The sequence below is a fragment of the Xenopus tropicalis genome, chromosome 1, assembly GCF_000004195.4.
Source record: "Xenopus tropicalis strain Nigerian chromosome 1, UCB_Xtro_10.0, whole genome shotgun sequence".
In the NCBI taxonomy this organism is placed as follows: domain Eukaryota; kingdom Metazoa; phylum Chordata; class Amphibia; order Anura; family Pipidae; genus Xenopus; species Xenopus tropicalis.
The window spans coordinates 143,833,395-143,977,573 of record NC_030677.2 but is presented as its reverse complement, the minus strand read 5'-3'; the positions used below and the strand labels follow the sequence as shown (position 1 = coordinate 143,977,573).

Below are 144,179 nucleotides of genomic sequence, written 5' to 3'. Positions count from 1 at the left end.
GAAAAAGAACATCATACCAACAGTAAAATATGGTGGTGGTCGTGTGATGGTCTGGGGTTGTTTTGCTGCTTCAGGACCTGGAAGGCTTGCTGTGATAGATGGAACCATGAATTCTACTGTCTACCAAAAAATCCTGAAGGAGAATGTCCAGCCATCTGTTTGTCAACTCAAGCTGAAGCGATCTTGGGTGCTGCAGCAGGACAATGACCCAAAACACACCAGCAAATCCACCTCTGAATGGCTGAAGAAAAACAAAATGAAGACTTTGGCGTGGCCTAGTCAAAGTCCTGACCTGAATCCTATTGAGATGTTGTGGCATGACCTTAAAAAGGCAGTTCATGCTAGAAAACCCTCAAATAAAGCTGAATTACAACAATTCTGCAAAGATGAGTGGGCCAAAATTCCTCCAGAGCGCTGTAAAAGACTCGTTGCAAGTTATCGCAAACGCTTGATTGCAGTTATTGCTGCTAAGGGTGGCCCAACCAGTTATTAGCTCAAGAGAAAAGCACAAATTGATTCAAACAGAGAAAAATATTGCAGCCAAGGGTCCCAAATCCCCAACTTTTCTCTTTAATATCTACAAATATAATGGCTATAAAAATGTATGCTATCTGGGGTAAAGGATGAATTTTGACTTAGAGGTCCAGGTAATTCCATAAAGTAAAAAAAAAAAATATATTTCTCAAATTTAATGTTTGCATTCTAGAAACTTAAGATATTTCTTAAGAAACTCTTTTATGTTACTAGTCCTAATGTAATGTTGAATTTTTAGGGTTTCAAATCGCCCCATTTCAGGGGGCCTAAGAGACCATAAAAGAGCTAAATACTAAAGAGGCCCTTTATTTATACCCAAGAGAATAATGGGGGGGGGGGGGGGAGAAGACGTAGGTTCAGCTAAATAATGAGTGTGACCAGTTCTGCCTAGAAATTAACCCTATCCCAAATGTCTAGCACAAATCATCCTTGAGTCTACAAAAAAAATAAAATAGACAATGGAAGTATAGCTGGTCAGAAAGAATAAACAGGGGTGTCTTCCAATGTTATCTATGCAGCTGGAATCAGTATGCAAAAGGGAGGATTCTAGCTAGCTTGTAACTGTAACTTTTTCCTATATTGGGAACTTCCAGCCTTTACCCTTGTTCCTGAGACTACCATGGTTTGCTTTGGTATCTCCAAGGGACTTAAGTCAGGAATAAAATATGGTCATCATTAGGGATACTGACTTGCAAGACCCTAAATATTATAACATTTTGGAAGGAAGGTAAGCCAAGTCTCTGCACACAGAGACTCTGCCTTGGCCTGGGTGGAGACGCAGCAGATTTTGGCGCTAAAAATGGATACTTGCACATTTCAGCACCAAAATCCACTCCAGAGCCTGTGTGCCAGTCTAACACAGATTTCAGCTTGAAAAAGTATGAGTTTGTTTGTTTTTAAACAGAGATGACCATTTCTAACAATGTATTCTGGTTATAAGAAGAGAAAGATGAAAACAAATTAAACATTCATTAGAGCATTAATACACACCCTGTGTGTAAAGTAGGGGATTAAAAAAAAAAAAAAATAGCAAGGAACTGCCCTTGTATAAACAAGTTTCTATTTTGATACCAGTGCTTCAAATGCACTTCAAAACAATCTGACAAGCAGATATCTTACATTAAAACATTTTAATTTCTCTTTTTAACAGACTACAGGTAACAATTTCTGTACTATACTTGATTGGCTAAGGCCACTATAGTTAATATAAAACATCTGCATTGGTGAACACATCACTGCACACACAACCTTCCCATCGGTAAACATCTAGGTCCTAATTCATATATCTCAGGGGGTTGAAAAGAGGAATTATTTGTGGCGATCAGACAAGGACTGAACCAGTTTTCTGCAAGATAATTTCTTGAACCAAGTAAGTTTCTCTCACTTAAAAAAAAAATAAAATTCACTTACACATATTATAATAATCATATATCTCCTACAGAAGGAAATTACAACTGGATTTTGTGATGCGGAGAAGGAGGAAGTGTGGAAGGAAATTAGTGAAGTGTAGTGAGGGGGAGACGTAACAAATTGTCAGTTATGTGGAGTTTTTCCTTATATGGTGTAATCCTTACTCCATGCCATGCCAAAGAACGTCAGACTCCAAATAAGCAGGGAAAGCACACATTCTGTGCAAGTCACTGTGGTCTCAGGGATATGGAAGCAAGGGACTGAAACGAACATTAGATACAAATTATAAGACACAGAAATCCAAGAAAAAAGCTGTACCAAGTCATGTTACACATATCCAGTCTTTACATCTTACACATAAAAACAACAGTCATATATAATTTTCTGAAAAGATTTTATATATAAAATATATGAAAAGATATTATAACATTCACAGACATACTTCTGCAATTGCAATGAGTTATTTGAGAAAATAACTGCTGTTAAAAGCAGCATTCCCTTTCAAAGCGTTAAAGCATGCTGGGGGCTCTATTCAAGCAGCATTAGGGCTGTGGCACACGGGGAGATTAGTCGCCGCGTGACAAATCTCCCTTGTCGTGGGTGACTAATCTCCCGAAATGCCATCCCACCAGCTAAAATGTAAAATCGCTGGTGGGATAGCAAATGCGGCCACGATCGCCGCCGTTGCCTCGATTTTGGCAAATCGATGTGCCGCGTATGCCATCCCACCGGCAATTTACATTCTCGCCGGTGGGATGGCATATCGGAGAGATTAGTCACCCACGACAAGGGAGATTTGTCGCAGGCGACTAATCTCCCAGTGGGCCACAGCCCTAAGGGTTGTGAGAAGAAAAGGTACCAAGGGAAGCCAAAAGGTTAACCCCCCCCCCCCCCCATCCTCCTGTAAGCAGAAAACTGCACCTGCCTGTGGTACCTGCAAGCACGCAACCCTTTTCCTTCTTCCCGCCACTTGGGCATGTGCAAAGAAAAGCAGAGTTTTAACAAAAAAGGAGAAGTATAATCAGGAGTGCTGTCTCCTGAGCGGGGCCAAATTTACCTGTGGAGTGTAAAATTTTCCTCTAATTTCCAGTGCAAAAATGAAATTCAGCAATAAACTAATTTCTCATAGTAGAAACAGTAAATATTTACAGTTTTATTATTACATTTACAAGAGCCAACATATATTGCCAGCACTCTGCATAAGGCTACTGCCACATGGTGCCGATTCTTGGCCAGGTTTCGGCCAATCCACTGTCTCCAGAGTATAAACAGACAGGCATTTTGCCAGCCTGGGAGCAGACACAAAGGATTTTGGCACAAAAATGCATATTCACGCATTTCTGCAGCAAAATCTACTCCGTGTGTCCGCACCCAAGCCTAACCAATGACTAGCAGTCATTAGCCTAAGGTTATATAATAAGATATGCTGATACAGTAGCTAATGAGGGCCTTGCCCAAATGGCTAACAATCTATAAAAACAGGGATAAAGTGAGAAGCAAGATGTAAATATATGTAGCTGGGTGGTTCAGCTTTTAGGGATTTCTTAATGTATTCTTCCCAAAAATAAAATAATTTTCTAATAACTATCACTTTACTACTGTCGTGGGAAAACATTTTTATTTCAAAACGCATCAGTTAATAGAGATTCTCCAGCAGAGTCCTGTATTGCAATCTGTTTTTCAAAAATGCAAACAGATTGTTTTATAATATTTTTTAAATTTTACTTTGAAATTTCACATGGGTGCCACAGTCATGTGGCTTGTGGTTGATAAACTTCAGTTACCCTTTACTGCTGCACTGCAAGTTACAGTGATATCACCCTCTCCCTTTCCCCCCCCCCCAGCAGCTGATCAGCAGAACAATGGGAAGCAGCACCCTGAAACCTGTACCACTAAAAGTGGTAGATATCAGAATAACACTCAATAAAAAAAATACAAGTCCGGCTTGGGACTCCAGTTACATGGAATAGAAGAAACAATAGGTTATCTGAAAGCAGGAGCGCTGGCTCCTTCTGAAAGCTCAGACTCAGGCACAGTTGCATTGAGATGGCTGCCTACACACCTATATAACAACTATAAAAACAAACATTTTTTGGTTCAAGCTTCTGCTTCTAAAGAATTTAATTGCATTGGATCCCTCTCCTCCTCATTTGTATACTGTGCTGGCGCCATTTTGGAGGGAACGCAGTTGCTTTTCTGGTGCAAAAATAAATGCGATATTGCTTTTTAGAAATGCGATTTCTTACCTGCCGAGGTGAAAATCGAGTTCCCCTTGCCTTTTGTTGATTTGCCCATTATATTTCTTCCGGCAGGCACAAGGCCCAGATTCTGGCTAAACGGAGCAGCCAAGTTAAAGGGGCTGTTCACCTTCAATGTCCAAATCTTATTAAACCACCAACAATGCTCTCAAGCACATTAGAAATCCATTTTTCATATATAAAAAAAAAAAGTAAAAAGGCCACTATAAAAGCATCTTTTTCTACCTGTTAAATCAGTCCTTCTGTCTCTCTGATCAGTTTTCTGAGTGGCCTATTATGACACACTGAGAACCTCCTATATGCTTATATTATGTACATGTTTTGCCCTTACTTTTTTCCCATTGGACCAATTCATTGGTGCTTGTGTACATGAATTAGTTAATTTCCTCCTTGCAATGGCATAGGCAAATGGACAATGCACATCACAAATATTGTGGAAATATTAATTTCCACAGTTCTATTAATGTGAACTATTAGATCTGTGAATGCTGTACAAAGGTGAAAAACTTCTTTAAGTGGCTATATTGCCCTTTGCTCTGTTTTTATAATAAATGGCTTGGAAGAATACATCAACAAGCCTGTCAATCATATCACCTATGTTCCCAGTAGAAGCTTTCAGGCTGTCAATATGCATATGCAGTATTTTTCTTCCCTCCTCATGCCCTACCCAAAGAAAGATTGAAGTGATACAAATGAATCGGTTTAGGTATGGGCACGCAGCAAACTCATGAAAAACAAATCGAAATATATTTTGGCTGTGTGTCCCAATCTGTATCACTTCAGTCCTCCCCTGTAAATGCTTGAGGAGAGCAGGAAAAATAATGTGTGCACTTCACAGCCTGAAAGCTTCTACCAGTGCACATATCAGTAGAATACATATTGAAAAAAAAAACAAATGGTAGACCACCCCTTTTAGCAGGATGTGATGTGTGAAGGTTTATGTGTTATTTCTGGGAATTGATGAGTGGGTAAGAAAGCTTGAAGAGGTAAGTGTGTAAGCTTTAAAGTGATATTGACACTTAAAAAATGAATATTGATCTTTTTCGCTGATAGGGCACCTTTTGTAATTGGCTAAACAATCTGGTTTAGGAACTTTTAGTAACAACCTGACTGTCCCTTCTCAACCTGTCAGTTATAGCTTCTAATGCTAACGGACTGGGCAAATATTTTTAAGGTAAAATTATAAATAGAACGCATGTACTAATCATTTGTAGTAGTTACAAATTAGTTGTATATTGCAAAATATATATTCTATATGCACAGCATACTGTAAGTTGGTCCCTTAACTCAGGTAACTGGAAGCAGCTGGGGGCATCTTTGAAGGCAAAGATCTTCCCTGCTTAGGGGCTTACTACTGAGCTATTGAGCTTTAGTTCTCCTTTAAGAAACAATTTTAAACTCTACAGGTAAGGGGAATGTCAGATGGTGTGGAATGAATTCCACAGGAAAGGAGCTGCTCTGTTAGAGTTCTTTAGGCATGAATATAAAGAGAAAAGAGGCAAGTCAAGGTCACTAAAGGAGTCAGGAGTTTATATTGGACGTGTGATGTATTGGAAATCAACGCAAGGGCTTCCAGAGAGGAAGTTTGACAGATTAAGTAGATGAGTAAGGGGGAGATTGCAATAGACTATTCAGGAGATGAATGACGAGTGAACAAGTAATTTGGCAGTTTTTGTTGGCAAGTTTTTGCAAGGAATGAAGGAGAGTGTGGAGACAGATGCCGATGAGTTGACCAAGAGATGTAGATCAGAATTTAAAAAAAAAAAAAAGTAGCAGGTCCAAGAACAGAGCCTGGACCCCAAAAAGATTCCTTTAGGAACGAGGAAAAAGGAGCAGTAAGAGACAGGACAGAAGCAGTAAGAGTATGACTGGATGCTGAAGAGTGCTGTACCCTGTATGTCAGTAGGATACAAAAGCAGCATAGAGGTCAGGGAGTATATGTATATAGAAATATCCTTTAGATTTAACAAATAGAAAGTCATTGCAGAATGGTTAGTCTCAGCTGAATGGAAAAGGCAAAACTAGACTGAATTGGTTAAAGTAGAGAGTCAGCAGAGAAAAAGTGGACTAAGCAGTTATATATGGCACATTGTAAAAAGAGGGATAGGAAAGGAGAGAGGACAATAGCCAGAAGGGGAAAAATTATTATCTTGAAGCCAAAAATTGCACGATAAACTCTGTATGTAAAGTAAGGAGTGTGACAGTGGTGGTAAGCCACACTTTTCAATCATAATTTATCTGTAATTACATTTTGTTAATTTACTTACTTAGAACACTAGTGGTGTATTACGAGTTTTATGGAGAAAAAAATTCTCAAAAATTAGATACTGTATGCAGTGCTAACTTACAACATTAAATGAACAACAGACCTTGTGGTATGGGCATATTGCAGTGTAACACAAGCATGACAATTTCCTATTAGTAATTTGCTGACCCTTGGCAATGTAATTTCCCTGGGAGCTTTTTTAGGTATTGGTCTCACCCAACCTAACTGTTATGATATTTCCACTTGCTTTTACAGCACATATTATTGCCAGGTCTTTTCATAACCATGAAAATCTACAGATCTACCTTAAAGTGTACAGTACTAAGTATACATAATACTCCCAAGCATATTTATAAAAGGTAAGTAACATATGCCTGTCTTCATATTCTGCTTGTTACATGTATTGCAAAAATTATATCTTTAAGTTAGAACACCTTATCTGGCAAAAGAGCTTGAGGATCATGCATGGCTTCCAATTTTTTTAAGATCACCATTAGGTCACAGATTACTCTTTACAGCCAAAATGAATTATTTTGTCACTGGCAGAAGTTGCTGCCAAGTAAAATTTCACATTGTGTGACTCAGTTTTCATAGACATATACAGCTTTTTATCACACTGATCCAAGCCCTTAAAAGGTTGCCCTTAAATGCAATATTTATAAGAATTGTGAGGTTTTACTCATGGACAAGAAACACCTGTGAAACAGCTTGTTGCTGGCCCCAGGATTCAAGTAAAGCCCTTAAAAGTTAAGAGATCCAGATGTAAAAGACCAACGTTTGCAAATCTTCAAAATAAGATCAACATGGACTTACCAGCACATTAAAAAATGTCAGCATAAGCTGCTGGTAATTAATAAATACAAGCAAAAGTGAAGAATGATAAGTCTGTGTTAGCACATTAAAGGAGAACTACACCTCTTCCCCAGCTATAAAAGCCCCCTTAACTGCCTGCCTCGACACCCCTCATCTCTCCCTTATCGCATACTCTGTAACTTAAACTGCCCCTGTCGCAAACCCCAACCTAAAACTGCAGAGCAGCTGTGTATCTGGGCGCCATCTTCTGTTAAATCATAGAAGCTTCGTGTCACACCGCCGACACGGACCCTGCTTGAGCATGCGGAGTTGGGGCAATCAAGAAATCAGCTTCAACTGCACATGCTCAAGCAGAATCCATGTTGTCAGTGAGAACCGAAGCTTCTACAACTGAACAGAAGATGGTGCCCAGGTACGCCACTGAGCTGCTCTGCATTTTTTAGGTTAGGGTTTGTGACAGGGGTAGTTTTTTTTAAGCTACAGAGTATGCGATAAGGGAGAGATGAGGGGGGTCGAGGAAGGCAGTTAACGGAGCTTTTTTAGATGGGGTGTAGTTCTTCTTTAAGGCAAAAATGCTAGTAAATGATACAACAACTGCCTGATACCACCAGGACAGGCTGATCTTTATTCTTTATATATATTTCAAATCATCTTCAAACAGGTTTCTTATTTCCAGCTTCCAAGTCATAATGCTGGGGATGACTACAGCCTGGTTGCTAGGCTAAATCAAAGCAAGCAGATGACTAAATTTATATATATATTATATATATATATATATTATATATATATATATTATATATATATATATATATATATATATATATAAAACATTTTTTTTAATGCCAAAAAAGTGAACTAACGTTTCGGCTGTTACACCAGCCTTTGTCAAAGTTACATCAACCTATGAACAACAACCATAAATACTGTGTATGGTGGGAAATTCAAAGAAGGTTGTGAAAAAAGTGACGTGACGTGTTATATACATATACACACACATAACATACACATAAAATGCTGTCATTTTTTAATTTTTTTTTTATTTTCCGGTAACTAAATTGCATCTTTAAAGAAGAATGAAAGGTATTTATGGAAGTACCACTGGAGAAGAAAATACGGAGCATGGGCACTTGAATCCAGGTTGTATATCCAGGTTACATATAGTATTATATTGTTCCCTTTCTTGCTTGAATGTACAATGTTGCAAATACAAGAATCACTATTATATATATATATATATATATTTATATATAAAAATACTAATAGAATATTATACGGATACAAATGGTCACTGCACGGTGGTGTGAGAACAAATTTTTCAGAGAACAGAAAGTGGCTGACAAATACTACTGCCAATAGCGATTCCACTTACAAATAACTAAGCACATCTCATCATGAATTATATATATTTTCGGTGTAGTTCCCCTTTTGCCTGTGTTTACTACTTACACCAACAGTGCTTAAATTACTTGTTTTGCATAACTTGCCCAATTAGCTCAGTAGATGCTATAGTTTAGCCTAATTTTTTCCACAACACTTGAAATAATATTTAATTATTTGGCAAATGATATCACTGTTAAGCCTATCTGGCATGTCTATGTTTATTTTATGTGTATTCTCAGCTAGATGTTCCACAACTGGATCTTGAAAGTTCCACCTTTCCTCCCACGTTAAGGGCCGTGACAGACTGGGAGATTAGTTGCCACGACAAGGGAGATTTGTCGCGGACGAAATGCAATCCCACTGGCTAGAATGTAAATCGCTAGTGGGATGGCATACACGGAGAGGAAACGTCGGCGATTTGTATGCCATCCCACCAGCGATTTACATTCTAGCCGGTGGGATATATTATATATATATATATATATATATATATATATATATATATATATATATATATATATATATATATATATATATATATATATATATATATATATATATATATATATATATATAGATATATATATATATATATATATATATATATATATATAGATTATATATATATATATATATATATATATATATATGGTTTTAAAAGGATATAAAACAGCTGTATTGAGAGCTTTCTTAACATTTTCAAATCCACACAGCTGGATTTCAATTTGGGGCTTAGTATAAATATTACAGGTATAACTCACATATTTTTAATAAATACCACCAGTAGAGCTTACAATAAGTCACCCTAACATACATAACAGGGCAGTATGTTTGGCAAAAACAAACATTCTCCATAGACTGTGGCAGGTCATCAACTATTTAAAAACACTTGATGGGCAGTATTTACTTAATTTCACTTTTGCTAAAGAAAGCAAGGGATATTTATATACCTGTATACAAAATCTAAAAATAAATGTTTTTAAGTTAGTCTGTACAGGACAAAGACATAACTTAGGAGGTGTAATTAAGAGGTAATTTAGATATTTCCATAAGGAAGAAAAAATTCTCAACATTGCACCCATTCACTTTTACTGGCAATAGAGTGAAAGCTTGTATACACTTTTCTGGTAATTATATCTTGGAAATTCTGGCTGACATGTTTTTAAGTGATACTCACCTGTGGAAAGCAGAGGGTCTTGAAACAACAAAATCCATCATTCATAATAATGGTAAGGGCAATTACTAAACATGACACTGTGAGCCTAAGGGGGATGGGGGGGGGGTGAAAAATGCTTCTTCCGAGTCATGCATAGAGAATCAAGGTTTCATTTTAATCTGTGGAATCATGTATGTCTTTCTAGTTTAAACAAAAGAAATCTTTGGTTGAGTAATTCAGCAAATCCTGAGAGTGGCGTTCTTCTGCAATATATATATAGTTTGTTTTTGGAAGTTTAGATAGTTGCACCTTACACACCTTGTCTACATGAGTCCAACTGAATGATCTCATGTTATAAAAGGAGTATCACTTTCCCTTAAGGTTAAAATATATAGCTGTACCTACAATCATGGCATTTTTATAAGCTTCCCTTTCATATATCTTATTTGGCAAGGTCTAGCACCAACTTAAGCAAAATATCTTTAATATACCAGTTCATCAGCCTGTGAGCTGGAAAGGAAAGCAATGGAATTTGGGTAGTGCAGGGTAAACTGATCCCCGTAATTGTACTATTTGGCTCCAAACAGTCTGGTAGAGGCCCTTTTGGGATGTATAGAATACAGGATTTGGTATGTATGCTAAACTCTCTGGCACTCCAGGAGTCCAGAATTTTGCTGATGTGCCTAAATGTAATGCAGCAGGATTAAGAAACCTTTGGCATAGGCAACACACACAAATTTCCTGTAGATGAAAACCTGATAAAATGAAGTCTGACAGAATTATGCAAGCCTACACTATTTCTAAAGACAAAAACTATGCAGAAAATGAATTAGGACTATCTAACTAAAGCAAAGAAATAATACCGGCATAGTTGTCTGCTACTACAATTCAACTACTGCTTCTATTGCCAGAGCAACAAGTAAAGGCCCTGTAAAGACAAATGTTTTACTTCCCCCTTCGTATATATAAAATCTTACAAGAACATACAGAATCAAATCAGCAATACAATTTGGAGAGAAGTTTCTCCAGTTTTTCCGTGGGCTGAGGCATTCTGAATACTTTGTGTATTAGATCTTCTTGAAAATACTCATAACATTGTTTTATATCCAAGATCATGAGCTTGATAAAGAGCCTTTTGGCTTGAAACATTGACTAAAGGTATTTTAATATGTATGGATTGCTGTTGATTCCAGTTATGAAGTTTGAAGAAGGACCAGCAACAGAGGAAGCCTGGGAAAGCGCAAACTGATGTATAAAGTGTGGTCTAAGCAGAATGCCGTAACAGAATGTTAGATCCTAAATACTCTAATCAATTTCTTTAGAAAAAGTGATATTAAGTCTATTTCTTGGTTACGGCAAACAAGCCAATTATTAATCACTGTATAGTTATTATCTAATGAAACCGGGTTTATTTAACTTGCTTAGAAAGATTTTTTAACTTGTCCTTTGTTGGCCATCTGCACATAATATCATATGTTCATAAGGTATGCTCCAGCAGTAATTTTGCAACTGCAATGGATTTCAGTAAACAAGCAAAAACTGTAGACACCTATATTCTAATAATCTTTAAAACTGCTGGAAAAAAATGTCATGAGGCATAACTCCTATAAAAAAAATGTACCTTTGAAACATATATGTCAGAAAAAGTATAATCAGGCCTTGATTACACCTGAGTATGCTAAAGTAAAGTCCTGCATTACTGCGGTGCTTCTATTCTTAATTTAACCATATTTCCCAGGGCTGGCCATATACGGTTCACCGATTCTTTGCTCAGTGGTTCAGTTTAGATCGTTCCCATGTCAGCATAAATCACAATATACAGTCCCACTTAAAAAGATTTAAAGGGCCTGCTGACCACTTAAGGCCTATGTTTCCCATGTTTTTAAATCTTTGAGGGATTTTCGGACATTTCTAACATCTGTGTCTGTTTCACAGAAAACATTTATTCTTTTAATTCCTGCTTATAAATTCACCTCATTTTGTTTTCCATTAAAATCTAAGATACAGATTTTAAATCAAGCATGGTTTAGAAAGGAGGTATAGAAGCAGCCAAATCTTCCTCTATATGGGAGCAAGAAATTAAATACAGTGAAAATTTGGGGTTTTATGAAGTGATGGCATCCTATTTTCTGCGGAGATCCTTGGACTGCACTTGTTCCAACAGTTTCCATTGACTTTATTGCTTTATCCTGGGAAGACTGAGCTAGTTGGTACAAATGATGTCATGTTACTTATAAAACTATTTAACCTAATACTGTAATTTAATGTTCCAATGCAGGCTGTAATTGAATTTATAAGATTTAACTGAAGATGAGTATGTTCTGAAAAGAAGCTATGATTAAATACAAGCTGTGCCTAGAGGAAGCATATTTTTGCTTAGATAGAGATACATAAAAATCTAACATCACTGAAAAAAGATGAAAATGTGCCCCATTTGTTGCAAGGCATAGGAGTATAAGATGGAATGCCACAGTGACTGGAACCCAGGGTATTTAGCCAGTAGCAGCTAGCCACTTTACAATGTAGATGAACTCCTGCTTGGGGGGTACAGATAAGGATCAGGCAAAACGTAATGAATATCAGTTGGAAAATGGTCAGAACAACAGTTAGTTCCTTCAGTAAAGCGGAAACCATTTGCCACTGCCTGTCTTAACCTTTGCTTTTCTGGAACCCCAGAACTGCTGCAAAACCAACAAGGAACCTACTAATTTTAAGGGGCGTGGCCCGCCTTTGTAAATCTGCTCTACCGTGGGAGCAGAGTCCTCAGGCAATGAGTTAAAGTAAAATGGAGAATTTCAGCCTGCAAAGGCATTAAAATGCAAAAAAATGATGTACCAGTGTCCTGATTAAAAAAAAAAAAACACACACACACACAGGTTATCACTCCTCCCCCCCACTAAGAAACAATACCCAGCATGGAGAAAGAACATGAGTGCACCTAAGGGATGTGTACACTAACATAATCAAAGGAGAATTTGCCTGGGGAGCAGCCCAACATATGGCATGAAGTTATGCTGGTCTCCCAGCTCATGGGCACCTGGGAAACTAAGAATATGTCTCTAGCCCCAGGTCAAACATCAAAATTGAATTTAAAAAAAAAAAAAAAATCTGTTGGCTCTTTTTAAAAATTGATTTTAATGCAGGATTTTGCTGGAGGGCCGCTATTAGCTGATGTATTTTGTAGAAAACCATGTTTTCCCTTGACCAAACCCCTTTAAAGGAAAAGTAATTAATGTATTCTACTGTACAGTGCTGCGTACATAAGTAGTGTTTTATAAATAAAAATATACATACATACATACATACAAGTAACACAAAAAAATTTTTGAGTAAAAGATCTATTCTACCCTGCCCCAATAATTGCACTATCCTGCAAAACAATTATTATTTTGAATGCTTTAGTACAAAATACCTGTTAAAACTTGGCTTCCGGTCATTTGAAGAAAGGCGATACAGCGATGCAGGGGAAGTATCGGGGGAAGCATCCACTATGTGGCGATCGATTGATCGAGCCTAGCCCGACTCCTTCCTATACAGAAGCAAGGCTAAACTCGATCAATCGATTGCCGCATAGGGGCTGCTTCCCCCGATACTTCCCCTGCATCTCCGTATCGCCGTTCTTCAAGTGACCGTTTTTAACAGGTATTTTGTACTAAAGCATTCAAAATAATAAATGGTTTGCAGGATAGGGCAATTATTGGGGCAGGGTAGAATAGATTTTTTACTTAAAAAAATTTAGTGTTACTTTTCCTTTAAAGGGATTTGGTCAAGGGAAAAGTGTTACTTTTCCTTTAAAGGAAAAGGAAAGGTAAAAACTAAGTAAGCTTTATCAGAAAGGTCTATGTAAAAACAGCCATAGGCACTCACAGAATAGTCCTCTATCAAAAGAAAAACAGGATTTCTTTTCTTCTTTTGTGTACTGTACACATGATCTTGTGTTTCAGACTTCTGTCTCTCAGAAAAATCCTTCAGGGCATGGGCATGAGTCTGCTCAGTTTGCTCCTCTCTCCTTCTCCCCCTGCCTTTTTCCTCCCCCTTACCAACTGTGTGAAATCTAAGCTACCACTGGCTAGAGCTGGTCTTGTTCATATTTGCAGTTCTGTACCCATAAAATAGATAGGGTGAACACAGACAAAAATCAAGTCCTGTCATTTCTGCTTTCAGCATGTTAAAGGTAAAGACACATGGAGCTATTTAGTAGCAGCTACTTGTCACGGCTACTAAATGCCAGAAAATACCCTGCCATAGACAATACTGAGAATCGCCTCTGCTAAAACACACATAGAGACAATTATCTGTAAATGATCAGCATTGTGATAGCTGCTAATAGTAGCTCCTTATGGGTATAACCAGCAACCAGGAATGGAAATAACTGACACAACTTGCTGTCGATTGGTGTACACCACACAGTAATTACCGTATTTAAAGAGGATGTTTACCTTGTTAACAAAAAAATTGTTAGCTTCCTTTAAATGTTCGAATCAAGTTGGTGCTTACACTACACAGTGTTGGGTTTTGTACCGTGCCAGTAGAGGAGGAGGGGGTGGGAAACCAACCCCTGCCTCAGTAGCATAACTACAACTTTTCACAAAGGAAGAAGACGACTGATACCCGTTCCCCCTTTCCCTCGGTTTCTGTCTGTAAATGCAGGAAAAGGTGATGTACCATGTTAGCCAATCAGCTTGAAAAAGGAACTAAAATGTTCTGAAAGCTTGCTATGGTTATCTTAGTTAGCCAATAAAGGTATCACCTTTATACCACTTTTGTTATTTTTTATTTCAAAAGGGTTACCCTGTAAACATTTTTGTCTGTAAATAAAGTTTTCGCCCAGAAAGCTCCTGTACCCGTACCCCACAAGAATATTTGGATAATGGGACAGACACTGCTTCTAACAGCAACTATACTGATATTGTTCCGTCATGAAATCAGAGCAACCTTTCAGTATAAATTGTGCCGATTTGTCTGGTGTTCTCCTTTAAATACTTTGGGTAAATACCATAAAATTCAGGCAGCACCAGCTGCAAACTTCCATAAGAGGAAAAATAACTTCAGTACTTTGCAGACTGAAGTAATTAAAGCAACTTTGTAGCAGGTCTTATTACATTTGTTTTCCTATTTTTATGCCTCTATCAGATGTGCCTGGTTTTATAGGAATAAGATTAACTGCTCCCGTTGTTATTTCTTGTATTTTTGTTTGTTCTCTGTTGTTGTTGTTCAACCATCACGCTTCCTACAGACTCACAAATACATGCCCCTCCCAGTCTGCTCTTCACTTACCTGTTGTAAAATCTTTAGACTTCAGTTAATCCTTGGCCTCTGTTTATAATAAATGTACTCTAATCTATGCCTCACCTACATAATAAAATAAAATCCAGTCTTCAAGGCATAAAACACTGACTGTTTAATGTAACACACCAACTAATATGCTAAAATATGGACACGGCAAGCTTTCAGCTAGCTCAGCTAGGAAAATACTATGCAAAACTTTAGCTAATATTTTACAACATGACCCCCTGGAGCGGCAGAGTATGATAAACAGGAGAAGGAAAGGACTTCTGTACTATAGATATTTCAATAGCGCAGAATGTATGTATGCATTTATTTCATAATATGAGTAGAAAAGGTCAGCCTTGTTCACTACTTTCATATGAATTCATTGGCTATTCCATACAGTAGAGGAACATACTGCACCCAAAGTTAAAATAACAACGTGCATAAAAACCTTAGGAATTCCTGAAGTTGCTTCATAAGGAGAAAACATTTATAAACAAAAGATCACAGAAGCTCTTCTGAAACAAGATTAAAGTCATGGATTTGCAGAGTATTTCATCACTTACAGCAGGAAAGCCTGTTAAACTGATGGACTGGCATGTAAGGCAAGCAGAAACTGCTCCTGTGTGAGACTTGTTAAAACAGAAGATTTTTGGAGTGTTTCAAATTATCACATGTTATTTCTTTCTATTTCTTGAGACATTAATATCCTAGACTAAAGAAGAAAGTAGATTCATAACAACCCTTTCTGTCTGTCAGTCTCAACAAGATAATACCAGTAAACACTACCTACAATATAAGTACTGTAACCTATATTTAATCAAAAAAGGAACCCTCAAAAACAATGATTATAACACTTTTGAATTATAAGCTCTTACCAGACAGTAAAAGGAAACATAAAAAGGTATGGGACCTGTTATCCAGAATGCTTGGGACCTGGGTTTTCCAGATAAGGGTTCTTTCCATATTTTGGATCATCATGCCTTAAAGGTGTTTCGTACGACCATCGGTCGCACGAAACATCGTAAGATCCGCCACACACCATTCAGGGCTGAATCGGCAGGTAAGGAGGTAGAAACAATAGGATTTCTACCTCCTTCTGCCGATTCAGCTCTGAAGGGAGAATTTTGGTTAGGCGCCTTCTATGGCGCCCGATCAAAATTTTCAAACTGGTCCGATCGGCGAGTCGTCCGATATCAGCAGCTTCCTGCGATATCGGTCGACTCGCCGACAAGCCATACACGCACCGATTATCGTACGAAACGAGGTCTGCTGAAACAGTATTTAAACGTTAAATAAACCCAATAGGATAGTTTTGTCTCCAATAAGGACTAATTATATCTTAGTTAGGATCAATTAGGGATGCATCAAATCCAGGATTCGGTTCTGTATTTGGCCAGGATTTGTCTGAATCTGGCCGAAGGGTTAATATCGCCGCATAGACGCAGAAGTGTAAAATTTTTCATTTAACCCCTGCAAATCCAAATTAGCATATGCTAATTAGGATTCAGATTCAGTTCGCTATTTGGCCGAATCCCTTAACATGGATTCGGTGCATCCCTAGGATCAAGTACAAGGTACTGATCACTAAAATCTCTATATCTTCAGAACATGGCAATTTTTCTTTTTTTCAAAAGCTAGTTCTAAAGACAGGCATAGGGGCAGATTTACTAATCCCCGAATCCGAATGGGAAAAAATCGTATTGGAAACGAAAATTTTGCGACTTTTTCGTCGGCGTCGCGATTTTTTGTATTTGTCTCGACTTTTTCGTCACCGGCGTGACTTTATCGTATTTTGCGCGACTTTTTCGAAAAAATCGCGGGACATACGAAAAAGTCGCGACGGCGACGAAAAAGTCAGAAAAATACCGATCATTACGAAAAAACGCATTCGGACGCCTTCGGACTGTTCGTGGATTAGTAAATCTCCCCCTTAGTATTGCACCTTTTGTCTACATGCAGATAATTTTACTAGCTCCCAAGAACATGCTCTTCGTTTCAAATGTAGTGATCCCCAACCATTGGCTCATGAGCAAAATGTTGCTCAACCAACGCCTTGGATGTTGCTCCCAGTGGCCCCAAAGCAGGAGCATATTTTTGAATTCCTGGCTTGAAATGAAGTTTTGATTGCATAAAAACAGCTGTACTGGCAAAAAGCATCCTGTAGGCTGCCAGCCAACATAGGGGCTACCAAAAAGCCAATTAAAGGACAAGGAAAGGTTAATATAAATTAAAAGTAAATCTAAAGGCATCCTTTTTAAGTACTTACTGCATATCTTAATTCCTAGATCCCTGCTTGCTTCTGTGAGATATGGTGCTGGCAGCCTACAGCAGTTAGAAGACTCCAGTGACATCACTGAAATCTCTCTCCCTCCCTGTAGGCTGCCGCGCAATGCACAAACAGATAGAAATGACAAACTCACAGGCAATGAGTTAGGCCCAGAAACTCTAGCGGTTGATATCACTAACTCACGACTATATCTGAAGACACCATTAAGCAGCATTTCTAAGGATATACATTATAATATTTTTCTTTATAGGTCTTGTGCTTCATAAATGTATTTGTTTAAATCATAATTACAGTGGAAAAATAGCCATAGCCAACAATCTGAGAGCCCCTGTGTTTCTAAATCTATGTTGCGTCTGTACCAAACAAAGCAGCTATTCAAGGTATCCACTGGAATCAGAGTAAACCGACTACAAAAAATCACCATTTTATCTACAGAAACCCCCTGTCCTATGAATGAACCAACTGAACACCTGTCAAGCAATATATAAAGCATGCTCTAATGAGAACTATCTGAACATCATCTTGGGAGACTAACAAGTGCCAATGTACTAAGCTGCAGTATTTGTGTTTTTACACCAAAGTCCTCTTGATGTAAAAACACAACCCAACACTTTCTAACAACCCTGCTCCTGGCAGGTTTACATATTAGCTGTGAATTTATCCAAGAGAGTTCACAGTGGAGTTTACAATACAAGTAGAAAGTACAAGTAGAACCTCAAAAAAAGTGTTTATCCCCATTAAGTGAAAGCAATGTGCATCTATATTTGAGGGTTTAAATCCTTAAAATTCCAGATTACTGTTAAAAAATGTCTGGTACAAGTAACTGAACAGAGTATGTGAACCACAAATTCACAACAGCATTTTCACATGAAATTATTTGTGGAACCAAAACTCCAGTAAAAACTGCATAAACCAAAAAGGATCTTGACTGCATGTTATTAATTGTTTAAAAATCTCAAAAATATATCAAAGACTAGCTGATAAAGTGTAACTGACTGCAGCTCCCTATAAAAGCTGAAGCAAAATCTTGGCATGTGTGCCCTGGGAACCTGCAGGCTGGGACCACTTCCCCAGGCACTGTGCATTAAATTGACTCATTGGCAATCCATAGCAGCGCTGAAAATATCAGCTAAAAACTGAAATGTAGTCTATATGTAACAAGCCTACTGTTTTTATGAATGGTTTCAAATGCCCAGCACACTAATAGTACTTAGTTGGAACCTTTAAGATCTGCCACAAAGTTCACCATTCACTGACTTGTAAATATATTAAGACCCTTTCCCAATTTCATGTGCTATTATTTTAAAGCACTTAAAATCAGTTATTGATGCAATATTGTTCTAGTTTGACGAGTTATTTACATCCCTAAGGCCTATAGCACACACCTTTTTTTCTCCCTGGTGTAAAGCAAGCCAGCAATGAAAAGACTAATTAAAGTGCTTTAAAATAAACACATCACACAGAATGGGTCAAGAGTATAAATATATTAGGATGGATGGGTGCAGGTGGCATTGGGCATTTTTCCAATGCTATTAAACTAAAAGAAACTTTTTAAAACTGGAAACTGCATTTTAATGGAGAAGTACATTTCCTATCAGACCTTTGGATGGATTTGTAAAATATAAAAGATGATAAATCATTGACAAGAATCAATTTTAATCTTTACAGTTTTAGCGCTTGTGTTCTGGCACAAGTCCTGTGATTTTATAACATCATTAACTTACAGCATAGATACCGAATGCTTCAGAAAAAAAACCTTCTTTCTACTTTCAAGTTAAGGAATTGTTTACATTACTTTATAGTGATCCTATTTGTATTCTGTTTTGTTTGTTACCATTGATTATTATAAACAACTGGTGAGCTGCATAACTTGCTGGCACAATATTTATAAATTACGATGTTGCCTATAGCTGTGGTTCTTAAATGGGACCTGTCACCCTAAGAAATCATACCAAATTATTTTCTATTGTGTTTGTCAAGCAAAATACATTTCACTTGCACTATATAAATTATATAAATCTCGTTCCCTTCTTTTTGGAATTACACAATTACTGCAAGCAGGCAGATGCCATTTTGTGGACACTTATTAATGCAAGTTTTGTATCACCCCAAAATCTTGTATATGTGCCAGAATGCTCAGGCCCAATGGACTAGCTACACAATTAGATGGCAAGGAGGAAGGGGGAAAGTGAGTGCTGAATGGAAAGTTGAAGTAATTGTCTGCCCCGCCTCTATACCTAAGGCATATAGGCGGGGCAAGATATATATGAATGACAGCTGGGATTTTTAAAAACCTTTATAATGGGTTTGGATTTGTTAATAAAAAAAATTTAATTTGGGTTTCATGTTTACTTTGAAAGAGACTTTTAATGTACAGCTTTTTATGTGTAGGTGACAGGGTCCACTTTAAACCTTTTTCTCCAAGGCTACTAATAGACAACACCCATGCCTCGCTCCTTTGAATGTAGTGACTGGAACCACTAGGAAAAATTAGAAGCCGCTGCTATTTAATAGAAGCAAAAAACACACTCAGGCCTCAACAAAGCTGCAACCTGCTAAAATAAAACAAATAATACGATGATAGGCGTCCATGATGATTATATTTCTTTACATTGCATTTGCTATTGGGTTAGAGACCTCCGCCCAGTCACAGTGTCTGTTTGGGGAGCGAGATTTAAGGTGCCCATACACCTTAAGATCAGATCACTTGGCTAAGTCGCCAAGCGAGCGGATCTTCTCCTGATATCCCCCACCAATGGGTGGGTGATATCGTGAGAATCCAGGCTAATTTGATCGTTATTAATTATAACGACGGCATAGTCAGTCCGGGGACCGCATCAACTAGCCGATGCGGTCCCCGATCCGACTAGATTTTAAAACCTGCCCGATCGAAATCTGGCCAATTTCAGGCCAGATAACGGTTGGGCAGTCCCGTCGGCAGTGCCCATACACGGGCCAATTAGGTGCTGAAGGGACCTTTAGTTATTTCTTTGATGAAAGCAAAATAAAAACTTACATAACATTACACTGATACTTTTTTCTCAGGGTCTGATAGAGTACACAAAGAAACAAGAGCCACGGCCTTCTACATATACAAGTAGTAAAAGGGAAATGCATGCTTCATTGGTGTTAAATATAAAGATTCCTATTATACTTGACAAACAAACAAGTTAGTTTTCTATAAACCTATATGCAAAAGAAATGTGTACAAATATTTTGGTAACAAAAGTATGGATTTTACACATTGTAAAATAGCTGTTGCACTAACTGGTAGGTAATAAGTATTGTGGAGAAACTGAAATGTTACTAATCCTGCTGTCTCTAACATTTTATTTAGTTCTTTTAGTTTCTAGATTAGGATCCAAATCTGGCATTTTTAATTTCAGATGGCAATGCATGGGGTGGGGGACAAATATATAATGTCAAACCACAACCTTTACTAGTGTGAATATGCTCATGCCCAGCAAAGTTATCTATTTTCATGTTTAATTGCAACAATAAATGTGAAAATGTGAACTTAGTGTTTAACCCAATCAGTGAAGGTAAAGTTCAAAGTCCAATCTGTAGTCCCTTGCAAAACACCAAGTCCATATGTTAAACATATTTCATTACAGGCATAATTGAGCGATAGAAATCCACAACATTTGCAAAACCTAACAATATATACTGAAGCACTGTACCTTCACTTTTATGATCAAGCATACCTGAGGTACCTATTAGACCCACTCTGCAAGCCATACTCAGCACTTTTCTGAGACACATTTTGATATGCAGAATATCTTGTCGGCACCTAGGGTGTCATATGCAACACTAATGATCCAAAAATGAATGGCTATTTAATGCTGGTACTTTGTTCACTATGTGATTAGACATAAGTGTGTGTAAAACAACCAATTCCAATAACTGTACACACAAAAGGATGCCAATAAATGGTGATCTTCATTTATTAGCTCTCTACCTGCAGTAACACAGCCCTAGAAGGCAACAGCAGCAAACAATATAGGCACAGGGGACACAAGAGACTTGATTGAGGCCACAGTAGGAATATACCAATAGTCATTATTGTGGCATTCAGCCCTGTGCACTTGATCACTAACAAAGGCTCTGCTCAACAACTGCAGCCAGAATGTCACTCTGCTCAGCAGGATCAACAGACTCCCCAAAGAGCATCACACCTACACTGGATGCCAGAGACACCCACATAAGGGGAAAGTAAAATGCTTATACAATACTTCAGTGTAACACTGTATATATTAATCACTCTCACTAATGTATACAAGATAGAAATGATTTTTATCACACATGCTGCATCAAAAGTTACACATTCCAAACAAGCTAAACAATGCATGCACATTAATGGCGAACACACAGTGAACTAGTAGTAGCAACTACCTTTTCATGGCTACTAAACTTCAAAAAATACCCTACCATAGACAATACTGAGAATTGCCTCTGCTAAAACACACTTACGGTGAAGACATATGGAGCTACTAGTAGCAGCTACTTGTCACGGCTACAAAAATAGACAATGCTGGTTATTTACCAATATTTGTCTTGACGGGTGTTTTAGAAGAGGCAGTTCTCAGTATTTTCTATGGCAGGGTATTTCCTGGCATTTAGTAGCCGTGAGAAGTAGCTGCTACTAAGTAGCTTTGTGTGTCTTCGCCCTTAGAGACAATCAGCAAATGATCAGCACTGTCTATTTTAGTAGCCCTAAAAAGTAGCTGCAACTAGTAGTTCCGTGTGTCTTCACCCTAACAGCTCAAGAAGCAATAGAAAATGATGAAAAGCAGTGTTGTTCATGGCTCAGTGCATCATCAGGACGAGAGAGACAGAGAAGCGGCTGAATCACCAGCACAGCCCTCACACATGGAGCAGGCACACAGGAAGCACAATGGAGCGAAGTTCAGGGGAAGCAGGAGAGGCGCTGACTCAGATATTACTGCCACTTGGCTGGTCCGGGATCGGCTGCTCCATGGGCGAAGACAAAAGTGGTAGTGCGAGTGATCATAAAGGAAAACTTTCATACTCTGACCGAGCCCAGACAAAAAAAAAAGACGCGGCAACAAACAAGAACGTCCCCATCCCAGCGCAACAGCCCGGTACCCAAAGGGAACGGGAAGCGGCATAATAGTGAAAGTCTCCAGTAGCGTCCCTTCTCCCACACACAAAGAAGCCAGTAGCCTGTGCGGCACCCACATCATAAACTCTGCACCTGTACCCTTAACTCCAAGCAGGTAAAGCCGAGCGCAAAGGTTGTAACTAGAGATCCATCCGGCAAGAGCCTGTGACCAGGCACTGACATGCAAGATTCCACGGTAACTGGTGCTAGGCACTGCCACTTACTAGACTGGCAGAAAAACATGCAGAAGACTTTCATCCCATGTGATTCTAATACTCACAAGCTTGCGTAGGCTGCCCTCATCCATACAGGAGAACCTTTCCCCAGACATGACTCAGTAGCGTGGCTCTGCCTTCAGGCTCCCCGAGACACAACCACTACTTGCAATTCCCACTATGGGCTCTCATCTGAGCTCAAACTCTTCATACACTTCAACTTCAAATCACTACGTTTCCGGTACTCGACAAGCATTTACCCTGCCCTCAGCATCTAAAGACCAATCGAAACACAAGAATATACAATTAGCCCGCCTAACAACATCAGGATTGGTCGGATTGAATTCACCACGCCCACGCCACTCGCAAGCCTGTTCGGGATTTGTAGTTTACCTTAGACAAGGGTGTAAAGTGCAGGTAAATAGGAATATTTCAAATTTAAACTGTCGCTGGCAACGGTTTGAGCAGTAAAGCACTTGACTTTTTATATACAGGACATGGATAAACCTTACGCTGTCTAAAACAAGATTACTTGCTGACTGTGCTATATTTTTCTCTGGTTTTGACTCTTCCTGGAAACATAATATAAATACCTCTGTTTTTCCAATGACCGAGTATTTCAGTGATCAGTTGAAGGGTATTGCGCCAGGTATTGTTCATACTACACTGGCCCCCAGTTTTTTTTGTAGCACCATGTGACCACCAAGGTGGAGGTAGGAAACTACATTTGTGTTTAGGTTTGGTTCAGCAAAATTTTTCACCAGGCATGGCAAAAAAAGATGCATAAAAAAGGTGAGTATAAAAAAAAAATTGTTGCACGTCAAAAAAATTTGGCATGTGCATTATTTTTTTGACGCACGTAATTTTTGCGTTTCACAAGTTTTTCACGGCTTCACAATTCTTTTGGCAAAACAATACAGATTTGCTCTTCACTACTGGTGGCCTATAACAGACAGAGCATGTAGCCAAAGCCTAGATTCTGGAACCAGAAGGAAGAAAAAAGTCAGGAATTTGCCAGAACCCAAAGTGTAAACTTAGGTTTTCCCTGTACAGGTATGGGACCTGTTATCCAGAATGCTCGGGACCTGGGGTTTTCCGGATAAGGGATGTTTCCGTAATTTTGATTTCTATTTGATCTTAAAGGGGAAGGAAAGGCTAAGTCACTTGGGGGTGCCAAAGTGTTAGGCACCCCCAAGTGACTTAGATCGCTTACCTTGTACCTTGGGCTGGTGCCCCTGTATGGAGAGAACAGCACCAGCCCAGGGTACCTGTAGGAAGCGCTTCCTCCTTCCTTTTCGCTTGCGCGCGCATGCGCAGTAGAGTGAAAAGCCGAACACAGTTTTACTCTACTGTGCATGCGCCGGCCGACGGATTTCGCCGTCAGAAGAAAAAGGAAGGAGGAAGCGCTTGCTGCTACCCCGGGCTGGTGCTGTTCTCTCCATACAGGGGCACCAGCCCGGGGTAAAAGGTAAGCGATCTAAGTCACTTGGGGGTGCCTAACACTTTGGCACCCCCAAGTGACTTAGCCTTTCCTTCTCCTTTAAGTGTGCCTGTTTGGTGCCTCCTACTGCAGAAGTGGTAGGAGATTGGCAATAATAAAACTGCTGGATGAAAACAAATGAAATGAGTGACCAGCCTAAATTGACAGTATTGTTAAATTCACTTGAAAGGATTTTTTTTACGTGAAGGGAGTAAAGATAGTACACACCTACTAAAGCTGGCCATACGTGATTCAAAAAAATTGTACGAAACCTAGTTCTGATAATTTTAGTACCATGGCGATCAGTCGTTTAGTTGATCGGCCAGGTTGAAAATTTTGGTCAGCTAACAAAAAACCTGTGAATGTATTGTGTATCGTGCAATATCCTTGGGGGACCTACAATGAAAATCACTTTCGTACGATTGGTGTCTGCCAACTATTTCATGTTCAGAACATCCTCCGATTTGTTATTTTTAAGGCTTTATCCTACAATTTCAGTCTGAATGTTAGTTTTAGATTGTTGCCTTTAAACATACATCTGGTATCCGAACATTTGTTGGAAGAAGATTAAAATCTGAACATGTTTGGCCACCTTAAGTTTATGATGCTGATCCTCGATATAGAAGGGAGCAAGCAGAGAGGCAATCATGGGCTCAGTGTATAGAAGCGCAGCATGACAACCCGAACCATCATGAAGTCTGTTAGCTCCACATCTCCGGAAGCAATGATTATACAGAGCATCAAGTGAAGTGCTGCAACCCTTGCCATTAGCGCCTAGTATGCTCACTCCCTGTCTCCCAATGCCTCTGGCCTTTTCCACATCACATAGTATGATTCCTCACTTATAAAAGGCTCTGCTCATTTACCTATGCCAGATTACACTAGAACTTCTATAAAGAGGGAACAGTGTCTTGCTTCCATGCCTTAACTGCTACCATCCTTGCACTGCTTTGTGTGTTATAGTTCAGCAAGAGCCTGTGGGAGTGGGACAAGTCTGTGGAGCTGAGACATATAGTAGTCCCTTACACGTATATCAAAGCACCAGAACAGGGTATTTTTGCCATACAGATATCTATTGTGTGTGTCTGAGTTAGGTTACAGGTCATGTCAACACCTATATCTTAGAGGGTCTAAAATGTCTTTCTAGAGGAGCAATATCCCTATTAAGCTAATACATATTGTTCGCACAGACCTCAACAATAATAGAGTCAATAATAATTTTGTGTATGTCTTCTTAGCAGAGTAAATATCTTAGCATAATAGTGAGCCTTTTCTGCAGAGTTCAGTATCATAATATACAAAGTGGAGAGTACAGAATCCATTTTTGGGGTCCTATAGGGTGGAAGACCCCAAAAGTCTTAATGAGAGCATACAAAGCCCAGATCATAAGATTACAGAAAAACTGACAACTAACGGCAGAGCTTCACTCAGACCCCTAGGAGTTACAGTGTCCAGATCCATTTACTTTCAAGTTGCAGTAATGCCAAGTCTCTGCCCCCCCCCCATGCCTGAAAGATGGTATGTGGTCAATCAGCATGTGTTTAAACTGTGACAATTGGTGTTTTGCCAGTAAGAAATGTTTTGCGATAGGCTGGTCTGCCTTACATGTGACAAGTGCTGACCTGATTGGACAATGATGATTGTTCATCCTTTCATGATAAGTGGTAGAGGCCTTTCCCATGTATGAAAAGCTGCACAGGCACCATGCTATGTACACTACATAACTGCTCGTAAAAGTTAGCCAATGTATGATTCAAAAGTTCCTTTCTGAATGGGGGTGTTGGGGGTAAGTGCCCTGTGACATACCACTACAGGTTAGACAGACAGTGCATTTTTCTGTGTACAATTTAAGCAAGTCAAGTCTTTCTCTGGTTGGGTGGATATTATGTCCCTTTGTATCAAGAGGTCTCCAAGGTTTTTTGCCCATGTGTAGGATTTGTAAACTGTACCTCAGCCTTGGCTTGATCTGAATTGTTGGATATCACTCTTAATTGGAAGTATCTACATGTAGATTTGGGACGGTGAAAATGTTCATATAAAATAGTGTTTCTGTCCATAGGTTTCCTGTATAGTGTAATTTCCAAGTGGTCCCTCATGTCAAGAATATTTACACTTGTCAGACTGTCTTCACTAAAAAAAAATGTACTGACAATGGCAAGTTGTTTAATTTTTCAGCAGTCATGTAAGTCAAACAAATTGCTGATTGGTTGCTACTGGCAACTGCACATGTGCATTTCTGCACCTGTGTTAGTAAGGCAAGTTAGTAGCAGAAATGACATTGAAGGCAACATGAGAGGAACACAACACTGGGCATTTAGATACAAGCAAGACCAGTGGCATTCATATTAAGGGTAATTAGTCTTTGCATCCATGAATATGTATAGTATATACGAAAATGCTAAAAATTGCAGGGTTTTAGTCAATTTTGTGAATTTTTGTGTTTACCCATTTTGATTGCATTAGAAAGTGTTGTTTCAAAAATATATGGTTCTAGGGTACTGGCACACCAGGAGATTAGTCCCCTGTGATAAATCTTCACTAAAGCAGGCAACTAATCTGCGAATGCTTTCCCAATGGCAATAAAGTAAATCCCCAGTGGCAAAACATACGCGGCGATTCGTTTAGAAAATGAAGCACCGCGTTATATTTTCCCACTTTATAGCCAGTGAGAAAACATTTCCTGATATTCTCAGACTCATTTTCATCTGGGATGGTACCTATGGATTGGAGGAAAGCTGATATAATTCCTATATTTAAAAAGGGATTATGATCTCAGCCTGGCAATTATAGGCCAGTAAGTTTGACATCTGTCGTGGGCATGTTCTGGAGAATGGCATTATGAGCAGTAATCAGCATGGCTTGATATAATTCACCAGGCATGGATTCGCAGCAAATTTCCGCATTTTACCATTGGTGGATTTTTTAATGCCTGACTTAGGGGAAGGTATTGTACAAAGCTCTGCAGCCCAATTAATTCCATCCAGGATGTGGCATCCTTGCAGCAGGATCTTGACAAACTGGCAATCTGGGCATCTTAAATGTAATGTCTATAAATGTAAGATCAAGCACCTGGGATGTAAAAATATGCAAGCCACTTATATACCCTTAATGGGACCACACTAGGAAAATCCATAATGGAGAAGGACCTTGGAGTCCTTGTAGATAATAACTGGGCTGTAGCAAGCAATGCCAGGCAGCAGCTGCAAGGACAAACAAGGTTTTGAGCTGTATTAAAAGGGGTATAGATTCGCGGGAGGAGGGGTTTATTCTTCCACTTTACAGAGTGCTGGTAAGGCCCCATCTAGAATATGCCGTGCAGTTTTGGTCTCCAGTTATTGAGTCTCTGTGAAGAAGAAAGATTGGCCAAGTTGGGATTTTTTACACTGGAGAAGAGGCTCTTAAGGGGTAATATGCTAACTATTTTTAAATATATAAGGGGATCATATAAAAATCTCTCTAATGCTTTATTTACCAGTAGGTCCTTCCAGCAGACACAAGGGCATCCATTCCAATTAGAAGAAAGGAGGTTTCATCTGAATATTCAGAAAGGATTTTTTACTGTGAGAGCTGTGAAGTTGTGGGATTCACTCCCTGAACCAGTCGTACTGGCTGATACATTAGACAGCTTCAAGAAGGGGTTGGATGGCTTTTTAGCAAGTGAGGGAATACAGGGTTATGGGAGATAGCTCTTAGTACAAGTTGATCCAGGGACTGGTCCGATTGCCATCTTGGAGTCAGGAAGGAATTTTTTCCCCCTCTCTCGGCAAATAATTAGAGCAGCTCAGAGGTGTTTTTTTGCCTTCCCCCAATCATCTAGCACAGTGCTGTCCAACTGGCGGCCCGCGGGCCGCATGCGGCCCGCGACCCCCCTCTGTGTGGCCCCCCACCTGTCTGGCTGCTTTGATGGCTTACCTTTGAGTAAGCATTAAATAGTATCAGTACTGAGATTAACTGGCTCCCTGCATAGTTCTCACCTCAGAATCAGGCTGTAATCCCTCTGTATTGTTTAAAAATGTAATCCCCTGTGTTTTTCACACCTTTTAATACCTGCATTGTTCACCCCCTGCAGTGTTCACACCTCAGGCTCAGACTGTAATCACTCCCATTGTTCACTTCTTCACACCTCAGACATAGGTACTGTAGGCAGAGTATGGCACATACAGCCAGCATAGGGCAGGTAGAGTATGGCACACACAGGCAGCATAGGTCAGGGAGGGTATGGCACACACAGGAAGGGTAGGGCAGGCAGAGTATGGCACATACAGTCAGGGTAGGGCAGGCAGAGTATGGCACACACAGGCAGCATAGGGAAGGCAGAGTATGGCACGCACAGGCAGGGTAGGACAGGCAGAGTATGGCACACACAGGCAGGGTAGGACAGGCAGAGTATGGCAACACAGGCAGGGTAGGACAGGCAGAGTATGGCACACACAGACAGCAAAGGACAGGCAGAGTGCTGCCTGTGTGTGCCATACTCTGCTTGCCCTATGCTGCTTGTGGGAGGTGAACCTGGCAGGGGTTTGTTGTGGGAGTTTGTTAGCAGTTGGAAATAGCCATTAAATGGTCCCAAAGGTGTGTAATTATGTACTGGGGGTTGCACTGCTATCCACAGGGGAGGAGGAGGCACATGGAATTTAAGGGTATATCTTAATATGACATAATTCTTTCACATATGAATGATGGTTGATATCCCCACAGTAAGGACCAAGCATTTGGGATTTTGCTGTGCTACCACCATTGTGATAAAATAGGTGTGGTTTGAAGTGGGTGTGGTTTCAAAAAGGGGAGTGGTCAAAACTGGCTTCCATTAGCGGCCCTCCACCATGTATGCTAGAGAAATTCCGGCCCTCGGCACCGTAGAAGTTGGACAGCACTGATCTAGCAGTTAGGCAGGTTATATACAGTATAGGCATTAAGGTTGAACTTGATGGACATATGTCTTTTTTCAACCTAACTTACTATGTTACTCTGCATTGATATTTTTGATGTTTGCAGGTTTGTAGCCAACTTTGCAACAACTTGTCACAGATATAGTTCCTATAGATTTATTACCTAAACAGATATCTAATTATACAGTATACCTTGCAAGGACCAAACAACCATATATGGAGTAGCTTCTATCCCGTTGGCCTTGTTTAGCTCAAGAAAAAACAAAAAAACTAACAATAGGCAAATTATGTTAAACACAAGTCATATTCATTGCACCCATGTTAAACAAGGGGATATACTGCCCCTTAAAGGGCCTTTTTAGCATTGCACTATAATGTAATGTTTATAAAAAAAATGTTGTTTTGTCTGCTGTGTGTTTTTGATCTAAACAAGTCAAGAATTTCCATAAAACTATGCATATTTGATATTGATAAACTCATGGTACATGGAGCTTTGGGGGGATTTAGTCATAAGTGGAATATATAGAGGTATGGGATCTGTTATCCAGGAAGCTCCAAACTATGGGAAGGCCAACTCCCAGAAAGACTATTTTAAGCAAACAATTAAATTTTTTAAAATGTATTCCTTTTTTCACTGTAATAATAGAACAGTGCCTTGCACTTGATATAAAATATACTAAATATACTAAAATATAATTAATCCTTATTGAGACCTATTTGGTATATTTAACCTTGAAATTATTTTTTAATAGACTTTTAATAGACTTAAAGAAAGACCCCTTATCCTGAAGACAGATTCCTAAACGGAAATCAGTTGCCATACCTGTTTTTATATACAGTGGTGTGAAAAACTATTTGCCCCCTTCCTGATTTAGTTACATAGTTACATATAGTTACATAGGGTTGAAAAAAGACCATTGTCCATCAAGTTCAACCCATCCGAGTAAACCCAGCACACAACCTATACTAACCAATCTATACACTCACATACATAAACTATATATATACAATCAGTAATACTAACTGTAGATATTAGTATCACAATAGCCTTGGATATTCTACTTGTTCAAAAACTCATCCAGGCCCCTCTTAAAGGCATTAACAGAGTCTGCCCTTACCACATCACTAGGAAGGGCATTCCACAGCCTCACTGCCCTCACCGTGAAAAACCACCTACGCTGCTTCAAATGGAAGCTCTGTTCCTCTAATCTATAGGGGTGACCTCTGGTGCGTTGATTGTTTTTATGGGAAAAAAGAACATCCCCCAACTGCCTATAATCCCCTCTAATGTACTTGTACAGAGTAATCATGTCCCCTCGCAAGCGCCTCTTTTCCAGAGAAAACAACCCCAACCTCGACAGTCTAACCTCATAGCTTAAATCTTCCATCCCCTTTACCAGTTTAGTTGCACGTCTCTGCACTCTCTCCAGCTCATTAATATCCTTCTTAAGGACTGGAGCCCAAAACTGCACTGCATACTCAAGGTGAGGCCTTACCAGGGACCTATAAAGCGGCAAAAATATGTCCTCATCCCTTGAGTCAATGCCCTTTTTTATACAAGACAGCACTTTATTTGCTGTAGTAGCCACAGAATGACACTGCCTGGAATTAGACAACTTATGATCTACAAAAACCCCTAGATCCTTCTCCATTAAGGATGCCCCCAACACACTACCATTCAGTAGATAGTTTGCGTTTATATTATTCCTACCAAAGTGCATAACTTTGCACTTGTCAACATTGAACCTCATTTTCCAGTTTGCTGCCCAGTTTTCCAATTTTGTCAAATCGCTCTGCAAAGCGGCAGCATCCTGCATGGAACTTATAGTTTTGCACAATTTAGTGTCATCAGCAAAAATAGAAACAGTACTCTCTATGCCCACCTCCAGGTCCTTAATAAACAAGTTAAAAAGCAAAGGACCAAGGACTGACCCCTGCGGTACTCCACTAACCACACTGGCCCAATTAGAAAATGTTCCATTTACCACCACTCTTTGTACTCTATCCTTCAGCCAGTTCTCTATCCAATTACAAATATTATGTTCTAGGCCAATATTCCTCAATTTGATCATTAACCTTCTGTGAGGTACTGTATCAAACGCTTTAGCAAAATCTAAGTAGATGACATCAACTGCCATTCCAGCATCAAGGTTCCTGCTCACCTCCTCATAAAAGGCAACTAAATTAGTCTGGCAAGATCTGTTACGCATAAAACCATGCTGGCACAAACTAATAGTATTGTGAACTGCAATGTATTCAACTATCCTATCCCTTATTACCCCTTCCAGAAGCTTTCCTACTACTGATGTCAGACTAACAGGCCTATAGTTTTCAGGCTGAGAACGAGATCCCTTTTTAAATAACGGCACCACATTAGCAATCCGCCAGTCTCTCGGCACCATGCCAAACCTCAACGAATCCTGAAAAATTATGTGAAGAGGCTTGGCAATCACAGCGCTCAGCTCATTTAATACCCTGGGATGAATCCCATCCGGTCCTGGACCTTTGTTTACCTTTACATGTTCAAGTCTCTTTTGAATTTCCTCCTGAGTGACCCATGCGCCAGTAGCTAAATTACTAGCACTGGGTAAATTAAAAGGGAAGCCTTCATTATCTGGCTCCTCAGATGTATAGACAGATGAAAAATAAGAGTTCAAAATTTCAGCTTTTTCCCCGTTCTCATCAACCAACGTACCTCCCCGTGATAATAAAGATCCCACCCCTTCTTGCTTCATTTTTTTACTATTCACATAATTAAAAAATAATTTTGGATTCTTTTTACTCCTAGCTGCAATATCCCTTTCCATCTCTATTTTAGCTTGCCTGATAGCTTTTTTGCATGCTTTATTTGCTTCCTTGTACCTGATGAAAGTTTCCGCTGTCCCAGCTAACTTGAATGCTTTAAAAGCACGTTTTTTATTACCAACCTCGACCTTAACTCTTTTATTCAGCCATAAGGGTTTTGCTTTGCGATGCCTCTCCTTGCTTACAAGGGGAATATACTGTTGTGTATACCTGCAAAGCAATGTTTTAAAGATGTTCCATTTTCCTTCTGTGTCTAACCCCATGAAAAGCCTTTCCCAGTTGACACATTGCAGAGATGCCCTTAAACTGGCAAAGTCTGCACGTCTAAAATTGAGCGTTTTAGTTACTCCCTTAGAGCTGTCTCTGCAGCATTATCTCAAAGGAGACCATGTTGTGATCACTGTTCCCCAAATGCTCACCCACACAAATGTTAGAGATAAGTTCAGTATTATTAGATATTACCAGGTCCAAAATAGACTCATTCCGAGTAGGTTCTTGAACCACCTGAAATAAAAAGTTGTCATTTAGCATATTTACAAACCTGCTAGCTTTTTCTGACTTAGCCACCCCATTACTCCAGTCAATGTCCGGATAATTAAAGTCCCCCATAATAACAACTTGACCCAATTTTGAAGCCTCCTCCATTTGCAAAAGTAGCTGGGCCTCATCCCCCTCATCTATACGGGGTGGTTTATAGCATACACCAATGATCATTTTCTTTGTGACCTTCAGCCCTACTGAAATTTCTACCCAAAGAGATTCAACGTTTTCATTGGTAATGTCTTTATTACATGGCTTTAAATCTGACTTTACATAAAGACAAACCCCTCCACCCTTTTTAATCCCTCTGTCCCTCCTAAAAAGCGTATACCCATTTAAATTCACTGCCCAGTCGCATTTTTCATCCCACCAGGTCTCAGTGATACCAATTAAGTCATAATTTTCAATACATGCAATAGCCTGCAGCTCCCCTATTTTTCCCGACAAGCTACGCGCATTAGCCAGCATGCAGCGGAGATTACTACTTCTTCCTCTACAGCTTACATTAGCTAAAGGACAGTTAGAGCTAAGGTGAAAATTAGTCTGTTTCCCTTGTAACAATGGAAGCTCCTTATCTGATAAACTATATGCCCCCCTCACTCCTCCCCCACAACCCTTTACTGGTCCCACTGCCCCATCTACACTAGCTCTCCCATAAGAATCTAGCTTACCAACCCCCCCCTTGTCTAGTTTAAACACTCCTCCAGCCTCTTAACCATTCTCTCCCCTAGCACAGTAGACCCCCTTCCATTGAGGTGCAATCCGTCAGGGCTGTATAGATTGTACCCCAAAGAAAAGTCAGCCCAGTGCTCTTTTGCATGTTTGTCACACTTAAATGTTTCTGCTCATCAAAAACCGTTAACTATTAGTCAAAGATAACATAACTGAACACAAAATGCAGTTTTTAAATGAAGGTTTACGTTATTAAGTGAGAAAAAAACTCCAAATCTACATGGCCCTGTGTGAAAAAGTGATTGCCCCCCTTGTTAAAAAATAACTTAACTGTGGTTTATCAATTTAAATTTTCAATTTCAATATCAATTTCTGTAGTCACCCCCAGGCCTGATTACTGCCACACCTGTTTCAATCAAGAAATCACTTAAATAGGAGCTACCTGACACAGAGAAGTAGACCAAAAGCACCTCAAAAGCTAGACATCATGCCAAGATCCAAAGAAATTGAGGAACAAATGAGAACAAAAGTAATTGAGATCTATCAGTCTGGTAAAGGTTATAAAGCCATTTCTAAAGCTTTGGGACTCCAGCGAACCACAGTGAGAGCCATTATCCACAAATGGCAAAAACATGGAACAGTGGTGAACCTTCCCAGGAGTGGCCGGCCGACCAAAATTACCCCAAGAGCGCAGAGAAAACTCATCCGAGAGGCCACAAAAGACCCCAGGACAACATCTAAAGAACTGCAGGCCTCACTTGCCTCAATTAAGGTCAGTGTTCACGACGCACCATAAGAAAGAGACTGGGCAAAAACGGCCTGCATGGCAGATTTCCAAGGCGCAAACCACTTTTAAGCAAAAAGAACATTATGGCTCGTCTCAATTTTGCTAAAAAAACATCTCAATGATTGCCAAGACTTTTGGGAAAATACCTTGTGGACCGACGAGACAAAAGTTGAACTTTTTGGAAGGTGCGTGTCCCGTTACATCTGGCGTAAAAGTAACACAGCATTTCAGAAAAAGAACATCATACCAACAGTAAAATATGGTGGTGGTAGTGTGATGGTCTGGGGTTGTTTTGCTGCTTCAGGACCTGGAAGGCTTGCTGTGATAGATGGAACCATGAATTCTACTGTCTACCAAAAAATCCTGAAGGAGAATGTCCGGCCATCTGTTCGTCAACTCAAGCTGAAGCGATCTTGGGTGCTGCAGCAGGACAATGACCCAAAACACACCAGCAAATCCACCTCTGAATGGCTGAAGAAAAACCAAATGAAGACTTTGGAGTGGCCTAGTCAAAGTCCTGACCTGAATCCTATTGAGATGTTGTGGCATGACCTTAAAAAGGCGGTTCATGCTAGAAAACCCTCAAATAAAGCTGAATTACAACAATTCTGCAAAGATGAGTGGGCCAAAATTCCTCCAGAGCGCTGTAAAAGACTCGTTGCAAGTTATCGCAAACGCTTGATTGCAGTTATTGCTGCTAAGGGTGGCCCAACCAGTTATTAGGTTCAGGGGGCAATTACTTTTTCACACAGGGCCATGTAGGTTTGGATTTTTTTCTCCCTAAATAATAAAAACCCTCATTTAAAAACTGCATTTTGTGTTTACTTGTGTTATCTTTGACTAATAGTTAAATGTGTTTGATGATCAGAAACATTTTGTGTGACAAACATGCAAAAGAATAAGAAATCAGGAAGGGGGCAAATAGTTTTTCACACCACTGTATAGTGAATAATGTACCCCCTACTGTAATTTATACAGATATTAAAAATCACAGATTTACATGACCATATAAAAGCACAAGACTGCAGGCCGAGTGCTTTTACACGTAACTCCTCTGTGACTTGTAATATTTCTAGAAATTATAGTAGGGGAAATTAGTCTCCCAAGGGAGCTGAGATTAACCACAAGTGACTACTCTCAGCACCCTGAATGTTTTATTTTACAGATCTTCCACAGTTCCCCTTATCTGAATTTATTGATAACATTATGGAAAATTTTGAACCAGAAGTGTTTTGCAATCTTTTTGTAACCGTCCACTGCTTTGTAAGCATCAGTTAGCTTATTTTTTAGATTTTCACTCAGTTCTGTAGAGAAGCCCATGGTTGTTGAGTGACAATCTGAACGGCACCGCTTTTATTCATGTAAAATGCATTTATTGCACACTTCTTAGGGCATTACAGCAACGTATCAGGCCTTGTGTGGCCTTTTATCAAGCTCAATAAAAGGCCACACAAGGCCTGAAATGTTGCTGTAATGCCCTAAGAAGTGAGCAATAAAGGCATTTTAAAAGAATAAAAGCAGTGCTGTTCAGATTGTTCTGCAGTTGGATATACAAATGTGTCTATGTAAATACAGCCATAAGCACTCACAGAAACGCTGCACTGACTTCTCTTTCAAAAGATACAGGATTTCTTGTCTATTTGTTTTCCTCTGCAAGAGACACACAGCTCTCTCCACTCTCCCGCTCCCCCCTCCCTCAAGAATGCTAAGAACTCCTTTCCCCCCTTAGGAATGTGGATCTGAGCCAATCAGCAGGAAGCTTCCTCATAGTCTTACAAACTGAGCATGTACACCGGCCTTGGTCTTGGTGCAGGAGCGAGGCATTATGGGAACTTTCTTTACAGAGCTCAGTGTTTTTTTTTTCTTATGAGGCTTCTGATCATCTGAATGTGAGAAATAAGGGGACACTTAAGGGCACTATTGAGAGAACTGAAGATATGCCTGCAGCTTGAGATTAACTCTTTATTAGCCTTTCCTTCTCCTTTAATGGCTAATAAGGCCTAATGAGGGACATGCCACAGTTACTATTTTCTTTGTTTCTATGTTTTAAAGTTTGTAAACTAAAATGTAACTGTAAAAAGTATAATGAAATTACACACACATAATGTGGGGGCATTTTTAGTAGATATATGCACAAAATGGTTTAATGTCTTCAATATGTTTATATGGATGTATATATAGATAGAGAGAAAAAGCATAAGGCAGAGGATGTATCTAGTTAGAAACTGTTTTGTTGAAATACTAAGATACATTTTAGGAAGGTTTAGCATCTGGATAGAAGGCAAAATGTCAAGATGACTTCATACTGCCAAAACAACCTAATAAGGCAATTTAGTGAAAGTAAAGAGGCAGTAAAATAATAACAGTATGTGAATTGTTTAAATATTGTTTCTCAACTGAACTGCCGTTCTTAAGGATCTCTATAATTTTAGTTTTTAAAGTTTTTTTGTGTGGAATGGTTCAAGATTATAATGATTTAGGCCAAATTAGTTGCTTAGGGGGTTAAAGGAGATTACAGATTATATATTACTATATTAATAGTAATGATTTAATTAGTTAATAATATTTACTAAAAGAGTTGATTTACTATCAGCAGTATCCCCTAGAATTTAAATTGTTTACAGCCCTAACTCCTTCTCATGACTGGCCCGGAAAATAGACTAGAGTAACCAGTATAGCATAAAATAAGAAATATGAGTGGTGTCGCCTTCTTATCTAACAAGGTATATCTCCTGTCAATCCTCTATTTCTTTAGCAGTTTTATTTTTATTTTCATTTTAGAATTGTATTAAACATTTCCAAACAGTAGAAAAGTATACAGAAATATTAAAAAGTGGCACAACATTGTTACATATCAGGAGATGGATTTTTATTGTGATTTTTTCAAGTGATCCAATGCATTTCTGTAAATGTAAGCATCATACAAATTGTTTTATTGCAATACATAGTGCAGTAAATATAAAAAAGTATACAGTTAAACAACATTTTTTTAAATACTGAAACAGATAGGTTTAATACCTGCAGAAGGCAAAATGTCAAGATAACTTGTAACTAATATATATTAGATATACTGTATATAATAGATAACTTACCTAATAATTTTGTGAAAGTGAAGAGACAGTTTTGTTATTTTTTGGGGGCAAGCTAATATTGATTACAGAGCTGCTCTGTATCTGCTTTATAACCATACACTCCTCTTAAAAATATTCATTTATTTCCCTACTGACTTGTCTGGACAGATGGTAAAAATGGGATCCTGATTCCTATTATCTTATTCATAAAATAAACACTAGTGCAATGCAGTGTTCTCCTCAAACATTTTTTAGCCGGTGCTCTGCCCACCTTTGCTCATACCACCCGAGTGGCTGTAAGGTTTCTCAGCTGCTAAGTAATACTCTGATAATTGCTGGGTGGAAGGCGCCATGTTGTTGTTAGCTTTTAATTTCAAGAATCAGGTATCTTATATTATTACCCAATCCATATATTAAATCCCCCCACCTAACTGGAAAACATATCTGGGGAGAACACTGTAATGTAATAACAGGTCCAACAGTTATCTACAACTGCAAGCATAATTGCACTCTAGCATTTTTCCTGCAGTTGCTTGCATATTAAACCCAATACCAGTATTAAATGTATGTTTACAAATGCAAGAAGCCTGGCTGGTAAAAAGAGAGCTGGGGCACTAAGGAGAAATACAATGCAATTCGCATTGCTGAAACCTGGCTAAATGAGCCACACAACTGGGCAGTATGTATAGAAGGGTATACTTGATTTTGAAGAGATAGAAGAAATCGAAAAGGAGGAGGGGGTTATATCTTTTTGTTAAGCAGGATTTAAAGGACCAGTAACATAGTGCTGGGCGGTATACCGTTTTTTAAAAAAAAAACTATATGAATTTTCAACATACCGCTATACCGGTATGCGCGCCTCCTGCTATTTTTCTCCAATTATATCCGGGGTGGGGCCCGTGCGTACGTGACGTCAGCGCGCATGTGATGTCAGCGCGCACGCGACGTCGCTAGGACGCATTCGCTGGAGGGCTTAAGTGATGGTGTGTTTGTTATAGAAGGCTGGGTTGATAAATAGTTCATTTATGCACATTGCCTCCTGGTGGTGAATTTATGCAACTTTTCTCTATTGTATTTAACAAACTTTCTGCCTAAAGTTTTAATTACGAGCCATCTTTGGTTCTGTTATTTGTTGCACTGATCAGTACAGAACAGTGACATTGATAGCACTTTCATTTCACAAAAATGTAGTTAAATTAACAACCACAATGAATCCAGATTTGAACATGAAAACGCTATGCATTTTAATCCAGGAATCTGCTCTGTATGTGTGCTGACTGGCTGATTTCTTGCCTGTCAGGACGCACATCCAGGGAGTGAATTATATATAAGTATCTCTAATATAGAAGATATAAATTATCTGGTTGCGGGGGGGGCCACCAATATTTATTATTTATTTTTTATTTATATACCGTCAAATACCGTGATACCGATATAATTTTGAAAAATACTGTGATATAAATTTTTGGTCATACCGCCCAGCTCTACAGTAACACCATTTAGACATCCCAGCCCCAATCAATCAACTTACAGTTTTTACTTGAAATGCTCTGCTGCATGCTGCTTTCCTATAATATATCGGTTAAAAATCCGAATCGCCACTTTCCTGTGGAGTATATAGGGTCTTTATTGTGAGGGGCCCGTGATTTCTGATGGCGGCCCTGAAAAGAAGAGACGTCGGGGGCGCGTTCGTACAGAGGGGTTAGTCGCCGTCTTGCAATTCTTCAAAAAGGTGTCCATAGCGTGGAGAGGAGTGTTATTGAGGATTTTTTGGCTAAATAGTAGGTGAATAAGTACAATGCATGGGTATTAGAGGGTGTAGTTTTAATTTTTTTAATAAAATTTTTTACTGTTACTGTTCCTTTAAGAGCAAATATATGGAAGAAGTGTTGGTGGAAATTGAGGGGACTGAAGCCTTATGGGTAGAGCTTTATACAGATTAGTAAAGAGTCCAGCAAATTAATTGTAGGAGTGTGCTATAGACAGGCGCAGCTTCTTTTATAAATTAAAGAAGTTACTAATTTGGGGCAATTATTGATAATGTGGGATTTTAATTATCCAGATATTGATAGGAGCAATAGTACTACCAGAACAGGTAATGGCAACAAGTTTATAAACTTGGTACATGACAGTTTTATGTCACAGTTTGTTAAGGAGCCAACCAGAAATCGTGCTATACTGGACCATAATATTATCTCATGTAATGATTGTTGCAAAAAGCAAATTTACATTGGGACAACAAAGACTTAGGGGAATTTTACAATTTTAGTTCCTTAAAGGAACAGTAACACCAAAAAATGAAAGTGTATAAAAGTAACTAAAATATAATGTGCTGCTGCCCTGCACTGGTAAAAGTTGTGTGTTTACTTCAGAAAGTCAACTATAATTTATATACATAAGCTGCTATGTAGCCATGGAGGCAGCCATTCAAAGGAGAAAAGGCACAGGCACATAGCAGATAACAGACAAAACACTATTGTATTCTACAGAGCTTATCTGTTATCTGCTATGTAACCTGTGCCTTTTCTCCTTTTTTCCAGCTTGAATGGCTGCCCCCGTGGCTACACAGCAGCTTATTATATAAATTATAGTAGTGTTACTGTAGCAAACACACCAGTTTTACCAGTGCAGGGCAACAGTGCATTATATTTTTATTACTTTAAAGCTCTTTCATTTTTTAGTGTTGCTGTTCCTTTAAGGTCAGTACTTTAGTGCATAGACCGGGGCATTAGGTTTTCCACTAAAAACACAGAGCAGAAATGGCTGTCATTTAAAATTATATTAAATCATTAATGTTCTCAATTTATTCCCTTAAGAAGTAAGTGTAAGAACCTTAAGAACCACGCTATGTGGCTTAATTTAGAAGTAAGGAAGTTAATAGGTTAAGAGGTAAGCAGTTAAAGACTAGAATCCAGAGGGGACAGAAACTGAGTTTAATTAATATAAACACTATAACAAGTGTTGTAAAACAGCAATCAGGAAGGCAAAGATAGAGAATGAGGAACAGATTGCAGCAGGGTAATCCCCCCAATTTATATATATATATATATATATAGTTGTAATAAAGGGGGTGAACCTTTATTAATATTAATAATTTGTATTAATTAACATTAATGACAAATATTAATACATATGCAGGATCAATGATTAAACCTTCTGATTAGTGAGCAATAACTTACATGCACACGATTAATAATAGAATTAAATATCTTAAACTTATCTTAGTATGATTAGTTACAAGCATAGCCAGTTCTGCATTAATTCAGCATAATCGGGGAGCCCCACAACCTTTGGTGCAAGACCTTCAGGTTCCAGATAACCAAGCGATGATCCAAATGTCCCGTCACTCGTTCAGGAGTCCTAAGCGAAGCTACTGACCCATGGTGGAGGCTCCCTTTTATACCAGAGTTCTTAGCAAAACCCCCAACACCAAGTGCTGACTTGTGCAATATTGTGTACAAACTTTTGTCATGAACAAAACCTATTAAAGGAACAGTAACACTAAAAAATGAAAGAGCTTTAAAGTAATAAAAATATAATGCACTGTTGCCCTGCACTGGTAAAACTGGTGTGTTTGCTACAGTAACACTACTATAATTTATATAATAAGCTGCTGTGTAGCCACGGTGGCAGCCATTCAAGCTGGAAAAAAGGCACAGGTTACATAGCAGATAACAGATAAGCTCTGTAGAATACAATAGTGTTTTATCTGTTATCTGCTATGTGTCTGTGCCTTTTCTCCTTTGAATGGCTGCCTCCATGGCTACATAGCAGCTTATTTATATAAATTATAGTAGACTTTCTAAAGTAAACACACAACTTTTACCAGTGCAGGGCAGCAGTACATTATATTTTAGTTACTTTTATACACTTTCATTTTTTGGTGTTACTGTTCCTTTAACTAGACTTTGTAGAAGGCCTTATTTGTTGCTCAAATAAGTTGTACATAGAGTGTATTGTCTATATGCTGTCTGTTTATTCCTAGGATATTTGCTGGGTAACAATACCTGTGTTTACTGTTTACCCAGTAATATACATAGAAGGAAGACATTGTACCTTGAACACTGGACAATAGCTGTCCCAAAATCTGCTGCTTTTACTTGACTCAAACCTAAGATTTTATTCATAAGTCAAAGCAGATGTATATATTGTAAATCATTATAAAATCAATAGAAAATCCACCGTGCTACAATAGTGCTTGAGAGAGGGTCAGCACTCACAGGACTTATATAAACAAATTATTTTTATTAAAGAGGAGACAAATGTTTCAGCTAGCACTCTAGCCTTTATCAAAGTGGTGAATACAACAAACAGAGTGTCTAAAAAAGCACAAAGTGGCAGGAAAAAGTGGAGATGACGTCATCATACGTCGCCAGAGACAGAATACCAGAGATAAATCAATAAAAAAAACTGAAAACATGCAATAAAACAAAAAACACAAGAGAAATAATAATAAGTACAAGCAAGTAATGAAAAGGTCTAAGCAGCAGCTTAAACAGAAATAAAAGTATCAAAATGAACACGCTACTGTAGCTAGCTGTCAGGGGTGGGCCGAGAAAGTAACAAGTTTGTATCAACACAGTTCTGTTTCACATGAGCCCCATGAGTTGAAATAGACTCATAATCAAGAAAACTTGGTCAGTAAATGGAAACTTAAATAGGGCTAAAACTGGTTGCTATGGTAACTGGTTGCCTTAACTACAATTTTTACACCACTCCCCATTGGGACAGTCGGGGTAAAATATTAGTAATCAGAGGTTCATCACAATAAGTTCATTTGATTACAAATCCATGTATGTGGGGTGAGAATGTACATACAACTGACAGGTTGCTAGGTTGCCGGCATCATAGTAACCAGAGTCGAGTAGGTTAAAATGCCAGGTTAATCATCAAAAACACTTGTTGTAGTTCATAAAACATCGGATACATTATTCTTGCAGGGGATAACACATCCCTCTCTACAAAAGTAGGAGAGAATGCACAGATGTGATTTGATATGGAAAGAAAGTGACATGTTGAAAGCTATCTCAAAGTAGAGCAGCACACCGTGAGAGAAGTAGAGATAAAATGAAGGTAAGTGGCTGAGGAAAGGAACCTCTGATTGAAAAGGCCAAAGAAGAGGTATTGTTGGAGTGTCGCAGTCTATGGCAGAGGGTTAAGGGCACCCGTTGGAGGGTTTCAGACTCAGGTGGGTACTGCACTGTTGTCATGGTCAGTTGGTCAATTGTGGAGGCATCTTGTCACCAATGAGTATAATAGATGGTGCATAGGACCAAAAGGATGCTGGATACTAGGTGTGGTCCACCACCTGTCAAAACCCATATCGGAATTAGGGTGTAACCAGGGGTAAGGGACACACCACCCGTGTGGTTAGGCAGAGTATAATAAACCCTTTAGTGCAGGGGTGGGCAAACTTTTTGGCTCAGGGGCCACATTGATTAACAGACGGGCCGGACCGGGCCGGGACAGCGTTACGCTGTTCCCTCCTCCAGGGACCCGCTGCTTCCTCTGTCCAGTCCTCCTGTTCCCCAGCTCCCCAGTGCATTCTTTTATATGTTTGTGCCCCGTGCGTGCTGACGTTGTGCGCACGCACGGGGCGCAACCAATCAGGGCCCGTCATTCTTTTAAGGGGGCCGGAGACGGCGGGCCGGATTGAAAGGGCTAACGGGCCGGATGTGGCCCGCGGGCCGTAGTTTGCCCACCCCTGCTTTAGTGTGAGGGTACTTGCTGGTGAGTAAAAGGTTAGCAGGAAACATTGTAGACCAGACCAGACAAAGAATGTGGGGCCCATAATTAGCCATACTGCGTAATACAATGAGAAGATTAATCATATACCTCGTAGTGTTCAGGTATCAATTATCCTTTGCATAATGAGAAGAGAGGTTTCTGTAGCCAGTTACCAAAGAAGCTCAGGGTTCAGAGCCCAAGAAGAAATAAAGTATTATACCCAGTGGGGGCTGAAGTATAGAAAGATCAACAGGAGGATGAGTGCTAGTGCCAGGGAAAGAGTGAAGATACAGATGTGGGGGCTATTGAATTAATAATACGGAGTGTGAGGGATACTTACATTCAAACATTATATGCATGTTGTTAATAATATGGAGCATAAGAGACAAGTTCATTGAGTCCTCGTGGGCTGATAGTGTCTAACTTATGTATCCATCTTAGTTCAGTTCTGAGTAACAGTTTCTCTCAGTCACCCCCTCTAGGGGGGGCTAGGGACAAAATCTATAATCATACTCCTCATACTGGCCAGTGTGTGCTTAAGTTCTAGAAAGTGTTTGGCCACTGGTGTATCCCCTTTACCTGTAGTGAGAGCTGTCCGTATTGCTGACTGTATTACGACTGGAATTGTTGAGGACCATCCTCAGCATTTGTGAATATGGAATACTCCGTAGAAGATGTGGGGGGTGAAATGACGTGTGATGTAATAAGGTGTTCCTATCTGTGGGCTCTCTGTATGTTTTAGTGCTGATGGTGGTACCAGTGATGCAGAGCTGTAAATCCAGAAATGGCAGATCAGTGGAACTGCAAGGGTAAGGAATTTAATTCATTAACCATCACATGGAACTGCTCGGTGGTACCTGTCCACAAGAGAAACAGATCATCTATGAAACGCCACATTCTGTAAATGTAATCATTATAAGCAGAAAAAATGTTGTTGCTCATATTCAGTCATATACAGTTTGGCGAAAGCTGGAGCCACATTAGAGCCCATACTTGTACCACTTAGTTGTAGGTAGTAGCTGAGTTCAAATTTAAAATAATCAGTTTTAAACATAATTCAAGTAAATCAATCAAGAATTCTGTTTTGGGTCTAATACGGTCCTCAACTTGTATTAGAAACTTGCGAACAACATCAATTCCTTGGTCTGTATGGATGACAGTGCAGAGTGATGTGACATCCATCGTGGCAAGTAGTGTGTTGGGAGGTAGTGGAAAGGAGCTTTTGAGTTTCATTAAAAAATCGCCTGTATCACGCATGTAAGTGGTGGAAGATAATAATCAACATATATAGCCAGAGGTTGTAGTACTGACATACGAGCACTGACTATTGGTCTCCCCGGAGGGGTCACGTCATTCTTAAGAATCTTTGGTAATGTGTACAGAACTGGGCACACCGGATGGTCTTGTGTAAGGAAGGAGTGTGTAGATTCTGAGATGAGACCCTGTAGAAGTGCACATTGTAGGACAGAATCCACCCGTTTTTTGTATTGGGCAGTGGGGTCCCCGTCAAGACATTTGTATACAGTAATGTCACTCAGTTGTCTAAGTACTTCTTTTCTATAGTCACAGTAATTGAGTACCACTACAGCCCCTCCCTTGTCTGCTGGTCGTATGACTATGTTGGGGTTATTGGCAAGTGTGGAGATTGCTACTTTTTCAGCATATGTGAGGTAATTGCGAGGACTTTTGGATATGGGTTTCAGGGACTCGTCAATCAAAAGACGTGTAAATGCAGCTATTGATTTAGGGGTGTTAGGGGGCTTGTAATCGCTTTTTGGGTGAAAGGGTGTAGATTTGGTCGTGGTTTGGGCTCTGAAGTGTTCTTTTAATTTCATTGTTCTCTGAAATTTGTGAATGTCAAGGGAATTACTTGAAGTTGTAGGTACAAATGAGAGTCTTTTAGTAAGGACCTTTTTCTCATTGTCTGTTAATGTGTGGGAACTTACATTAAAGACTACCTCCTCCTTGGGGGATTGGCCCCTGGTGTGCACTCGTTTAAACCCACCCCGTCTTTTGTGCGGCCTCCCCTGGTTCTTGACCTGGTGGTGGAACCTAAAAAAAGGGATCCAGGGGTAGAGGAGGTTGAGTAATTAGCTAAACTGGTAGTCGTATTGGATCTACCACTAGCCCGGCCCCTACCTCTAATAAAGGAGTCAGAGTGCGAAGACGAATAAGGAGAAGAGTCAACTGTGCTGGTTCTAAAGTGTACCCTGTTCTGTCTGTGTTGTCTGTAAGTTGGTTGTTCACCCCCGGTAAGCCACCTGTACACACGCCTATTCTGTAACAATCTGGACTTTGTTTCTTTTAAATTTGTGTAATTCAGCAGTATAGTGAATCAGCTGTTGGTCTAGCTTGTCCAGCCACTTAGTTTCCTTGTCAGAGCATAGAGTGGTGAGGTTAGCCTGTTCAAAAGCTGCAATTTCAGTGTGAACCACGTTTAGATTTTTTAACACCTCCTCAATAACCAATAGCATTAGGTCCAGTGAACATTTGTTCAATATCTGGCACCAGCGTTTACAAAAATCAGTATTATTACGTCCAATGGTGGGTATATTTCGAACTCTGAAGCCACGGGGTATGTGCTGCTTCTTATAAAAGTCTGAAAGACAAATACCATGCAGTTTCAGGTCTATTTCTCTTTCTTTCAGACTTAGCAGGTTGTGATAAATGTCATTAAAGGATGCAGTAGGAACAATATCATCAGCAGTTTCCTCAAACAAAATGCTAGCTGCTTCAGCATCTGAGATGCTTTTTTTTTAGGTTCCACCACCAGGTCAAGAACCAGGGAAGACCGCACAAAAGATGGGGTGGGACTAAACGAGCGCACACCAGGAGTCAATCCCCCAAGGAGGAGGTAGTCTTTAATTTAAGTTCCCACATATTAACAGACACTGAGAAACAGGTCCTTACTAAAGGACTCTCATTTGTACCTACAACTTCAAGTAATTCCCTTGACCTTATGATTGACATTCACAAATTTAAAATAAACTTCCTATAGAAGTTAGCAAACCCGATGAAACTTCGCACAGCTTATTGAGAAGAAGGAACAGGCCAATCAATAATATCCGAACTCCACCAGTAGAAATTACGAATCCCAAAAATTCAATGGAGGACTTGTGAAACTCGCACTTCTCTAGTTTAGCAAATAAACGATGAAGACGCAAACGCTCAAAGACCCTCCTCATATGACTCTGGTGTTCTTTCTCAGAAGCTGAAAAAATTAATATATCATCTAAATAAACAATGAGACACTGATCCAGGAAGTCTCTGAAAATATCATTGATAAAGTGCTGAAAAGTTGCTGAAGCGTTGTATAAGCCAAATGGCATTACTAAATATGAACATACCGGGAATGGAAAGCTGTCTTCCACTCATCACCTTCATGTATTCGAACTAAGTTGTATACCCCACGTAGATCTAACTTAGAAAAAATTCTGGCCCCACGAAGATTTTGAAACAATTCTGGAACGAGAGGGAGCGGGTAACGGTTTTTAATGGTAATCTGATTAAGATGTCTGTAATCTATACATGGTCGTAGAGAATGATCTTTTTTCTCTACGAAGAATATGCCAGCTCCAGCAGGTGAAGTCGAAGGACGAATAAAACCTTTTTCCAAATTTTCATCAATATAGTTCTTAAGGCCGACAAGTTCTGGTTCAGATAATGGGTAAATTCGGCTAAAAGGAATAGGAGCCCCGGGCAATAGTTCATAAGGGCAGTCATAGATTCGATGAGGAGGAAGAGTATCTGCACCTTTAGCATCAAAGACATCGACAAAATCTTGTAAATAATGCTGTAGGGACTTTAACTGAGAATCTTGTAAGGAACACAAAGCCAATGATCTTGCTTCAGAATTACAGGATGCGGAATGAGAAATACAGCACTCTGAGGAGAAATTCATGACAGCAGTGCTCCAATTTATTGAAGGGTTATGCAGCTTTAACCATGGGAAACTGAGGATCAATGGAAAAAGAGGAGAGGAAACTTCATCAAAGGACAAAGTCTCAGCATGATTAGAGTCAATAACCACTGAAAGTGGCAAGGTTTCAAGTGTCACAGGTCCAGAAGAAATCTGAGAGCCATCCGCTGTCCTCACAAGAAGGGGTTGCTGCTCCAAACAAGTGGGAATATTGTGGGTCTTGACAAAAGTAGCGTCTATGAAGCAGCCACAGGCTCCGAAGTCAACGATGACTTGGTTCTTTAGGAAACCTTGGGACCACTGTATGGAGATAGGAACAATTAGCATAGGAATGTCCTTGGAAATAGTGGGAGTAGAAAAGGAAGAAGGCATCTTATGTGGCTTACCCACGGGCCAGGTAATCTCTTAGGAAGTGACCCAGAAGACCACAGTAGAGACACAGATTATGTTGTCGTCTGCGGGATCTTTCCTCAGGAGAGATGGCTGACCTGATGAGGCCAATTTGCATGGGTTCAGGAGGTTCCACAGTAGTAGCAGGAGGTTGTGGCACAAAAGGAACCTTAGGAAGAACCCAGGATGTAGAAGACGGATTAGCTCTTTCGGCACGTCTCTATCTCAGTCGCCGGTCTATTTGAATCACCAGTTCAATAAGATCTTCCAGTCTTTCAGGGATTCCCACACGGGCCAGCTCATCTTTTAAGGACCCATTCAACCCCAAACGAAACTGATGCTTAAGAGCCTTGTCATTCCTTTCTGTATCGGTGGCATAGGTACGGAATTCAGTGACATAGTCCTCAACTGGGCGTTTGCCCTGTTGGAGTGTGCTAATCAAGGCTTCAGCTGTTGCAGATCTTTTGGGATCATCATAGAGTTGTCCCATGGCACCGAAGAAAGCGCTTGAGTCACTTAACAGAGGGCTCCAAGTTTCCAGCAGCCGACGTGCCCAGGTCTTAGGCTCTCCGGACAGCAAAGAGATTGCCACCCCAACCTTAGTCTGTTCAGAAGCATACATCTGGGGCTTTAGGAGAAATAATAAACGACAATCATTTAAAAAAGCATGAAATTTCTTTCTATCACCAGAAAATAATTCGGGTAAAGGCATCTTGGGTTCGATGACTGGCGGGAGAATCGCTGCAGCTCCAGAGGAAGCAGTAGGATTTGCAGAAGCCGCTGGGGCCGGATTAGCTGTAGCACCTAAGCCCTGGATCTGAGCCTGTAGTTGCTGATAGCCCCCCCTGTAAATCCCGCACTGCTTGGGTAAGTGCTGCTAATTGTTGGGAAAGCATATCAGAGGAAGAAGCTGCTTGATCACCAGACTCCATGGCGAAGTGATACTGTCATATATCACGGTAGTCTATCACTTTGCAAAGTGTCTAGGCCTCGGCGTCCTTAAATCCAACAGGCGTATGTGCGCAGCATCAGTCGTGGCGAGCATCCATGCACGGCGTGCGTTCAGTCGCATACATGCACCGGAGCCGATGCGCACCCGTGCGGACACATGCAGCATGAGGTGAGTGCGCTCAGGACTGACATCAAGTCATGGATTTGGCACATTAAAAATTGGCCATAGTAATCTAATCACTGAGAAACTGCATTACAACTGACGGATGTATGGTGCTGGAAGTATTCCACAGTCAGGGTCTTTTCCTGTCACTCCTTAGTGCATAAATCCTTTTCAAGAATGTACTTATTTATGGCTTTGACAGACATTCTACTGACCGTAGATCAGATACGGTAGCTACCTGTTTCTGATGGATCACTCCTCACTCCAACTAAAAGATTATATTGTTGCAGTTGGCATTTGAGCTCTTTTTATTTATCAATAAAAAGGCATACCAGAAATACTGGGATAAATATGCTGGGAGTGCCTCTAAAATGGTTTTGTGGGATTCTTCCAAGGCAGCCATGTTAACAGGGTTAAACAAAACTTTGTTAGAAATTCAGCAACAATATTTAGATAACCCATCTTCCCTAACCTACTATAGGCTGCTAGAAGCCAAGGTTGTCATGGATAGAGAGGCTACCTCCATTGCCAGAAAAGCATGATTTTATAGCTCACAACTTGTTTTTGATCAAGGAGACAGTAAAATACTTGCTCTGTTAAATAAATGACATCCTACAGCTATACAAAGAATACAGATGAAGAATGGCTCTATATCAACTGACCCACAGTTGATCACTTCTACCTTTGCTAAATTCTGTGAGTATATCTATGCCTCCTCTGACCTCCACTTATATTCCTAGCTCTGTAGCTTCCTAGATGACATTAGTGTTGAGCAGAAAACCTTATTCCATAGACCCACTCCAAACTATTTTTCCTCCTTTCCCCATCCAACCTCTTTATTCTCCTAGTATCTTTTATTTATATGCTAATATCTATTCTTCCATCTATTTCTCCTCTTTGTTCCCATTCAGAAATAGGGAATGACCATGAAGCAGGCCAAATGGTCAGGAGCGGGAAGGCCCACTGACACCTGGGCCCACCAGCAATTTTCCTGGTATACTGGTGGGCCAGTCCAACACTGGATGACATTACCAAAAATGAGATGAAAACAGCTATCCAGGCCCTACCCCAGATCTATATTGTATTGCAAAGGACCAGCATAAGGCAGTAGTAGATCTAGTGACCCCGCCACCCCAACTAACTTGAGATAATGGATCTTTTGCTGGGGTCCTATATTTTTTTTTTATAAGATTTTATTTTTAAAATTTTCAAACGAAAAAGAAAGATAAAGAAGGAAGAAAGAAAAAGGGGAATGAAAAAAGAATGAGGCAAGGGTACAAAATGTAACGTTAGGCCCAAAAATATGGCACTTGCTCAGGGATGCTGTACTAACATCCAAACATCAAGTCTACTTCCGCTCAAATAGCGGAATAGTGTTAAGGGCTCAATGTGCATAAAATCATACAGACTACCTGTAAAGATCCCATCTCATATGGGGCAGTCCACCCAAGTCCCATTCTGCCTTGTCGATTGTAAGTTAATATGACCCGAGATCCAAAGGTTGCAGTTGGAAGAGATAAGAAGCAGAGAGACTCAGATTTGTGAGAAAAAAAAAACATTTTCCCCTGTGACAAAGATCCAGGGAGCAGAAATTAAGTGCGGATTTTTTGTGTGATCTAGTCCCCACCAGTGGGCTTGGAGATAGAGGGATCTATTTCCCTGCTGGAGTCGGGAAACCTCAATTTAATTACCATTCCTTAGTGTTGTGCTCTGGGTGGGCTTCTAGTATTGCCCTGATGCTGCTCAAGCCATTCCAGAGCCAACTCCAGTCGGTCAAAAAAGTGAGCTCTTTCACCATCCATTACTTGTAATTTTGCAGGACACTACATTGCATACTCGAGTCCTAGGTCACAAAGTTTACGCTTGACTCCTCTATATGAACTGCGCTGCTTTTGCACAGTGGAGGACTAGTCAGGATATAAGGAGACTCTGGCTCTGGCATATTGAAGGACACCATTTTTCCTGGCCTCTCACAATGCAGTGTCTCTGTCTCTATAATTGGGTAGTTTAATTAAGAATGCCTGCGGTGGGACTTGATGTGCCTGGGACTTGATGTGCCTGTTCCACCAAAAATTGCAGGGAGAAGGCATTTTGGCCCAGTAGATTTTTAAGCCATGACTTGGTAAATAGTTCACGCTGATTTTGTTCACTCCTCTCTGGAAAATTGTTCATCTTGGGTGCCATTATTTTTGTTATTTATATATATATATATATATATATATATATATATATATATATATATATATATCAAAGGGTTTTTCTGTAAATGGCAGTTAGGCAGTATGTTGGCCACAGGAGCCATAAAAAAACTCATTTATGTATGCAAGAAATTCACTCAACAGTCTCTGAACAATGGGCAAGGTGTGGTTTTTTTCGTCACCACCTGATCAGTTGGTATGTGGGGGCAGTGGCTGGAAAGGTGTATAAATGTGGACTGGACTTGAAGGGGGCGCATCTGGAGTGACCAGGGGGCAGCATGTGAGGACTGCAGACGAGAGGTTCTAGAGACCACAGAGGGAAGCCCATGATCAACTTGCTGGAGAAAAGGAACCAGACCAGCATGTTCTGTGTTTGTTGGTAGCTATAAAATGATGTAAACTATAAAAAATCTGTACATGTAAATAGTGTAAATATTGTTTTAAATAACCATTTATGTTTAACAAGTGCTTGATTTTTTATTTGGTATATTCCTTTAATATACATTTATTGGTGTGTATTATTTGTCTGCTTCTCAAAAAACTGTGACCCTAGTAAGAGGGGTGAATAATATTGTTATTAATATTATATTAAATCTTACAGGCTGTAAACATTTAAACGTCGCTGCCTGTTTTCCAGGTCATCTATGTCCTCAGTCACTGTTTAGAGCTGGAGTTTGAGTTGACAGATTTCCTAAGGCAGGCTGGATGTGCAGTCCTCTACTTCTCCAACTCTTTCTTCTAGTGCCCCAGAACTCTCTCTCTTATATTTGAATGTCTTGCTTAATTAGGGAAAAATCGACCTTTAATTCCTCAATTTTAGAGGTAAAAGTTAAAGTTAAAGGGGAAGGAAAGGCTAAGTCACTTGGGGGTACCAAAATGTTAGGCACCCCAAGTGACTTAGATCGCTTACCTTGTACCCTGGGCTGGTGCCCCTGTTAGGAGAAAAAAGCACCAGCCCAGGGTACCTGTAGGAAGCGCTTCCTCCTTCCTTTTTCTTCTGCCGGCGAAATCCGTGGGCCGGCGCATGCGCAGTAGAGTGAAAAGCCGACTTTCTTGTTTAAGTTCGGCTTTTCACTCTACTGCGCATGCGCGCGCAAGCGAAAAGCGCTCGTTGCTACCCCGGGCTGGTGCTGTTCTCTCCGTACAGGGGCACCAGCCCGGGGTAAAAGGTAAGCGATCTAAGTCACTTGGGGGTGCCTAACGTTTTGGCACCCCCAAGTGACTTAGCCTTTCCTTTTCCTTTAAGGTAGTTTGGCATTGCAAGATGGCAGACATAATATCAGCTAGAGTTGGAACTGCTGGATTGTCCACTGATATGTCTTTGTCAGAGGTAGCTGGGAGTGGAGATGGAATCAGTAGCTGCTTGACTGTTATTGCGGGCATATTGATCTAAGTGCGCCATTGCATCAGATCTGACCTTACGTGTATTCTTCCCCATTGTGACTATCGAGAACAGGGACACAGAACTTATGATATATTAGGACAGTCTCTACAAGAATAGGCACTACAAGAATACAAGGCGCTACAAGAATAGGCATGTATCGACCGCACAATCACCGGTGAGGGAAGTGGCAGGATCACATAAAGTTGAATTACATGTACAGCTTTGCCCTACAGTTGTAACGATTCACATTTGAGCAAAAAGATGGAAAATGATGTGCATTGAATAGGGCTGTTAGTAATTCAGTTTCCACACAGTTAGTAGTAAGCACCTTATACAAAGTTGCCACTACAGGAGCAGAATAAAAAAGTGACTCTGTGCCTTAACATTCTTATTCAGAGCTTGAACTGAGGTGGAAAGACAAACAATATGCTGTGGAGCGCTAAATGCACTTACACAGATGAAAGATGTGCACCCTGGGGTCCAGGGATAACTCACCCCACTCAAAGCCTTCTAAGAATACCTCTTCTGATGCTGTCACAGAAGGTCCCCAGTGTGCTCCCGGTCCCATGCAGGCCCCGTCCAGATGTGCATCTTGCAAGGTACTAGGCTGCTTGGGTTGTTAGGATGGCGGCGGATTAGTATGGAATCCCTGGGAGCGCCCTGACGTGCATCCTCACCATAGCTAGGCCAGCCATACACGCTGCTATTCCTAGTTATCTTGTACTCACAGTATAACTTTATTTCAAAGGGATTAGGTGCCAAGTTTACAGGATAAAAAGGGTTAAATTATTCTGTCATTTGGTAGTAAGCTTGCATTTGCCCTTAGACTCACTGATGCCATTCTGTCTGCTGAATTCAACACCTTTTAATATCAGCGCTCCATCCGCTGCTGGGAGTATTTTCTGTCCATACCTTGTCCATTGCTTCACCCATAGATCCCAGATTGTGGATCAGAAGAAAGGGATGAAATAGTATTCTTAGTATTCCATTTCTGACTGGAGGGCCTGGGAAATACATAGGATAAGTTAAGGAGTATGTACTAAGAGGGGGTTGTTCAGCAGAGAGTGCATTGTGATGCAACTGGCACAATGAATCCTTATCCATCTTACTGGAATTGGAAACCACCCTAAGGAAAAGCAACCATACTTCACTTATGAAGAGAGGCCCGCAGACCTCCCATCTATGCCTGTTGGACTCTTATAGAAACATAAGCCCCACTACTGGGTTTGTGGACCTGGAGTAACAATACAATCAAGGACTGCAGATAACCAGTTATCTGTGGCTTGGCTACATATGGACTAACTTTTGGACACTAAAGGACGAATTCGAATCCCAAATAGCAAAAATTCGGTTTGTAAACGAAAATTTTGCGACTTTTTCGTTGCCGGCTCAACTTTTTCGTATTTTTCGCGACTTTTTCGTCACCGTCATGACTTTATCGTATTGAACGATCGGAAACGGCAGAAAAACCTTTCCGACTTTGCATGATTTTGGAAGCCTCACAGAGGAATAAATGGCACTCTGCAACTCCAACCTGGCTCAAGGAAAGTCACGATACCGAAGCTTGAATGAATTCGAAACTTTCGTACTCGGCGCAACATTCCCTAACAGTACTCATCCCTAATCCAGGCAGAGACCCCAACCACTATAGACTCTGTAGATACCCTCATAGATACAGCGAAAAGTTTTATCCAATCCAGATCCCCAACAATTTATATAGCATAATCCTGACCCAATAACAGATACCTTGACCCGGACTCTTAACTCAGACTTCTCCTTACTTTTTGGGTGAGTATAAACATACTAAAAATGATCTACCTAAGTTTCTTCTATATATCACAACACACCATTCCAAATTCTATGTTCCTTATTCAAAAAATGAAAACAAATTCTACCCTTAATATGGGGAAATACAAAATCCATATATCTCCTGGAGAAGATTTACAGTTGTGACTAACAAATGGTTTTAAGCCCTGCCTTATTCTCATTTCTATTGCAATGTAATCAGCCTTCCAAATGTACTTCCTCCACTGGGGTTTCTCAAGAGACCCATAAAACCCGAATAAAGCTCTCCACACCTCTAGTCCCAGTCCCTGGAGGGCCTCACTAACTACCCAATATTGATGATGTGTACACATCTCAATACTCAAAAAAAAGTAAAAAATGATGGTCCTCTGATTTTAGCACACTCCTTACCCTATCTTCAATCTTAACTCTTTCCTCCTACACCTTAAAAAACTCCCATTTTATTTGATGTGGCCAAGGCTTGAAATTAGGATGCTTGCCAACTTTGTACCAACACATAACAATCACCACATATCAAAAGTTCTGATACAAACCACCAAATATTTTATACTTTTTCAGCTCAGGTATGTCTTCCAAGTGCAATTTAACACTTTACCCTTTTCCCTCCTTGATCTCTCTGGGCCTGGAGGACACCATTATTTACCCCACATCTGCTTTCTAGAGTTTACAGGGACATGACAAGCAGTAGTGATCCATTAGCTGTGCATACTTTCTGCCATGGAACCTGTACATTAATGACCTGGGGGTGGGCATAAAAAGAACTGTTTCTATTTTTGCTGATGATACTAAATTGTGCAAAACTATAAGTTCCATGCAGGATGCTGCCACTTTGCAGAGCGATTTGACAAATTGCAAAACTGGGCAAAAAAATGGAAAATTAGGTTCAATGTGGACAAGTGCAAAGTTATGAACTTTAAGAGGGGCCTGGATGAGTTCTTGAACAAGCTTAGTATCCAAGGCTATTGTGATGCTAAAATCTAATTAGTTTTGATGTTGGTATATATAGTTTATGTATGTGAGTGTATAGTTCAGTATAGGTTTGTGTGTGCTGGGTTTACTTGGAAGGGTTGAACTTGATGGTCTTTTTTCAACCCAATGTAACTATGTCAGCCAGGACAGTTTGGGTCAATTTAGTCCATTATCTTATCCTAAATAATCACTTGTTTGTCCCTAAACATGGGGGGTGTTTAACAAACTGTACAGAAAAATAAACACTACCATAAGCAGGAATCTAACAGGTGCACTACTGCTTGTAGAGCTTTCCTGCCAAAATCTGAGTATCCAGATGATATAACATTGAATCTACAGAATGTTATGTGCTGAGAAATCTTGCTTTTTTGCCAATAAGCTGGTGATGCCTCTTGATGAAGGGCCCTTGGCTTTAACATTTAAACTTGTTTGTGATATTCTTGTGAAAATGGTTCTTCTATGAAGTGCTTAGAAGCGCCCATACCGATTTTGTGCCTAACATAGACAATGGTTTCTGTTCTAAACAAGTTAGGTTTAAGAGCTCATAAAAGTTTAAGAGCTCATAGAAGTGATTTGGTCTGAGGACTCATGAGGTATAGTAGAAATGACTCTCTTGGTTAATATGAAAGAAGGCGCAGTTCATAATACTGCTGTGTTGTGATGTAACATCAACTATGGTTGATTATAAGGCTGCCATGTTTGAGACTATTTGGGCTGAACAGATCACAAATAGAAAGGCTTTCTTGTGAAAAATGTTATATCTATTGAGCTGAAAGGTTCAATGGCAGACTCTTCGAAAAAAACGTTTAAATCCCAAGGGAGAACAGGATCCCTAATGGAGATCTGAGTCTATTTAAGGTCTTGTTGTTTAGCTTGAATTTATGAGGTAGAAACCACTAGGAGAAGCTCTGTAAGTGCGGACACCTGAACTTTTATGGATGTGATATCAAGCCTCATGTTATATCCTTGTTGAATAAATATATATACAAATATTTATTAAAAGCCATCACATGTATTGCATGGTTTCCTGCTCAAAAAAAATTCTGGTAATTTCTTCCATGGCTGTAGCACGTTTTGTACTTCATTGCTTAAATAGGCTACCACTGTGCAGTTGTGCAACTGCATACATTTGCAATTGATTTTGACATGTGGTTCCCAGTACCACAGTGCATTGCAGATAGCTCTGAGTTTTAGGATGTAGATATAAATGTACATTTTTGCAGAATACCAGCTTCCTTGGCTCTTCAGATACTTCTAAGCCAATACCCAACCTAAAAGACTTACACCTGTTGATAAAGCTATTGGTTTTGGGAGTTTCCACCTCTTGCTCCTTTGAAGAGGTTGCTCTCCTGTGTCCACCATAAACAACATGGAAATAAACATGGACTGACTTTGAAGGCTGAATAAATTGCTACACATTGAGGTATTTCTGTCCCATTGTTAAAGGAATGTGCTCTGCAGAGGCCTTATGTGGAATTTTGCATAAGGAACCACTTCTATGCAGAAGGCCATTAGACCCAAACTTCTCAATACCTACTCCGCCGGCAGCTTCTGGTTTGGTCATAGCCTGGATATTGCTGAACACATTGTGGACTTTTTGTCTAGGAGAAGCAAAATGCGTTGTGACTAAATTCATGCCCAGGAATGATATTTCTTGTGATGGTCTCTTTTAGTGATTGATAAGCCATCCTTGATTAGTTAGAACTTCGATGCAGTGCTGAGTAATACTTATGGCTTAATCTGCTGAGCTGACGAATATCAAGATAAGCATTTATCCCTCTGGAACAAATATTAACGACTAGTGCTCACTATGGTGAAAATCCTAGTTGCCGATTTGAGGCTGAATGGCAGGGCTTGAAACTCTAAATGTATCTGGTCCACCATATACCAGAGATATTTGTAGGGCTCTGGATGGATTGGAATGTAGCGATAAACATCCTGTAGATCTACCTTTGCTTGTCATTTGGGGATGAATGCTGTAATGTCTTTGACGAACTCAAGTCTTGAATCTTTATTATTTGATGTATTTGTTGAGGGGGTGGAGGTCGGGGACTGGTCTGAAGCCATCATCCTTTTTAGCTACTAAAAATAGTGATGATATTCTTTTCTTGCTGGCACATAAGCAATCACTTGTTTGTCTACAAGATATGACAGAATGTTCAATATATCTTGCTTCTTTGATTGATTTGCTGGACAAAATGAAAACAAAACAGATAAAAGCTAGTATCTAATATGTTTTGAAGCCAGAGCAAACTAAATTTGATGACCCAAGGATCGTGGACGGAAGTCTTTGAGTCCTGAGAAAAAGTCTGAGCTTGTCTTGTATTTTCTGTGTCGAGTAAGTAGAGTCAAGATTCCAGAGAGACTCCTTTTCTTAGCAGTTTACGTCACATCTGTGATGTCTGCAATATTTTTCTTTAATTAGGGGCCAAGCAGTTGCAGGCATTTCAATTTCAGGGAAACGAACATGTTCTCCAGGCCGATTTTGTAACCATAACACTCTTGTGGCTGCAATGGTGCTGCTGAGGCCCTGGTTGTCTTATCCAAAAAAAGACTCCAAAAAGACATTTTTCTTCCATTTTTAAGGAGTTACACAAGTGTGTCAGAAGGCTTTTTATTTGCTCTGGTTGCTTAAGGGCATCTGTGTCAGCGCACTGAGAATTGTCAAATGAGTATTCTGTATCTAGTGAACAGCCTAGAAGTGATTCTAAAGGCTAATGAGATAACCGATTGTTATCGGTTATCTAAGGAATGTTGATCCTTTTTATGAGGCATACTTGTTCTCCTAGAAGGTTATTTAACAAGAGCCTTATTAGGTAAAGACTATTGGGACAGAAAAATGCATGTGTGCCTGACATCAACCTAAGAATTGTGTAAATTGCTGCTTTACTTGATTAGGTTCCTTAGACAGACCAGAAGCATATGAAGGGGCCAGGAAGGTTGAACCAAAAACAAAAACTGGTCTATAAGGGCTTTCAGCCAAAGAATGTGACTTGTTCAGTATGTATCATACATGTACAGGAGTTAGCACAGGTCATAACTGTCTGGTTTTGGTGTATCAGACGCTGAGATTACCAGAGCTAGCTTGTTTGGAAGGTCCAGGAGAAGATGGAAGTATTGAAGATTCTCTCTTTTTTCTTTTTATCTTAACAAGTTTGTTCTTTTCTGCGGTTTGCAATGGACCTTGATTGTGGACGTCTCATGTGTGAAATCCTGTCATCCTTCTGTCTGACATGATGTACAATAATACTTGCGTGTTGCTTTGGGGAACATATATGCTGAATTGGGTGAGCGCTCTTGGAAAATATGGCTCTGGTTATGTCTCTTGCAGTGCAGTGAATCTTCCAGGCAGAATCTGTAAGTTACATGGTAGTGGAAATCTTTTCGGACGAGTCAACTTCTATAGAAATGCTCTTGAATAGCAATGGCTGCCAGTCAGCATAAGTAAACAAAAATAAAGTGCAATTGGAGGTGTTTACATTTGAAAACAGACCAACAAAGTTGCTGAGCACAGCGCAAAGAAGGGTCTCACCCAGGATGGAGCTCACTCCTGATCTGCATCTGAGATAAGCCACAAGTTGGTGGGTTCAAACCACGGAGCACACAAATTACTAAGAGCTTATCCAGAAAACTCACCTGTAATATGGGAAAGTATTTCCGGCACTTAACAGGAGTGCTCAGAACACATACATCTTCTATTTTAACTGTTAACAATATGAATAATTAAAAAGAGGAAGAAACAAAAAGTGTACGCCGCAAGTACAACAAACTAAAAACTTAAGGGGCAGTAGGACACGTTCTAATTTTATTAACATTTTCTCCTTCTGCTAGAAAAGAGACCATAATCCCAGTCATCCCACAAATACACACCAGGGGACCTAAGCAAAAAATAAATGATTTCAGATCAAACATTGTAAGAATAGCCTTCAGCCATATTGCAGTCTCCTACTTGGGAAGAAGTGCAGTTTTCTCCTGTTCCCTGGCACAAGCAGGCGTTCTAGCATAGAAAACAATAAACGATTTGCTGTTGATGACAGTTTGTGAGCAGCAGCACTGCTGGCAGCGGATATGGCCGCACGCACCGAGAAAAATATGTTTTCGGTCTTTGTTCCGAGAAAAGAAGGAGCTGCCAGCACAGGGAAAGTAATCGTGGCGGGCACCCACAAACCTGCCGTGCGAAGTCCAAATATCACGTATTACCAGCAGCTTAAGATCCCTCCACCAACACTCTTTGTCCTTGGACGTCTCTCCCAAAGGCGGATGCGTGCCGCGTCACTGCGCTTATATACCGCAAGGCGTGATGTCACAGTCTCGCGAGAAGAGACTATGAGCCTGATGCATTCCGTCTGGGTGAGCTGGGCGGCAGGAGCCGAGGAGGTACATGTTTAAATGGCGTTGCGAAAAGCTTAAATGGCGATCTGGGATATGGAAACAACTACCCGACACTGCTAGTTGTGTTTTGAATAGAGTGACTGTCCTGCACAAAGCGGGACTTGTGGGCGGTATGCAAAATGGTGTCTTTCTGTATAAGTGGAAATGGCTTTGAGTGAATGGAGATTTTTTTTTCTTTGGGAGGAGGGTTGTAGGTGATGGGATTCCACGTAGATTAAATATATTGCATTGACTGGGGTTGGTATGATTCAAATGTAAAACCCTGCAAAGTGTAAATGTTTAGGGTTCTTATGGGAGAAATGATGCCATTTTAAGAGAATATATTGTAGTTTAAGCTACCTCACATTCTGTAAGTTTACTCTTTTTTGTTTGTTTATTTTAGGTGTCAAGGCAGTAGATAACTGTGATTGGATTTATTTTGCTAACCCATTTTAAAATAATGGGAGGACATAACAAATTTTTGTTGGGGCTTTTTCATTTTTGATGTGCTGCATGCTGTTGGATTAATCTTGCCCCCGGGTAACGTTGCCTTATATAAGGCAGGACATTTATTTTTTTTTTGTTTTTTGAAGATATTTCCCTCAAGAATCATTGTAAAACTTATAAAATTGCAGAACGAGAATTAATTTTGAGGATACTTGGGGTTTACAAGTGTCTACCATATTAAGAAAAAAAAAATAGTAGGAGCAGCCGAACTTTTGTGTTGCTGTAACATCGTGAATCATGGCATTTACAAACTACAGTAGTCTGAACCGGGCACAGTTGACATTTGAATATCTACATACTAACTCGTGAGTATACTTTATTTGATGGCAAAAATAAATTAATGATTTTCGTTTATGTATACGCTGTATTACTGGATACTTAAAAAAAAATGGCATTTTATTTTTCCTCTCACTCTCTATAGCTCACAAGATATAATTTCTTAACTTATTGCTTTCTAGAAAATCCAAACACAAAAACAGTGCATAACAGCCACGTGATTTAGGCAAATCTAACTTGCCTGGTTTAAAATAACAGATAAAGAAGTTTGTCCTGAGGGATTTTCCTTTATTTCTTAATGCCATCAACAAAAACATTTCTGGATCCAGTTTATGCTTGCTTAGATTCAAGGACCTGATTCAACACGCCGAGGGATTTTTTTTGTCTTTATGGGGGTCAATTGACTTTTTTGTGTGATATCTACGTTTTGCTCTAATCCAAACTGCAAGAATCTGGAACACTGAAGAATAAGTTGTGAAGATCCGGCAGTTTCTGTTGAGCTCAGAAAGTTGAAATACTCTTCCTATATATAAGGAGATAGAACTGGCTGAAAGTTTGCAGGTCTTTCGCGTTGGATAGCTGGATGGCATAAAATGTGGAATCATCCACAATCCATAAGGACCCACTCGAAGAAATTTTATCAAACAATGAAAGTCCATACACTCACGGTTCCCCTTCATGAGCTCAATCCGTTGTCCGTTGCTGCAAATCCTCCAAACTCCAAAGTGCTTGTAGCAATAGGCAAAAGAAACGGAAGAGGAAATGCACACAAAACAATTTTTGCTGGTGTAAAAAAATAGCTCCAAAACTATTTATTGCGGAGTGCACATACAGACCAAATGTTTCAAGGGCTTCATGCCCTCTTCATCAGTGGAAAAAAGTGCACACTGGAATAGAAGACAAGCCTACAAAATTGTGTTGAAAATTAACACTTTGAAGAGTTTGTATCCAAAGAATGTTGCAGTGGGACTAGAACATATAAACGAATCGTGTTTCCATTTCTGCCCTTGTTGGTTGAAGAACTAGAAGAAAAATAGTATACTTTTATTAGTACAAAACTTTTTTTAAAGGCTTGAATTCCTTCCTAAAAAACACCCCATTGTAACCGGTTGTACTGATGACATCACAAGGGAAGAGTACCATGTTGTATCAGTATATGGGAATCCAGAAGTAAATCTGATGGGAAGAGAGCATCATACAACTGACTATTAAAAAAATTCTCACAACAGAAAATGTGCAGAATTACTTTTAGAAACTCATCTATGTATGTAGTTTATGTAATGAACTGCAACAAGTATAGTAATAAACCAGAGTCAGGCACTTTTCAGGAGGCTGTCACCCTCTTCCATGTTATTGAAAAACCCTAAATGATCACAGCATCCGATTAAAATGAAGTTAACTCAGTTAACTCTGAAAATGTTATTAATTTGCTGTGCATGGGGAGCTGCTGATCTGGCACCCTAGTGCTTTATTTATTCTTTGACTGCAGGAAATTATATTTTATAATGCCACAAATTTTTAATGAAAATTTTTAATGAAAATAACGGAGTACAACAAACACCAAAGCTAAATAATTAGGGATGCAACAAATCCACTTTTTTCGGATTCGCCTGAACCCCAAACCCTTCATAAAGGATTTGGCTGAATACCGAAACGAATCGGAATCCTAAATAGCATATGCTAATTAGGCTACTTAAGGGTTAAACATCATCGCACACGAAAAGGTTTTAACTTTCTCACGTTTACATGAGAAAAAGTCACATGTTTTTGATTCCATTCAGCCAGCAGCGTGGATTCGAACAAATTTGAATCCTGACGAAAAAGGCCGAATCTTGCTTAAATCCTGGATTTGGTGCATCCCTATTTTATTATTATTATTAACATTTATTTATAAAGCGCCAACATATCCCGCAGCGCTGTACAATAAGTGGGTTTCATACATTGGACATACAGAGTAACATATAAAGCAATCAATAACCGATACAAGAGGTGAAGAGGGCCCTGCCTAAAAGAGCTTACAATCTACAAGGATAGATTAATAATAATAGACCATTAGATATAGACAATTAGATAACTGTTAAACAATTTTGGACAAACTTGGAAATGGCCCCTACCTTGGAGATGAGGCATGAAGAAATATCAGTTATGTGAAGTACCTACAGTGCACATACTAAAGATATATTAATGAAAGATGACATATTTTTATATCTGCCTTGATTTTTTTTCATATTGAACTTGTTTTGACCTTTGTATTTTAACTTTGAATCAGTGCTGTCTCTATGAAGCTCTAAGAGATGTGAATTTATAAAAAAAAAATTCTTGAAAGGAAGCATCTGCCTAAAAACCCCTTTTGGACAGCTTTGAGCTACAGAAGTATAAAAGCTGTGTATAAATAAGTTGATACTCGGGTGTTTTCAAATAGAATTGAAAACATACGTATGTGGCAATTTTTTTTATAAAAATGAAAAAAACTTGTGATACTACAACAGATTACTTGAATAGCGGCTTGATGTGGTGAACTGCTAAAGTGTAATTTGTCAAAACTTAAATAAAGGGAACACTCAAAAAAAGCTAAAGAAAATAGCCCCAAACATCTCTGAGACTGTAGAGGAGAATAAAGTTGACGGTTGATAACGATAAATAACAGCACATGGACACAAAGGAGCCCTGAACTGAACACTTACGATTCATCAGGCACAGAACTGTTTCCCATTGTACTTTCACAACTGTAAATATATATATATACCCATCACATGCCCAAATGAGGCCCAGAACATGTTGGATGCATCTTTTATGTCTTTGTAAATGTGATGCAAGATTTGTAGCCATGTTGCTGAATAGCTTGTGTTTAAATGTTTGTATATATAATTTTGCACCAGTTTCCGGTAGACGCAAGATTTCTTGAAGAAAATGCTACATTGTAGGAAAAAAAGTTGAACTAATATCATCAGGATTTATTTATTTATACAATGGCAGCAACTTATGCAGCAGTTTACAGCCAGTTTGCAGCCAGTGGAAAGCCCCTTGCAACGCTTCTTCCTGCAGGAGGAAACTTTGCTTGACTTTGGATTACTGAAGGGATGTGTGAAGGGCTTTCCACTGGCGACTCCTATTATTGCCGGTGGAAAGCCCTTTCGGAGCAGCTTGTCACCTGCAATAGTAGAGATCTATCACGGGCAGCTCAACCGCTCTGTATTGTAAGACCCCTATCTGTTATAAATAAATGTGCTGCTCCATGGGTTTCTTACCCTAACAAACAAGGGTTACTAAACCCTAGGAATAGTTTGTTTAGAATAAATATAATGTCTAATTAAATGGTAAAATAGATCTATAAAGATGAATGCAGATTTGTAATGTTAAATTAAATTAGGGATGCACAGAATCTTTGATGCATTTGAATCCAAGTCTTTTTAAGCAGGATTTGGATTCAGCCAAATTTGAAGTGCCAGGCCGACCAAAATCCAAACCCTTAAAATTACGTGACCTTAGGTCATATAATTAAGAAAGTTGCAAAGATTTTTTGCAAGTTTCATGTGCACTTTTCCCCCCCATGTTACGTATTAATTTGCATTTTTAATTCAGCTTGGCATTTAGCCCAATCCTTCAAAAAGATTTAAGATTCAACTGAATCCCAAAAGTGGATTTGGTGCATCCCTAAATTGAATTCTGTTGAAAATTGTTAAGGGTTTTCTGTGCTGTCAGTTAAAACCACTGAAGAAGTATTACATTGATCATACGCTTCTAAGGGCCATGGCACATAAGAAGATTTGTCACTGCTGGGAATCTGCGCTATTAGTGGGTGACAAAGCTCCTGAAAATACTTCTCCGCTGAAATTTAGGTTGCCGCATGTAAGGCTGATGACACATGGGGCTGTGGAAAATCAGAGGCCAAGAATCAGCCCCTATGCTGGCATCCGCCTTCTTCCTTGCCTGCACCCAGAAACAATCCTATTGGTTTGTATTTATTTTTAAAGGTTCTTAGAATGCTTAAGGCATGGTGCTTTATATTACAAAAAAAAGTCCTGAGCATTCCAGATAATACATCCTTTGCATGTCCATGTTTAATTATGAATTTGAAAATATGTTATATATTTTTTTCTTATGTAGAAACAAAGCCAGTATTTTTATATGTTATTTTTTATTGTAGCACTACACATGAGTTCTTGTTTGGTGCATTGGCTGAACTAGTAGATAATGCAAGGTATGTATATTGGTATATATGATATAAGCTTTATTTTTTGGTATGATAACTTGGTCTTTTTTTTTTTTTTTTTTAACAAAGATTAAACAACCATTAACAAATATAGAAGAGAGATTAGACTATTTTTCAAGTATTTTTTCTGTGAATTCATTTTCTGTAATTAATTTTTTCTGTGATTTGAGAATTTTTTTTTCAAATTTCTGTTTTACAAACTCAAAATTTTGAAATTTTGTCAGTTAAAAAAATCTCAAATTTGAATGAAAACATTTGACAGCTTAAACATGGCAATCTTTAAGAAGTCACAAGGTGTATTTTCAACATTCAAGCCATTTTTCAACTTTAATTTTTTAAAAAAGTATTCTGGTATTACTTTTTTAAATTCTTTTATTATTAAGTTAATCGTAACTCAATTACATGTTAGCAGTATGAAGGTGTAATACAGTGTTGAAAATTAAAATATAATTAAAATATACAATGTTTCTAAATAGGGTTCATCTCCTATAAATTTGCACTTAGAGGGATAGAACCCAATTATTACATGAAACCTAAATATTTTAACAAAAATGTGATTTACATTTACAAATATTTAAGTAAATCATGGGAAACTATAAATGGGCTTATATGTACATAAAATGTATTATTAACATTGCAAAAGTTTGTAGCTGAGTTCATAGCCTTGTATGTATGTGTGTACAACTTTATTTATAAAGCGCTACAAGGGTACGCAGCACTGTACAATCTTACAAAATTACGCACAGGGAGGACAAGTGTTATAACAAATACAATAAATATATATAAATACACAGGGAATAAGTGCCATGTAGTATGAGACACAGTAGGAAGGAGGTCCCTGCACCGTAGAGCTTACAGACTAAGTGGTTGGGTAACATACAGGCACAAATTTGAAGGTAAGAGTGCACCAGGTATGGGCATTTGCCCTTAAGCTCAGGACTAGGCAATATAATGTTTTAGTACTCCAGAAAGTAACAGCTGAGTACTTTCTTAAAAAGAGTTAGTGAGTGTTCCCTACGGAGAGATTCAGGGATAGAGTTCCAGAAGTAAGGAGCAGCAAGATAGAAAGGTTTAAGACGAGAGAGGCAGTGAGTGTGGATGGTGTTAAACGACGGAGGCTCTGAGAGGAGCGGAGGAGACGACCAAATGTTTAGATGTTAGCAGAAGGATTTTGTATGCTATCCTTTGCTTAACAGGCAGCCATGCTAGAGAGCCTTAAAGGAGACATATTGGATAAATGTAAAAAAAAACCAAGTATATAGGTAATTATCAATAATATATGATGCTGGTTTCACTTTGGGCTATAATTTAAATATTATCTGCAAAAATGGCCCCTTTATTGGAGCTCCCCATAGATCCTCTCAGGTCTCTGTCAATGTTTCAAATGAAGGGTGAGAGTGTCCTAACGGTCTCTGCCAGAAGCACATCAGGAGGGGGATAGCCAATCACAACACTGCAGTCATATAAACAAAGACAGGCTTCAGTTCCCTATCAGGTCAGCCTAGCTGCTGTTTGGTTCCTATGCTACAGTGCAGTGTACTGAATGCCACCGCCCCCCTGCTCATGCAGTAAGTGGAACAGATGGGCGGGACTAGTAGGGTTTTGGGGGAAGATCTCAATAAATCAGTCCGAAAAACAACTTTTTTTAAGCACAATACTTCTATGTTTAGAGGAGTATAATTCACTGGTACATTCTTCATTTTTACATGATATGTCTCCTTTAATCTGGGCAGTCTGTACAGAACACTATCTGAGCATACAACCGCATCAGTTCAAATTTGCAGCCTTGACAAAAACTGGTCTTTTTTGCTCACAGGCTGGATGTAACCATCCAAGGGACTTTTTTTTATGGCCTTAGTATGCTAAGGGCCTCCATAGATGTCTTTGCACCCTATTTAGGTGCGGGCTGGAGTGAATCTAGACTGCCAAAGAAAATGGCCAGGCAATATGCCTGGCAAAAACCGCCTGGGGAGAACACTGTACTTTCATGATTTCAGAGTGCATGATATCCTCCTACAGTTAATGTTTTTATGTTTATCTTTTCACTTTGGTCACCCACTGGCTTTACCACCATATTGTGTATTGGGGCGTGTTGTTTGCCATTTGTTTGGTAGAAACTGAGAGTCCTGCTGAAACATTAGCTATATTAGTTAAACTTTTCTTTTATGAATGACAATTTTATTTTTCATGTATGGGTCCTTTTATACATATATATTTGAACATAAGTATTCAACTGTCTTTGAAACCTGTCTAATGAAACCTGTAATTTTTTGTGATTTTTTTTTTTAACCAGGGATGCTGATGCCACAAGAATCGATATTTTTACCGGTAAGGTTTTTATAAGAATAACAAAAGATATCTTCTAATTACAGGTAAAATGTTGGTAAAAAAGATAAAGCTATATTTTATCTGGAGGCATGGGGATTATATATACAAAATGTAAGTGTGGAAGACTAGTATGTAGTTTTTGGTGATAGAGTAGGTGAGAATGATGTCATTATTTGATTGGCCCACTGTTAGCCACTCTGGACAGGAACTTTACTCTATCAATTGCTCCATGAGGGTTTCTGTTGTGGTGGAATTAACACAAACTTCACATCATTCCTGCATCAGTTAGGATCATTAGCTTGTGTAGCCATGCAAGCAAATTGGCACAGATTTCAATCCTGAGGGTGCCAAATCATGCAATATCTGACCAGTCGGTCTCTGGGGTTGTTTGTGTTATTTTGCTTGTTTAAAAAAATCTAACATTCTATTCCGCACTAATGCAGCAGAACCAACTTTGCTTCCACAGTGGGCGTCTTTTTTAAAGCTATGTGTCATTTTTAGAATTCTCAATACTGGTAACTGGTAGGCCGACTCAATGTGATTGTTGGGTTCCCGGAGAGTGGAGGAAAGGGAGGAAAGTGTCCCTACTACATCTCTACCAAAATGTATTTTCCTAACTGGACTGGCTGGCAGCGCCGGATTTGACATTGGGGTGCTCCAAGGCTGCCCCCATTCGTGCCATTCCTAAAGGTCCCCATTGCTCTGTATGTGAGCAAAATTTGAGTGCGGCTTGGGCGGCATGTCACCCCTAAATTTGTGCAGCCCTAGGCCCGGGTCTGCTGGCTAGAATAACCACGCCCACTTACAGAGGTTATTTGAAAGACAGATAAGTTAAGAGCAATCAAATCCTCGAAGTGGACACTCGGAGAGTGACAGGCTGATAAAGAACATGGCAGATGATTCCAGCCTTTAACTCAGCTGGAATAATGTACGTATGTCAGAAGGGCACATCTCCGACAATAGGAAAACTAAATATGCCTATATATATATATATAAGTCAAAAACGAAGAAGCCGCTCATGAAGGTCTTATGTGCAAATTAAAGTTTCTTTTTTATTGTATGGTGAACTGACATTTCGGCTAAACCCCTCAGCCTTAATCAAAGTTATACAACAGTGTGAATACAAGCCATAAATACATCAACTGGCGGGAAAATACAAACAAAAGACGTGCACATGTGACGTCACACTATCCCATATACAAACAACGAATAGCCCAAATGTGAATAGAATGTAAAACAATGGTAAAAACTACTCTGTGCAGACCAGTCTCTACCCTTGGCTGGCTAGCCACTGCTTAATTGCATTGTCCATTCTATAAAAACAGCAAAGAATAGTGTTCCTTTTTATGACATTTCTCTATTCTATTATTGCTGGCTCCACTGATGGGATCGGTTTCATGCATATACTGCTTGATACCGCACATCTATCGGGCTGGTAAAATTTAACCCCCCCCCCCCAAGCGTGCCAATACAAATAAGATGGTAGCCGCTGAATGTGGGGTAGCCGTATGTGTACTGTCATGCACTAACATTCCCCTATGCTGTCTGCTAGTTTCTGTGTCTGTTCCATTCCCCTAAGTACGGTAACTTCACCTATATTAGTTGAGTGACCGCTACTGCCACCCAAACCAGTTGAGGTACGAGAGCGGCCCTTTACTCCTTGTGCGCCGTTGAGAGCTGCCTATCATGCGGTTCCTGGATGGATATGTATTTTGACGATCATCTGCTTTTTAATTTTATTTATATTTCTAATTTTGATTTTGTACTTTATTTTTATCAAACTGATTGCCTATTAACTAAGTTCCCCGGACCCCATCTACCTACGATCCCCTTGGTCCTAAGCCTCCCGGTTACCGGAGCGACTCGGCTAACGGACCATTCTCACGTTTCCCAAGAGCAGCTAGCACTGATAAGGTTAGCGACACATCCATTTGCTCTTTTCTCTTTTTTGTTTTTTTGTGTTGCCACTTATGTATGTACCCTCACTATTCCGGAACTGATGCATTTCTATGTATACTTTTATCGTGATTTTACTGTAGTTACTTTTCTGTGTTCTCGCTTAGCTTTTTGATTTAGCCAGCACTTCCCTTTACAGAGTAAATTATGGATCATGTATATAAATAGAGTAGTTTTTACCATTGTTTTACATTCTATTCACATTTGGGCTATTCGTTGTTTGTATATGGGATAGTGTGACGTCACATGTGCACGTCTTTCGTTTGTATTTTCCTGCCAGTTGATGTATTTATGGCTTGTATTCACACTGTTGTATAACTTTGAGAAAGGCTGAGGTGTTCAGCCGAAACGTCAGTTCACCATACAATAAAAAATAAACTTTAAATTGCACATAAGACCTGCGTGAGCGACTTCTTCGTTTTTGACTTCTGTTTCCTGCTTTGAAGGCTGCACCCAGGCATTTTTTGTGTTTTATACGTGAGTGCCAGTGGTTCCTACATTTTGAGATATATATATATATATATATATATATATATATATATATATATATATATATACAGTGGTGTGAAAAACTATTTGCCCCCTTCCTGATTTCTTATTCTTTTGCATGTTTGTCACACTTAAATGTTTCTGCTCATCAAAAACCATTAACTATTAGTCAAAGATAACATAATTGAACACAAAATGCAGTTTTTAAATGAAGGTTTACGTTATTAAGGGAGAAAAAAAACTCCAAATCTACATGGCCCTGTGTGAAAAAGTGATTGCCCCCCTTGTTAAAAAATAACTTAACTGTGGTTTATCAATTTCAATTTTCAATTTCAATATCAATTTCTGTAGTCACCCCCAGGCCTGATTACTGCCACACCTGTTTCAATCAAGAAATCACTTAAATAGGAGCTACCTGACACAGAGAAGTAGACAAAAAGCACCTCAAAAGCTAGACATCATGCCAAGATCCAAAGAAATTCAGGAACAAATGAGAACAAAAGTAATTGAGATCTATCAGTCTGGTAAAGGTTATAAAGCCATTTCTAAAGCTTTGGGACTCCAGCGAACCACAGTGAGAGCCATTATCCACAAATGGCAAAAACATGGAACAGTGGTGAACCTTCCCAGGAGTGGCCGGCCGACCAACATTACCCCAAGAGCGCAAAGACAACTCATCCGAGAGGCCACAAAAGACCCCAGGACAACAATTAAGGTCAGTGTTCACGACTCCACCATAAGAAAGAGACTGGGCAAAAACGGCCTGCATGGCAGATTTCCAAGGCGCAAACCACTTTTAAGCAAAAAGAACATTATGGCTCATCTCAATTTTGCTAAAAAACATCTCAATGATTGCCAAGACTTTTGAGAAAATACCTTGTGGACCGACGAGACAAAAGTTGAACTTTTTGGAAGGTGCGTGTCCTGTTACATCTGGCGTAAAAGTAACACAGCATTTCAGAAAAAGAACATCATACCAACAGTAAAATATGGTGGTGGTAGTGTGATGGTCTGGGGTTGTTTTGCTGCTTCAGGACCTGGAAGGCTTGCTGTGATAGATGGAACCATGAATTCTACTGTCTACCAAAAAATCCTGAAGGAGAATGTCCGGCCATCTGTTCGTCAACTCAAGCTGAAGCGATCTTGGGTGCTGCAGCAGGACAATGACCCAAAACACACCAGCAAATCCACCTCTGAATGGCTGAAGAAAAACAAAATTAAGACTTTGGAGTGGCCTAGTCAAAGTCCTGACCTGAATCCTATTGAGATGTTGTGGCATGACCTTAAAAAGGCAGTTCATGCTAGAAAACCCTCAAATAAAGCTGAATTACAACAATTCTGCAAAGATGAGTGGGCCAAAATTCCTCCAGAGCGCTGTAAAAGACTCGTTGCAAGTTATCGCAAACGCGATAGGGCCATGTAGGTTTGGATTTTTTTTCTCCCTAAATAATAAAAACCCTCATTTAAAAACTGCATTTTGTGTTTACTTGTGTTATCTTTGACTAATAGTTAAATGTGTTTGATGATCAGAAACATTTTGTGTGACAAACATGCAAAAGAATAAGAAATCAGGAAGGGGGCAAATAGTTTTTCACACCACTGTATATATATGTGCAATGGCTTACGTTTTGCTACATTTTTGTATGTTTGACATTTCGCTACATGTTGCTAAAGCTTACTTTGCACCTTTTTACTCGTTACCCCAGTCGATCTGCATATAATTTCACAATAATGATGGCGCGAGCATCTGTGTACAATGTGTTCCCCTGAGGGGTACAGGTACCTAAATAATATTGGCCCCTACTAATTGGCACTGCCAGGTGACGTCTGGCATTCATTCGCTATTGCGGTCACCTACGGCCGAGACTCCACAGACAGCGGCAGTACCCAATATTTGATGGTACAATACTACGGGCTCGAGCATGATCCTTGGCCCATCTTTCGCTATCCATTTTTTGGTTGGAGATGTGATAGGAAAACCGTGTTGGTCTGTGTCCTGCGCCTTAAGAGAGGTTCCTGTGCCACACGTGTGGACCATTCTCCCCAGTTGACGCAATGGTAGGTGCTGCCAGTGGGTCGTGACAGTTTATGAATCATTCTCCAGTTGTGTCATACTCCATATATATAGAGCGCACCTTTACCGACAATTTTAAGCCGGCTTGTCTCTCGTGCCGTATGGGTCAACACCTTAGGAGAATTGAACTGCTTCTGGTAGGCACCATTTACCTCCAGTTAGTGACCCAAGCCATACTGCCAACGTCACATCCTTACTGTTTTACTTTTTTTGTGTAGTGACAGTCAATTTCTAAAGCTAATTGTCATAGCCATCCTGCAGACGCTGCCTGTATCAATTTTTCCACTGAGGGTAACGTAATCCAGCAAACATACTTTATTTATTATGCTTCGACTGGATGTTCTATATACAGCTCTATATATATCCTAGACTGTGCTGCAACACCCGCGGACTGATACTTACCTCGCCATTTTGCCTTTGGGAATATCTGAGTGGATTCTTTATTACACACCAGTACTTATCATCTGCGTGGCGGGATCCCTGCATTTCTCCTTTCTCTTTATTCGGGCACTTACCTTTTGATATATATGTTCACGTCCTCCTCTGCACCTTGACTTATTTCCCGACATTTAGTTATGCTTCTCAATTTTTCTTTATTCTCTCATTCCCCGCGATTAGCCGATTCTACAGTTAGCTCCTACCTGTATTTTACTTTTATTTTACCTTATTTTTCCTTTTGCTCTCTCGTGTGTCTATATTTACTTATCTGTCTGTTATGTTATGTTTTCGTACTCTATTAACCCCTCCCCGCTTATCTTCATGTCTAGTTTTGCATCAAATAATGACTTACTTTTGTTAATTCCCGGGGTACAACCCTTTGCTCTGTGACAATATCTCCTCCAGGCAATGATCATTGTTTATTTAGCAATCTCCCCAGCAATTAGCAATGGGTTAATTAGTTTATGGGAGATGGGGATGTGGTTACGTGTACTTTGGGCTTATACACGTCACTCTGAGTTTTTTCACTTCTTTGGTTGATTTTCCCGCCATTCACAGTATTTATGGTTTCCTCACAAATGTTTTTGCAACTTTGACAAAGGCTGGTGTTACAGCCGAAACGTTAGTTCACTTTTTGGCAACAAAATAAAAAATTTTTTGTTCTTCATAAGTCCTGTGAGTGCGGTTTTCGTTGTTTTCCTCGTATATATATATATATATATATATATATATATATATATATATATATATATATATATATATATATATATACTGGTTATGCACTTTAGGGATCTGCAATGCCCCAGCTGTCTTCCAGTGTCAGATTAAAGTAGCGCGTCTTCGAAATTCCTAAAATTTCCTTTCTGTGTTACATAATCTACAGGAAAGGCAGTCCTTTTAGCTTTGCCAGTTGCTACAGACATTCCATCAAGGGCTTCTTCTTCACAAAGTAGGGAGATGCCTTCAAATCTTTAAAGGAGAATTTCTCCTCTGCTCCCATCTGCAAACATCTAGAGCCTGCCTTATTTAATTGAGGTTGATGTTTTGTATATCCTGACCCAGAGCAAGAGTCCAATAGGAAAATTACACTGTTTGTACAAAACGTTCTCGCTATTTGAACAGAATTATGATACTGGCATCCAGGAGTTATTGTTGCCATTTACTGGAAGAGGGAATTTTTCCCATTACCATTTTTACAGACAACAAAAACCTGGAATACATCCAAGCCTTTAAAAGTTTGAACCCTAGAGAAGCTCAATGGACTCTTTTTTTTTAATTTAATTTCAGAAAAAAGACATCCTATCAAACATGTTTGCTTGTACTCATCTACTGAGAATAAATGGCCTATCACCCTATCAGATAAAAATATTGGCTCCTTCCTCAAATGGCCTCCAAGATCCAGAACACTCAGGGGCACATTAATCAAAGTACAATTGAGTCCGAATACAAAAAAATTGTATTTTTTTCTAAGTTTTGGAACTGTGCGTATTTTTTGTGATTTTTTTCGTCAATTTGTGCAACTTTTTTGTACTTTGCGACAATTTACATGACAATTTGTGCAACAAAACCGCAAAGTCGCAACGAGTACGAAAGTTTCGGATTCGTTCAAGCTTGATTCAAGGTATCGTGACTTTCCTTGGGCCAGGTTGGAGCTGCAGAGTGCCCTTGAGTCCTATGGGAGGCTTCCAAAATCATGCATTGAAGTTTCAAAGCCAGAAAGGTTTTTGCTCCAGTTACGATCGTTCGGATACAAAAATTTTGTAACTATCGCAAACGCTCGTTTTGGATTGTAAGTACGAAATTTTGGTATTCAAACGGAAAGAGTTTTCGTGACATTTGCAATCATCAGAAATGATCGGATTTCATTATTCGGATTCGTACCTTAGTGAATCTGGCCCTCAGTCTTCAGGCATTTCTATTGGAATGGCTTACATTCCTCTTAAAGCTCCAGACAAGCTCCCTACCCAGGAGTTCAGAAGCCACTCGGGATTTGTTTAATCACTTAAATTACTAAGGGATGCCAAAGGGATTCTGTCATGATTTTTATGGTGTACTTTTTATTTCTAAATGACACTGTTTACACTCTACCTTTTTAAAATTTTATTCTTGAACAGATTTTTTTTTTTAAGTCGTAATATTGGGGTGTAGGCAGCCATCTCAGTGTGTTGTGTCTAAGTCTGAGCTTTCAGAAGGAGCCAGCTCTGCACATTAGAACTGCTTTCAGACAACCTATGGTTTCTCCTACTCCCATGTAACTGGAGGAGTCCCAAGCCGGACTTGGGTTTCTTACTGTTGAGTCCTATTCTGATATGTTTCACAGGTGTCAGGGAGCTGCTATCTTGCAGAGGGAGTTATTATCACTCCAACTTGCAGCGCAACAGTAAGGAGTGACTGAAGTGTAACATGGCTGTAGCACCCTGGGAAATGAAGAATATGACTAGCCCCATGTGAAATTTCAAAATCAAATATAAAAAGATCTGTTTTGTTCTTTTAAAGAAACTGATTTCAATGCAGGATTCTGTTGGAGAATCATTTATTTTCTTGTACAATCATTATCTATTCTTTTTCAACCTTGAACCAATCTAGCCATTAATGTTTATTGTTGATCTGCCACCTTTATGCTAACTCCCATCTGTCGTATAATTTTCTGAACTCTTTATCCAACACATATTCCAGCTTTATGGCTTTCTGATTTAAATTTTCTGAGACCCTCAGTTTATTTTTGAGCTCAGCCAATCATTTTGCATCCAATCTCTTGGGGCCACCCTTCAGTTTTCCTAAGCCTATTATCCACAGTTTAATGGATCTGCAGAGAGGGTGCAAGCTTTGGAAAAGTTGTGAGATGCCACATTTTCATTTGTCATGATGACTGGTCCTGTCTAATACCTTTGGCAGAGTTTGCCCATAAGAATGCATCTCGCATGTTCATGGGAAGATCTACATTTTGGGTAATGGTTGTTTCTCCTAATGCTGGATTTTTTTAGAGCGTGCAGTCCAGACCTGTCATGGGACATGCCTTTCTTGTAGTAAATTACCCCTAAAGACTTGAAGTCCACTAACCCATTCATCTCAGAATTCCATCTTCTAAACTGGTTGCTAAGTTCTGTCTCAAACCACCTACACATGTTGTAATGAACAGCTGGCAAAAATATTAGATACGATTCTTGATTACAGAATCTTCCGAGGCTCTCTTAAATAACATATTCTTTATTTAGCAAAGTGGTTCTTAGGGTTACGCTTGAAAGACCCCATATTCTTGTGGGGCACCACCCAGAGGCTGATCCCTGCAGAGATCTATGGTCTCAGTCAGGGATTATGGCTCAGTCCATCCCTACATGAAAGGAGGCCCCAGTCTGGATAAGAGGGCAAAGATGCAACAGTTCAGGATCTGATTGTCCAGTATCACATTTTATTAAAAATCGTTTCAGGAGAAATAACTACGCACAGGAAAGGTCATAGGGGGGGCCTGTAATTGGAGAACTACTTTGGCTATTATTTGTTATATATTTAATTGTTGTCCAGCTGTCCAGTAGCATGCTAGTTACTTTTAATATTTGCCCATAATATGCTGCTGATACTACATTTTAAACAAAATAATTTAGTATTTGCTCCTGCTCATAAACTTAGGATGTTTACCTACCTGTTGATGAGACTTAAATGGGTTGTTAACCCTTAATATAACTTTTACTATGATATAGACATTGATATTTTGAGATAATTTGTAGTTGGTTTTCATTTTATATATTTTGTGTTTTTTCAGTTATTTAGGGGCAGATTTATCAATATGTGAGTTTAGAGCTTAATACATAAAAACTCACACATGTTCTATTCGTTCCTATGGGAATTTTAAAAGCGTATTTATCAGATGGTAAACTCTAATTTTCACCCATTGATAAATATGCTAAAATCCCATAGGAATGAATTGAACATGGGTGAGTTATTAAGCTCTAAACTAACATTTTGATAACTGCCCCTTAGTATTTTGTTCAGCAGCACTCCAGTTTGGGATTTCATTTACTATCTGGTTTTTTACCTTCAGCAGTTTTTGAATAAGAAATTGGAATATGAATATGAGAGGGCCTGAATAGAAAGAGAATGAACAAAGAGTAACAATATTAATGAAATTGTAAGCTCAATAGAAGAATAGTTTTTTGGCTGCCGGGGTCAGTGATCCCCATTTGAAAGCTGGAAAACAAATGAAGGTCCTTTGCATAGTTGCTAGGAATAGGACATTCTATGATGTACTAAAATTTGATATAAAGGTGAACCACCCATTTAAGCTTCTTTCAGATCAGTAGTGCATGGGTTATTTTGGACTGTTCACAAAATATTTAATTAGCCCAAACACTCTGTGCCAAAACACTCAAAATCTGAAGTTATGTAAAGTGTTAGATTAAGCTCTAGACAGGTATTTTTCGTTTAACACAGAGGTCAAGTGTGCCTTTTGATGCCATATGTTTGGGCTACTGAAAATTGTATTGGGCAAAAATCACTTTGTGTCATTGCACTAAAACTTGTGAATGCATGTACAATAAATGTATAATAAAGGATTGTACCCATTTTCATGTACAGTATGGTTTGTCGAATATCTTCTTTGAAATTTAAAAAACTTAAAAGTATCCAAAGACTTGTGACCAACTATAAGCGATACACTGAATAAGTATGGAATAACTATGGAATTTGAATAAGTATGGAATTTGAAAATATTTTTGATAATTTTCAGTAAAGAGAGAAGAACTTCGAGGTGGCTTCATGCTTTGCTTTCTTGACGATGGAGCAGGAATGGATCCTAGTAAGTAAAATGCATCAGCCCTAATGATTTTCATATTTGTTTATAACATCGTTTGTTTAGTGCATTACCTAACACTGATGAAACTCATTAACAAATAAGTCAAAGGGATTCTGGGAACAAATTCCTTAAGGCTCTTAGAAATATCCCATTTGCATGGGTTTATCCTATAGGCAAAAGCTTACCCACTGGGTTTGAATCCCCTTGACTCTTTTGCATATGTTAATCCTTTTAACTCCTGGCTCTTCTTAAGCTAATCAGAAAACCCTGCACTACACTGATGAGCCCCAAGAAAGGTGAAACCGGTCTGTAGTTGGGAATCTGATCAGCTATTATCCTGGCTTTTGTTTTAAAAACCCAGTGGGTAAGCTTGTACATATAGGATAAACCCATGCAAATGGGATTTTTCTAAGAGCCCTAAGGAATTTGTTCCCTGAATCCCTTTGATTTATTTGCATACGTATGAGGCGGTCTCCTCAACCATTTTAACTTGTTTGTAAAACTTGGTGTGAAGTCTTTATTTCCTATCCATGTCAGATGTATTGAGTTATTGGGAGATAGGTTTTGTTTTTCCCTATATGAGTGCCAGGCTTTGGAAGTATGTATAAAGAGAGGGTTGTTTTGCATTTCTTGTGAGATATTTTGAAGGGGGATACGTAAAAGATAATTCATTGCGGGTGCTTCTCATTACAATGCATTTGATTACATATAGTACATCCTTCCTCAGAGATCACCTGACAGGAAATAATGAAGCTCTAACTGTAACAGGAAGGAGCATGATAGTAAAAGATAAAGCTATGTCCATTTATTGTCTGATGTAACCTAGCAAGTACTTGTGCCCTTGGTTTGTGTGTAAGCACAGTGAATCCAATGAGCCAGGGTTTGGCTTTTAGTACTTTAAGCTTATGTCTGATGGGTATATAAGTGGCGTGCTATAAATCTGTGCTACTGTGTAGTGATGGGCGAAATGTTTCGCCAGCCATGGATTCGCGGCGAATTTCCGCGTTTTGCCATTGGCGGATTGTTTTGCGAAACGGCGAAACGGGACAGATTCGCTATCACTACTACTGTGGGCTACTAATCTGCCCAGAGTTGTTATTGCTGATGGGAAGACATTTTGGGGAGATTTGCCCACCATAGCAGAGATTTATCATGGTGATTAATCTCCCAGTTGGACATAAACCTAAAGGAGAAGGAAAGCTACTGAGGCAGTTTATTCCCAGTAGAGTAGCCACAATAGTGCTATATTTATTCTGTAGAATGCATTTTCATACTTGAGTAAACAGCCCTAAAAGCTCTCTTTGTTTAAGATAGCTGCTGCCATATTAGCTTAGTGTGACGTGACTTTCCTTTCCCCCTGCTTTGTGTCTTTGGCTGTATTGCAACTCTGGGCTCAGATTACAGCAGGGAGGGATAGAAGGGGAAAGGAACATGCTGCACAGGCTCAAGCCCTGGAAGCTTGTGTTGAGAGAAGGAAGTCTGATACCGAAGCCCATATGTACACAGTAGAAGCAAAGGAATGCCATATTTCTTTTAACAGAGGACTCAGAGCAGCTTTAAGGTGGCCATACATGTTCAGATTTGTCTTCTTTCGACAAAATGCAACCATCTAAAACTAACCTTCAGACTGAAATTGTCCTAAAAATAACATATTGTAGCATGTCCTGAACACAAAATAGTTGTCCATCCAGATGTCCTGTAAATGCATTATAGGTCCCCCAGGTTTAGGAACATCCAATGGCACATAGCCCATTTTCGTAATATAAAATTTTCTAATACTATCTAGATGAAGCAGGATTTTTACATATGGGCTTTTTATGTGACATATTTTTATAGTGATCTACAGTTTTCAGGAATATAGTTTCCCTTAAGTAAACTACATGTAAAATGTTGTTCACTGCTTTGTCCTCCTTGTAAAACAGGAGGAACATGTCAGGTGTCTCCTGACATGCTCCTTTTGTGTAGATATTATGTCATGCTATTCTGTTAATGACCAATTAACTGCTTAAAGATTAAAATAGAATTCAAAATATTTTATTGTAAACAGAATCTGGAACATCTTACCCTAGATAACTTAAATTAGAAATTTGCCACCTTTGCCAGTATTTTTTAAAACGTTTGAAAGTGTGACTGATTGTTTTATTGTTGCTCATTATTTGTCTGTATTAGGTGAAGCAGCCAGTGTCATTCAGTTTGGTCGATCTGCTAAAAGGACTCCTGAATCTATTCAAATTGGGCAATATGGAAATGGTTTAAAGTCGTAAGTATTTTGACAGTGATTTTCGACAAGAACACTGACATTTTGTAACATTCAAAAAGTATATGCAACATTTATATTATATATATATATATATATATATATATATATATATATATATATATATATTATATTGATAACTCTAAACTTTTTATATGCTTCATTTACCTAGAACTATAACTGAAAATACAAATAGGCCTAGCTAATTTATTATTTTGCATAAAAGAGAAATACAAATCAAACAAAGTAATAGAAAGTCTTATGCATATTTGAAATGGCTATTTTTTTTTGGGTTCATCTGCCTTAAAGGTTTAAGTGATTTCTTTCTTAGTGAATGTATCCTAGGTTAACACAGCACTAACTGCTAAATAAAAGTTCATAATTGTATATGAACTAGATTGTATATGTAATTCATAGTGAGGAGTGTATAGGTAAATTATACAATATAGGCATAAAGCAACACTAATTTAGCCTGCTCCATGCAAGTATACTAGCTGCTGCCTTGGCCATTCTTAACTAAGTCTGCAAGCGTTTGGGCCATGTATTTGGCAGCCCCATGTATGGGGCCCTCTGATGGACCTACATGAAAATCAGCCAGATTTGGATCGAGGTCAGCCTAACCTTATCAGTGGGACCCCTGCTTGGATGGCACATATTCCTATCATTGTAATTTGATTATTTGGCCCACAGTCCAAAAATATATAAACCGTATGCATGTTAATTGGCTGTGTCAATGTGATACGGACCTTAGATTTTAAGCTCAACTGGGACAGGGTCTGATGTGATGTATAATCTCTGTAAAATTGCTTTGAAACATGTCAGTGCTATATAAATAAAGAATAATAATACAGGAATGCCATGCATTTTGATTTTCTTAAAAGAGAGTTCACTTTCTTTGTGTCTCTTCCTAGGGGTTCTATGAGAATTGGAAAAGATTTCATCCTTTTCACCAAGAAGGGAGATTCAATGACCTGCCTTTTTCTGTCTCGAACCTTTCATGAGGAGGAAGGCATTGATGAGGTTTGAAAATTGTTTTGATATTACCATATTGATATATGATTTATATTAAATAGGGGCTTACTTACACCTATTTATTTTTTAAAAACTATACCTTAGTAATATAAAAGTTATACAATTATTAGAATAAAAAAGTACATGTCTAATATAATGTAATGCAATATGATCAAACTAAAGCCAAATAATCTAACTTGACTGTTCATACAGTGTTCCTCTTTGTAACCTAGCCTCCGATGTGTGCATGCACACTGCTCTGCCATGGGTGCTGATGCACATTTGCTTGCACTCTAGGGTAATACAGTGCATATACATATTTGGAGGTAAATGAAAGACACGAAGGTGGCTCTAACTAAGAGAAAAAGGACGGCTGTGCTCTAAGATTATTATTAATAATAATAATAACAAAAATGTAAATATGCTGACTTTTCCCTTTTTTAGTTTACATTTCATTCTTGTATGATTGCCTCAAGTCTTGTATTAAATAATATGGTTCCCTTTAGATTCCATAGATGTAGAATTAGGCTCAAAGTGAGGAGCCTAATATCACCCATTTTGTGTTTGATGACAATAGAACCTCTAGTTATTAGGCTAAAAGATAATATGGTTAAGTAAAGTTAAGTAATACAAATGCTGCATGTATGCTATTATTGACTCTTAACAAGACCTCAATTTCCCTTACCACTGTTTTTTATTCAGTAGATGCATTTAGCCAGATATCGAGAGTTAAACTAAAAAGGGCTCATTTAATTCCACAACTGTAGATTCAATCCTGCAAGAATCATTGCAGACATATTTACAACTAGCCACACTGCTTCCCCACAATTTCTGCTTTCTAAAATACAAAGAGCATATTTCCATCTTGTATGGAGGTCCAAAGGTCAGCATGTGAACCAAAGCATGTCCACTCTCATTTGACACAGATTGATAGTAGTTTAGCTCAGAAAGCCACATATACATTTCTAAATATATGGTACTTAGGCGTATACTGGAAAAATATGCACACAAGATCAAACCCCAAATTCTTAAAGAAAAACTATACCCCTAGAATAAATAATTAACCAACAGATAGTTTATATCATATTAAGTGTCTAAAAAATCTTACTGAACTGGAATATAACAGTAAATATTTCCCTTTTACATCTTTTCCCTTGAGCCACCATTTAGTGATGGTCTGTGTGAAGATGGAGTAAAAGACAGAACGTTGTTTCCATTAATTTGCTCATGTTACCTAACATGTATGTGTGCCCTTGGTTAGTTTGTTTGCACTGTGAATCGTATTATGCCAAGGGGTGGCACTTAGTGCTTAAAACGGCAATTTTCTATTTAGGAGTACCAATGACACATACTACTTATGAAAATGTTTTTTTTTTTTTTAGATGAAGCAGGGTTTTACATATGAGCTGTTTATGCAATAAATTTTTATAGAGTCTTGCATTATTTGGGGGATGTAGTTTTTCTTTAACAGGGGGATTTAATGTCTCTGGAATAATGAGCCAAATCTTTTTGCAATGTGACAAGGCTCAGCATTTATTGTTTGATAAATATGGTACTAAGCTCACCAAAATATCCAGAGCAGCCACTTCTAAATAGGACCCAATGCAACATAAACAAACATTGACACATTTTAATTACCCATAGTTTTACAGCCAACAAAAAAGTTCTAAACACCCTTAAAACCATTCTTTTGGAGATGCCAGCAGAAACAATTCCTGATAGTCTGGTAGAGTCCTGTGTGAAATCAAATTTTTTTTTTAAACCTGAACTCAAACCAACATTTAAACCTGCTAAGGCCTACTACCCAACACACAACTGCCTTATTCGCATACCTGATCCACGACCTGCTGACCACCAACAGGAAGTGCTGTTGCTCCAAGTGACATCATCAAAAAGTAGGTGGAGGTAGAATTTTTTTTTTTTAAGGAGTAAAATAGAGATAATATAATACAAGATATGAAATATAGATAAGATCTGCAACCCAACCTGCATACGAAAATGCAGCTACAGGACTCAAGCCTGGTGCCATGGATAAAATATGGCTTACATTAAATAGAACTGCCAAATAATCCTTTGCAAAATTCACTTTATAACCAATCTTTTTTGTCTATTATTTTGTAAGGGAAAATTAATTTGAAGAAATGTTTGGTTTTACTTAAGTTTGCAAATTCATTAAACATCATATTCTTAACTCTGCCTGTGTTTTTCTTGCTGTTCCAAAGGTTATTGTTCCTCTTCCAACTTGGAATTCGAAAACTTGTGAACCTATAACAGACAACATGGAGAAGTTTGCAATTGAAACTGAACTCATCTATAAGTATTCTCCATTTCATTCCCAAAAGGAGCTCATGGAACAGTTTAAAAAAATAACTGAAGACACAGGTAAGAAGGAATGGTTCTTTCATTTAATTCAACCGAAGTGAAAGTTTCTAGCGATAATATAATACAATGACAGGGAAACTGTGTGTATAAGTACGTAAGTGTAGATATGTATTCTTAAGGCTGAAAGTATAGAAAGTGTTTTCTTTGTTGTAAAACAACTTGTGCTGCCTCTTATTGACTGTAGTCTCCTCCTTAAAGCACCAGAACCGGTAGTGTAAGGCCCAAAAGTGCTCTAGTGCATGTTTTTATTGTAAGAGAACCACTCAAACTTTCTATTTCAGGCAATTAACTGTACAGCCAAAGGAAGGCATCAGGTGCAATCTTTTGTGCTAGCAGAAAAAGCATACCCACTGGCACAGTGGACTTGTCCATTTGTCACATTTAAAGTGATGCTGACACACTTTTTTTTGTTATATATGGTCAGGCCATATGTTTTCGTTTATACGTTAAACTATGTTTTGTATTGGAGTGGGTGGTGAGGGGTGGAAGGTGTTACGTCACTTGTACCTGTTGTGATACTCGTCACTGTTTGAAGTTTCCTGCCTTGCACAGTATTTATGGATCACCTTCACTTGTTTTTGTAACTTTGAGAAAGGCTGGTGCTACAGCCGAAACATTAGTTCATCTTCTTCAGTAAAAACCTTTATTTTTCATAAGTCCTGTGAGAGTGGCTTTTATTAGCTTGTGTATTCATCATTTTATATTGAAGACTGCACCCAGGCATATTTTTTCCCTTATGACGTGAGTGCCAGCAACTCCTGTTTTCCATGCTAATAATCAGCGTATTAAGTATTAAATTCTGTTATGGCAACTATATAACAGTTAAGGGTCCAAGCTTGCTACGGCACAAAAAAATAGTTTAATGCAGAAACTCAACAAAATAAAGACTTAGGGTCCGATTCACTAAAGGTCGATAACACTTATCACATGCTTTTTTGCATTAAAAAGCATGCAATAAATAAGTACCGATTTTTTACCGATTATTTCTATGCATTCCATTAATTAGTGAATAGAAGTAATGCATGATTCACAAACACATATGAAGCGTTAGACGCGCAAAATATCGCGTTAATCTGTGCGAACATTAACACCTACTTGGGGTAGGTGGTACTTAAAGAATAAGTAAACCTTTTTCTTTTTTTTTTCTATCAGTAAAATTACTCAAAACAGCCTCCAGAATTACTTACCTTTGTCCCAGCATTCTGTCTGACCTGGTTCCTCAGTTAGACGTTAATCCTTTCCTTTGCTTCCTTGTACAGAGTGAAGCCCCGCCCCCCACTTCCTGTTCAGGTCTCTCATCAAAAAAAAAACCCTGATAATGCACAGACTGGCTCCTGCTGCCTCCACTCCGACAACATTGTCAAATTGAAGAGAAAAGGAAACAGGAAGTGGGGGCGGGGCTTCACTCTGCACAAGGAAGCAAAGGAAAGGATTAATGTTTAACTGAGGAACCAGGTCAGACAATGCTGGGACAAAGGTAGGTAATTCTGGAGGCTGTTCAGAGTAATTTTACTGATAGAAAAAAAAAACTTATTCTTTAAAGAAAATTGTGGTTTGTGAGCTTTTGGCGACACAACATGGAGTTTGCAGTCGTATTTTTTCAAGTACGTGTTGGCCCTAGAGTGATGCATCCTCCTGTTTTCAGGGAAATTGTGATTTTTAGAACGGTTGTTTTCAGAAAGTAATGGTTATGTGCGTAAAATATCGTGCGCTGTGTAATATGTTACAAACTGAGTAATATATTGCTTGAAAATATGTCATCGCTTCTTAATTATGACTAGTGTCATTTAGTAAATCGAATGTTAAGTCGCAAAAAATAAGTGATAACATTTTTAACGCGTGCTATAAATAGCACTCGTTTTATCGACTTTTAGTGAATCGGCCCCTTAGTATCTTTAATACTGTTATACATATACCATACTAGTAAAAAGAAAACATATCATACTAAAAATATACTATTCACTGATTATAGTGAAAACCTGTAACAGCTTTCATCTTTTCTGACACAGGAACCCTGGTTGTAATTTTTAACTTGAAGCTGATGGACTCTGGTGAACCAGAGCTGGATTTGGTCACGGACCCTAAAGATATTCAGATGGCTGGGACTCCACCAGAGGGAACGTACGTGAAAAGATTACTGTGTATTTAAAATAAATAAGGGGCTGATTTTTTTAACTTTTGTGACGTAATTATGCACTGAAATTAAGAAAAGTGTAATGTGCATGAATCCACCTTAAATAAGCGCAAGGGATACCTTGGTGTAGGGAGAAAATTAAGTTGTTCTGGGAAAAAAAGTACATTGTGGGATGTTTTTAAAATAAGAGGGAAGCCTGGCCTTTATTGTCTCCTTTATGAATCCTTCTATATATGCGCTTGCCCTTAGAGCATACTTTTGTCATAATACAAAGTATTAGGATAGCTTATTCACACAGTTGGTCCTGCAGAAGTGGTGATTTTGGTGTTTGGTTTTGGTTTTTGGAGTTTGGTTAAAGGAAATTGGGTAAGTTAAAAGGGTAAAAGAGGTAAGGGGGGAGAAGAAGTAAAAGATGTAAAGATTAAAATAACTCTGGGAGGGGGCGCATGTGCAGCGCCATCAGGGACAGATGCACCTGATGTGAGCTTCGTACCCAGGTCAGGAAAATTTAGCAAAAAACAGCAATAATCGAACCAGCTGAGTACAATCTGACCTCCTCAACCTACCTACATTACAATGGCGCCTCCGGGACCGATTAAGACAACGACTCAAAGCACACACAAGTTTTTTCAGCAACGGCGCCCAGACACTCCGCCATCTTTGCCCACCACACAGGAGCCTGAGGAGACAAACTCGCAGGCTGAACAAACTGCTACACCACCTGACGTCCCAGAACTGCTGCAATCTATACAGAAACTGTTCCGAACAGAACTAGCAGCTCCAGTGGGAGTTCACAAAGCAGATACAGAAGCTAGGTACGTAAACCAACGCCCTAGAACTCCGTGCTGAGCAAATAGTGATGGCCATGCACGCGGACACGAAACCCTTGAAGCATATAAGGAAAAAATGTATATAATGGAGGAAAAATTGGAGGACCTTGAAAATAGGTCACGAAAGGCCAACCTTCTCCTTAGAGGAGTACCCGAGACAGAAACAGACTTGGAAAAATTTGTTTCCAGCCTCTTCTCAAAGCTACTCACAAATGTGCCCCCGGAGCAACTACAAATGGTCCGGATACACAGAGCACTTGCAAGACCTCGCAATAAAGATTCCCCAAGGGACATTGTACTTAAATTCCAGTACGAAGCCTCCAGGGATGCGGTCCTACAAGCAGCTCGTTTACTTACCAGAAAGGACATCAGCCAACTCCTGACGAAGGGAGGGAGTGCCCCCCCGAAATGTTGATTTTCTTTATGGTACATTGGCATAATAAATGGGGTAAGCTCCCCAGCGGAAATTTTGCTTGAGTGCAGTCTCTATTTCTGCTTTGTTCTATACTTAACACAACCCACTATGTAGACACATGGAGAGAACTACACCCTAAAACACGGGTATATACTTACTATTCTGCCCCTCATAAACAATATTCCAGAATAGACACAATTTTGATAAATACGTTAGCAACACCCAACCTAAAAGAAGCATACATCAAGCCGTGTGCATGGTCTGATCATGATCTTGTTGCTATCTCTCTAACGGTACTTGACATCCCCACAAAAAGCACTCAGTGGCGCCTTAATGGAAGCCTCCTTAGTAACCCCCAATCAATCATAGACTCAAAAACTACTCTTAATAACTACTTTAAGGAAAATACTACCCCATAAGTAACACCGGGCAGCCCATAAGGCAACTATGAGGCTACTTTATTCAACAAGCAGCAATAAAACAGAGAAAAGCACGAGAAACACAAGACAGACTAGAAAAATCTCTACAAATACTAGAAAAAAAAATCCAAGTAAAATAATCCTATCATACAATTAAGCGAATTAAAGCTATCAAGCAAGAACTAGATACACTGCAGAAGCACAAGGTAGATAAAGCAATAAGATTGACAAACTTTAAATATTATAAATATTGCAACAAACCAAATAGGTTTCTTGCAAACTTATTAAAGGATAAAACCCAGGTTAACCAAATACCACGAATCAAGACCCACTTCTAATCCAGAAAAAATACGAGACACGTTCCTGGATTTGTATAGAAAGCTGTACACCCAATCTCATAAGCCCACCAAAAAGGCTATAGATGGATGCCCACTACCCAATCCCAACACTTACAAAAGCAGAAGTTGACAGACTAAATTAAGGCATTTCACTAGATGACATAGGTGACGCCATTAAAAACTTTAAAACAGGAAAGGCCCCAGGACCAGATGGTGTATCAGCTGGCTACTACAAAAAAATTTCGGAAATCTTAATACCACAGCTGAAAGCTTTATATGATTATATTGCCCAAGGAAAATTGCCCCAGAATTATTAGCAGCACACATCACATCTACACCTACATCCCAAACACCACCGTCCTATTTCCCTTTTGAATTTGGACCTCAAGATACTAACCTTCATCCTCTCCAAGAGACTCTTGGCGCTACTCCCCAAAATACATAAAGACCAGGTGGGATTCATACCCTCCAGCCAGCAGGAGACAATATTAGGAAAATACTAAATATTGGAATGCCTCGGAGCGGTACCACAATCAATAGGAATACAAGGTCCATTCACAAAAATTTTACAAACATACTGTATATACTCGAGTATAAGCCTAGTTTTTCAACACCAAAAATGTGCTGAAAAAGTCACCCTTGGCTTGTACTCGAGTCGGGTGCCATGGGTCCCTCCAGACTAGTGCCCTCTGTCCTTTGTGTGCAAATTAGGCCCCCCCGCAACCAGACCCTCCAGTGCCCTGGCCTAGGCTCCCACTAGCAATACTTATTTCCCCTTACATCTCCTCCGGGACTGGGTCTGCTGCCAGTTTGCCAATGTGCAATGAGCGTGGGGTAGTACTCCTATTGTTTTTGTTGACCCTCTTCTCCGCTTACAGAGATAGTTTACTGTTTTTCTTTGAAATAAATATTGAAAAACATATACCCCACTGATGCCTCAATTAATGTACTTTTATTGGTATTTATTTTGATTGCTAAAACTTAGCAGTAGCGGCTGCATTTCCCACCCTAGGCTTATACTCGACTCGATATGTTTTTGCAGTTTTCTTAGGTAAAATTAGGTACCTCGGCTTATATTCGGATCGGCTTATACTCAAGTATATACGGTACTACTCCACCGCCACACTAAAACTGCCCACGTCCACACTATAGCGATTAGGCAACATCAAAATATTAAAGGTGTAAAAGTTGCAGGGATAGAACAAAAAATCTCCTTGTTTGCAGATGATCTATTGCTTACTTTTACAGACCCACTAACTACCCTTCCCAATCTGCTGAAATTGATACAGGACTTAACCCAAGTGTCAGGGCTCAAGCTAAACCAAGACAAAAGTGAATTTCTGCCATGTAATATTCCAAAGAATACTGTAAAACTTATTGAACTCAACTTTGAGTTCCAGATCAAAGAGAAATACTTACCATGCCTAGGTATAAACTTAACTCCTACTCTAGACACTATGTACACACGCAATTACCCTCCGTTATATATAAGTTTAACGCAGGAAATGCAGGGCTGGAACAAAAAACAAATCTCCTGGGTGGGGAGGATTAACTGCGTCAAAATGATGACCTTACCAAAATTACTGTATTATTTTAGGGCCCTACCCATAGCAATATTACAGAGAGACTTACAAAATTTTCAGAGAACCATTATGACTTTTATCTCGGCCAACAAAAGACCAAGGATTAATAAAAGAACAATGTGCCTACATAAATCAAAAGGGGGACTAGGAATTCCAAATCTACAACAATACTACAGGGCAGCAAGATGTGCCCAAATTGCCTTACTACATGGAAAAAAGCTAACTCCACTGTGGGCTGAAATTGAATCCGCCTTAATACACACAACCTCCTTAACAAGCCTAATATGGAACCCGCCCCAAGATCTTAAACTGTACAAAGACTTGTCGCCAATAACCCGCCAAATGCTGCTATGTTATGGTTATGGAATACGGGCTGGCATCAAAACCTTCGAGACTGACTCCAGTATTGGGAAACAACCTCTTTACCCCAGGATATAATAATAAATCATTTCAATGGTGAATAGAACAAGGAATATCCTATGCACATCAACTCACAGACGGATCAAAACCTTTACAACTAACCCAAATAATGCAAAAATTCAGAGTACCTGCAGACGAACATTTTTATGCAATACAAATAACCCATTTTATACAGCAGCTATGGGAAAAAACTGCTAAAATTTTCCTAAATGGGGTTTAATTGTCTTTTCATTTTTCTTATAAAAACATTTTTAAATTGTTCGTATATTGTTCTTCCTGTTTAAATTATGATTAAGCATTATTCTTTTCCCTTAGAAAGCCTGAGCGGCGCTCATTTCGAGCTTATGCTGCTGTTCTGTATATTGATCCAAGAATGAGAATCTTCCTTCACGGACACAAGGTGCAAACTAAGCGACTCTCTTGTTGCCTTTACAAACCCAGGTACAGTTATGCAGGGAATCATTGTCATATCCCCTTTTTTTCCCCTTTGACAAGTTTCTTTGGCAATAGAGAAATAACTGTGAAAGGGACACCCTACAAGTTAAATCTTTTGCCTGTCTGTCTTCACTGCTAATTGCTGGCTAGTTATCAGTATCCTAGCTAGCTAGTTAATTTCACAACAGAAGAATCCAAGATACACTCTGTTTTTACTTTGCAAAAGGGGAAAAAACACTGCTGATTTAGCCTGCAGATATATTGAATGGAGAATTTTGCAGCATGGTGAAGCTATAAGTGAAATACACCATAATAATTATTTTAACACAAAATTCTCCTATGGAACTGTGATACCTTGGGAAGAACGTGGTTAAATGGTGAATTTATAGATTTATAGAATTATAAATTGAATCGAATTAAACTTGTCTTTTATAAATAGAATCCATTTACCCTCTTTATATTCTTTACTTTTAATTCAATTTAATTTCAATTGGCTTCAGTATGCCTTTAGTATGCCTTATGAGTATTCTAAAGCTTACTTACCTTATATTGTGTTTTGCACATTGTTTTGAATAAAATTAGTCTATAGTAATTTTGTGACCAGCTCCTGTAAATCTTTTGTAAGTTCACCTAGGCATTTAGGGCAAAATCAGACCTGGCCAGGAGTGCTGCTGCCATGAGGTAAGTTGAGAAACTCACCATAGGCGACCGCAGCCTGCAAATTACCAGGGGCAGCAAAAAGCAGCTCCTGGTAACATTAAGAACTGAAATTCAGATTTTTTTGCAGAGAGCGTAAACTAGAGATGCAGCCCCCCAGCCCACCCTGAGGTCCTTGCCTCAGGGTGGCAAGGACCTCAAAAACGCCCCTGGACCTGGCATATAGTGCATTTCTCCATGCCTATGTTTTGTAGGCATGCAGAGAGAAATGGATCTGTTCTCATTTAAAACTCCATGTAGCTGCACTGACTGGCTCATTGGTAATAATGCTTGAGCTACCCAGTTCACCTATGTGCAATTTATAAAGCCTAATCTGACAAGAATACAGAGCATGCATAAGCCTAATCATGGCACACTCTACATGTTTCATGCAGAGAATAATGGGGTGGACATTATGAACAAGGAATGACATAAGCCCATTGTGCAGGAAAAGAATCAGTTTGAAGAGATTTCTGAGGCAGGTATAAAATAGGTGCTTTGTGTTGACATTTGTTTTTTTACTTTTCCTTTAAGTTTCAGATAGCATTTGTGGATGTGCTATATTTTTTTCTTCTTTTTACAGAATGTATAGATACACATCAAATCGATTTAAAACACGAGCTGAGCAGGAGGTGAAGAAAGCAGAACACATGGCTAAAATTGGTAAGACAGTGGATGAAACAGAATGCCCTGCTCCCACTACAGTTTGCTCATAGCATGTATTTAAAACAATGACTAGCATATACATTCTCTTTAGTACCATTTACCATATTTGAGGTTCGATTAGCTGATTTTGGTACAGTTGCTTAATGCACAACCAGTCATTTTTTTTGGGCCTGAATTACAGTACTTTTTATGTACTACTCTTCCATTCATGGGTTTAAATGTATGGATTGCTGTTTTGTATCTTGTAGATTGTAAGCTCTTTTGGGCAGGGCTCTCTTCACCTCTTGTATCGGTTATTGATTGCTTTATATGTTACTCTGTATGTCCAATGTATGTAACCCACTTATTGTACAGCGCTGCGGAATATGTTGGCGCTTTATAAATAAATGTTAATGTAATGTAATGTATCCTTTGTAGTTGTGATGGTTTGCAGCAAGCATTAAAAAATAATCTTTAACTGTCTTATAGCTGAGGAGAAGGCACGGGAAGCAGAAAGCAAAGCACGAGCGTTGGAGTTGCAGCTTGGGAATGACCTAGCTCGGGAAAGCAGGGTGAGATTTTTATCAAAATTTTAAGGACTAAAACTGTATCTTTCGTTTATTACCTAAGGTGTTAAATATTATATAAAGTGTAAGGTGTCCTGGTATCCCCAGTTATTTCTAATGCTAAGTTATACAGTGTAGCTTTTTAAAGTAGAGGTCATGTTAGTGGAGGGTGCATAAGGTGTGTTAGGACTGAATAGTCTCTTAAAGTATGTATTTCACAAGTTTGCCATTTTGTGGTTTCTTGTCCCAGTTGGTGTTATCTAAAAAGGGTCAAACAGAAGGAGCTTCAAATTGTAAAAAGCAGACTGTACAGTAGGATAGACTTTAGGGCAAGTTCACATAGATGTTCTCTTTAAAATTCTTCTAGTTGAGCCTGAAAATATGCATCTCGGCACTGAACCACTCTGTATGCCTGCACCTGGGCTGATGAAGGGCTCTTGATGCAGGCACAGGGGTAGGCTGATTGAGGTGTAGAGTCTGATTCTTGGACTTTTGTACTTGTACTTATCTGAAGGGCCCCAAATAAATCCCTTTTTTAAGTACAAATAAACGGAGAATCACACAGCTTTTTTGGGAGTTGCCAGTGCAGGGCAGGAGTTTGTATTTCCCTGGACCATTGTTTATGGCCTGCTCCTAGTCTGCAAAGTCATATGTGGGTTAGTAAAGGAGCAGAGAACAGAATAAGTTACTATAAACTCAACTAAGGCAACTACTAGTACAATTTATTTCTTAGATTCTAACCTTTCATTATAATAATTTCATGCATACTTTTCATACTGTTTTATCAGGCTGCGCTCCGACAAGTACAAAACACAGCAATAACTTTTCGTAGAGAAGCAGATGTAAAGAGACGCATTAAGGAAGCCAAACAAAGGTGAGGATTGGGTCAAGGCCCCAGTATGAGAAAAATTCAGGGGGTCAATGAAATGTTTGAATTTTCTTGTCTGTGTAACATTATTTTCTTCAGTATTTCAAGTGAAAATTTTGTGAGTATGTGTTTCTCTTACATAGCAAAACAGTTTATCTATCTTGCTTGTAACACTCCAAGCAGGCTTGTTCTGTTCAGCGTTGCTCTGTTGGACAGAAGGCTTGTGGCAGGAAGGTATTGCCAGCAGTTAAAGAATTATAGGTTTTAGGGAATATATTTTTAATCACTGAATTAAATGTATTTGTAGTTTTGTTCCTAAATTTTAGTTCTGAGAATATCTTGTTGTTTCCTATATACAGAGCCCTTAAAGAGCCAAAAGAGTTAAATTTTATCTTTGGAGTGAATATTGAGCAAAGAGACCTTGATGGAATGTTTGTCTATAACTGCAGTCGTTTGATCAAAATGTACGAAAAGGTTGGACCTCAACTGGAAGGAGGAATGTAAGTTGTTTTATCTTTTTTGTAAATATATTAAAAATTCTGCATCAGGGTGTATATTTAAAAAAAAAAGTGGAGTGAAGCATTACTGGTGATGTTGCCCAGGGCAACCAATCAGCAATTTGATTTCAACTGTTAGAAACCGAAAGCAAAGCATCTGATTGGCTGCTATGAACAACATCACTAGTAATGGTTCACTTTACTTTTTACACAGCATGATAAATATACCCCCTGGTGTTTATAAAAAAAAAAAAAGACGTAAAAAACAAAGTCAAATAAGCAAGTTAAAAAAAAAAGAAACCTGAACATAACAGGGCATTCCTACTTTGATACTGAACAAAATCTCATACACCTTCATTTGCTGAAAATAAATTCAGTTCTGAAATTGGTCTGTGAGAAGTGTATGTTTGTAATGACATTGATTAATATGAGTTTAAAGACCTATTACACAGCAAATATATGCTGGGGACTAGTACGGGGAAAACAAACAGGCTTGTTTCTGCTGATGTCATTACTGACAAACCCTGGCTCTTATTGTCCCCATGGCCCCTCCCAAGGTATCTAAAACAGCTCCCATGAAAGCAGAGCAAGCCCTGCTGACCATCACTTCCCAGAAGCTATTATTTTTATAAAACAGTTACCCCTAACAGGTACCAAGTTCTGTCCATGCTCCTCTCCCCATGAACCCACCATTTTCCCCCACCCTGTCAGGACCAATAGGAAAAAAATCACCAGTCCTTAACATATATCACGCACAGATAGGATTGGGATGTTATCTTAAGTTTACTGTTTAAGGGCTCTGGCACACGGGGAGATTAGTCGCCCGCGACAAAACTCCCTGTTCGCGGGCGACTAATCTCCCCGAGTTGCCATCACCTGCCATCCCACCCAAATGTAAGTCGCCGGTGGGATGGCACACGCGGCGGCGCGATTTCAGCAAATCGCCGAAAAAGCCTCGCGAGGCAACTTTGCCGATTTGCAGAAATCGCACCGCCCGCGAACAGGGAGTTTTGTCACGGGCGACTAATCTCCCCGTGTGCCAGAGCCCTAATACAGTAAACTTGAGATAACAGTTGGATACCACCAAGCATTACTTTTCTGAACAAAGATATATACTGTAAATTCACTTTGCCAAGCTGCTGACCTTTTCTTACTTTTACATGAGTAACTATGCAATAAACACAGCTGTCTATATTTTGATAACAAATTTCTTTTCGACACATGTGCATTTTTGTGTACTGTTTTTAGGGCCTGTGGAGGAGTGGTAGGTGTAGTGGATGTCCCATACCTTGTTCTTGAACCCACACATAACAAGCAGGACTTTGCTGATGCTAAAGAATACAGGCACTTACTGAAGGCTATGGGAGAGCATTTGGCACAGTACTGGAAGGATGTAGCGATAGGTAAGTATATCCCATATCCCTTTTTTACAGAAATACATTATATACAAATATAAATCAGCCCTGGCTAGTGCCTATGAATTTGCAAATGTATACTTTTTTTTTTTTTTTAACTTGATCAGAGATATGTAAGGTACTTTATTGAATTAGTCCCCACCATATCTATAGCAAGGCTGTTGTCTGTAATTATCACACTTTGTGTAAAAGTTTGTGTTATCTTTTAGTTTTTCTCTCTCGAGCTTTAGGGCAAAGACACAAGGGCGATTAGTTGCTGCGACTGGGTTACTTAAAAGTCGCCACGACTAATTGCCCCATGTGTCTTCACCCTTAGGGCTCTGGCACACGGGGAGATTAGTCGCCCACGACAAAACTCCCTGTTCGCGGGCAACTAATCTCCCCGAGTTGCCTTCACCTGCCATCCCACCCGTGACAATGTAAGTCGTCGTGGGATGGCAACTCGGGGAGATTAGTCGCCCGCGAACAGGGAGCTTTGTCGCGGGCGACTAATCTCTCCGTGTGCCAGAGCCCTTAGAGTGATAGCAGACGAGGAGATTAGTCACCCAGGATAAATCTTTGCTACCGTGGGTGACTAAAATCTCCAAATACTTTCCCCTGGCAATAATCTCATTCGCCAGTGGGAAACCATATGCGGTGCTTAGTTTCTCTGAAGTCGCCTGAAGTTTCCTTACGAGGCAACTTCAGAAAAATGAAGCGCCGCATATGTTTTCCCACAGGTGATTTACATTTTTTTGATTCTTTTAAAGCTCTTAGTGTAGTTTAGCCCAAAGGGAAAGGGATAAAAGTACATATATTAAAAGGTGAAACAACACAATAAAATATGTTAGCTGATTATTTGGGGTTTGTGTGTTTTCCCTCAGCACAGAAAGGTATTATAAAATTCTGGGATGAATTTGGCTACATATCAGCAAATTGGAACCAACCTCCATCTTGTGAATTAAGGTATAAGCGCAGACGTGCAATGGAGATACCCACAACTATACAGTGTGGTAAGTACCAATTCTATTATTTAGTATTGCTATTAGTAATAAAATAATACTTATATTTCAGGGATGTGGGATAGAAATCAAAGGTCTGAGACTAAGTGGAAGTTATATGGGTCTTTTGGAACGCTTAATTTATTACAACTTTTTCTGTGGGTCTCTCATCACACTTTTACTCCTCATGTGCACCAGATTTTCAAGTCTCCTTTGTTGTTAAACATATTGTTAGGCCCCCTAGGTCATAACTAGGTTACAGGTAGTGTATGCATGATAGTATTTTGAAAGTCATTCTGTAACAGTACAACTAATGGACACTACAGCAAATAAAGCTTTATTGTAAATTGTCCTTACTTGGCTTTTTTGTTGGGCCTCGTTGTCTGCTACCTGTGACCCCCCCCCCCCAAAAAAAATATTATATGATAAAGTAGGAACCTGAATGTTCATCATTGTATTGCCTCTAAAAACGCAAGCAAAAAGCTGATTGTTGTAAAAATAAGTACGCACTCTAATAAGATAAAAATAATTTCTCTGTTGTCTCGTGGGACACAGGGAACACATGTGGTTAAACTTCACTCTTTAGGAGACAGGACACTTGAATGACAAATTAAGGGGGTGTGCCAGGTACACTCTGGCTTTACCCCTACACTGTACCATTTCCAGTCAGTTTTCCAAGTGTCCTGCTTCTAGGAGATTGGACCATGTCTTTAGCGAGACCACAGAGACTGCTTTGGTCAGTGCTTACTATTGACACCTGGGGTGACATTGGGAGCCAGGCTGCCTGAATCCCATTCAGTTAGCCCCCTACAAGGGACAGCTCATTGGGGTTACACTCCTAGCTCCTAACTGGGCTATACACACCACCCAGACACTACCTGCATCACTCAACTGACCACAGACAGTCTGGGCGACGAGACCCAGGGGTGAGTACACCCCTGTTTCCCTTTACCAGCGGTCATGCTGTTAGCATGCAAGACACACACCTTGATGTCGACGGCATCATCAAAGGGGTGCTCGAGGTGCTTAACATTACCGTGACACCTAACCACAATCCCAGACTGAGGGTCTGTTCAAAAGACCGCACAGATCAGAGTCTCTTTTCCCATCCCATGACCATCTTATAATCCTAATACAAGACGAGTGGTACTATCTGGAACAAAATTTTCTAAGTCTCTTTCTAAGGAGCTGGTAGAAAAATGGAGTAATCCCCCTTCTGTAGATGCACCAGTCTCCAGGCTATCAAAATCCACCGCTCTACCAGTAACGGACACAGTGGCTTTCTGAAGGCTATCTATTCATCCTCTGGTTCCTTCTTGCACCCCGCCTTAGCCTCGGCCTGGGTCTACTGAGCAGTTCAGGTTTGGACAGAATCCCTGGTGAAAGACATTCAAAACGGCATCCCCAGATCTTACCTCCTCTCTTCTGCTAGGTCAATCCTTGATGCAGCAGCCTACTTAGGTGATGTCATCCTGGACACTGCTGAAATAATTGCTTGAAATCAGTGGTGGTGAGACAAACACTTTGGTTGAAGAACTGGTCTGCAGACATCAGATCAAAGAAGTCCCTGACCATTGGCCTCTCTGGCCTCTTCCAGTCCGACCTGGCTCTCGATGACTCCATCTGAACTTTCTCCAGGGTGTGGCTTGATTCACCATTTGAACCTATGGATTCTATTTCGGACACGTCACGTGGCTTACATGGAAAGTAGCATTCCTTTTGGCTATCTCCTTCGCACAAAGGGTTTCTTTGCGCACGGTTCCATGCTTCCTACTGATGGTGGTATCCTCATTCCATGTCAATCAGGAGATTGTAGTGCCACCCCTATGCCCAGAACCGAAGAATAAGAAGGAACGGCACCTGCATAATCTTGATGTCGTCCAAGCTCTTCGCAAGTAGCTGGAGAGGTCCAAATCCTCGCTCCCAATCCCTCTTCTTTTTGCCCTCTGGACCGTGTATGGGCCAGGCAGCTTCCAAGACTTTCATTGCCAGAAGCCTGAGGGAAAGTCACCACCACAGGGAGTTCGGGCCCACTCCAAGAGGGAGATGGGAACTTTCTGGGCATGGCCCAACCCCACATCCATGGACCAGATCTGCAGAGTGGCCACCTGGTCCTCTCTTCACACATTCGCCAAATTTAGATTGGACACATTTGCATCTGCTGAAGCCTCATTTGGGTGTAAGGTCTTGCAATCAGTGCTGCAATAACGTGTCAACTACAATCTTCGCTTCTACCCGGCTGCTACTGGGGCTGCTTTATTAAGTCCCCATGTGTTCCCTGTGTCCCCTGAGACAACAGAGAAAACAAGATTTTTGTTACCTACTGTTAAATCCATTTCTCTGTAGTTGAAATGGGGACACAGGGCTTCCCGCCCTAGCAAATGTTGGTGACCTCTGGCTGTGTCGGAATTTTCCTCTGTTCCTATGTTCTGCCTTGTTATCAGTTATTACAAGTTGTTCATTAAATGGTTATATTACTAATTCTATACTGCCTTTGGTACAAACTAACTGGAAATGGTACAGTGTAGGGGTAAAGCTGAAGTGTACCTGGCACGCCTCTTGGAGAGTGGAGCTTAATTCCATGTGTTCCTTGTGTCCCCCTTTCAACTACAGAGAAATGGATTTAATGGTAGGTAACAAAAATCCTGTTTTTTAACTGACAGGTTCTTCTCTAAAATGTCATTTGATATTTCATTTATAAACTAGAGAGAAAGCACCCATGTTGTTTTGTGTCTTCCTTCCCTGCCTTGTTTGCTTAAAGGATAAGTTAAACTTTTTCTTTTTAAAAAAAAACTGTTGCTGAACAGCAATTTGTTTAGTGCCTACTGCACATGCCTCATTGATTTTAATTAGAGGCAGTGAGCATGCTCAGTAGGCACCTTTTTGATGTCAGTCGGAGAGAGGAGTGTTCAAAAAGCAAAAAGGGTTGGAGCTTCACATTAGACAAGGAAATCACTTAAAGAAGTGCTGTTCAGCTGCTTGTAAAAGAGAAACAAAATACATCTGCATGCAGGGAGAAAGGTATGTTATTCTGGGGGCTGCAACAATGAAACATGTTGTTTAAAGAGTAATTTCAGGGGATTTAAAAATAAAAGGCTTACTTATCCTTTAAATAATTTTATCATTGCTGTTCCTGTCTGATTTTTCCAATGTTTATCTTTAAAAAAAAAAAAAAAAAAAAATCCAAAGATTTAATTTGGATGATATTAAACAGAACAGTATTCTAAATCTTTCAGAATTGTTGTTTTTTTTTTTTTTTTTTTTTTTTTTTTACTTAATATGAGAATGCTTACACTGGTTCCTGAACTTTGATGCAGCACAATTCTTGACTCTTCCCTGATCCCTTGTTCAGATATATGAATTGCAAATGTTATTGATAAGACTACATTATTTTATAATTTAATTGTCACTTCTCATATTTGTATTGGTAGATATGTGTTTAAAGTGGAGAACACTTCCTTTCCAACTGAGTTCTGTAGAAAAGGAGTATCCTGACACATGGGTGTGTGCCATGAACCCTGATCCTGAACAAGACAGGTTAGAAGCTATCATTTTGTTTAGTTTTTTTCATGAAAATTCATAGTGTTTTCTCTGTCATCTCTCATTCGTGGCTTCCTTTGCATTTGGCGTGCTATTTTAGTATATACCAGGTGAAGCAACATAAAAACTGTACAAACTGAATTTTTACAGATATAGTTTTCATTATATTTTTGTTTAAATTACTGTGCTCTAAAACATAGTATTTCCAGAAAAGAAAATAGACAAGTTTAAAAAGTATCTTAAGGCTTTTTTCATTTCTTCTGGTTATAGGTGTGAGGCTACAGAACAGAAGCAGAAGTTGCCTGTTGGAGTTCTGAAAAAAGATATCCTGTCACAAGAAGAGAAAAAAAGACAGCTGACAGAAAAAATCAGACAGCAACAAGAAAAGCTGGAAGCCCTGCAGGTTAGAGGGGAAATTAAATAACTTTCTTCAGGTTCTGGATTTGTGGCAAGACCACAAAGGCCCAGCCCTACTGTGGCATGAAGCCCCAGCCGCATCTAAAGTTTACTTATATTTGAAGCACTAGGGACTAGGCACATGGAAGATTGTGTTTGTTATTTAAATCTAAGCGCACCCTGTCCCCTGTGCTCCAGATGTAGGAACAAAGCATGCGCATGATCTGGTGGGGGGCGTTGGAGGACATTGGTCTACAGGCGCCCACAGTAGAAATCTGGCACTGACTTTAAACCTTTTTCTGCCAGCCAAATGTCATACTTTGTGTTATCTCCCAGGCAATTTTTGAAAATTGTGTGCTATTTCACTGTGGTATTTCCTAGGGGGGGACTTATTGTTTCCCTAGGAATAGAATACTGCATATTGCTTTTTCATTACCTGAACTTTCGTTCTCCTTTAAAAGAGGAGAAAGGTCTAATCACGTACCAAAATGTTAGGCACCCCTCAGTGATTGTAATCACTTGCCTGATACCCAGGATGGTGCTCCTGTTAGCAGAAAACGGCACCAGTGCGCAGGTACCCCTGCAGCCAAGCGATCCTCTTACTTCTGTCTTCGTGCTGCATGTGCATGCGCATTAGAGTGAAAAGACAAATTATACAAGACAGTCATCTTTTTTTACTCTACTGCACCGGCCCTAGGATCCCAAAGATAAATGAGTGAAATAAGAGGATTGCCCTTTTGCATGAACCCCGGGCCGGTGCAATTTTATGTTAACTGGAGCACCTCCCTGGGGTATCAAGTAAGTGATTACAGTAACTGGGGGCGTGCCTAACATTTGGCACCTCCAGTGATTGTAACTTTCCTTCTCCATTAATTTGTAATTTAATTTCTTTTTTCATATTATAGAAAATATATAAGAAATATGTTCTATTATACACAAAAAGCACAGTTGATTTGAAAGCTGCATGTGACAATGTATACGTTTATGGAGTCATGTATAGATTAAAAACTTTTAGCATTACAAGAAATAGAAAAATACTTTAGACAGCAAAGCCGAAAATTCCCCTAACATAAAAGTGCACATTATTACGAGCTAAAATAGGTAATTGGATCTTTCCATTCCAAACTACCAAACTGGAAAGCTTAACTAAAACTAGTGGTTTACATGCAATTACTGAAAATCACCTTAAAAATTTGCATTTTATTGTATCACATCTCCTACATATCCTTAGGTACAAAGGTAAAACTATCAAATATGTCAATGCAAGGGATGTTCCATATTACTGTGAATACTGGGAATTAACATTTGTAAATATTTGGTATGCACTATTTTGATTTGGAATCTCTACAACTACTCAGGAACAAGAAGTAATTTTGCCTGTAAAAATAACTAAAACCAATCAAACAAATATAATTGCCAGGCTAGATTAGTGGTCAAATTCCTAGTTTCAGTGTGATTGCTTGTGCTAGTCACACTTGGCATTACTTTTTAGAGGAGAATAAAGTGAGAAAGTTTCATGTATACCTATGTGCTGTGAGTGTTGAGAAGCAAGTGTAAATGCAATATATATTAGTTCTTGTTTCTGTGTTACCAACCTTGGTGCAGTCAGGCTGAAGGTGTATGAGCACTTCTTGATGCAATGGAGAAGACTTGGCAATCTCAAATTTCTTTACCACTCCAGAATGAAATATTAATAATTTGGGGGTGGACTTCTCTGGGCTCATATTTTATCATAAAATTGCAGAAGATAAATCCTAAATATCCTGTATGGAGCTTTCTGACACTTGTAGAAAGAAGAAAATTTTAGTTGCTAAGTATTTTCTTTAATGCAGAAAAGGGGCTCCAGTTTTTTTCCAGTATGCCAGGGGTCCTCAAACTTCTGAACCAAGGGGCCATATCAAGGGCCCCTCAGACTGTTGGGGGGCCGGACCCCCCCTCCCCCCCGTCATCGTCAAACTATGGCCCAAACTGGTCGCATTCCCTCCCCCAACCGCGCCCCCCCCCGCACGCTCCGTTCGTCCATCCACCCTCCTGTCTCCAGCACTCCGATCGTCTGTCCATCTATCCCTCCCGCTGAGTCCTACCTGTTCCAGTTCCCCCCCAGTCTGCCGTCCGTCCTCCCTCTCAGCTCCCCCATCCTGCTCCCTGCGCTGCCAGGGGTGAGGACGCAGCAGGGGCTGGGTAAATCCTTCTGGTCGTAGTTTGAGGACCGTTGCAGTATGCGGTTATCTTAAAAAAGGTTCCTTATTGAGATATTTTTGCTATTCAGGTGAGATGATGTCAAAACATTTGCCATGCACTAGGAAGAAAATTGCTCATAACTTTTTGATACCTTGATTACAGAAAGTGACTCCCGTGCGTTCCATTGCAGACATTAAAAAGCTTCCGTTAGATGTTAGCACCCGTCCTGAAGAGGTATGTTTTAGAGGTATATTGTATATTTTACCTAAGTATCACGTCTCTAAGTTTTTGACATTTACTTTTATTCCTATGCAGGCCTCAGTGTCCACAAGCCGCCCTCGGCCACGGTCACCACCCTTGCCTGCTGTGCTGAAAGATATTGTTCCACCACCTGTTTCACGTGGTGGTAGTGCAGCCAAGAAACATGAAGCTGTACGAACCACTTCTGTTAACTGTGAACCGGCCACCACATCCAAAGCCAGTAGCCAAATTGTCTCACCTGTCAGAACAAATAACACTCAAAAGATTCTCCGAAAAACCATTTCAGCTTTGAGATCCTCAACACCTCCTCCAATACCTTCTACACCCCAACAAGCTCGACCAATGAGACCCATTCCAACACCATCACCCAGTTTGAAAAATGTAAAAAATTTGACAGGAAAGAAACAAGTTCCAAGCAAGACTCCTCCAGTAAGCAACTATTCTGGCACCTTTAGGGTTTATTTATTAATATGATTAATTGCACATATCCGCTAAATTGGTTACTGGCTAAATCATTTATCATTAGCCTTTCACTATTTAGCTAGGAATTTGTTAATGTACAATTAGTATGAAGATATGTAGGCACTTAAAGTAATGCATCCATATACTATAGATCTTGTGGAACTGCTAATGAAATGAGACTTCAGAGGGTTTGTCAACAGCAACAAACACTAAAGGCTAGAAGCAAACCTGTACTTAAAGAGGATTTCTTATGCAAATTACAAATAGAAAGCATTTTTATTACATTTTTCCATCTAGCATCTTTTAGGAACACACAGTGACGGTTATGTTGCCCAGACTGTTACTGTCTGGCTGTAACTTGCTTTTGGGACTCCTACTATTAATTCTCATCTTTCAGATTTTGTCAGTAAATTGCCCTTTACATGTAAATATTGGCATTTCTCGCCTATCTTCATTTTACCCTCTCTGGGCTTTGAGTAGTTTCACGAACTTGGTTTATGAATTAATGTATGTTTTCTATTTAGATGAGCAATGTCCGAAAACGAAACTCCCAGCAGCTCATTTCTGAAGACATTAAAATAATAGGATCTAAGCCTGAGAAAGCAAAGCGTTCTAGACTTGTAGAAGTGAAACAGGAAAAGAAAGATTCAAATGAAGTAGAAGTAGAGGTAAGCATGGAGGTAGCTAGTGGATATTTACAATAACAACATACATAGATTACCTTCAAGAATATCATTATATTTTTTCTTGGGCACCAACCAATGCATATGAAGTAATTATATACTTTTCACTCAGGATTTTCATTTTTTTACTGTATATAATTGTCATTTTCACTTTTCCTCTATTATTTTTCATCTTGAGAATTATTCAGTTCTGTTACTGAACATACATAGGATTCAGGTAAAAGTGCTGCTGTTTGCTACTTAGTCTAACTGAACATCAATAGCAAACAAAACAAAATTGTAGGAAATGTCTGTGCTGCTTTGATTTATTTTGTGAACTGCTATGTCCATGCATTCTTTTAGAAGACTTCCCACACACACTCTGACCCAGATGTGTCTTTGCAGTTGACAGCGAGTCCTGGGGAGGAGGAAATCCTGGCAGCAGTCCAAAAAGGTACGTGTGTATTAATGCACCTTGTAATAAAATGTGAATCTCATATTCATATGTTTTATGAAGTTAGCACATTTTGTACCTTTTGTGGCATCTGTTGTACACAAGCTTGTAAGATGTTTTTCTGGACACTTCTTTCTTTTCTTTTTTTTTTTAAAGGTACATTTTTATTGGTTTTACGACATAACAATAAAATACAAAACAGTGTTTAATATATTGACATTGGAATGGCGTTGAGTCAAGTTTAGGTCAATACAAGCAAGGATACTATTGCTAGGCATTGTAGTTGTCACAGTGTAGGTGGCTGTGTTTAGTTCTGTCGGGTCAGTCACACTTAGTATAAGGGGGTAAGCTATTTGTCCAGATTATCTTGGTTGTACCAATTTCCCCAGATCTTGTCAAACTTGTCATATGCACCCCTTGTTTCGTAAGTTAATTTAATAAGGGGAAGAGCTCCATCCACCAGCCTTCTCCAGAATGTTAGAGAGGGGAGGGTGTCTCCCATCCAGTACATAATTACTGTTTTTTTGGCGTAGAACATGAGCGTGCGAAACCTAACTCTGGCCGCGTTGGTGGATAGTGTTTCGTCTATGACTCCTAGCAAGCAAGTTATTGGGTCTACTATCTGCGGTGAACCCAGTTCACTTGCTAGAGTTTCCATTATTTTGGACCAGAATTCGTGTATGGGGGGACAGGACCAAATCATGTGAAGGAAGTTGGCCGCTGGGGATTTACATATTGGGCAGAGGTCATCCTGTCTCCTCCCAAATCTTATCAGTTTGAGGGGTGTTATGTAAGTTTGGTGCAGAAATTTGTACTGTATGAGCCTATCCTTTATTGGGATTATTTTCTGTGGCGGTAGGTTGGTCATATCTGTGTGGTGTCTATAAGGATAGGTACTTAGGCCTTCTATTGAGTGGAGAATGGATGCTTGGAGTTGTGTATTAGGATTATACGGGTTGGGAGCAAGGCACCAGTGTATGTAGTAGATCTGAGAGGCTAGATAGTAAAAATAGAAGTATGGCAAGGCTAAGCCTCCATTTTCTATGGTTGCTGTTAGTCTCTCCCAGGAAATGCGGGGGGTACCGTTGGCCCAAATGAATGGGGTTATAATTCTGTTTAGTTTTTTAAAAAAGGATTGAGGGATTGTAAATGGGGTGTTGTGGAATATATACAGAAGTTTAGGCAAAAATATAATCTTGATAATGTTCACTCTTCCCCAAAGTGTAAGCGGTAGTTTGGCCCTGGTCTTAAGAACTTGTGACAGAGAGTCCATTATAGGGTCTAGATTGAGTTGTAGGAAGAGTTGGGGGTCTGGGTGTATCCAGACCTCCATTTAAGGATGTAACCCATTTCAACTGTGTCTGCTGGGGAGGTGGGATATGGGGGGTGGGGGTCAATGCTAAATAGTTGTGATTTTTCCCAGTTAATACATAGTCCAGAGTATTTGCCAAATTCTTGGACAACGGTTAGCATGGTGGAAAGGGATTCTGAGGGGTCCGCTAAATATATTAAGATATTGTCCGCGAAGAGGGGCACTTTCTTTGTTATATTGGCAAACTGGAGCCCCTTAATGGATGGACACCCCCTTATTGTGATAGCTAAGGGTTCTATCGCCAGTGCAAAGAGGATCGGTGATAGGGGGCACCCTTGTCTGGTTCCCCTGCGGAGTTGGAAGGGGTGGGAGATGAAATTGTTGACTGGGGATTTGTAAAGCAGTTTAATCCATTGGATGAATTTGGTGCCCAGGCCAAATCTGTGGAGCACTTTCCAGAGGTAGTTCCACTCCATCGAGTCGAAGGCTTTCTTGGAGTCAAGTGAAGCCACAGCTCTGGATCCTTTGTTGGTATGTGGGAGTTCAAGTTTCAAGTTTATTGTCATATACAAATAACAAGGAAGCATCATTACTAGTAATGAAATTTTTTTGACCCGTGTTCCTCCCAACTTTACATAGACAAAAAAAAAAAAACATACAAATATTAAATATAATAAAAGAGTTGGAGGTTGAAGCCTGATTGGTCTGGATGTATTAAATCTTGTATGGCCTGGGTAAGTCTGGTAGCTAGAATTTTTGCCAATATTTTGGCGTCAGTGTTTATAAGTGATATTGGGCGATATGAACTACAAAGGGTTGGATCGCGGCCTGATTTTGGGATGACCACTATGAGGGCTTCATAAAATGATGGTGGTAGTGACTGAGAATCCCAGGCTGCTTGGAAAGTCTCTAGAAGTCGGGGGGCTATTGTTTAACTTAGTGACTTATCCCAGTCTGGGGGTAGCCCATCCAGTCCAGGTGTTTTATTGGACGGAAGGGATTGTATGGCACAGTTATAGGTAGGTCAAGCCAGGCTCTCTCTGTCGGGGATATTGCGGGTATTGCTGGGGAATCAAGGTATCTGTTCAGCTGGGGTATTGTATGTGAGATGGTGGAGTTATAGAGGGTTTCGTAGTTCTTAGCAAATGTTTCAGCTATTAGGTGAGGTTCATGTACCATTCGGCCCTCCTGGGATTGAATACGTGGCACAGCTGTAGAGGGTTGCTGCTGTTTGGCTAGGAAGGCCAATGTTTTGCTGTTTTTGTCCCCTTTATCAAAAATTCGTTGGGAGCTGTATAATAGGGCTTTTTTAGCTATAGCAGTGGCTTCTCTGGCTAGGGCTGCTTCTGCTCGTCTCACCTCTTCATAGGTATTTACAGATGGGTTATTATAGTGCGGTTGTTGTGCCTGTGTTAGTGTGTTTTCAGCTGTAGCAACTGCCTCTTTTGCTGCAGTTCTGACCTGGGCCACTGAGGTCATCAGGGAGCCCCGAGCAGCTGCCTTTGAGGCATCCCACACCATTCCCTTGGAGTGTCTTTTCTGATGTGGTGCACCAAGCCTTAAAGGGGCAGGATACCCCTTTTTTAATGCCGCTTCAATGAATAAGACTTGTGCTGAACATGCTGTCTACCTGTTAAAAGTAAAGTCACATTCTTCTTACTGTCTATAGGTGTCTAGTCAAACAAATCACCAGTTGCTTAGTACAAGAAATAACAGAAAACATAGATATTTCTTAATAGACAATAGACAAAAAGTATTACTACACAAGCCCTATTCATGAAATCAGTGTTGAAAATGGATGGATATTGCCTTCAAGGCAGTGTTTTTAGACTCTTCTATTCAAGTTTAAAACGTACCCTATGGAAAATGACATTGTATTATAGTTATAGCTACTCTATAATTTTAGTATTATAGAAATTAAAATTTTGTATGTATGTTTGTTTGTACAGATGTGTACAAATTATATATTTAACTGGCAGATAAGTCAAGACCTGTAGTAACTTTCCATTAAATGTGCTAATGTTACCAGTCTACTTAATGTCCTGCATTGGATCTCCATAGAAGGTCAGTGAGTTAAATACAATCATGCTTTTTTTATCAAAGTGCCTTATATCAACCACCAAGGAAGAACATGAAGCATAATGGTAGTGGAAGCATTCTGGCCTGGCCAGAGGTGGATATACTTTCCCTATCTGCAATATGAATTTCAAAACCCTGAGGTGACCTTTTTTAAAGTTTAGTGGTGTTCAGGGTAAACACAACGCAAAGATGAAGAGAGGAAGCCTGCTAGACATAGAGGCTAAAAAGATTCATGTCCTAAAAGATTCACTTAGTGCCAATTTTGCCCACATGGCCTTGGCTTTAATGGTATGCACCAATGGTTCCCAATGCAAGAGAGTAATTGCAGTTATTTGCAAATGACCGGGTGTTTACTAGTAGCTTTGCAGGAGACTGAAGCCTAATCCTTTTCATTAACTGGCCAGTCTTCTGCACTAATTTATAGAATATTATTGTTCAGATTGGATCATTATAGTAGAGGACCGCTGTGGTCCTCTCCTATTATAATTCCATGTGAACAATAATATTCTATAAATTAGTGCAGAAGACTGCGATCTGACCGCATCAGTGGTGCACAAGCAAAAAATCTTTGAACTGGCCTGTAGTGGTCAGTCAACAGCTGGTGTCACCACATGGGTGGCCACCTTTTAGTAGATAGCATAGGAAGAAGTAGTATGTATATTATTTTTGGTGTTATTTATCCTTTAACAAAAAAGAAAGGGAATTTTATCATATTCGTGTCTATCTAGTATTTGTGAAAATACATATATATTTTTGGTAGCGATTCTGCACACTGTCTGTAGGGGTGGAGTCTTAGAGCAATGATTTAAAATTTCAAACGAAAAATGCTGCACAACCACTTAAATTTGGGACTGAAATGGCCAGAAAGCTTTCTAAATGATTCCTGTTCTGTGCAGATAAAGGCTTGAATGTTGAAGTGCGAGTGAACAAGGAGTGGTTTACAGGACGTGTCACTGCTGTAGAAGTAGGGAAACAGGGAGTTCGATGGAAAGTAAAGTTTGATTATGTACCAACAGACACCACACCACGGGATCGATGGTAATGTATTTTTGTTGTATTTAATAATATATAAATGACGTGAAAGTCACAGATAAATGGCCTAAAATGTAGGGTCACCCTTTACTACTGACTTACTTGATTATTTTTATTTATGCAGAGGCACTTTAATTCATTTTGAAATATTTTATCTCAACCCATAATATTAATATTTGTGATTGTGCTAAGGGAACACTATTCTTAAATCCTGGGAAAATGTAATTGCTACAAATGCTTCAGACAACAATAAACAAACCACCTTCTCATCATTATTTTTTCTTTGGGTTTGTCTATTATAAGTATTTAGAGCTGAATATATAATTCTCCATTTGCTTTATTTCTCAAAATATTCTTTGTATTACTGGTGTATCCTGTAGTTTTAGCCTTAGGCTTAGCAACCATTGCAAAATGGCCTCAACTCTCACAGAGCTCCTATTCAGTTTACAGGAAGCCAGGAGAGGTGTGGGCACATTTTCAAAGAGGGCTGAGCAACAACCTACTGTAACATTAGCCTTTTAATTAAATCAGTGTTTTTTTTAAAATGATTTTTATATGCTTTTTATGTATGTTGAATGAAGGCTAAGAGTAAACATTATATGGTTATTTTTTTTACATATAAGTGCTGTAATTTTATTTAGGGTGGAAAAAGGTTGTGAAGATGTAAGACTTATGCGACCACCCTCACCAGAACACCAAGCACCAGACACACAGCAAGCAGAGCCTTCCACTTCAGACAACACCAGAATAGAACCAGATACTACAGAGCCTAATGCTAGCCCTGCACCCTTAGAACAGCTTGTACAAACCCTCAGGTAATGAATGTCTCACAGTATTTCAGTTGAATATGTGCAGATAGCTATATTGCTACCTGAAGTGTACAACCCTATAAGCAAGCTGAATAGTCAACGCCTATCTGTCTCTTCTTATTATTTCTGCCCTGCTAGAGCCGGCTCAACTAAGTGAAGTGCAGTGAAAATTTCTGGTAGTGAGCAACATGTTGCTCAATGGCCTCAAATTTGGTGCCCATTTTTGAACTTCTGACTTGGAGGCAAGTTTTGGAGGCATAAAGACAATGTGTACTGTTAAACAGAGCCTCTAGAAGTCTGCCGGTCCACATTGGCCAACTTATTAACCAATCCTTATTGGTCACCTACTAGGAAAGTTTTTGTGCTTGTTGCTCCCCAGCTTTTTTTTTTTGAAATGCTGATCAAAAAGGTTGGGGATCCCTGTTCTAGGAGCAACAAATGTTTAGTTAAAAAGTCTACAGAAATTTCCAGAAAGAAACCACCAGGTGTTTATGCAGGTATTTTATACCTCCTTCTTTATACCTCGTTCTCATTTGGAACACATTTTACAAGGCTCCAAACTCACTGAAAGCAATGTCAGTGCAAGGATTATTTGTTGGGAGCATAATGACATTTTTTTCTTACACACAAGCCTAACTGCCACACACACAAGCATGTACATTGCCATTCTTTGCATGAGGGGAAAGGTTGTTGCCATTCACTCTGGAGTGAAGAATCACATTGTCTGACATTCTGGCTAATGTTTAGCATTATATTAATAATCTTTCTGTTGGAATGAGATGTTGGGTAGAGAGATGTCTGGGTACTTTTGGCAATACAGAGTACAAGAAAATGTATGCTTTCTAATGTAATTTTTCTTCTTCTTAGAAACTGCCTACGATATTTCTGGCCACCAAACTTTACAATCTCCAAGAACGAATTGAGTACTATGAGCGCTGAAGACCTCATAGGATTTCCACTGGTAAGTGTATTTACACTTCCTAGAGTGTGACCAGAAGGAATAATCTGTGGAGTTGTTAGACTGCAATATGACTGCATATCCCAGGAAGAGATAATGGTGCCTTGCAAAAGTATTCAACTTTTTGGATTTTAAAGCACTGAGATACAAAAACATGTATATCACACAAAAATATTTTGTAGAGCTGCACTTTGCAGCAAAAAGAAAGTCTTATGGTGTAGTATGAACCAGTTCTGCATTTAGGATTATTATTCCAGGCAGATTTGTTTACAGCTGTTCAAATTAGGTGGTTGCACCTTAGTTTTTAAATGGTGCCACATATTCTTAGCTGGATTGATAGGACTTTCACTGCTTGCACCCCTTGCTGCTGGTTAATGAGCCTGTCTGTTTAAGGCAGAAGGTAACGCACCACTCACCCCAGTCATAGCAATCTGGCATTAAACTTTGCTTACCACAGATGACAGTCTCGATTTTTGGGATGAGTGGTGCAATGGCTTCTGCCTTAAACAGACAGGCTGGTTAGCTACCCCTAGATACCTCCCAATCCTGTAACAACCTAGAAAGTGAAGTCATGAAGCTAGTAATTCCCCACCATTATCATCCATTTATCTTGGGCAGCTCTTAGCAATATGGCATTAGAGTTTGCTTACCACAAATGCAAGTCTCTAAGAGCTGCCTGAGATAAATGGATTAAGGACATATTGCTAGTCAGTTACATGCTTAAAAATATAATGACACCAGGCATAAACTGTCTTTGCATGCTATTTATAATTTTGCCTATCTGTGAAAAACGATCATGACCTATAGGTAACTTTATGTACATTGATATTTTGAAGAGTATTTTTTTGGTTAGTGTTGGTATCGCATTAAGGGAGATTAAGCAGGGAAGATTGTCAGAAACCACTAAGACAAGGATCGTTATACAGAGTCTGACTGTGATTCTAGGAAGGGACTGGCCAGCTTCCTGATTAGATGTATCACAAAACTAAAATGTTAGATCAGTATCATCATCAATCTTCCCCAGTGTGCCCTGTAGTTTGCTGCCCAGAAATGAGCCCTAGAGTAAACTTCATATTAAATAACTTATCTCAAGGAGAGAAAGAGAGCAATCTGGTGGTTCTTTCCATTTTTTTTTTTTGGCTCGCTATCTTAATTTGTATGGCTGTTCGCCAGTTAATTTTTAGTCATATTAATATGATTAAGGACTGAATATCCAGTCTGCAGGTGATCCCCACTGGCAAGTCTCAGGACCCATCTACTGACTGAAGAGGCAGGAGCTATATGGAATTTTCAGAAACCAAGTGGCGTGTCACTAGTTTAGTAGCATATTTTATTTTATTTATATTTTATTTTAATAGACACAAGCAATATACCTTTATTTTATAATTTCTTAGTGTCTCTTTTATTTTCACAGAAGGATTATTTCAAACAGTATGAGGTGGGGCTGCAGAACCTGTGCAATTCCTACCAGAGCCGAGCAGATAGTAGGGCAAAGGCTTCAGAAGAAAACCTACGAAACACAGAGAAAAAGCTGCGGGAAGCAGAAGAGAAATTGCAGAAACTGAGAACAAATATTGTATCCTTATTGCAGAAAGTACAGGAGGTAAGGTGATGGGCCTTGTAAACAACATACAGCAGCACTTATTTAGGAACCCAAGTACGGCATGTAAAGTGCAAAAAAAAAAAAAAGCCATTTTTCTTTTGCAATTTGCATGCTGCACTTGGATGTGCCTTTCACGAATACAGAGCGAAAAATTTGCAAAATGAAGAAAAATTCACAAAATGAGGCTACCGCGAAACTTTGACACTACCGTGACTTTTTTCCCTCACTCAACAAATCCATGCCTGGCGAACAATTTTTCACTCATCACAACTCTTTAGACTGCTTTATCATCTTTTATGCTGCATTATGCCGTGCAAAAATATTCATATCCTTAGACCAGGTTTGTGATTTTACTGTACAGGTATAGGACCCGTTATCCAGAATGTTCAGGACCAAGGGTATTCCGGATAAGGGGTCTTTCCGTAGTTTGGATCTCCATACCTTAAGTCTGCTAAAAAATCAATAAAACATTAATTGAACAAAACAGGCTTGTTTTGCATCCAATAAGGATTATTTATATCTTAGTTGGAATCAATTACAAGGTACTGTTTTATTTCTACAGAGAAAAAGGAAATCAGTTTTAAAATTCTGAATTATTTGATTAAAATGGAGTCTATGGGAGACGGGCTTTCCGTAATTCGGAGCTTTCTGGATAACGGGTTTCCGGATAAGGGATCCCATACCTGTATAACAAATCGTATGCTAAAATTCAGGTTTTTTTATTAGTTTTATTTTAAGGCATTAAAATGCAAAAATAGTTTAAAATGTTATTTAATGCTAGAAAGAAAATTAAAACCATAGAAATTCACATACGTATTTAATCCCTGTGTCCTGAAACATAAGTTTACAAAGGTGGGAAAACAGTTGCCCTAATGAAGAGGAAGTTGCCTTTAACTGGTCTATTAGTAAGTACTGCCACATAAAGCATACATGTGCTTGCCCACCTAGAAGATAATGTTCTGTTCTGCATGTCTAATACTATAGATGTTTTACAGAAGAAAAACTTGCTTGTAAAACATGAATATCTTGTAAGGTATGATATCTATAGAAGTTGTTAATGCTACACTTAACTTCACAAGTGATAATTCCATATCACAGGGCAATTGGAAAACTAGCCAGGACATATGCACATGCTAAGCAAGTCAATTAAAACAACCTTTTGGCTAATTAAGACATCCTATGTGAATTAGCATGATAATAGCTGAATAAGCACAGGAAGGCTACCCTGTTTTCTTATAAGTTGGTGATAACCAGGACCACCCAAAAAGAGATTTAGAGTTCCCTTGAAATCCACTTTTCTAGAATCTCTTAGCTGACACAGTATTCTGAGTATAGCACCCTCTAAAGGACACTAAAGTGTAAACTAGAGCAGTACACCAGAGACAAAATACAAAACTACATTGGCACATGCCAAAGCAATAAACACAGGGATAAAACGTAAAAAGAAAATGTGTTATCCCAAGATGAAAGGCTGGATACAAAATGGGTGGATATTTGTGTGTCATCCCAATAGACTGTGAGAGAAAAGGGTTTAATGCTAGGTAACACATATCACTCATTAATAGTAACAGCAGCTGGACACTAACATCTACAAGACCTTACTCTCTTAACTAGCATTGAAGTACATTTGAATTCTGATTTTAAAAAGCAAAACTTTTTTTCATTTCAGGATATTGATATAAATACAGATGATGAGCTAGATGCATATATAGAGGATTTAATCTCAAGAGGAGACTGAGCAGATACCATTAGGAACACGTTCCAGCTACAAATGGACATTAAGGGAAGCTGCTGCTCCCGCAAGCCACAACACTGATGGGGTGTACTGAAATCACATGGAGGAAATCCAGTAGGATGTCAGTGTTTTGATGTAAGATGTTCGTGTTTTTTTTTTTTATATACCTGGCATGTGCTGTTCCATGTTTTAAACATTGTAGTTATTGAACGCATTTCTTTGTTTATAAATATTTATTTTTTAAAGGAATTTAAACAGTTTCTGTGTTGGTTTATTTCTGAGTCTGCTGGGGTTTCTATAAGGTGCAATGTCAGACAACACAAATTCACAGTTAAAGAGTAACAACTTAGGCACTGTAACACCACAAACATGGCATTTTAAATCATTTTGTATCATGAAATTCATAAAGTTACTAAGTTACTAATCTAGTGTAATTTACTAAAGCTTTAAGCAAGAAAACATATTAGAAATGTCAAGGCCTAAAGAGTGATTTTAAAATGTTATTGTGCTTAAAGCTTAAGTAAACTGCAGTTTGTAATCACAGTCAATCATGGTACAGTTCTAAAACATGGCACATTATCAGATTCCATCATTCCAGTTTAATACAGTATCAACACCCACTGGCATAACAATTGACATAGCTGGACCCCCCCTTCCCCTGCAGAAAAACCCATACAGCAGACCCTATGACTAACCAGGACCACTCGAAAAGGGATTTAGAGTTCCCTTGAAATCCACTTTTCTAGAATCTCTTGGCTGACACAGTATTCTGAGTATAGCACCCTCTAAAGGACACTAAAGTGTAAACTAGAGCAGTACACCAGAGACAAAATACAAAACTACACTGGCACATTCCAAAGAAATAAAATGCGCCACTGGTGGTGGGGGATCTGTTGTATGGTAGTTACACTGCTGTTAACAGCTGTTATGTCTGCCAATTCATCACTTCTGCAGTCCCTTTTAGTTTTGTGCTAAATTATGTCATAATGCAGTCAGTCATAGTAGTGTATTTTAAGCAATGTGTCGGTGATCCTTAACCGTGTGTGAACTAACACTTATTCCTGTAATGATCTGTCCCATTTGTTTCCAAGTACACAAATGAGCAGCACAGTTAAAGAGCCAACTAGAAACATAAAATTTACAGTGCTGCTAATATGGTAAACCTATACCAATGTCTTTGATTCTTGATTTGGTGACAGCTAATGAGTTAAACCAATACAAGAAGAGTAAAACATAAACATTAGTGCTGTATTTGAGTTCTTTCTATACTAGCGTCAATTAATAAAAAAAAAAAAAAAAAAAGGTCATATTCTATTTATCATCTAAATGCCAATATAATAGACTGGTGGGTGAGAAGAAAAGGCAGTTTTATAGGCAGTGGGACACAGAATATTACCCTATGGAAATGATGGCTGCTTACAGGAACAATGGAGTGCCAGTTGATTTAGTGAAGCCCAAATTGTTCAGTAACGTGCAAGTGACTGTCTGCAGGAGTTTGCCTGGTTTTAACTGTGAACAAATCATCATATGTGCCATTTCATAATTCCCAAGGTAAACTATGTGTTTCACCCTTTTGTACGTATAAATTAACTTACTCAATATAGGACAGTGATCCCCAACCAGGGGTTAGTGAGCAACATGTTGGTCTCCACCCCGTTTGATGTTGCTCCCAGTGGCCTCAAAGTAGGTGTCCATTGTCAAATTTCTGGCTCGGAGATGAGTTTTGGAAGCAGAGTCTCCTGCAGGCTAGCAGCCCACATGGGGCTACAAAATAGCCAATCACATCTATTATTTGACATCCCTTAATTTTTTTCATGTTTGTGTTGCTCACCAACATGTTTTACATCCAAGTGTGGCTCACGAGTAAAACAGGTTGGGGATCCCTGCTATATTAGATGCCCCCCAAATAGTTCAGGTAACAAATAAAGGCACAAGGCCAGAGACCAAGAGCTATTGTACAGGTTATGGAACTCTAAGATGACTTATAATATCCCTATATTCAGAGTAGGGAAATCATTATCTTTCAGTACATAATAGGCCATGCAACAAGTGACATAATTAAGCACCATTTATAAAGGGTATATTTTACAGGATATACATGGCTCAGGTAGATGTTAAGTGAATACACTGTGGCTTTCACAACACCATAACAACTGTATGGTAATATTTAATAATATATTTAAGAAATCCTTCATTAGAAACCTCATGTCATAAAATAGTTTGTATAGCAGCTGTTTGTTTAACTGATGGCAAGAGAGAAGCGCCATATTTCCTCCTTGGAAAATGATAAATAGAAATAATTTAAGCCTTTTAACTCTGGCTTGAAGTCCGTGATATGTCCAAAGGATATCTGCGGATTATTTCCTTGACTTCACCATGAATTAACTGAGGCCAGGCTCTCAGTTCCTTTTCTAGGACCTCAGCTCTCTGGATCAGGTTGTCTTGCCGGTGCTGTAACTCTGCCAAAAGCTTCTTGTTATGTTGCATCTGCTGCAAAGTGCTTTGCTGAGCAACTGAATTCTGTGTGCTGAGCTCTGTTTTGTGCTGCTTCATCAAACAATCAAATTCTTCCTGTGTGAGGCTGAGAGATGAGGCATCTAAATTCTCGATGAATGAAACGGCACAGCACTTGCAAAACAAAGACACAGATTTCTTCTTAGCATTCTTATTATGTACCACTCAGGGAACACACTTTCTGGAAAATGTAATCAAAGTCCCTTGTTCTTTAGATCCTATGAAACTTAAATTCTTACCATACAACTATTTCATACATATATAAGTGACTTCTATTTTTTTTTCTTGCCCAGTGCAGGTGAAGAGGGCATCTAAGGGTTACTATCACTGTAAACTCATGGATAAGACAGGCTAGCAGGCTTATTTAAGCAATAAAGGGGATGTTCACCTTTGGATAAATGTCCAAATGTGAACAGCAATTACAAACATTTTTCTACTTGATGTGGGTTTTTTTTTTTTTAAATGAAGTGTTTTCAAGAAAACTAGCTCTGCAGATCCTCTTTGCCAGCCCTGAATAATTCTCTGATTCCCCCCAGCTGGGCAGTCGCTGCCCCCTGCTTGTTGCACCAGACCCTGCCTGTGAGATGAGGAAGTAGTAAGTTCAGTGACCTAGTGCTACTGCCCATGCCACTTTAAGCTGCATGCCATTGATCTGAGTGGCAGAAGTGTGCTAGCTCGGGTCACTGACATGCAATCTAACCGGAAGGAGGGCATATGCATGGGATATGGCTTTGTTTTTTTTTGGCATTTTGCAGGGGGGCAGAGACAGGAAACCAAGCTGGATGGGGAATTGGAGGTTTGTTCAGGATCAGTAGAGGAACTGCAGAAAGCCAAGTGTCTTGGCAAGGATTCATTAAAAAAAAAAAATCAACATCTGTTAGAAAAATGTTTATACTTTCATGGGCTGTTAAAAATTCAGACTTATCAGAAGATGAACATCCCCTTCAATATCTCAGCCCTCCATACCAAGCCCAGTGTAACAATTATATCTCTTTCACTAGACTCTTTACCACTACATACTTGCTGATTTTTTTCTAGGTAAAAAGCTGACCATACTGTCCAACTGTGAAGGTTATATAGGTAGGTATATTAGCTATTTCAGTAGGCTACTGTAATCCAGTCACATTTGTGTCCAATTGTGAAGAGTTGGTTGCAGCAGTACAGATGAAATATGGGCACTATTTATTAAAGTGTGGAAAAGATCTCATTTTTGAGATGAGTATATAATAAAGTTTTCTCTTTTTAACTATTGGAATGACCTGTTTTTGGATTACCAGAGTGCCTTCCCTGTTTTTTTCTGTTCTCTCTAAAATCTCACACAAAAATGTGCAACTCTAGTTGTGTGTTATTCAAAGAATTTAACTAAGAATTTAAATATGCCCCCTTTTGTGATAAAACCCCTGTAAGCTAATGTAATGTGGAGATAACATGTTCATGTTAAGGAGAGGAAGCCACAAATTACTTACTGCATTAAACTGCAGTTTGTGATGAATTTAAAAGAAACTGCTTTGCCTAGAGCAACACAATAGGTTCCATCCATGCACAAAACCTGGAACCTGTCAATTTTTTTGTGTTTCAGCTTAGAATATGTAAATGCACAGATTGCTCACACTTACTAGGTTGGTGAAGCAATAACCCCATTCTCCTGTGGTGAGCCGCACAGGGTTGCAGAACCTTGTGAGATACTCCAGGTTTGAGAAAAGTCTGGGTGGGTTAGCCCTCAGCGTGATATAGATCAGGCAAGACAAGAAGTCGTCTGCAGTTGCTGGGTCCTTCTTTGAAGCTCTAATAGATTTAAAGAGGCAGTTGCTTGCCCTTGAAACACAGGTCAGCTTATCTTGTGGGGCTCTCCTGGAATCCATCTCCAGCATAGCTGAAAGGTATCATCAAAAATTATGTGTGGTTCAGACATGTTTCCTGAAGGCTGTAGAAGATTTTAGCATTGTAGAGATCAAATCAAATTCAGAAATGATCTGCTTTACTAAATGTGCTTCCCACCTAGTGGCAGACATGAGAATAGCACTCAAGGAGTAGAAAATCTGTTTTGCTATTATGCTAGTATAGCCAGTAAATTGAGTAGGAGAAACGAGCTTATCTGATAGAAGTTCTGCTGTGTAGTGCTGGCTCCTTCTAAAACAGGGATCCCCAACCTTTTATATCTGTCACATTCAAATGGAAAAAGTATTGGGGAGCAACACAAGCATGGAAATGGTTCCTGGGGGTGCAAATAAGAGCTATAATTGGCTACTCAATAGCCCCTATGTGGACTGGCAGCCTACAGAAGGATCTGTTTGGATTTACACTGGGTTTTTATGCAACCAAAACTTGCCTTCAAACCAGAAATTCAAAAATAAGCAGCTGCTTTGAGGCCACTGGGAGCAACATCCAAGGGGTTGGAGAGCAACATGTTGTTCACGAGCCACTGGTTGGGGATCACTGTTCTAAAAGCTCAGACTCAGGCTCAATGCACTGAGATGGCTGCCTACACACCTATATTACAGCTTAACAAATACCTTTGTTGGTTCAAGAATATTATTTTAAATGGTATAATGAATTATTTACTGTGTAAACAGTGTAATTTAGAAATAAAACGTACACCATAAATATCGTGACAGAATCCCTTTACTATAACTGCCAGCCTGCATTACTTCCTTTCCTCATCTGTTTCTTTGGCTCAAGCACTAGAAATATAGACTGACAAAATATGCTATGGGAAATTAGTCAGCTCTGAAGGATCCATTAATACTGCTCATAAAAATAATCGGGGAAAAAAAGATTCTATTTTTACTGGTCTCCATGTGTAAATAGTTTATTTTCTCTCCTCTTGGATTTGATTGTTTGCTTAAAGTTCTATACGTAGTTGCTTCCCTCCCTAACAAACTTTCAGTAACACTTTATATGAAAGAGATAATATGCTATAGGCATCCACATATTGTGAAATGTCTGTATCACCCTAAGAGAAGTATTATTACGGGAGTAATATAGTGTAAATACATGGATCTTTACTTAAAGGGCAGGAAAGGTTATTTTGGTACTCTGCACAATTGCCCTAGTAAATCAGATGAAAGTGCAGGCACAACTCTTTACTGATCATATAATGCCTGGTGACTAGGGGAGAGTGTAACAAACAAGCCAGGACCCAAAAGTTAAGCAAAAATGTAAAAAATAATACTATACCACTGAAGATTTTTTACTGACCAGTAACAGCAGATAAAGTCCAGTCTTTAACTTCTACTATAGTTTCATCTAAGGGCACCTGAAGCATCTTAGGTGTCACCCATTTCAGCGACCTAAAGTTAAATACCAAATGGAACCACAAAAGTAATTAATCGGTTTCAAAACGGTTTTATGGCACGTTAAAAAAAAAAAAAGCAACTACAATTATTTTACATCTTTGCAACACAATATTTTAAAGGTGCTTTTTAATTCTAGACTCCTTAGAGCGAAGACACATGGGGTGATTAGTTGCCAGAACTTTTAAAAAAGTTGGTTGCTGCGACTAATCAGAGCGACTTTCCCGCAATAGGTTACCTTATAAGTCACTGCAACTAGTCGCGCACGGTTTTCACTGTGCCGACTTTCTTAAAACTATGTGGCTACTAATCGCCACGTGAGTCTTCGCCCTTATGTCACTTAATGATACATTTTGATCTCTTCTCCATTACAGAAGTGCAGAAAGTTTGTTGTGAGGCTCTGAGAGCCACTTCCTGTCATAAGCTTAGCATGCTGTTTAACTAAATCTTAAGTGGCCTAGTTACACAAATGCAAATAAAACCACTAACAAAGTACTCCTCAGCTCACCACCACATTTTACAAAATAAATCTGTAGCAAATGTAAACTATTATAGTAATACAATAATACTTACTAAGAAACAATGCATAAATCATTGAATAAATCAGGTCTTCATATAATCCCATTCACCACTGCTGGCATTCAGATGTGATATTGCAAGTGTTACTAACATTTAACTTTGAAAATTGTAACTAACACAATAGTTCCATAATAGTGCTCTAATAAAGGACAATGACTGCACAGTTCTCAGTGAAGTGTTGGCTGCATGTTAACTTGGCCAAAATGAAAATAATTCAGTTTCCCTAAGCTTTTTCCCTTTACCTAGATTAATAAAAAAAAAAAAAATAGAATAAACAGAATTGATAAAATAGGTATTTCACTGGTTATCCTTACTCACTTGATACGCCTCTGGAGTAACAGGTCCTTTTGTTCATCTGTTGATCCATCCAAACAGAATACAGATCTGTAAAGTCGGGTCATCACTAGCTTTTCAATGTTATCCAAAAAGTAGCCTCGCTCCTCTGTCATGTGATCTGTTAATAATGGAAAAGGCTGTGACATATTTCAATGAATTCTAACTAAATCTACTAGTAAACTAAAAACATTATGTGTTTAATTTATATGTAAACAATATAATAATTTCTAAAACATTCTTTTATATAATAGTTATTTGGTTATCCGATTTGAAGGCAGGACTGTATTTTACCTGGAAATTGGTCTGCAATTCTGTGGTAGAAGTCTTGTATTTGCTCTCCCATCGTGTTAGGTGTTAAGTTCTGTAATACATACACAACCCAATGCATTTTAACTAGGGCTCCACCATATTATATATATATATATATATATATATATATATATATATATATATATATATATATATATATAGAAAATAATCATCTGTGGCCAGCACACCCTTCAATGTTTCATCAAAAAAAATTTTTATTGCAGATATATTGTTAAAACCAACGTTTCGGTCCTCGTTAGGACCTTTCTTTCCTTGAGAAAGGTCCTAACGAGGACCGAAACGTTGGTTTTAACAATATATCTGCAATAAAAAAATTTTTTGATGAAACATTGAAGGGTGTGCTGGCCACAGATGATTATTTTCTATGCATACATAATTTTGGCTAAGCACCCCGCAGAATATTGAGCCTTGGAGTGCGGACACCATTTGGATTGATATATATATATATATATATATATATATATATAATATCAATCCAAATGGTGTCCGCACTCCAAGGCTCAATATTCTGCGGGGTGCTAGCCAAAATTATGTCCTTGAGAAAGGTCCTAATAAGGATCAAAACATTGGTTTTAACAATATATTTAAAATAAAAAAATTTTGATGAAACATTGAAGGGTGTGCTGGCCACAGATGATTATTTTCTATATATATATATATTGATTTTGAAATTGTTTCATTTGCATAAAAAGGAGGGCTTCAGCAGACCCAGAACTCACAGCCCCAGTGTCTGTAACACAACTTACTAGCTAAGAAATAAACCACAAAATATAGAGTAGGTGATACCATTACTGGCCAAGTAGATTAACAAATGCCAGCTTTCAGGACTACTTAGGTCCCTGCTTCAGGAATGGTATAAAACAGGGGTCCCCAACCTTTCTTACTCTTGAGCCACAGTCAAATGTAAAAAGACTTGGAGAGCAACACAAGCATCATAAACGTTAATGGAGGTGCCAAATAAGGGCTAAGGTTGGCTATTAGGCAGCCTCTATGCACACTATCAGCTTACAGGAGGCTTTATTTGGTAGTAAAGCTTATTATTATTTAACCAAAATGTGCCACCAAATCAGGAATTCAAAAATAATTACCTGCTTTGGGGGCACTGAGAGCAACATCCAAGGGGTTGGTGAGCAACATGTTGCTGAAGCAATAGGTGGCTGGCTAAAAAAATCATGACAGTATCCCTTAAAGCCACATTGGTATCACTATTTAAATTCTACTGGACAGTTTAGTAACATGTTATTTTGTGCCTGGGAAAACGCTACACAAAGTAAAAACATTTTTTCTTTGCCTGAAACCCCCAGTAAGTTCCTTAACTCTGGTTTGAGCAATTACACAGCATTACCAACAAACCAGCTAATGCCAATAAGTCCTGGGAACTGCAATTTAGCAAAAGCTGAAGAACCTTATGTTGTAGATCCGGTATCTAGGCATTTTCCTGAAAATAATATACTGTATACGTATGCCTTTCAGTGGTTCTAACCTTTGCATTCTGCAGCCTTTGAATTAGATTTGTGCATTGTGCATTTAGTTGCTGTGCTTCTGGCCTGCGCAAAGCTTTTAGAAAATCTGAAAAATCTCTTTTAGCCATAGATTCCAGGGAGGACCAAGGAATGAAGCACCTAGGATCTGCTGGGTAGAAATACACAGAAATTGTACTTAGTTAATTCAGCACTCTGTTAATAATATTAAATTAACTGGACACCATTTTCACTGGCCCGTGTCCCTTTAAACACATTCACAAATATTTTACATTTATGTTCAAATTATTTATAATGTTTGCAAATGAAGTGAGGAAGATGGAGGTGCATTTAAGCTCAAATCAGTTGTCACAATACGCACGGGACAAACTGGTTTTACAATTATAATGGGAAATCCTTGGAAATCCATTGGTATTTATAAACCAGTAATGTAAAGATATTAAGAGTTAAAAACAGATACTACATATGATCTGAGCCATTAAGCTTAGACAGAGTCACACTGGCCTTCTTGCTTGACATAGTATTTAAAAGGCAAGAACTAGCAAAGGGCTTGTGGAAGCGGCCAAGAGCCTCGGGGCATGGACACACAGATTGCTGGCTTTGCGGCTTTCAGCCTGCATTTTTTAAGCAGGTAGAGAAAAGCTGATCCACTTTTTTTCTGCAGCTCCTGGTATCTGCACTGACAAGTACAGCTTCTGTCTGACTGCAGGTACAAGGAGTGGAGCAGAGCGAAAATTAGCCCAAAATTGCCTAGTTTCACATTTTTTGGGGCCAATCTTCACTCTGCTCCATGTGCCTGCATGCAGGCAGAAGCTGCCTAAAGAAATGCAGGTTGAGAGCAAGGAAACCAATACTCTGTGTGCCCTTGCCCTTAGTGCAATATGCTTCACTGCAATGCTTTGAGCTGTTTTGTAATAATCACAAGAATCCAAGGTGACCTCGGATATCTTTCAAAAGATACATTATCTCTCTAAAAACATACACAGACATTCAGGACAAAGAAAACAGGTTTATCAGAAAGTCTGTGTTTGGTGTTCTGTTGTAAAAAGTTGTATAGCCAAATAAAATGCAGAGGGTCAGTGTTCACCAGAGTTTCTTTAAGTTTTTGAATGTGCTGCGCTTGTGTCTGGGAGTCAGCATCATGACTCAAGATTCAGTGTATTAATAATTACACATCAATTGCAATGTCTATTGTAGAAACAAACATCAGTGCACTAATGAGAAATTTAAATGCAAGCCCATAGGCTACGTTCCTCTGTCCTAAACTGAGTGAGTCACAAAGTGACTTTCGCGCAAGTCGTAACGCTACGAAAAAGTCGCGACAATTTGCGAAACAGTCGTAACAGCTACAAAAAAAATCGCAAAATGTTCGTTTCCCATCTGAATTTTTCCCATTCGGATTCGAATTCGTGGATTAGTAAATCAGCCCCTTAATGTGCATGGCCTATCCTGAAGTTATTAAAGGTCACTGGGTAGCTGGAATTGCACTAATACATTGTTTTTTGTAATATAAGTGGTCATTTCTATATATCTATCCTTTTATACTTCAATCAATTTAACTTCACAGTTTATCATTTTTTTGAGAAAACTCATCTTAAAATATACCTCAATGTAAGCAGATTTGTTGGCTCAATAATATTCTAACAATACAGAAAATAGGAAGCTTAGGAAGGAGATAAAGCATTGCTCTGTGGAGGTAACAAAATGAACAGGAAAATATTATTCTAATACAAATCTGGTAGTGAAATACGATCTTGGGTTGATATAACATGGGTACTGCCATTTCTTTAAATACAAACCTGTCACATCTGTTGTAGGAAAGTATCTGTATGAAGACTGGGAATGTTGTGCATACATGGTGTCTGTGTTGATGGTCACCACCCTAGCTGTATTTTCATTTTGCCCTAGGTCACTGGTGTTTTCCCTCTCTGATTTCATGAAGAGAGTTCCGGTATGGTGCCTGAAACTGAAATACAAACATATTCAAATCAAACTTCCTTGGTTCTTTATAGCCTATTGTATATTCAGCCAGAACAGGGATTGGCACATAAATGACATAACATGCACACACATAGAGGAAAAACACATTTAAGCTATAGTTTAGATAGGTAAATAGATTGGTCCCTTCATAAATACCCGTCTGTTAATGGAGAGGTCTGTCTCTTCTGTCTCTCATGGATCCAACATCTTGAGCAGTACCCGTGCCAGGCTGGGTTACCATAATAACCACAGTTTTTTCTGCACATCTCTGGCTGATAGACAAAGCCTTGTATGTACAAGTCAGCTTCTTGAGGGTGTAGAAACATGGGACTCTTTCCCCAATGAGAAGAATGAGGCTCTTGCTTGGGAGGTGCTAAACTCATTGTAATCTATAGGAATAAAATAGTAGGATCAGTGTTGCTAGAACACATCCTATAAAATCTACAGTGGCAGTGCAGTGTGTGCCACTCTCACAAATCAGCTATGCTGGCCACGCATGGACCAATTTTTCCAACACCAGAAAATTCAGAAATTAGTAACATTTGATCATACCTGTGGATGGCCCAAGTCTGCAGATCTAACAGAACAGCCCACATATATTATATGATAGGGGACCAGTGATGCTTATGCCTAGCTGTTTTTTGTCAATAATAAATTATTCCTTATTTGGGATATTAGAATATATACACATGGTCTGAGTGCTATTGAAGTGTAACCTCTTTTTGGCTATAATACTGACAAGTCAAGCTAGTGATAGGTTAGAGCAGGGGTCCCCAATCTCTTTAACCTATGAGCAACATTTAAATATAAAAAAAAGTTGGGGAGCAACACAAGCATGAAAAGTTACTTGGGGTGAATAAAAAAAGGCAGTAATTGGTTATTTTGTAGAACCTATGTGGATTGGCAGACTACAGGAGGTTCTGTTTGGTAGTACCCATTGTCTTTATCCCTCCAAAACTTGCCTCCAAGTTAGAAATTCAAGAATAAAGACCTTCTTTGAGGCCACTGAGAGCAACATTAAAGAGGGTGGTGAGCTACATGTTGCTCACATGCCACTCGTTGGCGATCACTTGGTTAGAGCATGGGCTACATTGCACTCTTTCAAAGGATGGATCTTCGCTATGTGGAAGGATTATTATGGAGGGTGTTGTTAAACTACATCTCCCACTGCCAGATATAATAATGATGTAAAAGAAGGATGCCAGGAGTTCTTTTGCAGCAAACTCAAACAGAACTGGTTTATTGTCCAAGACTAATCAAGGCAATGCAGGTTTATCAATACTTACAAATGCAGATGGAATGGCAGGTATCAAAAGGCCCAAGATGCAGCAGTATCCAATGATGCACCACTATGGAGAACCATCTGGGTTAAGTAGGTTTATATCCTTAGGGTTTCTACCTTAAGTGTTCCGGACCCATACATCTGACTTGAATCAGGGAGAGGACTATGCCTGAATTCCATGTCACTGCTGTGATCCTTTCACTAAGGCAGCAGAGCCTGTAAAGGAGACTACTCCTGCTGTTCTGGTCCGAGCCAGAAACTGCTCTTGCTAACTAAGACTTCCTATTCCACTTTCTTAGAAAGTGCTATGAAAGAACTAACCAGCTCTTACTATTTCTTGTTCACTGGGTTCCTGCGCCCCGACTTTACTAGAGGTACTGATAAGAAAGTGTAGGGTTTAAAGCTATAGGGATTGTTAACCCTATAGGTCCACACAGAAGTTTGGTCTTTTCCTGTCTCTTTCCTTTTGAAAGGTGGCCACCTTACTGTCCTATATATTTTAGGAACTATGGCTCATGGATCACACAGCAATATATTCAAATATTTGTAATTCTGTTATGAACAACTATGGGCCCTGATAAAAAAAAAAAGCATGACCAATAAAGGGGGTTTCTGCCAAGGTAAATATGAAATTACCCATTAGCCACCTGACATATCAAGCAAACAATAGCTACATTAGATAATAAAAGCCAATCATCTAGGTCTGAAGAGAGGCCTGGGTCTCATGTAAACCCTGCTGTATGCAGGATAGAAGTGGACCTATCATCCACTTAATTCTAATCCTCTTCTATGGTGTTAATTGAACAAAATAAACTACCTTTACCAAACAAATGTGTGCAACATTTGTTCCATTTATTCCTTTGGAATGTATTTTGTGGAAGTTCTTGTCAAGGCAAATGTAGCATTATTCCTAAATCTAGTGCATGCACCAGAAATTACTTGTAGCCTGTATATGGGTGTGCATCATGAGAGTAAGGAGGGAGGGGGAATGTGCAGTTTGGGAAGTGATTGAAAGTGGAAGGCAATATATGACTGACAGCCAGGATCTTTTGTTAGTAGCGTTTGTTATACAGGTTTTCATGTCTGTATGACAGATCCCTAAAGATGAGGAGGAATGTGATATGCCTTCTGTAGCTACATGCAGTGGGCTTCATATAGATTCCATTCAATTCTGTGCGGTAAACCCATAATGGCTTCAAACTGTATTGCATAGGACAGATACTCTTAACCCATTCATTTTTAAAATGGGTCACTATGATCCACATTAAAGGGCACTTGTCAGACCTAACAGATTTCCCACACTGGCAATTGGCTTCTAAAACTAAATGAAACATTTAATAAGCAGCTTATTCTACATAGTTACACAGGGTTGAAAAAAGACCAGAGTCCATCAAGTTCAACCCATCCAAGTAAACCCAGCACAACCTATACTTACCAATCTATACACTCACATACATAAACTATATACTGTATACAACCTCTAATACTAACTGTAGATATTAGTATCACAATAGCCTTGGATACTATGCTTGTTCAAGAACTCATCCAGGCCCCTCTTATAGGCATTAACAGAATCTGCCATTACAACATCACTAGGCATTGGGGCATTCCCCAACCTCACTGCCCTCACTGTGAAAAACCACCTACTGTACGTTGCTGCAAATGGAAGCTCCACATCACATCTTTTGTGACACTGAATCTGTATTATGGTTAAACGTTATTTATTTAGCATGCCAACATATTCTACAGCACTTTACAGAAATTATACATCATTCATATCAGAACCTACCCCAGTGAAGCTTACAATCTAATCCCTACATACATTTTCTTCCTCATGCAAAACATGACAAAGAAACCCTGGAAAGGGCAATTTGGTCAAGAGCACTAAAGCATGATTACCACAATATATTGTTTTTAGAGGGATGTACATTAAGGTAAGAGTTTTCTTGAAGAGATATAATACACACCTGTTAGGAAAAGTAAAAAACACTTCACATCAGTGAGGTATATACTATACACGTAAACAGGTATTATTGATAGGGTATTGAATCTGTAATAACAGGGCCGCTGCTGGCCAAATGGGTGCCCTAAGCAGAAATTTACTTTTGTGCCCCCTCCCCCAAATATTACGGAAGTGCCCCCAATAGAAAGTGCCCCATAGACAGTAGCCCCCACACACAGTGCCCCCAATTGCCCTTAGACAGTGCCCCCAATAGAAAGTGCCCCAATTGCCCCCTTAGACAGTGCCCCCATACACAGTGCCCCAATTGCCCCATAGACAGTACCCCCCATAGACAGTAGCCCCCACACACAGTGCCCCCAATTGCCTCAAACACAGTACCCCCCATAGACAGTAGCCCCCACACACAGTGCCCCCAATTGCCCCCATAGAAAGTACCCCCAACAGACCAAGTCATCGTCGGCGGCTCCTTCTCTCTTATGCCACGGCAACAGGCACTTCTATAAGGTTGCGCCTCGTCGCTGATGTGTGACGTCATACGCACGGGCGCAACCTTATAAAAGGGCCCGTCGCTGCAGCATAAGAGAGAAGGAGCCGCCGATGATGACTTGGTCTGTTGGTGCGCAGACTGCGCACTCTGCATATAGATAGCGGCGGTACTGGGCAGGGCCGGTCTTACCAACTGTGGGGCCCAATTGGAACTATTTTTGCGGGGCCCCCTTAGTACATTGTGAATTATGCTTAGTGCAGAGTATTCCCTATGTTGCCATAGTTTTATAGTTTTTTAGGCTGTTCCTGCTGAATTGTGCTTAATACAGGCACAACTCCCAATATTTTAAAAATGTAAATAGGGACAGTTGCCATGCCCATGGAAAGAATGCAATTTGCCCTTCAGTATACTCCCCTTCCCAGACTCACCCAACACTAGCAGAACAGAGTAGCACTGAGCAGCGTTCATGTGCCAATCATATGGAGCAAACTTAGGGGGCTGTTCCTGCTGACTTGTGCTTAGTACAGGGGAATCCCTATGCTGCCATAGTTTTATGGTATCTCTCTGTACAGGCTATGAGCAAACTTAGGGGGCTGTTCCTGCTTAATGGTGCTTAGTACAGGGGAATCTTTATGCTGCCATAGTTTTCACATACAATATTTGTTGTGGCCATAAAGTGTCCGGGTCCCATTGTGTCTCCCAGTTTATTGCAGTTATATAACGAATGTGCGGCTGGGGAACATAATTAAATGGTAAAGGCGAGAAGCCTACATATAGCAGATGCTCTCAGGCAAAGATGTCAACCATTTGGACTTAATACATTACAAGCAGCGTGACTGCTGGTTTATATACAAAATAATCTTAGCAACAGCTTGAATCATTACCTGCAGCTGCTCCAGGGCTCATTTATCTCCACTAAACAGCAAGAGAGAAAACTATGCCCCTACCGAACTTTATTACCTCCCACAATTCAGGAACTACATAACCCATCTGTGTGTATTGATGTAAAAGAACGCGCTAGAGGAGCCCCGCGTCCCATTGCTTTAAATACCACACACCATGTAGTAACGGCTACAGAGCACACAAAAACAAAATGATGATGCTTACCACAACTACGTAATTCACCTACTATAACCTGAGCTTTTTATTTTCAAAACTAAACACGTAACACCAACGTGGCTCTGTGTACAGCATCCACTTCACTGCTGGAAATTTGCCAGTCCTACCGTCGTCTCCCAAGTAACGAGTTCACGCTTCCGGTCAGTGAGGAAGGACACGATTGGTTGCTGTTCCGGAAGCGGCTGCTCAGCTGAGTAGTGAGACACGTGACACTGTAAGTGAAAGAACTTCTGTTCTGTTGACGTTAGTTCTGTACTATGGCCGCGCCTACTGACTGCTAATCTTTTCGGGGCATTTGTGCAGGACACTGTAAGTACTGTATGTTTGTTATTGCACCAACTCCCAGGGGGGCACCCAGTACCAGGGCCGATTGCACCTATTGCTCCCAATCGGGCCCCGCACTCCATTGAAAAAGAAGTAGCTTTAACTCCCCCCTCTCTCCCTCCCTTCCACCCGCACGGACTTCTAGTTACATGTACCTCTGATCGCATTAACACCAGAGGAGAACTCCTTCCCAGGGGGCTGTGTGCCTGTCTGCCTTTGCAGTTGCACAGTATGTATGTATGTATACATAGTGCAGAGGTTCAAAGGTCATGCCCTGTGTCCAATCGCATTGCAGCACAGCCCCCTGGGAAGGAGTTCTCCTCTGGTGTTAATGCAATCAGAGGTATATGTAACTAGAAGTCCGTGCGGGTGGAAGGGAGGGAGAGAGGGGGGAGTTAAAGCTACTTCTTTTTCAATGGAGTGCGGGGCCCGATTGGGAGCAATAGGTGCAATCGGCCCTGGTACTGGGTGCCCCCCTGGGAGTTGGTGCAATAACAAACATACAGTACTTACAGTGTCCTGCACAAATGCCCCGAAAAGATTAGCAGTCAGTAGGCGCGGCCATAGTACAGAACTAACGTCAACAGAACAGAAGTTCTTTCACTTACAGTGTCACGTGTCTCACTACTCAGCTGAGCAGCCGCTTCCGGAACAGCAACCAATCGTGTCCTTCCTCACTGACCGGAAGCGTGAACTCGTTACTTGGGAGACGACGGTAGGACTGGCAAATTTCCAGCAGTGAAGTGGATGCTGTACACAGAGCCACGTTGGTGTTACGTGTTTAGTTTTGAAAATAAAAAGCTCAGGTTATAGTAGGTGAATTACGTAGTTGTGGTAAGCATCATCATTTTGTTTTTGTGTGCTCTGTAGCCGTTACTACATGGTGTGTGGTATTTAAAGCAATGGGACGCGGGGCTCCTCTAGCGCGTTCTTTTACATCAATACACACAGATGGGTTATGTAGTTCCTGAATTGTGGGAGGTAATAAAGTTCGGTAGGGGCATAGTTTTCTCTCTTGCTGTTTAGTGGAGATAAATGAGCCCTGGAGCAGCTGCAGGTAATGATTCAAGCTGTTGCTAAGATTATTTTGTATATAAACCAGCAGTCACGCTGCTTGTAATGTATTAAGTCCAAATGGTTGACATCTTTGCCTGGGAGCATCTGCTATATGTAGGCTTCTCGCCTTTACCATTTAATTATGTTCCTAGAGGGAGCTGAAATACCTAAAGAAAGCGCCGAGGGACTGGGGAGCCAAACGGTGCCCAATTCCCTCCGGCACACAAGGAGTTAAGTTATCTTAGCCTCTGGGCGGGAAGAAAAGTAATCGCACTCACCCCCTCCCCTTGCCTGTCAGCTCTCTCAGCAGCGTCTCATTCGGCAGGCAGGGCAGCAGCATCTCCCTTAGATATTTACCATAGGCAGTAAGTTCTCTTAACTTGCATGTTTGTTTCCTTTGCAGGTTCTCTTTACGCAAAAAAAAAAAATTTGCAAAAGACATATATATACTTTACGGATTTGGTTCATCACAGCAAATGGCGGGGGATAGTCCTTGGCCATTTAATCTCTTTTGGTGTTTGATGGTTTTCACATGCCCACTGCGTTTGCAGTGGCCGGCATTCGTTATATAGAGTTTTAAATACAGGGCAAGGACTATTTTTCTGATGTTGGGTTTTCTTTAATAAAGCTGTGGCCGAACTCCAACCACCAAAAGAAATTATGGTGTCATTGTGTTTTATTGGCCAAGCGCTACATTGAGGGGACAAGTTTGGTAGGGAGGGAATAAAGGTCCCCATACACTATAAGATCCGCTCGCTTGGTGATGTCGCCAAGCGAGCAGATCTTCACCCGATATCCCCACCTACGGGTGGGCGATATCGGGTAGCAAGAAACTTAAAAAAAAAAATAATCCGATCGTTTGGCCCCAGGGTTACATTTGCAGCCATGGGGCAGTCGGTTTCGGGGACCACATCAACGAGCAGATGCAGTCCCCGATCCGACTGGATTTTCTAACCTGGCCAATCGAGGTCTGGCCAATTTCAGGCCAGATATCGGTCGGCCAGGCTGCTCTGTTCTGCCCATACACGGGCCAATTAGCTGCCGAATCGGTCCAAGGGGCCGATATCGGCAGCTATAGTCGGCCCGTGTATGGGGGCCTTAAGTCTCCACAGTCCCAGCCACACATTCGTTATATAACTGCAATAAACTGGAAGACACAATGGGACCCGGACACTTTATGGCCACAACAAATATTGTATGTGAAAACTATGGCAGCATAAAGATTACCCTGTACTAAGCACAATTCAGCAGGAACAGCCCCCTAAGTTTGCTCATAGCCTGTACAGAGAGATACCATAAAACTATGGCACATAGGGATTCCCTTGTACTAAGCACAATTCAGCAGGAACAGCCCCCTAAGTTTGCTCATAGCCTGTACAGAGAGATACCATAAAACTATGGCAGCATAGGGATTCCCCAGTACTAAGCACAATTCAGCAGGAACAGCCCCCTAAGTTTGCTCATAGCCTGTACAGAGCGATACCATAAAACTATGGCAGCATAGGGATTCCCCTGTACTAAGCACAATTCAGCTGGAACAGCCACCTAAGTTTGCTCATAGCCTGTACAGAGAGATACCATAAAACTATGGCAGCATAGGGATTCCCCTGTACTAAGCACAATTCAGCAGGAACAGCCCCCTAAGTTTGCTCCATATGATAGCCACATGAACGCTGCTCAGTGCTACTCTGTTCTGCTAGTGTTGGGTGAGTCTGGGAATGGGAGAACACTGAAGGGCAAATTGCATTCTTTCCATGGGCATGGCAAATGTCCCTATTTACATTTTTAAAATATTGGGAGTTGTGCCTGTATTAAGCACAATTCAGCAGGAACAGCCTAAAAAAACTATAAAACTATGGCAACATAGGGAATACTCTGCACTAAGCATAATTCACAATGTACTAAGGGGGCCCTGCAAAAATAGTTCCAATTGGGCCCTGCAGTTGGTAAGACCGGCCCTGCCCAGTACCGCCGCTATCTATATGCAGAGTGCGCAGTCTGCGCACCAACAGACCAAGTCATCATCGGCAGCTCCTTCTCTCTTATGCTGCAGCGACGGGCCCTTTTATAAGGTTGTGCCCGTGCGTATGACGTCACATGTCAGCGACGAGGCGCAACCTTATAAAAGTGCCTGTTACCGCGGCATAAGAGAGAAGGAGCCGCCGACGATGACTTGGTCTGTTGGGGGTACTTTCTATGGGGGCAATTGGGGGCACTGTGTGTGGGGGCTACTGTCTATGGGGGGTACTGTGTTTGAGGCAATTGGGGGCACTGTGTGTGGGGGCTACTGTCTATGGGGGGTACTGTCTATATGGCAATTGGGGCACTGTGTATGGGGGCACTTTCTATTGGAGGAACTGTTTATGGGGCAATTGGGGCACTTTCTATTGGGGGCACTGTCTAAGGGCAATTGGGGGCACTGTGTGTGGGGGCTACTGTCTATGGGGGCAATTGGGGCACTGTGTATGGGGGGCACTAAGGGCAATTGGGGGCACTGTGTGTGGGGGCTACTGTCTATGGGGGCACTTTCTATTGGGGGCACTTCCGTAATATTTGGGGGAGGGGGCACAAAAGTAAATTTCTGCTTAGGGCACCCATTTGGCCAGCAGCGGCCCTGGAGAGCTTAATCTCTTACATCGTCTGTTTGCATTGATGTGGAGGATATCAGGGCCACTGTAGGAGGTAGTAAATTCCCCAGCAGTCGAGAAGTGGGAAACTGGACAGGAAGACCGGCTCGATGAGCCTGGGACCTGGGTTCCCCTGACCTTTTGCACATTTTTCCCATGTGTAAAAGGTCCCCAGAATGTTATTCCCCCGGTACGTAATGAGTTATCTTTTGAAACTAGTGCCTAATCTGTTACTGACGATGTTGGATGTAATGATCTTTGCATACCTCCCAACATTTGAAAAACAAAGAGAGGGGCAAAATTTTTTGGCCACGCCCACTTTTGTGACCACGCCCCAATTAACACACCCCATTTTTTTCTAAAAATACTCCTTTTATATAGTTGAAATGGTGGGATCAGATGCAAATGTGCTATACCCTCATACTGTACTACCTAAGGAAGCCCACAGAGCCCCCCCATACACAGTGCCCTTCATACACAGAGCCCCCCCATACACAGTACCCTTTATATACAGTACCCTTTATACACAGTGCCCCCCATACACATTGCCCCCCATACACAGAGGCCCCCCAAACACAGAGCCCCCACAAACACAATGCCCCCCCATACACAGGCCCCCATACACATAGGCCCCCCAAACATGGAGCTCCCCATACACAGAGCCCCCCAAACACAGAGGCCCCCATACGCGCTCCGACTCCTTCCGCTGCTTCTCTCCTGTGGCTCCTTCGCCGGCGGTCCCAGGTCCTTTTATAAGGTTGCGCCCCGTGTGTACGTGTGACGTCATTACGCACGGGCGCAACCTTATAAAAGGGCCAGGGACCGCCGGAGAAGGAGCCACTTGAGAGAAGCAGCGCAAGGAGTCGGAGCGCTCATCCCGCTGTCACGGATCCTTCTATGAATGTCCCGCATTTCCGTAATCTATTACGAAAATGCGGGACATTCAGGGAACTATCCGGGACAGCGGGATGAGCTATAGAAAGCATGACCTCGTTTATCGTATAAACCTCGTTTCGTACGATAATCAGTGCGTGTATGGCATGTCGGCGAGTCGACCGATATCGCAGGAAGCTGCCGATATCGGACGACTCGCCGATCGGACAAGTTTGAAAATTTTGATCGGGCGCCATAGAAGGCGCCTGACCAAAATTCTCCCTTCAGAGCTGAATCGGCAGAAGGAGGTAGAAATCCTATTGTTTCTACCTCCTTACCTGCCGATTCAGCCCTGAATGGTGTGTGGCGGATCTTACGATGTTTTGTGCGACCGATGGTCGTACGAAACATCGTCGGATCGCCACGTTTATGGCCACCTTAACTGTAGATTGTAGTATCACTTTAGCCTTGGATATTGTGCTTATTCAAGAAATCATCAACAGAATCTGCCATAACAACATCACTAGGAAGGGCATTCCCCAACCTCACTGTGATAAACCACCTACACTGCACTGCAGGGTGCCTAACATATTGGGTTTCCTTGTCCTTTAACAATTAAGTGTCTAGAAAAACTAACAGCCAAATCATGTCAGTGTTTCTAGGTGCACACCCAGCTTTACTTTTGTTTTTGGTTCCTAGACAATCAAGAGGATTCCACAATAACTAAAGAAGATACAGTGATCTGGCATATTCTTTATTGTGAACTTTACAAAAAAAATTTAATATTCTGCATGTTACCAGTGTATGCTACTTGTTACCTGGGTAGGAACCAGAATCCTACAGAGTTTATGGTCAGTTATCAAAATTGTTAATGTGCACTTTTCATTTGGGTTGCAGTTAATATCTTAGACAGAAGAGGCATCACTGTCCCACAGATGTTAGCGTCAAACCAGATAGAGATCAGAGTCCAGCAGATATTACAGTCTAATTAGGTAAGAGTCTGTGATGTGGAAAGGTTATAATCACACTAGAGACAGTTCACTGTCCCTTATCTATAGATAGGTCTAAAGGTGGCCATACACGAGCAGATCCGCTCGCTTGGCGACGTCGCCAAGCGAGCGGATCTTCCCCCGATATCCCCACCTACGGGTGGGCGATATCGGGGAGCATTTAGGTAAAAAAAAAATAATCCGATCGTTTGGCCCTGGGGCCAGACGATCGGATTATGTGGCCAGCAATGGGGCAGTCAGATCGGGGACCGCATGAACGAGCCGATGCGGTCCCCGATCCGACCGGATTTTCTAACCTGGCCGATCGAGATCTGGCCAATTTCAGGCCAGATATCGGTCGGCCAGGCCGCTCTGCCCTGCCCATACACGGGCCGATTAGCTGCCGAATCGGTCCAAGGGACCGATATCAGCAGCTATAGTCGGCCCGTGTATGGCCACCTTAAGGGAACTGCAGATTTAGCACTTTAACAAACAAGATATATGTCCTAGATAATGGTCAATTTTAAACTCATACAGAATTTCGGTTTATTACTTGCTACCCACCCATTATTATGTGCACAAATTGCACAATGACAAAACACTCTATATGTGTATGCACAGAATTTAAATGTGCCCCATTTAACATTCAAATCAGATTAGAGCACAGTGGTAGTGCATGTCAATGGTATTTTGACCCTCTTTGTATTGTGTTATGTAGCCATAGCAAGAAGCTAAATAATAACATGATTCCCCACATTATTTGTAAAGAATTATCACATGCATTTTACCCTATTTGATGTGTGTCACCATGTTTCTGTAGTACTATGGAGGTCACTTATAAAGGTGGCAGACAGCAATTTTTTTAAAATCTGGCCAATTATATCTTTATATTTGTGGGCTTGTTTGTGCTTACATTATGTTGTTACAGCTATATACTTAAAGTGTCCAATATTTGTGTCATGTTTGCAGTGCCAACAAGTGCAGTATTCAGCTTGGCATATAATCCTTGAACCCTTGACTAAATAAAAGTTCATGGCTGTTATGGCACTGCTCTGTTATTGCTGTATCAGCTGAATACTGATGTATTCCTTCAGTTACAAAAAAATGTGATCTTAGCCTGTCAATTATAGTCCTAAAAGTAAGATACTTGTGGGACTAAATCAGATTTGACTTTAAACCCGAAAATAACATCATGCATAATAAAATCAAATTAAATTCTCAGCAACTTTCTCTTATATATTGATTGCAAATCTTTAATTATTTTATAGTTATTAGCAAATGTAATTTATGAATTTTATTCCAATATATTTTGTAATTATTCTGACCAAACAAAATCTAAATAGACTGAACCTTGAACATTGCAGTATTAACACATCAAAGAAAAAAGCATATTGAGAAACCTCGAATTACTTTGGGATTGCCGAGACTGGCAATCTGTGGGTTTTGACAAATGCCAGTTGTTATTTATTGTGTAGAGCTCTGTGTTCATGCAGTACCAGGGCCCAATTTTTTATTCCAGTCCAGGACCTGGTTGGGGCATACAAGACAATGGCATACAGGACATTTTGGGCAAATGTTGCTAATGCAAAGGGGCATTTTAATCAGAAGCTGAAATAGAGCTTCCCACAGTCCACCAGAAGTGAAATTTCCTTGCTTTCTATTTATTTCACACAAATAGAGAGTGTGGAATTTCACCACCTTTGGACTGTGCAAAGTTCTATTTCATCTTTTAATCAATATGCCCCTATATTCCAAGATCTTTGCAGCTATGACACAAGCATTTACTGCCTCAAATGATTTTAAGTTAACAATACCTTTATGCACTTGAGAAGTTGGCAACATTTCTAGTGTGCTATAAAAGTATATTGCAAAGGAGAGCACTTATAATATTGTCAAGTGAATTATGTATGCAGCAAAACTATGCATATTTTGTGTAAAGTTTCATGAAGAATTATACCCTTCTATAGATGCCTGCAGTCACTTTTGTACTTGTTCATTTTGGAGTGTATTTCCAAGTACTTTTATATATTTCCTCTTCATTCCTGGCTAAAAAAAAGGCTGTCCTGTCTTCCACGGTTTCTATACTTTTGCATATACATTTTAGTGCAATAACGATTATGATACACGCAGTTGGCTTTTCCTCAATAAATGTAAATCTGTGTCCTGATGTTAAAACTTGTAAAAATGGATATATTAAAGGTAGTTGATGTTGATGCAGGGGATCTGTATCTGTGTATTTAGTTTATATATTGCCATTTACTGGCTAATTTTGCTAAACAGGCAGGGTTAATCTACCCATTTGTGGCCAGATTTTTCAGGAGAGAGATTTAGTGTAAATTAATGCATAGTTGGCATCTGGGAGTTGAAAACATACATTGGTAATTCTTTAATGAGTCAAAGGCAGATAACATACTTAACCGTATCAAATAGTGCCAGTCTCCAGCAGATAGAGGCAGCTGCTTCATTTACATCTTGTACTAATGTTATTTTGTTAGTCTTGAGTCAGAATAAATAGCTTTCAAATGACAGTATACAGTGGTGCTTGAAAGTTTGTGAACCCTGTAAAATTTTCTATATTTTTATATGAATGTGACCTAAAACATCATCTGATTTTCACAAAGGTCCCAAAAGAAGATGAAGAAAACCTACTTAAACAAATAAACCAAAAATTATTATATTAGGTCATGTATTTATTGATGTGCTCTCAGTATTTTGTGTGACCCCCTTGTGTAGCTATAACTGCAACTAAATGTTTGCTGTAGCGGTTGATCAGTTCTGCACATCGTCTTGCAGGCATTTTAGCCCATTCCTCCATATAGAACAGCTTTAGCTCTTGGATGTTGGTGGATTTCCTCACATGTACCGCTCGCTTTAGGTCTTTCCAGAACATTTCAATTGGATTAAGGTCAGAACTTTGATTTGGCCATTTGAGAACATTTACTGTATTCTTCTTTACCATTCTTTGGTAGAACGACTTGTGTATTTAGGATCATTTTCTTTCTGCATGACCCTCTGTCTTTTGAGATTCAGTTCACAAACAGATGTCTTGATATTTTCCTTTAGAATTCTCTGGTATAGGTCAGAATTCATTTCCATCAATGATGGCAAGCTGTGCAGGCCCAGATGCAGAAAAACAGGCCCAAACCTGAACACTCCCACCAACATTTTTCACAGATGGGATAAGGTTCTTATGCTGGAATGCAGTGTTTTTCTTTTTCCAAATGTAACGTTTCTCATTTAAGTGAAAAAGTTCTATTTTGGCTTCATCCGTTCACAAAGCATTCTTCTAGTATCCTGGTTTGTCTATAATTTGCTATGTGTGTTGATTCTAGCCAAGGTCAGTATCTCATACCCAGTGACCTGAGCTAAGAACTTCTGCAGGTTATTAAAGTTCTGAATATGCTGCTGCTGGCTGTTGCACTGAACACAAGGATCACTTGTAGGCTGATGCCCCATGGGGAGATTAGTTGCCCGCGATAAATTTCTGCTACCGCAGGTGACTAATCTCACCAAAAAAACCTTTCTACGGGCAATAAAGGGATTAGTCTCCCGTGGTAGCAGAGATTTATCGCAGGCAACTAATCTCTCCATAGGACCTTAGCCTTAACCCTTCTGCATATGACAGAAAATGTAGACATAAAACTCTGCTGTCTTACAAACTGGCTGCCTAGCAAATCCATTAAAATAGGTGTCCTTGTAACTGAAGGAAGAAGCTGTGTTTCAGAGAGTTTATAATCTAACAGTGCAATCTTAGTGTTTCTTGTTATGCACAGCATTTTTTGCACGTGTCAGAACATTTGTGATTGTTGATGTGCTATAGAGCCTCACTCTTCTTTACTGACTGATTCTTGTTATCTTGCTTAATAGGAAACATTGGACTTTTTGTGTTTGATGCCCCTCCTTACACACAAAGCTTCAGATTCTGTGAGCCATCATTTTGATGTGTCTGAGTCTTGTTCTTTGAGCTGCCCCTATAAAACACTTGCTCTTCTCTCAGCAACGTTTTTCCTGCCAGAAAATCCCACCACCTGCTGCTGCATAACATTAATGCCCTTCTTTCCTCTACAGACTGCCTACTGTAGAGAAAAGGGAAAATGGTACAGGGTTGGCTGGAACTACATTTTTCTGAACAGTATACATTTCTTGTCCATATACAGCTGGTTTTGATGCAATCCTGCACAGCAAACTTTCATTTAAGTTATCACTAATATGTGTGCTGTTCACAGACATGTCAACCCACTCAGATTCTTTAGGAGTCATCCCGTTTTGCTTTTCTTACCTGGTCACCTGCAGTAATAGTCTCATCACCCGCTCCATGTAATTTGCACCCAAATGTCAGTTAACCCCTGCATGAAACATGCCCTAATTAGTTTAGAAAACAGGCAACGTTGGATAGAGCTTGGAGTACAATCAGAGATTTTGCTAGGGGCATGGACACATATAAAAGTGCTGAGTTGGCATCTCTGCTTTAACATCACCAACATTGTAATATTTGAAGGCTATAGATATATAGATACAGGTATGCAACCTATGATCTAGAATGCACAGGACCTTGGACCTTTCCGTAATATTGATCACTATACTTTATGTCTACTAAAAATACTTTAAACATTAAACACAATAAGATTGTTTTGCCACCAACATGGATACATGCAGCTTAGTTACCATCAGGTACAAGGAACTGTTTTATTATTGCAGAGAAAAACTAAAACATTTTTAAAATATTTGAATTATTTGTTTAAAATGCATTATATTAGAGATGGCTATCTCGGAGTTCAAAGCTTTCTAAATAATGGGTTTCTGAATAAGGGAATCCCATATCTGTATATAGATACTTGATCCTCATTTTAAAAATACTGATAGATAAAAGTGGTTTAATATTAAAAAAAAAATTATACACCCGTCGTATTTTGTAGTCTGTTGTGTAATTTAAATAAACATAAATTTCACGTGTGGAAAATGCAAGTACACCCCAACATTTATGACCAGCTTAAATACCTAAAATTAGAACCAGGTGCAAAGTATTAGAACATCTTTAGAGGAGGACTTGGAGGAATCTGTCTTAAAGGAGAAGGAAAGTCAAAATCTATGAAGCACACTATTAAATAGTACTACTATTGCTGTGTAAAAACGCTATATTTCTGGCTTGCCTAATGAAAGATTTACAAAGTTACACATACTAGAACCTACATACTTGTTTCAGTGAACGACGCCGCCATCTTGTCCAGCATGTCACAGAGTGTCCTGCCACAAACCCCTCCCCACAGCATGTCACAGATCAACACACAGAGCTTCCACTGCACACAGCACCCCCCCTTCCCCCGCTGCTGCTGCCGCCGCCGCTGCTCAGCACTGTCAGGAGGAGAAACAGATTGACATTACCGATCGACATTGCCTGCCGCCTCCGCTCGGCACTAGCGGCAGCAAGCAACACCACCACCCCCCGCGGCCGCCGCCGGCTACTCGCATCTGCCATACACCAATGTTACATACAGCACTCAACCACCAACCTTCCGCTTCGCTCCAAGCTCCTGCCACAAACCGTCCGCCCTACAGAGTTCACAGAGTTCACCGGGTTCACCGTCGCCATGGCAACCAGACGCTCCTCTTGCGTGCGCATGTGCCGCCTGCAGTAGTAAGTCTCCAAGTCTTGGAAAGGAGCGATGCATTATGGGAGTCTTCTCTACCCTGCTCAGCATTTTTTTTTCCTGTTTGGCTTTTGATCATCTGAACGGGTGAAGTATGGGGAAACTTAAGGGCACTATTGAGACAACTGAAGGTATGCCTGCAGCTTGGGATTAACTCTTTATTAGCCTTTCCTTCTCCTTTAAGGTGGCCATACACAGCAAGATCTTCTTGTTTGGAGAGTTTTCTGTAGGCCAGCGATCCCCAACCAGTGGCTCATGAGCAACATGTTGGTCTCCACCCCCTTTGATTTGCTCCCAGTGGCCTTACACTAGGGGGCTGATTTACTAACCCACGAATGGGTCGAAATGAGTCCGATTGCGTTTTTTTCGTAAAGATCGGTATTTTGCGTATTTTTTCGTATTTTTTGCGATTTTTTCGGCGTCTTTACGAATTTTTTGTTACCAATACGATTTTTGCGTAAAAACGCGAGTTTTTCATAGCCATTACGAAAGTTGCGTAAAATCTTGCGATTTTTCGTAGCGTTAAAACTTGCGCAAAAAGTTGCGCTTTTTTCGTAGCGTTAAAACTTACGCGAAACTTCGCACCTTTTAAGTTTTAACGCTACGAAAAAGGCGCAACTTTTCGCGTAAGTTTTAACGCTACGGAAAAATCGCAAGATTTTAAGCAACTTTCGTAAAGGCTACGAAAAACTCGCGTTTTTACGCAAAAATCGTATTGGTAACAAAAAATTCGTAAAAACGCCGAAAACATCGCAAAACATACGAAAAAGTCACAAAATGTTCGTTTTCAAGTCGGAACTTTTCCAATTCGGGTCGGATTCGTGGGTTAGTAAATCAGCCCCTAGGTGTCCATTTTTTAATTTCTGGCTTGAAGTTTTGGAAGCATATACACAGTTTTATTCCAAGCAGAGCCTCCTGCAGGCTAGCAGTCCACATGTTGCTATTAAATAGCCAATCACAGTCCTTATTTGGCATCCCCAAAGAACTTTTTTCATGCTCATGTGGCTCACGAGTAAAAAAGGTTAGGGATCCCTGCTGTAGGCAGACAGGTTACTGCAGGACAGGAGCCAGCAGGTGGCACTATTGCTTACAGATTCATTATATTAGTAGTTTAAAAACCTCATTGGGAAAAACAGATGCACACTGCATTTGGCCTCAGGATGAAATTGAACACAAGCACCTTCTGCACGGCCTTTGGATCCAGCATTAACTGTGTTTTTCAGTGCAGGATTCAAGAGAAGCAGGTGGGGGAGGCATATTCACATGCTCTCACCCACCCCTTATCTGGCCTTGCCTTGCACATCCGTGCAAAGTATGGAGTCCCAGGGTGTGCACTGGATTATTCTCCCAGAATGAGGACTAAGGGGGGCTCTTTCACTTGTGCCCCCCAGGGTCAAGAATGACCTGGACATTATATCCCATTAAGTAATCTAGGAACATAATGAATTTATGTATGGATTGCATGAACCTGTTTATTTTACCTAAATTAGCTACTGGGGCTCTTTTTTCCCCTAGGCATGTAATGATGTTGCTCTCTGTGGTATTCAAGTCTAATAAAAAACCTTTTAACACTAAACCCAATAGGATTGTTTTGACTTCAAAAAGAACAAATTATTTCTTTGGATCAGCAGGATCAAGTACAAGGTACTGTTTTATTATTACAGAAAAAAGGAAATCATTTTTAAAAATGTAGGTTATTTGATTAAAATAGAATCTATTGCCTTTCAGTAATTTGGAACTTTCTGTATAATGGGTTTCTGGATAACAGATTACATACCTGTATTATGTAATGAAAAACGTTGTGTGTTTATGATATTTGCTCTGTTCCTATTGTCTTCTATTGTAAAATGTATTTGCTTAAAGAGCTTGGTAGAGATTATATAGATATAAATCATATTTACAAATGGCACTTTTTTTGTTTCCTTCTGCCCTAGGTGTTGACCTCTTTGATAAATATACCAGTGGTCTAAGGTAGGCTTGGACTAAGATTTAAAATAGGGACTGGAATTTCAGGTACATGGAGGCCCAACCAGCCCCCCACCAGCCCAAAAAATAGTAAATGTACTGTATATGGCATTTGCCAGAATCCACTGATTGCAAGTCTAAGGGGCACATTTACTAACCCACGAACGGGCCGAATGCGTCCGATTGCGTTTTTTTCGTAATGATCGGTAATTTTGCGATTTTTTTTCGGCGTCTTTACCATTTTTGCGTAAAAACGCAAGTTTTTCGGCGTCTTTACCATTTTTGCGTAAAAACGCGAGTTTTTCGGCGTCTTTACAATTTTTGCGTAAAAACGTGAGTTTTTCGTAGCCATTACGAAAGTTGCGCAAAGTCGCGATTTTTTCGTAGCGTTAAAACTTGCGCGAAACGTCGCGCCTTTTAAGTTTTAACGCTACGAAAAAGGCGCGACTTTGCGCACAAGTGTTAACGCTACGAAAAAATCGCGACTTTGCGCAACTTTCGTAATGGCTACGAAAAACTCGCGTTTTTACGCAAAAATCGTAAAGACGCTGAAAAACTCGCGTTTTTACGCAAAAATCGTAAAGACGCCGAAAAAATCGCAAAAAATACGAAAAAGTCGCAAAATGTTCGTTTCCTAACGGAATTTTTCCAATTCGGATTCGAAATCGTGTCTTAGTAAATCAGCCCCTAAGCCTGGTCACGGGTATGTATAATTCTGCCCCTGTTTGCAAACATTGCTTTCTGCAAAAGCCATGCAGAATCTTGACACCAGGGGAGAAAAGGCCTATCTGCTCATTATTTGCCTGTGTTGTATACTCACTGACAGACATGGCATGGACGTATGGTGACTGGTTTTGGGACAGAAATGCTAAACTATGCATTTTCACTCTGAAATCCATCCCTTGTGCATGCTGATGGGCCAATACAGTGCCTTTCATTGCACCAGATCGGGCTATGTTACTGAAGAAAAAGCTGAATGTGCCATCGGAGTAACAGTTCTATCCTTCTTCATGCTGTGCCTGCTTCAGTGTTATTAGGGCTGTTTGATCATCAAACACTGCTTGATGGAAGGAAGAAGGAATGAAATACAAAATTGTACTAGATTCCTGCTTTAGACAGCAGAATGCGGAGTCTAGGCTATTCTGCTGTCTTCAAAGGTTACTTTAAAATATCAGTGAATACAACTTCCTGAAACATTGTACTGTGCTCACCAAAGAGACACTGCAGGAGCCCTGTAGTGCTTATTTTATCAGGTTAAACCCCTATGCAGTTCTTAGCTTTCATCTGTTCTTTGCACTTCCATTATTTCACAATGCTACATACTGCCTTCATATTTAGGACCCAGATTAAGACTATGATTTCGTTTCTAGACCCAAGAATTGGTTTACAACTAATTATGCCCCCTTTTTTCCTAATCCTTCGGAGTCATAATTTTCTGTCACCATTTTACATGTAAGGCCTCTTACATAAAACACAGGGATTGTGCTTGTTTTGCAACAGTCAAAGTGTCAACCATAAAAATGTCTGTGGACTATTTTTATTTATATCTATGGTGGTCATATGGGAGCTAAGCAGTAAAATTGAAAGAATGAAAAGGTTTGGTGGGGTTAGTGTACTGTTATATAGCACTGTGTATAGTCAAAGCCTTTTGGCCTTGCAATCTTTGGTGCTTTGAATACTCAGCATTGTGCTGTGGGTTTTTAATCGATACATAGTCTATAGTGTAAACAAGTCATGAGAAATAGTTAATTTTTGTTTTCATTTATGAAAAAAGTTGTGTGTTTAGAGTCAGATATACTGTTACAGACGTGGAAATTTGGGACATTTATAAAGCTTATTCTGCCTCAAAAACATATATAGTTGTTTTAAGTAAAATTGAAGCCCCTATGTAATACCCCTAAACTGAAAGGGAACAAAATAGTTAAAAATCTGAATTCTATTAACGTTACATGTGTGGTTTTCCATCACTGCTTGTCTTTAGATGCGCATTTAAATCTGTCTTACTATCACCAGGTAGGAAGGTTGCAGCATTGCCTGTCGAAACTCTGTGTTTCTCTGTAAGGACAGTGATGATCAGCTCCATCACCCTTACACAACTGGTAGCTGCATATGAATTTTAAACAGAAAATATTTTTTTTAAATACATTGTAACATTTTTATTTGCAAATATATATAATACAACTTCAGGAAAACACATACATTAAATGATTCCTACTATACTGACAAACTTTCTCCATTAAAGTAATGGGCTAATATAGCCCATAGTGCCCCTAGAAACAATGTCTAATATTTAGCACAGTAGCGTAGTGTTGGAGAAAAAGAATGATTATTAAGAAACTTAGTTAAGTATCCTGTATTCTTAGCTTTCACATATTAAGAACTGTATTACATAGAATGGTAATTAAATGGCTATCTACTTTCTTTCACTCACAAAGTACCAGTTTGGCATTATTTCATGATATTATTGGTAACTTTATAATAAGTGTTTTGTAGAAATGGTTGTGGACATGTTAAACCCATTGTCTACATTATACATGTTATAGCAGGTATTTAAAATCAGATTAATGTCCTTGAGTAAACATATTGGGCCTGATTCACTAAAGTGCGCTAAAAAACGCAAAATAATTTGCGCGCGATTCACCATAGTATTATCGCGTGCGAAAAATCGCCATTTTCGCATGGGTTATTTCTCGCACTAGTTTTACCGCATGCGTTAATTTCCGCGCTGAAAAGAATACGATCGCATGATTCACTATAACTTTTGCGCGCTAAATATCGCATTCGGCAATGCGAAAATTAACACCTACTACAGGCAGGCGAAAAATTATACAAAAGTACAGTAAATGATTTTTTGCAATAAAATATGGATTTACAGTGTTATTTATTCAAGTATGTGTTTCCCCTAGAGTGACGCAGCCGCCAGTTTGCAGCGAAATGTTCATTTTTAATACAGTAATTTTCTGCAAGTATTGGCATGTATGGCTAACATGGCGTGCGTTCATTTGCGCGACTATTTATATTTGGCTACAAGTGATGAAATGTTTCGGCAGGCATGGATTCGCAGCAAATTTTTGGACGTGCGTTGAATTTTTTTGCGGCGGATTTTTTCATGCGTTTCGCAAAACAATCCGCCAATGGCAAAACGCATTAAAAAATTTGCCACGCAAAAATTCACCACACATACAAAAATTTATACAAGCGTCAAAAAATAATAGTCTTTCGAAAGATTTGCTAATTTTTCACTAAAGATAACCAGAACACATTTGCTCATCACTAGTGGCTACTATTTATAAGCATCTACTATTTATATGATACCATTTATATGCTACCATTTATATGTGGCTAATATTTATATACACCATTTATATGCAGCGACAATTTTTATACACTATTTCTAAGCTACCATTCATATGCGGTGACTATTCGCGCGAGTTAAATAACGCATGCAATATTGCGTGTAAAAAAGCGCGAGTATGCTTATAGTGAATCGTGTGAAAAATCGGCAAAATTAAGCCGCGGTAAAAATTTTAGCGCACAATAAAAATAGCGCACGTTTTAACGCCCTTTAGTGAATCAGGCCCATTGTGTTTAAAGGACAGCACTGTTATTTACATATAAAACACATTATCATAGTAAATTTGTGATGAAAACTACACATTGGGGCTGATTTACTAACCCACGAATCCGACCCGAATTGGAAAAGTTCCGACTTGAAAACGAACATTTTGCGACTTTTTCGTATGTTTTGCGATTTTTTCGGATACTGTACGAATTTTTCGTTACCAATACGATTTTTGCGTAAAAACGCGAGTTTTTCGTATCCATTACGAAAGTTGCGTAAAAAGTTGCGCATTTTTCGTAGCGTTAAAACTTACGCGAAAAGTTGCGCATTTTTCGTAGCGTTAAAACTTAACGCTACGCAAAATGCGCAACTTTTCGCGTAAGTTTTAACGCTACGCAAAATGCGCAACTTTTTACGCAACTTTCGTAATGGATAGGAAAACTCGCGTTTTTACGCAAAAATCGTATTGGATCCGAAAAATTCGTAAAG

The 144,179-nt window shown here is 39.6% G+C and overlaps 3 protein-coding genes across 16 annotated transcripts in view; 1 reads left to right on the top strand and 2 right to left on the bottom strand.

The window, feature by feature from the left end:
• The window catches only part of smtn (smoothelin), an 81,433-nt gene extending 58,475 nt beyond the window's left edge, over positions 1-22,958 (bottom strand). For 2 of the 4 annotated variants that reach the window (XM_018091390.2, XM_018091387.2), the window contains exon 1: positions 22,781-22,958. In XM_018091390.2, coding sequence (XP_017946879.2) covers positions 22,781-22,831 — 51 coding nt within the window. In that variant the 5' untranslated portion in view covers positions 22,832-22,958. 4 annotated transcript variants of the gene reach the window in all.
• Positions 22,959-58,736: 35,778 nt separating this feature from the next.
• morc2 (MORC family CW-type zinc finger 2) lies at positions 58,737-111,531 on the top strand. Of its 7 annotated transcripts, none has more exons than XR_001170962.3 (27): positions 58,737-58,843; positions 59,241-59,649; positions 63,768-63,821; positions 66,127-66,161; positions 75,842-75,910; positions 78,077-78,167; positions 79,076-79,184; positions 81,398-81,557; positions 83,567-83,678; positions 88,012-88,137; positions 89,411-89,490; positions 89,962-90,044; positions 90,827-90,912; positions 91,266-91,406; positions 92,652-92,806; positions 93,682-93,810; positions 97,230-97,335; positions 97,609-97,741; positions 100,078-100,149; positions 100,231-100,605; positions 101,163-101,306; positions 101,706-101,754; positions 106,042-106,183; positions 106,819-106,992; positions 107,854-107,947; positions 109,162-109,547; positions 111,217-111,531. XR_001170962.3 is itself a non-coding variant. In XM_018094189.2 (27 exons), exons 2-27 carry the CDS (start codon positions 59,582-59,584, stop codon positions 111,283-111,285), a joined length of 3,045 nt encoding a protein of 1,014 aa, XP_017949678.2. In that variant the 5' UTR covers positions 58,737-58,843; positions 59,241-59,581; the 3' UTR covers positions 111,286-111,531.
• Positions 111,532-113,260: 1,729 nt separating this feature from the next.
• On the bottom strand, positions 113,261-127,972 carry LOC100498468 (rab5 GDP/GTP exchange factor). 5 transcript variants are annotated; one of them, XM_004910639.4, is made up of 9 exons: positions 127,579-127,972; positions 121,952-122,184; positions 121,615-121,781; positions 119,818-119,966; positions 118,296-118,365; positions 117,987-118,122; positions 116,995-117,086; positions 115,413-115,669; positions 113,261-113,910 (listed from the first exon to the last, which is right to left on the bottom strand). In XM_004910639.4, the coding sequence occupies exons 2-9, from the start codon at positions 122,176-122,178 to the stop codon at positions 113,593-113,595; spliced, it is 1,416 nt and encodes a 471-aa protein (XP_004910696.1). In that variant the 5' UTR covers positions 122,179-122,184; positions 127,579-127,972; the 3' UTR covers positions 113,261-113,592. The 5 variants fall into 5 exon arrangements, with proteins under 5 accessions (XP_004910696.1, XP_004910695.1, XP_031747412.1 ...); XM_004910638.4 differs by lacking the exon at positions 127,579-127,972 and adding an exon at positions 127,484-127,572; XM_031891552.1 differs by lacking the exon at positions 127,579-127,972 and adding an exon at positions 127,126-127,210.
• Between the last annotated feature and the right edge of the window lie 16,207 nt (positions 127,973-144,179).

What these genes read in the sequence shown, in the direction of transcription:
- morc2 (XM_012964656.3), top strand. Translation starts at nt 59,582, where the DNA reads ATGGCATTTACAAACTACAGTAGTCTGAACCGGGCACAGTTGACATTT. An exon ending in CAGCTTGTACAAACCCTCAG is followed by an intron (nt 106,993 to 107,853) that starts GTAATGAATGTC and finishes TCTTCTTCTTAG; the next exon opens with AAACTGCCTACGATATTTCT. An exon ending in TATTGCAGAAAGTACAGGAG is followed by an intron (nt 109,548 to 111,216) that starts GTAAGGTGATGG and finishes TTTTCATTTCAG; the next exon opens with GATATTGATATAAATACAGA.
- LOC100498468 (XM_031891552.1), bottom strand. An exon ending in AATTGCAGACCAATTTCCAG is followed by an intron (nt 118,123 to 118,295) that starts GTAAAATACAGT and finishes CATTATTAACAG; the next exon opens with ATCACATGACAGAGGAGCGA. An exon ending in GACTTTATCTGCTGTTACTG is followed by an intron (nt 115,670 to 116,994) that starts GTCAGTAAAAAA and finishes GATACCTTTCAG; the next exon opens with CTATGCTGGAGATGGATTCC.